General features: G+C 34.8%; 10 protein-coding genes, 2 long non-coding RNA genes and 1 pseudogene across 18 annotated transcripts; 8 read left to right on the plus strand and 5 right to left on the minus strand.

Annotated features, from left to right (window-relative positions):
- Positions 1–10,942: 10,942 nt before the first annotated feature.
- Positions 10,943–12,232, plus strand: LOC128170679 (uncharacterized). Its single transcript, XM_052836442.1, has 3 exons — positions 10,943–11,227; positions 11,507–11,576; positions 11,692–12,232. Exons 1-3 carry the CDS (start codon positions 11,163–11,165, stop codon positions 11,998–12,000), a joined length of 444 nt encoding a protein of 147 aa, XP_052692402.1. The 5' UTR covers positions 10,943–11,162; the 3' UTR covers positions 12,001–12,232.
- A 3,877-nt stretch (positions 12,233–16,109) lies between these two features.
- LOC128171972 (uncharacterized) lies at positions 16,110–21,470 on the plus strand. Its single transcript, XM_052837748.1, has 5 exons — positions 16,110–16,135; positions 16,344–16,433; positions 16,646–16,735; positions 17,127–17,195; positions 17,385–21,470. The coding sequence occupies exons 1-5, from the start codon at positions 16,110–16,112 to the stop codon at positions 18,019–18,021; spliced, it is 912 nt and encodes a 303-aa protein (XP_052693708.1). The 3' UTR covers positions 18,022–21,470.
- A 21,639-nt stretch (positions 21,471–43,109) lies between these two features.
- On the minus strand, positions 43,110–43,982 carry LOC128171973 (uncharacterized). The gene has a single exon (XM_052837749.1). The coding sequence runs from the start codon at positions 43,980–43,982 to the stop codon at positions 43,110–43,112; it is 873 nt and encodes a 290-aa protein (XP_052693709.1).
- Positions 43,983–49,315: 5,333 nt separating this feature from the next.
- On the plus strand, positions 49,316–52,421 carry LOC128171974 (uncharacterized; annotated as a pseudogene).
- Positions 52,422–74,274: 21,853 nt separating this feature from the next.
- LOC128170981 (death-associated inhibitor of apoptosis 1-like) lies at positions 74,275–74,912 on the plus strand. Its single transcript, XM_052836744.1, has one exon. The coding sequence runs from the start codon at positions 74,275–74,277 to the stop codon at positions 74,746–74,748; it is 474 nt and encodes a 157-aa protein (XP_052692704.1). The 3' UTR covers positions 74,749–74,912.
- A 193-nt stretch (positions 74,913–75,105) lies between these two features.
- LOC128171975 (uncharacterized) lies at positions 75,106–76,239 on the plus strand. Its single transcript, XM_052837750.1, has one exon. The coding sequence runs from the start codon at positions 75,106–75,108 to the stop codon at positions 76,237–76,239; it is 1,134 nt and encodes a 377-aa protein (XP_052693710.1).
- A 4,639-nt stretch (positions 76,240–80,878) lies between these two features.
- On the minus strand, positions 80,879–84,810 carry LOC128171976 (uncharacterized). Its single transcript, XM_052837751.1, has 2 exons — positions 84,142–84,810; positions 80,879–83,872 (listed from the first exon to the last, which is right to left on the minus strand). Exons 1-2 carry the CDS (start codon positions 84,808–84,810, stop codon positions 80,879–80,881), a joined length of 3,663 nt encoding a protein of 1,220 aa, XP_052693711.1.
- A 2,164-nt stretch (positions 84,811–86,974) lies between these two features.
- LOC128171847 (uncharacterized) lies at positions 86,975–90,812 on the minus strand. Of its 5 annotated transcripts, XM_052837623.1 has the most exons (6): positions 89,633–89,772; positions 89,430–89,489; positions 89,286–89,318; positions 88,412–88,675; positions 87,170–87,431; positions 86,975–87,023 (listed from the first exon to the last, which is right to left on the minus strand). In XM_052837623.1, coding segments are annotated over exons 2-6 (606 nt in total). In that variant the 5' UTR covers positions 89,476–89,489; positions 89,633–89,772; the 3' UTR covers positions 86,975–87,022. The 5 variants fall into 5 exon arrangements, with proteins under 5 accessions (XP_052693583.1, XP_052693580.1, XP_052693582.1 ...); XM_052837620.1 differs by lacking the exon at positions 89,430–89,489 and having other exon boundaries at positions 89,633–90,342; XM_052837622.1 differs by having other exon boundaries at positions 89,430–89,770.
- Positions 90,593–92,402, plus strand: LOC128171850 (histone H3.v1-like). The gene is made up of 8 exons (XM_052837628.1): positions 90,593–90,607; positions 90,712–90,789; positions 90,903–90,944; positions 91,187–91,234; positions 91,349–91,378; positions 91,482–91,547; positions 91,640–91,666; positions 91,761–92,402. The coding sequence occupies exons 1-8, from the start codon at positions 90,600–90,602 to the stop codon at positions 91,861–91,863; spliced, it is 402 nt and encodes a 133-aa protein (XP_052693588.1). The 5' UTR covers positions 90,593–90,599; the 3' UTR covers positions 91,864–92,402.
- A 3,271-nt stretch (positions 92,403–95,673) lies between these two features.
- On the minus strand, positions 95,674–109,086 carry LOC128171849 (uncharacterized). Of its 3 annotated transcripts, XM_052837626.1 has the most exons (5): positions 108,593–109,086; positions 108,428–108,497; positions 96,981–97,016; positions 96,411–96,734; positions 95,674–95,950 (listed from the first exon to the last, which is right to left on the minus strand). In XM_052837626.1, the coding sequence occupies exons 1-5, from the start codon at positions 108,743–108,745 to the stop codon at positions 95,856–95,858; spliced, it is 678 nt and encodes a 225-aa protein (XP_052693586.1). In that variant the 5' UTR covers positions 108,746–109,086; the 3' UTR covers positions 95,674–95,855. The 3 variants fall into 3 exon arrangements, 2 of the variants coding, with proteins under 2 accessions (XP_052693586.1, XP_052693585.1); XM_052837625.1 differs by lacking the exons at positions 108,428–108,497; positions 108,593–109,086 and adding an exon at positions 97,367–98,573 and having other exon boundaries at positions 95,682–95,950; XR_008242156.1 differs by lacking the exons at positions 95,674–95,950; positions 108,428–108,497; positions 108,593–109,086 and adding an exon at positions 97,145–97,487 and having other exon boundaries at positions 96,600–97,016.
- LOC128171846 (formin-like protein 2) lies at positions 100,087–107,121 on the plus strand. The gene is made up of 3 exons (XM_052837619.1): positions 100,087–102,432; positions 103,236–104,346; positions 105,893–107,121. The coding sequence occupies exons 2-3, from the start codon at positions 103,341–103,343 to the stop codon at positions 105,979–105,981; spliced, it is 1,095 nt and encodes a 364-aa protein (XP_052693579.1). The 5' UTR covers positions 100,087–102,432; positions 103,236–103,340; the 3' UTR covers positions 105,982–107,121.
- Positions 109,087–114,548: 5,462 nt separating the features above from the next.
- Positions 114,549–115,345, minus strand: LOC128173168 (uncharacterized). Its single transcript, XR_008242442.1, has 3 exons — positions 114,888–115,345; positions 114,734–114,798; positions 114,549–114,609 (listed from the first exon to the last, which is right to left on the minus strand). It is a non-coding gene; the product is annotated as an uncharacterized LOC128173168 (long non-coding RNA).
- Positions 115,346–125,161: 9,816 nt separating this feature from the next.
- Positions 125,162–127,778, plus strand: LOC128173653 (uncharacterized). Its single transcript, XR_008242540.1, has 3 exons — positions 125,162–125,256; positions 125,649–125,748; positions 127,068–127,778. It is a non-coding gene; the product is annotated as an uncharacterized LOC128173653 (long non-coding RNA).
- The last annotated feature ends 14,268 nt before the right edge of the window (positions 127,779–142,046 follow it).

Here is a 142,046-nt window from a genome sequence, read left to right on the forward strand (position 1 = left end):
GTATTACAGTAAGGCGCATATCTTGTGTATTGGATAACGGTAGACCGCTCGCTAGTCCAGCCGCTACCCATTTCCTCGGCCGCGGGCAAGGATCGGATACGTATAATTGTTTACATACATGAAGCTCGGAAAACAGCTAGCTAGATTTTAAATGCGACTCAAATACATTGCATAGAAGTAATTCTTTTACCCATAATGTGTTTCCCCTGAAGAGAATTAAAATGTTTCAACACTTTCCGAATGCAAGCTAGTACACTGTCTATGGTAGTAGGTAAAGGTATAATCTTTTTTTTATTTTCTATTAAAATCACTAAAATCGGAAGTTTTGTGTTTGCAGCTACATATAAAAATTCATGTGTGCATTACAGCAAGACACAAACCTTGTGTATTTGATAACGGCAGACCCGCTCGCTAGTCCAGTCGTTACCTACTTCCTCGGCTGCGGGCAAGGGTGGATACGTAACTGTTCACATACACAGCTCGGAATACAGCTAGATTTAAAATGCGACTCAAATGAATTGCATAGAAACAGTTCTTTCATCCATAATGTGTTTCACTAGAAAATAACTAAAATGTTTAAACACTTTCCGTATATAAACTGGTATCCTTTATGTCAGTTATACGCACAAATACCCCGTTTACTTGCCAAATAAAACACAAATACATGGTAACAAGTCTGGCTTTTTACACTCATATTACGCAATACCCGAACAAAATAGTATTGTTACGACATTAATAAGATCATAATGAACAACTTTTGCAGCGACAGCCATATTGAAATCTTAACCAATTTTGAGTTATAAAGTGAACACTTTGAAGGGTTCTAGGCCCTTAATTTGAGGGGCCAGCCCCTTTTTCTAGATGTCAAAGAAAAGATCTTGTAAATATAAATTTTTTTTCTTCTACATGTCTTAACAAAATATTTGTGAGAGAAAAGATAATCTAAGAAAACCAGGCAAAATCACAACACTTTTTTAATCTCATTTTTCGAGCCCTACCGAGCTTTAGCGCCTTTTGTGCCTGAAAGTGATTAATGCCTTATTACATATCTACAATCTTTTGTCTATCATTCCTGAAAATTTGAACTAAATATCTTTTATAGTTTTTCATAACTCTCTTGGACAAGCCGTCCCTCTGAAAATCAAGAAAACGTCGATATTTCAAAAACGGAAATGACGTCATCAACCAAAAAAATTTCCGATCAAGTTTAAATTAATATCAATAAGATCTGAAAATTTTATCAAAATTGATCAAAGAGTTTCTGAGTAATCACTGACACAAAATCGGTAAGAAAAAAAAAGGAGAAGAACTAGAGCAGAGCTCGTGGCAAAGCCACGAGTAGGTCTTCCGTTGTTGCTGCGAGTTGAAAATATATGTGATGTGGTGTCAAACGATTATAATTACAAAACTTTCAGTTCTGCTTTTGTTATAAAAACGTGTTGTGATTGAAAGCCTGCATATAAAACGTGTATTGAAAAAAAAATAAGAAAATGTTTTAGGAAAACTATTTGTCGCACACAGTTTATGTAATCGTAACAAACATTATTTAAAAAATGAGATATTTAATGGCGAGTTAAATTTTCAGAGGGTAGCAAGCATTGTTGTAAACAGTATGTACTCATGGGTCATGTCGGGCATTGTGGTTTTTTTTTAAAACCGAACCCGTTTACAAAACACGTAACCTTTTCTCTAAGATAATTTCTTTATTTAAATATTTCTAAATTTTTAAAAACAATGTACAATTTAGAATTGTTGCGTGCTGACAAAATTTACAGACCCTGAAACGTACTACTATACCAAAAAAGCGTGCGACTTACGTGCTATAAACGTTTCGTGTTAACCGTTTAGCGTTTCGTGTAAACCGTTTAGCGTTTCGGACAAAGCGTGCAGAGTTTCGGACAAAGCGTGTAAATCGTTTCGACCAAAGCGTGCGAGAACCATGTGAAACGTTCATCAGATTTCATTCGGAACTCTCTGACAATTTGTTTCAAAATGGCGCCCGTGTTTTACATTACATGTACTTTAAACTGTTTGCTATTGGCAAAACTCTTTTGTAGGTATTTGCATGAAAAAAAATCTAGAGGAAATGATATACTTATCTTTTTACAAAATTGAATTTATTTTTAACAAACAAAAGAAAGGTATATGTATTAAAAGGCGACTAGTTACAGACTACATGTATATATAACGTTTTTATACGATGTTTCAGTACTGGTCCAGTCGTTTTACCGGTAACGAATATTTGCCAGTATCGAATAATATTTAGAAAAATTACTAGTGGAAGACGAAGTTGAGGTTTTAAAAAATCCTAGCTAGGTTATTATAAAACAGAAATAAATATTCTATCAGTGCGTGAAGTTGTTTGCCACTTTGTATTTTGGAGAGGATTTATATAGGCTTTGTCTGTTGCCTAATCCATTTGATTACTCAATAAAATATGTTTAAATTACACTGACGTCGGAAGCAAATTGAAAGTGGGGGGGGGGGGGGGCTAGACTAATCCTCAGAGAAAAAGCGGGGGGGGGGGGGGGGGGCTGAACCCTCTATCACGCTATGTTTCTAATGGTTAGGTCTAACTTTGCAAAAAAAGTGCGGGGGGGGGGGGGGGCTAAGCCCCCCCCCCCGGTTCCGACGCCTATGAATTAAGTTGTTTGCCATTTGCACGATTATTTACCGAATTGTTTACAAATTAAAAATGTGACCCAGATATGAGCTGCCCGAAAATCAAAGCAGAAAAAACGAAAGTGTGAAAACAATTAAACCTAACTATGAAAATAAGTTTGTTATTGATCCCTATTTAGTGGATAATTAGTAAATATAATTCATTTAAAAAGATAATGCATCATATCAAATAAAAATGGAGCTTTGAATGAAATTACGACTTCAAATAGAACCACGTGTAGTTTTCCTAGTTTCGGTTCATTGCGACAGAAGTATTATTTGGCTGCATATATTGATATATATACGGGAAAAACAAAGGAAAATGGCAACTACTTATCATCAATTACTATTATAAAGTGTTTTTATGAAAATTCAATATTAAAAGTAACGCAAATGAAAACTGTTCAAGTGCAGTTTTAATTTGACGGGAAAACGGTATGATAAAGCTAATCATATTATTTGTTTAAAAGACATATTCCCACAATTGTTTTTCCTTCTTCATTTATAAGTCCATTAACATGTACCTCTAGTATATTTTTTAAATTAATTCGCCTCAAAATATTCGGTCAGAAGTGATAAAGGGCGCTTAATTCGATACTGGGAAACGAATTCGAAACTAGGAAAATGGAGGGGGTGTTGAAATTACTTCCTTTAAATTTTCGGAAGTTTGATACTACAGGACAAAGAAACGCGATTTGAACATAAAATAAAAACATTTGGAATTCCAATAATAATAGTTGCATGCACGACGAAACCGCACACTGATTCGTTACCGGTAAAATGACTGTACAATATTAAAATTCGCTATACATAAAAAATATTAAATACAATTAGCAAAACATGATTTCTGTTGGAACAAGCCTTAATCAACTTTAACTTACACGAGCATGTTTTGATAAGCTTGTAATTTTTTTTATATTTATTTACATCGATGAATCTTACTAAGACCATTCGGCTTTGTATAAGCGGCACACATAACCTTGGACATCGGGTGAGACCTGCACCTGGCTGAACCTGTCAATCAAACTCTGTGTATTTGTTTTCATTGGATGGTCAAGCGTATCTTTTTTTGTCAATAGCCAATGGAAAAATTAATGACTTCAAGGTAATCGGAATCAGTATTTGTTGAAGCACACAATTTAAATGATAGAAAATTTATTAATTATTTGAACAAAATTAAATGTAAACATAGAAAGAAAACATACTGATCATTTCTATGAATTGCGGGAAGTAAGTTCTTTGGAATCCCGATTATAGATATTTTTACAAGTAATTATTTTAATTATTTAAACCACTGTTAACGGAAAACAAGAAGTCTTAGAAGTAATTAACGCACAGGGATTTGCATACAATGTACACAGTCAAGCAATTAATTATTATGGGAATCTTTACGTATGGTACTTAATTCAAATAGATCATGATAATCTATACACTGTACGCCGTTATACATGTACATGTAAGGAGCGCCAGTAATATATACGAAGATTGAGTCAAAAATTTAAATCATTTTTATTTCTTGTTCTTTTCAATACAATGTTAAATTACTTTGGAAAAAAATTCCCAAATAGTAATTACAACTTTCTTTTTTGTTTTAATCATTTGAATTTTTTCTGAGGTACATGAATATGTACAGAACATATTTATTTACGCGAATGATACGACATAGGAAAAAAATTATTAGATGTTTGTATGACATTGTTTTCTAACGAATGTGACTTATTTAATTTTAAATATTTTTCCACAGTTTCAATGTAAATAACATCAGATTTATTTACTGTTTGTATTTTTACATCGTATTCTCTGAAACCAATGAAAATACTAATGTTAGAAGAAATATCAAATCCCGCCGAATACTGAAAACCCGATTTCAGTTTGTAATCATACGGATTTTATTTTTGGTATTGACTATTGAGTTACGGTAACATTTTTTCTGGATGATTTTTAAAATTTATTATTTTATGTAGTAAAAGCACCATTCCAATTGTTACTCAATTAACATAACAATTGATGACCCAGGGCTATATATGTTCTGAACTGTGTGCGCTGAAGCGACACAAGATTCTCGGTCGCACGTGGCGATTGAATTAACACAGACTGACCGAATAAACAAACGGGTGGGAAAGTGAAACAAAATGTTACACATAAGAAGAAGCCACCAAAAATGATTTTCGACAGATCTTGATGTCGTTTCGCCAATCAAAAAAACAAAAATACAGCGCGAGCTCCTGTCAGCGGGGCGGAAGGAGGAGGGGGGGGGGGGGCAGCAGCAATGAGTTCGCTTCCACAATGAAACGAACATGTAGAAAAACTACAGAAGTGGTTTATATGTGACAGATAGAATCTAATCTAAAGTTGTTTAAAACTCATGTGAATATTCTTTTTAAATAATCATCGAATGCCTCAACTCAGGACATTCTTTTATCGTGCTAGCACCTACCGCAAACATGTAACATGGAACTTTGATTATAATTTGATTTGATTTTTAAACTACCTTGTACGCTATCGTATACATCAATGCTTAATCAACTGTACAAGTAAAATAAATCTATCTTTTCACCTTAAACCAATGTAATAGTTGAAAACATAATAAAATATAGTTGTGTCCGTGCAAAATATGAAACATGAACGCGTGATAAGGTACATGCAGAAGATCACGAACCGACCGCGGATCACTTGTCCACTCGCGCCGGATCTCCTCAGCCATGTGCGATATATGTGATTATCATTTAAATGTTCAATAGTTAGGGGTTGTTGTTGTTGTTGATTTAAAGCATTATTAGTACAGTTTATAAAATATTTTACATTAACAAACCAACCATTAATTTATGTCTGACGATGTTTCCGATTTGGAGTACTATCGTTCATTAATATTCATTTACACTCAAATTTAATTAAATAAATACAAAATGGACAAACTTTGGTTACATAAAATTAAAACAGTTCTTGTATTTACGGCTATATTAACTCAAACACGTTCATGTGCATGGAAGTGGGCGTCTCGGTGTGCGAATCTTGTGTATTAAATAACCGCTACATGTATGTAGTGCAGCCGTGGCTGAGATCCTCGGCCGTGGGCGAACGATAGATTACGTAAAGGTACAACGCACAGACTCGCACAGCTCAGAACCCAGGAAGCTTTGAAAAGATTGCAGTATAATGACCTTACTCTATCAAATAGAAGTTCTTTATTTTAAACTTAAAACCCACAATTGATCTATGTTTATTATTGATTTAGATTGAAAATGACATTCCTTTATTAATTAACTGAACGATTTCTTAATTGACACCCAATCGTTTAATCCATAAAAAAATATGTGTAATCAAAACGAAAACAATTCTTGAGTTTGCGGATAAATAAACTCATTTATAAGAGACGCAACTCTCGTGTATTAGATAACCGCTGACCGCTAGGTGGTCCAGCCGCGACAATGGTGACCGATTTTCTCGGCCGCGGGCGAGGGAGAGCTTACGTAATGGCACACACACACAGCTCTGATTCAAGGTAGATTTTAAATGCATGGAGTTAATAACTAAAATGTAATTCATATATTTTTTTTAATTCCATATTTTGTGGTTTACTAGAAAAGAAAAACAATGATTTGTTTTCCAAATCCCGTTTTTAAGGATTGTGCATTATAAGAACTTAACAACAATGACTTAAACTCCTAAAATAAAGCACGTATTCTAAAAAAAAAAGAATTCTTATGAATTAATGCCGTTTGTATAACCAGCATACTTTCGGCGGTAACTTTATGCCAGTTGTACGCGCAAAGAATTTCGTTAACTTGTCAAATGAAAACATGTACATGTTAACATGTAAAGCTTTTTACACTCATATTACACACATCTCATACAAAATAACATTGTAACGACCTTTATGAGATCCCAACAAACAACTTTTCCAGCGACAGCCATATCGAAATCCTAACCATTTTTGAGTTATTAAGCAAACACTTTTAGGGGCCATTGGCCCTTAATTTAAGGGGCCAGCCCTTTTTTATTGGTGTCAAATAAAAGCCCTTGATATTTTGCACAACTTTTATTCTACATGTCTTAACAAAATATTTTTCGTTTAAAAGATATAAAGGAAAACATGTCTAAATTTTTGCACTTTTTTGAATCCTGTTTTTTGTCCCCCTACCCTCTCCTAAATAAAAAAACGTAATCTAAAAACAAAAATAGATGTGCACAACTACAATGTGTCTGTTATTCAAATTCGTTGGATTCCCATTCCCTGCTATCATAGTCTCGGAGCCTTTGTCTGGAAACAAAAGGCCCTAAAAAAAATTAAAAGGGGAATAACTCTTTAACGGAAAGAGAATTCTAAATTATATGAATTGCATAAGATAGTGTTTTGTAAAGTACATTAGCCCTGAAAATTTGAGCAAAAAGCGTTCAGAAATGAGCAAGATATGAAGCCTCAAAGTTCGCGTCTAGGAAACAAAAAAAAAAAGAAAAATAAGAAAAATCTTAACCCGCACAATAATAGAAAGGTCTTCCGTTGGAAACGGAAGACCTTAATGAGAAAAAAAACCCGAAGAAAAACAATAAGGTCTTCCGTTGGAAACGGAAGACCTTAATGACTCGGTATCTTTTATTGCTTTGATGTATACTTGTACGTATGCAAGAAAGATATATAATGCATATTTTTTTTCCCCGTAATCGGCAAGGATGGACAATTCAAGCTCTAACTAGAAATCTGACCAGTCAGGAAAGGCCCCGCTTTGACAATTAATATAGAGAAGCGGAAAAAACTTTGAATTCCATCTTCTTTATTTTAACATTGAATCTTCTTTAAAATTTCAAGATAATTCCTGAATGTCCAAAAAGTCTAAATAGTAACCTGGTATCTGCATAAAACAGGGATAACCTCATGTCTTATATAAAAAAAAAACCCTAAATTAAATGTGTATTTAAAAAAGATTTAAACAGGTGTTTTATAAAATGCAAGCCTTCAGTGAATGCAAATACATTGTATCAACCAGGGTTGACCTCAACTTCAAAACAAACATCAGTTGCAGACAAAGGTGTTCATTAATCTTCATATGACAGATAGAGATAAGCCTTTAAATTTTCTGCAGCAGGCAAGGATGGGGTCAATTACAATGGAAAGTAATTAATTAAATTACAATTACTTGCTTAATTTCTTCAATTAGTTTACCATTACCATTACAAGAGTTTTCAAATGTAATTAATTAAATGACAATTACTTCGCAAATGTAATTAATTAAATTACAAATTACAATTTGAAATTCATAAAATTTTTATAAAACTATGATGTATCTACAGCACAAGCATTTAAGGAGGTATGTCTATAGTGATAGTGTGGGGAACGATGGGTAGTGAACAGCTTCATATTTATATGTATATCAGTGTGTCATTGAAAGTAATTGAAAAGTAATTGGAATTACATGCCTTTTTTGAAAGTAATTAATTAAATTACCATTACATGTAATTGAAAATTTGGCCAATTACACATTACTTTCAATTACATCAAAATTTGTAATTAATTACACTCAATTACCATTACAAATTACCATTACCCCATCCCTGATCCCAGGGGATTAATTGTTCTGCTCTCTCATCATTTTCTTCTAAATTTACAATTTGATTTTTTTTCAGAAATGACAGAATGGTGCTATTATCTGAATACCTGTTAAAATTAACAGCATTAAGGCGGAAAAAAATAAAATAAATCATTAAAAAATGAAATATTAAAAAAGGATATCTTAATATATATCTTGATTTTAGAATTGAATAAAATTATCATAAATCATTGTGTACGGTATTTTAACCAAAATAAAGTATGAATATTATATTTTAAATCCATATTTCAAAGAATGTACACAATACTACACATCATTCAAAATTGACCTTAACTTCAAAACAAAGTTCATTCGCAGACACAGGCAGTGCAGTAATGTGACAGATAAAGATAAAGCTTAGGGTTTTCTTCCTGTGGAGGTTAATTAATCCCAAAAGAACAAATATTGCACAGCCTTCCAAGTATAGAATGGTAACATTCTCAGCAGTTATCTCTCTTTGCCCATTCATTCTTAAGGAATCTACCCCACCACCCCAGCTCCAAACCAGAAGACATAAAGAACCAAACTTAGCATCAAAATATGTATTTCCTACTGAACTACCATACCAAATTTGAACATGATTGGGCAACCATAAACAAAGTTATTAGAAAAAAACCAGAAAATTTGTGAGTAGTATATAGTACAGTATACAGTCACTTTGCAGTCATGATATTATAATAAATTAAAACATTGATTTTACTCTCGACATTTATTCCCCCGCAAAAAATGAGTATCACAAAACAGATTTTATCTCGTTGCAACAACATACTACTCAACTTGTCTTGAAAAAACAGCATGGGAAAGAAATAAAACATAAATTAATAAAAGTATTTAAACTTACCACATGGTCCTGCAGAGTCCCGAACCGTGACAGTCCGCGGGTCTCCTACGATCACCACTTTAGCCAGTGCACAGTGACTAACAAACACTTCGCGAATTTCGCTGGCATTAACACGGACTTCTCTACACGGTATTAAACAAAATTTTACCCCTCTTTCTGGCAAGGGGGTAGAATGTTGAGCCATGGCTAGCGAAGATGCCACCGGGGCAAAATTAGCAAAGTTCCCTAGAGAGACGCACATGGTTTCGGCAACTGCAACTTGGGTATATGATATCCGGGGTTGCATGCGCGTGACATCTGATCGTCGGACATTGGCTAGTGAGACTGAGGTTAAGAGGTCGCCGCGCACACTATTCTGACATGGTGTTGACACATGATTGTTTTTAGACATGACAACATTTTGACCCGTTAAAATATATAGGTTGAAGATGCCCAATTCTTTTGATTAGTATAAATAATCAAATCGGAGGGAAAGGGTGTCACTTCATGGTCCACAACAAGCATTAATACATTTATTATAATTACGCATTAATAAAATGACAGATAAATCAGTGTACCACAGTTTGATGCACACATAACATCAATTCAATCAAAATACATTCCAGGTAAACACATCAGTTATGATAAAGTTGTTTTTATGTATACCTGACGAAATGAATACTCAGGGGTACTATGATAACAGTGAAAACAGTACCTTGTGTATTATTAGGTAGGGTTAATAGTAAAATAATTAACGTCGGGTACCTGTGTCAAACGTATATAACAAGGGTGGATCTAGAGTGGGTTGGTGGGAGGGGGGGGGGGTCGCAAGACTCCCCCCCCCCCCTGGAATTTCCAAAAAATTTGCATTTTATCATAAAACCAGGGAAATTCCAAAGTTTCCTGGGGCTTCGCCAGACTTTCAATCTTTTGGACCCCTCCTGATTTAAAAAGCTGGATCCGCGTCTGTTATCTATGATAAAGCTTACAAGTATAATATCGAGCTCTTTTCCAGTCTGCATTTTACCATTATGAGGTTTAATAAATAACTATCTCTTATCGCGTTTTAATGAAGGCTAGCAAGGGTGTTGAAAACGTGACTTAGAGTTTTGGCGCAATTTCTGCAAAAAAGCGCTTTTTGGACCTGGCGCGAAATATTTTTTGCTAGCGTCTGTGCTTTTCCCCAAACTATTGACCTTTTTTAAATAAACATTTTTGAATCGTCAGAAAATCGGAACAAACTTATATAGATAATTATTAAAGACGCCCAAATAGAATTATATATAAAGGGAGTCAATTAATACATATGATCATCTGTCCACCATACCTTCTAGATCTTAAATTTTGTGACATCTTCACTTTTACAATGACCGAGTCGATTCGATCAAAGTAAGTAATTCTACTTAAAGTAAAAAATGTATTTGTTTGGAATTATGTTTAGACTTTTTAAAAAAGTTTAAAAGGTTTGTGCATTTTTTATAAAATTTATACCACTTGGCTGTTAATTAAGTCGTTTCTTTCTTTTCTTTTTTCTCTATTAATATACATATCACAGTAATCAACGGTAGCTCCTTTCCTTCAAAATTCTTGGGTATATTCGATAATTATTCATTCCAAACAAGTACATGTATTCGTGATTTTTTTCTTCTTAAAAATGAATGCAATGTGTTTTCGTTTAAATTGAAAAAATTCAATTAGATATCTTAAAAAAACGGATCACATTATCTCTGTACATTTTAAGACTATATAAGTTTCTGAAAAATTTAAAAAAAAATGATAATGATTGGATTGCTTTAAGCTAGAGATTACAACTTAATGATTATCACTGTCAATGTAAAAAATATAACGGTAAAACAATTTAGGTTTACTTCCAAATATTTTTATAGAAATTTTGTAAAAGATGAAGATATTAATGAATATTCCCCCATATTTGACGATTTCACAACGGAGTGGATCGGTGATCAAGAATTCTCGGTTGCCTCCTTTAATGAAGGGTAATTAATGACACATTCAATGCCTCATAAATAAGAGTTGATTTCCAGGAATAAAAAGATGGGACTTACACATGATATATTAATTAATGTTGTAGAGATTTTATGGGTAAGGAGGGCACAAACAGAAAAAGAAAGCTAGAAGTGGACTTTTCCTGTGAAGGACAAAGGTATGATGATGTATATTGTATACACTGTTTTCATATACATGTATTATAATAAACTGATTAAAATATCAATTTTGATAAAGTATACATATATTTTTTTAAAGTAATGATTTCCGAATAAGTGAAACTGTAAATGTTGTTTTTTTTACTAACTTAGAATTATTATGATGATAAAAAAAAATATTTTAAGTTATAGTGTCTCTATGAAACAACTGCTTATTCATTGTAAATTTTATACATTGACATATTACTTATTTAACCCTGTTGTTTTTTTTTTTTCAGTCAGGCAAAGAAACCGAGATTGAGCGAGGAGAACCTTATCCTCTCCACATTCAGGTATATACATATGTGTGTGTGTGTGAGAGTGGGTTAAGGGTGTGTGTATGTGTGTGTGTCCATAATTACTTTTTTTTTTTTTAAATATACTTCATTTGTGTTATTTTTTTCATTAAATTTATTTTTGTAAGGAGAATTTTCCGGAAAAATTCCAAAAATTCGAGCTGAAGATGATAACCTCTTCTGAATCCTCTTTTTCGAAACCCTCTGATGAGACTCCAAACTCCCAACCCTCTGATGAAACTCCGAACTCCCAACCCTCTGATGAAACTCCGAACTCCCAACCAACAGAGGAAATCTCAAATAACTCGACCATCTCAACCCCCAAACCTACAGATGAGGATTCACAAATCAGGAGATTGATCAGTACTCCCCCCAGTCTCCTGAATTATTTATTCCAGCTCCAACAACGCAATATGTATTGCAACCGGAGCTTTTAGCATTAGCTGAATTGGTCGACTCCATGAGAGTCGACCTTTTACAAACATCCACTTTAATTAGTTATATACAAGATTATGCAAGCAGATTGGATTTTAGAAAACAGTAATGTTGTTATAACTATTGTAGAACTTATTCGATAGAATTAAAATTTAAACACCAACAACGCACAAAACTCTTTGCTGTTGTATTGTCTGTCACGACATTATGTTAATCGGAGTTTTCTTTTTTTGTTTATAGCTACAAGTTTGCATGAATAAAAAAACTTTTCATGGAAAACAAACTGTTGACTTTTAATTATTTCTACCATTTTATTTTCATTTTTATTTAAAAGCAAATTTTCACACCTCAAATAATAGTAACGCCGTCTTCTTCATACATGAAATATTTTTTTAAAAATGTTTGATCGTAGTATTTAAATGGTATGACTTACATTATCGTAGAAACATTGCTGGGCAAATGGTCTGATTGTGTGATGGCTGATGTAAATGCTGGTGTTAGCATCCCCGTTTTTATAGGATGTTCATTGGGTGTAACTTTACACACCCATTTTATTGATAGGGCACCTCTGATATCTGTCATTTGGGTGTAACATTACACACCCGTTTGGTTGACCTCTATTATGACCCATGGGCATACCCTACGACCTCAGTGACTGTAGACACACCCTTTAACTGTGCGGGGCCCCAATAAATGTACAGTGCGAGATTTAACTAGTTATTCAATGAGCGTGTGAAATGATGTAGCAAAAAATCTTACCAGGACTGGACCAGGATTTGGGTTGGTTGGACCACGGGCTTTTCTAGTCGCTGGTTGTTTTAGGCGCTATTGACTTGTGCAAGTTGAGTTTCTCGGTCCATTTCTGTTTTAGGGCCTCAATTTAGCTGAAGTATTTGGCCCGGTGGGTTCCGGCCTCTAATGTGTTACCAGAATTAATATTTTGAGTATCCTAAGAATGACAACTTCACATTGTTTTAGAAGGTCTACAAAAAATAGCGCAAACATTTAAAGGTATAAAAACACCCAACGGTCATACACAACTTGTTGTGGACAGGGGCAGTAATTTTGTAGAAATGATCTCGCTGTATATTTTCTTTGATAGATGGCAACTCCCAATATTATGAGGATAATTACTGAAAATGTAATAATTATACTTAATTGTTGATGAGGTAGATAAAAAATAAATATACCAAATTAAGCCATGTGTTGCTTTGGCATTTCTTGGAGTGGTAAGTTGTGTAAGCGAACATGACTTTGTTAATTTTTTTAATTAGAACAGCACACATGATCATAATGCTAATTGGGACAGCATACATGTTCATAACGCTAATTAGGACAGCACACATGATCATAATGCTAACCAAAACAACTGTAAACTAGAACTGTCCTAATGGGACTAATACCCCCTCTAGGCTAATTTCAAATGGGACAAATAATTGAATTGAATAATAAAGGTTTGGAACACATGAGTGTCTGTCACTGTGAGTGTCTAGTGGAGGAGAAGATAGTGGTTGATGTCTCTATGGAAAACAATTATAATATTTTTAAACTACAGTTTATCTTAATCACACACACACTACATGTCTTTCTTTTAATTTACATTTTAAAAAATAAATAAAAGGATTGTTTTACATTACCACTTCTACTACTACTACTACAGATATAGCAATGTCACACATGTAACAACCATGCTCGATACTTATTAATAATAAATAATATTTCAAAGGTATATACCTGTTTGCCCGATCGTGGTATGCTTTGGTGCCGTGGGACTGAATGTTGCTTCTATAAAAAAAATCATGAACTAAAAACATTATCCGTGTAAACAACATATTATTATAATGACACATACTACAGTTTTTGTTTATGTGTAAAAGAAGAGGGGTATTACATGTGTGTCTTTGAACAGAAAAATCAATATGACGTAACACAAGACACATCTGGAACTTCACGGTGTCTCGTGTCGGGGTAGTGGAGGTTTCTGATTTTGTAGTAACACTTGCTAACGTTTCATTTATTTGAAATGAAAAATATTGTTCATAATTTCATTGCAAAGTCTGATCTTCATGTGGAGGATTCGGGAATTACCGTAATAAAAAAGACAGGAAGGGTTTACACACACACACACACACACCCTTAAGCAAAAAAAAAAAATCAATAATATCACGTGACGTAGCAATTGAGCTACACGTTTGTGTTATGCGACTATTCAGTATGGAGGTTACTTGATTACAACTTTTTTTTATATGATACCTACTACCGATTACTATATACTTAAAAAATAAAAAGGATCATTCAACGGCACACTGTGACCTTCATGTGTTATATTTAGGAATAACCGTAATAAGAAAGGGGGGTTAACACATTTAGCAGAAAAATCAATAAAACCACGTGACGTAGCAAAAGCCACTTGTAAAGTGTTCGGGGTACTGATTTAGAAATAATACTTACTACAATTTTAATATTTGAAATAAAAAATGGTGTACATTTTTTATACACACGCCCAAAAAAGAAGGTTTTTAAAGGATGCAACTAGATCATGATCTTTATGTGGCGGATTCACTATTTACTGTTCCCAAAAAAAAGGAGGGGGAGGTTGCAGTCGAAATCTAATTTATATGCTTTTAAATTTTGTGTAAAAATGCATAATTTGTACTTACCGCAAATATGACCATGAAGATCCCGTATCTTGATCACGGTCGGGTCACCAAAAACAACCACACGGTTCAGTCTGCATGAAGTAACGAATACTTCCCGAATCTCAGTCACGTTTACACGGACTTCGCGACAGTCGGGCAAGTTAGCACCTTTCGATCTACAGGTGCATTTTGTACCATAACGAGCCATGACATAATAATTACGAGCATAATTACGAATGTTGTTCTGCCATCCATCTTGCACACTTTGGCCAGGTCATATATGCACGTGATTAAAAAGCGCGCGAGGTACCCCGGTCAACATCTCCCCAGACATATAGAATAATATAATTTATCACTTTAATGAGTTTTATTGTTTTAGTGTCTGTTTAGAAATTGACACATAAAAGATGTATGGTAAACAATTGTCAACAGAAAATGTTTTGTATATTTGGGGGGAGGGATGAGGGATAAGGTAACGATCCAGTTTGTAACCTTATAGATAACCTTTTTTTGGTACAGGTCAGGGGATCACCTTATCTAAGTCATGTTTTACAACCTAATTCAGAAAAGGACATTATTTTTTTTAACTAAAAATTTGCTCTGATCCAAAAAAAAACACCATAAAGTTTTTTGAAGTAATGTGCCAAAATGATGTTGATTCTGTGTATTTATTAATAAAATTAATGGTACGGTCCGTTCTCCTTGGTCAGCTTAATACTCTTACATTTTTGCCTTATCCTTTGCACGTATACATGTATGTTTTATATGTTTATATATTTCATGTACCATTTACATGGATTTGTGTGAATAAATTGAATTGACTTAAATTGTGAGCTTTAAAATAAATTTATAACTTTTTAAAATTTCTTAGCTTTAAGATGAATAACTATAACTAATACTTTATCTGAAACTTAATCCGATTTAAGAAGTCCAGTTACATACAACATCGCTCGATCGTGATATATGGAATTGTCGAGTGATGGATTGTGATACTTGAAGTGGTTGTAGTTTTTCAGCTCTCTTTTTTACATAAATTCTAATTTTGATTGATCTGGAGTTGATTAAAATTTTAGGGACGTGTATGTTAATAATTTTAATTATTAGATTAATAAGGTTTTAGAAGATAAGTCGACTCGAAGAAGGATAAATACTACGCAACAGGTGTATTTTTTTTTGGCGCAATTTTCAAGGCTAAACTTGACAAACTTTTTACTGAACTGCCCCGCAACAGACACATGTCAGTTTTGGCGCAATTTTCAATTATGCTGACTTGACATGAGTGTTAATACCTTTTTAGGACTTTCTTAATGTTGACCGTCAAAAAAGGACAATTAGCCCCGTATTGTAAAGCCATGATTTAGATTCCCACCCAAAAGCGAACACATATAAATACGAGCTGTTTCCTTCACCCTACCATCAGTCGAATAATTACCATTATAAACTTAGGACAATCCTCCTCCTCCTCCAACAGAATGGCGCAGAAATATCTAGATATGATGTAAGTGTTTTCTCCAATTGCAGTTTTTAAAATTTTGTAAAACTAATAATATATGTATCTTAAATGTTAAAATGATAAAGCGTCAAATTAGATTTTAATTTTTTTAAAAACCTTATCTTTTGTGAATAACCCCTTATATATTTTGTTATATTTTTAAACATTAATTTTGGCTTTAAAAATGTTTAAGTTTTATATATTTTTTATAAAGGGATCAGAAAAAAGCAAGAACGTTTAAAGATTTTGAGGAAGAATGGGTTGCGTTAGGGGAAGAATTGTGTGTAGCTGTATTTGAACCAGAGTAAGTTGAATGCAAAGAAAATTGAGTGTCATAATAAATTCTTTAAAAAAATACAATGCAAAAATAAAAATTGAAATAGAAATATAAATAAAATTACAGTATTTTTAAGTAATACAAATGGAAATAAGTTAAAAGAATTTTATATAATTACACGTACAAGAAAACCCCCCTTTTAAAATATGAAATAATTTAAAGCATTTATACTGATATAGAAATTCTCCTAAAGAAGAAGAAAATGAATCTGACCAACCCAGAAAGAGAAAGTTGTCAGAAACGGAGGATTCTTACGTGTTAAATCAAAGGTATGTTTTGTTTTTATGATTTTCTTTGACAATTATTTAATTATCAGGGCTCAACATTAAGACACGTCTGACCGACCCTGTCTTGTAAAATTTAACATATCCCTGGTATACGTAGTCACTGAAATTTGATTTAATGAAACCTGGAAAAGTGTCACGCTCGATTACGATAACAACATATTGTGCAGTTTTCCATTGGAAATATATAAGGTCCGAACCAGTACTAGCCCGACTTGTCTAGTGCTTTTAAAAGGCATTGTTGAGCTCTGATAAAATATCTTAACGTGTAATTGATAATAATATATTATACCATGTTCAAACATTTCGTTTGAGACTTACTACATCTAAGTGTTAATGTGCATTTTGAGTTTGTTAATATTTGATTTATCTGTAGAAGACTAAAACAACAAAAAATAACACATGAAAAAAGAAGAGAGGATGAAAACATAATTTCCAACTTAAGGTAACATAAATTATGGTAATATGTGTGTGTTTATTTAATTTCTATTGATATACTATGGTACACATAATACAAGCGAAATAATTTTCCAAATTTTGAATTTGGTTAATAAATACTAGCTGTTATTACTTTATTAAATTTTGAAGAAAAGAATTATTAATTATCTTTTCGGGTTTTTTCTTTGTTATTCAGAAAAAGGGACCCTCTCAGATTGAAAAAATTAAAGGAGAGGGTAGGGGTAAACGACACTCTAGACAGTTGGGCTGTCGAGTCAATTTCTCGTTACTCGCCCCAGTCGCCACCCCAATCGTCGGAGTGCACCATTACCGGGTACCCACCCCAGTCGCCACCCCAATCGCCGGAGTGCACCATTACCGGGTACCCACCCCAGTCGTCACCCCAATCGCCGGAGTGCACTATTACCGGGTACCTACCCCAGTCGCCACCCCAATCGACGGAGTGCACCATTACCGGGTACCCACCCCAGTCGCCACCCCAATCGCCTGAGTGCACCATTACCGGGTACCCAGCCCAGTCGCCACCCCAATCGCCGGAGTGCACTATTACCGGGTACCTACCCCAGTCGCCACCCCCATCGACGGAGTGCACCGTTACCGGGTACCCACCCCAATCGCCGGAGTGTACTATTACTGGGTGTCCACCCCAGCCACCGGTCGGTTTTTTACAGCGAATAGTTGGTGGTGCATTTCCCCTACAAAGAGAATTGGATGCAGTGAGCGAGTTGGTTGACTCTATGAGAGTCGACCTATTACAGACATGTATGTTGATCGATTATGCAAAGGGTTTTTTAAAGAATTATAAATTTTAATTCCTATTAATTGTATGCGAGTTGATCGACTCTATGGGATCGACCTATTACAGACATGTATGCTTATTGATAATGTATAAATTTTTTTAAAGAATTATAAATTTTAGTTCCTTTGAATTGTATGCCTCTATTATTATTGGATAAGTCGGCGGTGCCTTCCCCGTTCAAAAGGAATTTGATGTCGTAAGCGAGTTGGGCGACAGCATGAGAGTCGACCTATTACAGACATCCATGCTTATTGATTATGTAAACGAATTTTTTAAAGAGTCATATATTTTAATTTAAATTAACCATTGTATATCATAGTGTACCATTGTGAACAGTGTCAAGAAAGTTAACTCCGACAAAGTTTGTATTGAACATATACATGTTAGAGTTACTTTTCTTTCTATAAAGTTAGTCGACTTTTTTGAGAGTCCTCTGTATAACTATAAATTCCAACTGTCCCTAGACATTTTGTTAATTATTTATGAAAATGGATGAGTTGGTCAGCAGCATGAGAGTCGACCTGTTGCAGATATCCATGATGATTGAGTATGTTAAACATTTATCATGTATTTTTTTAAAAGAGTTATAAATAATCAATTTCAATTGATAACACCTTTGTATTTTATTGAAAAAAGACTACTATTATGTAACATAGTGTACGATTGTGAACCTGATCGTGTGTTTAAAATGTTTGATACAATTAACTTTGAAACGCAATTAGTTTTTAATCGGAGAAACCTAGCTATGTTGTGCACTGATTTTTACCAATAAATAATTTTTTAACAAATTGTTTATATCGTATAATATGATGTGATTTATTTCTTATTAAAACCTATATCAATATATCTTGTGTTTTGTGTTTTATTTTTTGATATTATTCAGGTGCTTACCGTGAATGGTTCATTGGTTCTGCGACTGTGAATGATGTAAATCCATTAGGACTTGTCATATTTTATTCTGTATCGCACTCAGGGTGTAACCGTTAAGGCCCATAATATAGAACGATATACTGATTGTTATCAGCTAAAATATGGGACGTGATATATATTGTGGGTGTAACCGTTAACGCCCATAACTTGTTATCAGCTAAAATATTTTTCTGTGACGTCAGTGACTGTGTAGTCACCCCTTGACTGTGTACTCACCTCTTGACTATGACCTCACCCCATGGTTATCAGCTAAAATATTTTTCTGTGACGTCAGTGACTGTGTAGTCACCCCTTGACTATGTACCCTTGACTGTGACCTCAATTATGACCTATGTGGGCGGGGTCTGGAAAACCCCATGACGTCATCGTGACTGTATACTGACTGTGTACTGTCCCCCTTACTACTGATCTCCATAATGGTGCAAGTGTGATTCACTCCCACAACAATTTCGTCTCAAATCGTATATAAATGACAATAACATTTTCATTTCTTACCTGAACTCGAGCATTGTAGATGTCTATGGCACAAATTAATCAAAAATATCAAGTATAGTCCATATATCGGTTTTTTTTCGTGTATGTCAACAACATAAGTTGAATTTGTCCGCCATGTTTACTGACCTTGACCGGTATTATTTGGACAGCCAATGAGAATTCAGGAGCGGATCTTGAACTGAATATAGGAATTCCCCTATTATAAACATATTTAACACAGTGGATATGAATTTCTATTATATACCATTTCCTTAAATGATGTTTTAGTGATAGAAGGAGGTAAGATCGATTATCTACACTGACATTCACCTGAGAACTGGTATGGCTGCTCAAAAAGACGACTTGTAAACATGCTGATGTGTTTTATCTGGTTTTGATTTATATACGGTTAGTTTGTTCAACCTGAATTAAAAAATCATTTCATCTAAAGGAAGTCAAATATAAAATCGATCTTTTCAGACCGAAGTCAGTCGCATTAAAAAATTCATTTTGCACCGTTACGGAGATCCTATGGAATTGTAGACCTCTCCAGTAAAAATCAGATATAAAAAAAATCGGAGAGGGCTACATAATTGCAGCTCAGGGTAGCTAATTAAAAACATCACTACAAGTTGTTAAATATCGCCATTCTACATTGGGAAGGTGGCGTGCCTTTCCTCATTCAGTTGGAAATGGTCTTATTCGTTTTATCAAGTGATAAAATACGAAATTTGTTCCTAGCTATAGGAAGAGAGCCACTAACTCTCATTTTAATATAAAGATTTTATATACGAAATTATTACATTCTTTTACCTCCGATATTCAAACAATTAACGTCATCGCTTTTAAATTGAAGAACGAACTGTTGTTATGCAAATTATCTCATCGGTTGACTGGTCCTCTGTCCCTATCATACATTGCAGGCATTGCCAGTCTATCTCACATGCGTATTAATCTTTGTTTTGTTCTTTAATTGACGTTGATTTTTTCCAATGTGTAAAGTTGTAATGATTTGTTGATATTTTTAAAACGCGTACTGAATATGTTCCTGGTTGAAAATACGTAACAATCAGAACGGCACTATATATTCAATGGCGCATTGATACTTGAGTTCTATGACGCCGCTTGTGTATAAGCCGAGAGAAGCGAGCTGACAGCAATGAGGCTACATCGCTGATAGCGATGCGCCTCAAAAATCACATGGGGTTTTCTCTTGATTTCATTCCTTTATAAGGTGGTAGAGATGAAAACGGAAATGTTCTATGTCGTTTAAGTCCCGAGTTTTTAACTTTCAGTCCTTTCTCGACTTTTATGGGTGAAATTGGTTCAACCGCAGGTTGATAGGGGAAACGGCTTTTAGGTGAGAGGTGCATAGGTTTTTCTCTTCCACACGAATAGTTGTTGAGCCGGCGGGAAGTATTGCCGCTGGTGTTGAGCTGGCGGGGAATATTGCCGCTGGCGTTGAGCCGGCGGGGAGTATTGCTACCGGAAATGCACATAATTGTGCATTTGGGAAGCAATCTTCAGTTGACGTTAAGGGAAGGGAATCACTGGCTTGCGGCTTTGGGTTGGAGATTATTAGTCCATTTTCCCCAATCACCTCTAAAAGGTCGGCGAGGGTCTTCATGTCCTCTTCCTCGAACTCGATTTTCTCTTCCCCGAACTGGCATTCGCTGGGCGGTCGGTTGGTGGTTATACAACCGAAATTTTACAGAAGTCTCCGAATTATTTCATGCTCGAGTTAATCGGTAACCTTTAAATCTCATCACCATGGCGGGAGTATTAGCATGGGTTTTGTTATTAGCGTACACAGTAATTGGTCACTGATTTGAAATTAATCAACATGAATGTAAGGCATCAGGAACTATTATGTATTGTAACTGGAAAGGGAGGGGGAATTATGTTGTTAGTTCCCTTATGCAACATGAAATCCTGATTTTTGATTATTTGACGGATGAGGCAACAGTCATTGTGCCCGAGAAATTCCTTGGGACTTTAAGGAAAATAGAAGTTAAGCGTGGAAATGTCAAATGTTCAGCATTCGACACACCACCTGATGTACAGGTCTACATCAAAGACAGGAGTTGTGCAAGTACCATCGATGTTTTTTTTTTTAATACAATTTTTGGTGTTTTTTTTTGGGGGGGGGGGGGGGGTGAGCACAACGCATAACGGTGGGAAGTCGCTTGCCCATGTCTGCTTTACAAATGTGTATGACTTTTGCTTCTTTTATCAATTCTAAAATTTCAAGTTCAACATTAACGTTATGTATGCTGCAGAGTCCGATTACAAGTTTAAACAGCTAGCGAAGCAGTTTGGAAGAGAGAAGAGGGTTGTCGTGAAATACCACGGTGATTTTAAATACATACACATTTATGACAACAGAAAAAAGGCAAAATGTCCTGGCATAACCCTTGGATACGATGAATTTCGAGAATAGAGTAAAATCATTAAACTGATGGACATGGCAGATAATTCTTTTATGACGAAGGTAAATATAAACTAATTGTCATTATGGAATTATTTCAATAACGACTTCTGTTTAGTGTTTGTTGTGACAAATTAAGTTAAAATATTAGATTTTTAAATTTTTTTTATAACACTTCATTGTTTCTTTACAGCCTCTTTCTTCTGACGTGTTTAAGAAGAGAGCCGGTGAAATGGATTTAGAGTATCAGGAGGCATTTTCATTTACACCAACTCCTTCTCAAGGCAACACCCCTCTACAGCTACTAGAGCTTCGCAAAGAAGAGGAACATGAGGAATGAGAAAGCCGATGTTCATCAGATAAACTATATAAGATGTTCTACCACGTTTTCTCGTATTTGGCCTCTGCTTTTGACAATAATTCCAGCCTAGAACTGATAATTTTATGGCACGACACTATAAATAGTGCAGCTATTCATATTTCACTCATTTCAGTTCATAAAATCATAGAAAAATAAACGTTTCCACGAAAATTCAATATTAACGTATTGTATGTCACAGACTCGAAAGGAAAACTAAAATAAATTGCAAAGCAGTTTGGAAGAAAAAAGAGGATTGTTATGAACTATCACGGTGACTTAATTACATATCCACGTGTACAACAACATAAAAGGAGTGAAGTATCCTGGGGTAACCCTTGGAATCGACGAATTTGTAGAAGCAGTGGATATTGCCAGCCATATGAACATGACGTATTGGTGGGGGGTTTTTTTTAAGGAAAAGAAATCAAGACATGTATTATAAATAATAAAAAAAATCACAACACAGAACAATTTCGGTGTTGGGATTTATATATTTACATATAAATAAATAAAAAATTTTTTTTTTCAATTTCATTACAAACAAATTTTTAAATATTTCCAGCCTCTCCCCTCTGATGTGTTGAATACATATTCGCAAATTGTTGTGATCAATCCGATTCCACCCCAAGACGGCGCCCTTCTACGTCGCTAAGAAAAGAAACCAGTGCACGCGGCTACAATCCCCATCCCCTATCAACCTGTGGTCGAACCGATTTAACCCACGAAGGTTAAAAAAGGACTGAAAGTTAAAAACCCAGGCTTTGAAAAACAAAGGAGTTTTCCATTTTCATCTATACCACCATACAAAGGAGTGTCATCAAGAGAAAACCCGGTGTGATTTAATAAGTTTTATCACATCTTCAAGTTTTAGACAAAATAAACGGAAAAGTACTAATTTGCTACATCAATGTTATTATAGACTTTTAAAAAATATTTGGGGTATCATATGTATACAGTTGATTAGCATTTAACTGTTTACATTGTACATAATATGTTTATAAGTACAATATACACTTTCTTACGTATTGTATATACCTTAATCAATTTTATCCATTGAATAAATCTTTTTTTAAATTTTCTGTATCAGTGTCCGTAAGCCAGAATCTCAACTCAACAAGACAAATAATCCAGAGAGAATCCTCATTTTCATTAACTCTTTGTATTCAGACTCATAAAAATTCCCTTTAACCACTTCATCTGAAAACTCTAATTGTATACATTGGAATTCCTTGCTTGCGAAACCTTTGTGATTTTTTAAATATTTCCTTGGAAAACTTCTCATTTTACGCTCTTTTAAACATAGTATATCAATGACTAATTCTTACCATATCATTTAATTTTAAGTGAAAGGGCTTACATTTAGCGCTTTTTTTGTTTTTGCTGGTTTCAAGTACTGATAGGCCCATACATCGGCGTCGTTGACTTTGGTAACGTGTTTAGGTGAAACATTGTCTAATGATCTATGAGGCGTTTTATTATAACTTTGCACGAAATCTTGCAAAACGTATACATAACGTTTTCTTCTATTTTTCGTAAAGTATCATTCCTCCAGTTCAGAACGACTGCATTTCTAACACAGTATTATAAGAGTACTTTTTATAACTCACCCCATTCAGTTCATAGAACCAACCCTTAATCGTTCCTTAAAGGAATTAATTATAAGATTCTTGTACGCATTAGAGGCCAACAACAAACTAAGGCAATTGGCGTAAGAGTTTGGTAGGCAGAAGAGAGTTGTTGTGAAATACAACACGGACTATAAATATGCCCATATTTATGATAATAGAAAAGGGGCGAAGTATCCAGGGATAAATCTTGGGTAAGACGAGTTCAAAGAGTTAAAAAATATCAACGAGCATATGGACACAGCCTGTGCAACTGCAGTAGCAATTGATGCTACAATTCCCACCTGTGCAACCATGCTATAATTCCCGCCTGTGCAACTCCAGTAGCACGTTGACTTAATTACATATCCACGTGTACAACAACATAAAAGGAGTGAAGTATCCTGGGGTAACCCTTGGAATCGACGAATTTGTAGAAGCAGTGGATATTGCCAGCCATATGAACATGACGTATTGGTGGGTTTTTTTTAAGGAAAAGAAATCAAGACATGTATTATAAATAATAATAAAAATCACAACACAGAACAATTTCGGTGTTGGGATTTTTATATTTATATATAAATAAAAAAAATATTTTTTTTTTCAATTTCATTACAAACAAATTTTTAAATATTTCCAGCCTCTCCCCTCTGATGTGTTGATTACATATTCGCAAATTGTTGTGATCAATCCGATTCCACCCCAAGACGGCGCCCTTCTATGTCGCTAAGAAAAGAAACCAGTGCACGCGGCTATAATCCCCATCCTCTATCAACCTGTGGTCAAACCGATTTAACCCACGAAAGTTAAAAAAGGACTGAAAGTTAAAAACCCAGGATTTGAAAAACAAAGGAGTTTTCCTTTTTCATCTATACCACCTTACAAAGGAGTGTCATCAAGAGAAAACCCGGTGTGATTTAATAAGTTTTATCACATCTTCAAGTTTTAGACAAAATAAACGGAAAAATACTAATTTGCTATATCAATGTTATTATAGACTTTTTTCAAAATTCCAATTTTGGGGTATCATATGTATACAGTTGATTAGCATTTAACTGTTTACATTGCATTCGAATTCATACAATACATTGTACATAATATGTTTATAAGTACAATAGACACTTTCTTACGTATTTTATATACCTTAATCAATTTTATCCAGTGAATAAATCTTTTTTTTTTAAAGTTTCTATATCAGTGTCCGTAAGCCAGAATCTCAACACAGCAAGATCCAGAGAGAATCCTCATTTTTATTTAACTCTTTGTAGTTCAGACTCATAAAAATTCCCTTTAACCACCTCATCTGAAAACTCTTTAATTTTATACATTGAAATTCCTTGCATGCGAAACCTTTGTGATATTTTAAATATTTCCTTGGAAAACTTCTCATTATACGCTCTTTTAAACACAGTATTTTCATGGCTTATTCTCACCATATCATTTACTTAGGTGAAATATCTTACGTTTAGAGCTTTTTTGTTTTTGCTGGTTTCAGGTACTGATAGGCCCATACATCGGCGTCGTTGACTTTGGTAACGTGTTTAGGTGAAATTTATGAGGCGTGTTTTTATAACTTTGCACTAAATCTTGCAAAACGTATACATAACGTTTTGTTCTATTTTTCGTAACGTATCCCCCCTCCTGTCTAGAACGACTGCATTTCTAACACACTATCATAATTAGTGTACATTTTTATAACTCACCCCATTCAGTTCATAGAACCAACGCTTAATCGCTCCTCAAGGAATTAATTATAAGATTCTTGTACGCATTAGAGGCCAACAACAAACTAAGGCAATAGGCGTAAGAGTTTGGTAGGCAGAAGAAAGTTGTAGTGAAATACAACACGGACTATAAATATGCCCATATTTATGATAATAGAAAAGGGGCGAAGTATCCAGGGATAAATCTTGGGTAAGACGAGTTCAAAGGGTTAAAAAATATCAACGAGCATATGGACACAGCCTGTGCAACTGCAGTAGCAATTGATGCTTCAATTCCCACCTGTGCAACCCCAGTAGCAATCAATGCTATAATTCCCGCCTGTGCACCTCCAGTAGCAATCGATGCTATAATTCCCGCCTGTGCAACTCCAGTAGCAATCGATGCTATAATTTCCGCCTGTGCAACTGCAGTAGAAATTGATGCTACAATTCCCGCCTGTGCAACCCCAGTAGCAACCGATGCTTCAATTTCTGCACCTACAACAATTATTCGTGCGGAAGAGGAAATCCTATCAGTTTGTGTCTCGGAGACACAAACATATGCGTCTCCCGCGGCTATAATTCCCACCCCCTATCAACCTGTGGTCGAATCGATTTAACCCATGAAAGTTAAGAAAGGACTGAAAGTTAAAAACCCAGGCTTTGAAAAACAAAGGAGTTTTCCATTTTCATCTATACCACCTTACAAAGGAGTGTCATCAAGAGAAAACCCGGTGTGATTTAAAAGTTTTATCACATCTTCAAGTTTTAGACAAAAAAAACCGGAAAAATACTAATTTGCTATATCAATGTTATTATAGACTTTTTCAAAATTCCAATTTTGGGGTATCATATGTATACAGTTGATTAGCATTTAACTGTTTACATTGCATTCGAATTCATACAATACATTGTACATAATATGTTTATAAGTACAATATACACTTTCTTACGTATTTTATATACCTTAATTAATTTCATCCAGTGAATAAATCTTTTTTTAGAGTTTCTATATCAGTGTCCGTAAGCCAGAATCTCAACACAGCAAAATCCAGAGAGAATCCTCATTTTTATTTAACTCTTTGTAGTTCAGACTCATAAAAATTCCCTTTAACCACCTCATCTGAAAACTCTTTAATTTTATACATTGGAATTCCTTGCATGCGAAACCTTTGTGATATTTTAAATATTTCCTTGGAAAACTGCTCATTATACGCTCTTTTAAACACAGTATTTTCATGGCTTATTCTCACCATATCATTTACTTAGGTGAAATATCTTACGTTTAGAGCTTTTTTGTTTTTGCTGGTTTCAAGTACTGATAGGCCCATACATCGGCGTCGTTGACTTTGGTAACGTGTTTAGGTGAAACATTGTCTAATGATCTATGAGGCGTTTTATTATAACTTTGCACGAAATCTTGCAATACGTATACATAACGTTTTGTTCTATTTTTCGTAAAGTATCCCCCCTCCTGTCTAGAACGACTGCATTTCTAACACAGTATTATAATTAGTGTACATTTTTATACCTCACCTCATTCAGTTCATAGAACCAACACTTAATCGCTCCTCAAGGAATTAATTATAAGATTCTTGTACGCATTAGAGGCCAACAACAAACTAAGGCAATTGGCGTAAGAGTTTGGTAGGCAGAAGAGAGTTGTTGTGAAATACAACACGGACTATAAATATGCCAATATTTATGATAATAGAAAAGGGGCGAAGTATCCAGGGATACATCTTGGGTAAGACGAGTTCAAAGAGTTAAAAAATATCAACGAGCATATGGACACAGCCTGTGCAACTGCAGTAGCAATTGATGCTACAATTCCCACCTGTGCAACCCCAGTAGCAATCGATGCTATAATTCCCGCCTGTGCAACTCCAGTTGCATGTTGACTTAATTACATATTCACGTGTACAACAACATAAAAGGAGTGAAGTATCATGGGGTAACCCTTGGAATCGACGAATTTGTAGAAGCAGTGGATATTGCCAGCCATATGAACATGACGTATTGGTGGGTTTTTTTTAAGGAAAAGAAATCAAGACATGTATTATAAATAATAAAAAAAATCACAACACAGAACAATTTCGGTGTTGGGATTTATATATTTATATTTAAATAAAAAAAATATTTTTTTTTTCAATTTCATTACAAACAAATTTTTAAATATTTCCAGCCTCTCCCCTCTGATGTGTTGAATACATATTCGCAAATTGTTGTGATCAATCCGATTCCACCCCAAGACGGCGCCCTTCTACGTCGCTAAGAAAAGAAACCAGTGCACGCGGCTACAATCCCCATCCCCTATCAACCTGTGGTCGAACCGATTTAACCCACGAAGGTTAAAAAAGGACTGAAAGTTAAAAACCCAGGCTTTGAAAAACAAAGGAGTTTTCCATTTTCATCTATACCACCTTACAAAGGAGTGTCATCAAGAGAAAACCCGGTGTTATTTTATAAGTTTTATCACATCTTCAAGTTTTAGACAAAATAAACGGTAAAATACTAATTTGCTATATCAATGTTATTATAGACTTTTTTCAAAATTCCAATTTTGGGGTATCATATGTATACAGTTGATTTGCATTTAACTGTTTACATTGCATTCGAATTCATACAATACATTGTACATAATATGTTTATAAGTACAATATACACTTTCTTACGTATTTTATATACCTTTATTAATTTTATCCAGTGAATAAATCTTTTTTTTTAGAGTTTCTATATCAGTGTCCGTAAGCCAGAATCTCAACACAGCAAGATCCAGAGAGAATCCTCATTTGTATTTAACTCTTTGTAGTTCAGACTCATAAAAATTCCCTTTAACCACCTCATCTGAAAACTCTTTAATTTTATACATTGGAATTCCTTGCATGCGAAACCTTTGTGATATTTTAAACATTTCCTTGGAAAACTTCTCATTATACGCTCTTTTAAACACAGTATTTTCATGGCTTATTCTCACCATATCATTTACTTAGGTGAAATATCTTACGTTTAGAGGTTTTTTTGTTTTTGCTGGTTTAAAGTACTGATAGGCCCATACATCGGCTTCGTTGACTTGGTAACGTGTTTAGGTGAAACATTGTCTAATGATCTATGAGGCGTTTTATTATAACTTTGCACTAAATCTTGCAAAACGTATACATAACGTTTCGTTCTATTTTTCGTAACGTATCCCCCCCCCTCCTGTCTAGAACGACTGCATTTCTAACACAGTATTATAATTAGTGTATATTTTTATAACTCATCCCATTCAGTTTATAGAACCAACCCTTAATCGCTCCTCAAGGAATTAATTATAAGATTCTTGTACGCATTAGAGGCCAACAACAAACTAAGGCAATTGGCGTAAGAGTTTGGTAGGCAGAAGAGAGTTGTTGTGAAATACAACACGGACTATAAATATGCCCATATTTATGATAATAGAAAAGGGGCGAAGTATCCAGGGATACATCTTGGGTAAGACGAGTTCAAAGAGTTAAAAAATATCAACGAGCATATGGACACAGCAAACTTTATGTATAATATGTTTTAAAAGTATAGTAATAAAAGTATTTTTTTAAAATTTTCTTTCAATTTTCACTACATTGAATTTTAAAATATTTTCAGTCTCTTCCTCCAGATGTGTTCAAGAAAAGAGCGGGAGGGATGCGACTATAGAGGAAATGACCGCTCTAACTCCAGACCCACCTCAGGATGACACTCCCAGCGAGAGGAAAACACATCTCAGAAGCGTGAGAAATTTCTTCCTCGGCAGCGTGAGGAACAGCAGCGAGAGGAAAATCTACCTCAGGAGCGTAAGGAATTCCTATCTCAACAGCGCGAGGAACAGCTATTCCGAGAACGCGAGAAACATCTTCCCCAAGAGTCCGTGGGTCAGGGTCATGAACGAGGGCATGTGGAGCACGGTGTGCCAAATTGTGAGGATGAAGGTGACATTTACGATGCAGATATTTTACTCGATTTTTTGAAGACAATTGGAGAGTTTAATTTACCAACTCCTGACAAAGAGAAGCCTCAGATATTTATACGGGCCGCCAGGAGGCGGTCCGTTATTTGATATACATTTAAATATTGTCACTGCGTTTCTGCGGGATAGGTTTTTTTGATATAATTAATATTATGCCTTTTTTATGAACTAAAAGTAAATTTGCATGTAGAAATATGTTTTATGCCTTTTAAAAAATAATACACATTTTTTGTTTAACTCGTAAATGTAAAGGTCATAGACTGTGGGCAGGATTTGTTTCGAGACTATAATCTATTCGGAAAATTTCAGAGTTTTTCGTTCGGTTCACAACAATGTATCAGAATAGGGGACATACTAAAGACTGAGACCTGAATGGCTTTAACTTTTATATAGATGATATATTTGAATTTCTACCTGCTGCGTCATAATAAAATAGGAAAAAAATATTCGGCAGATTTTTTTAAGTCTAACATTGTGCAGATTCTACCGGATGAGATGATCTTACATGTACCTTGAAAACTTATTATGTGGTCCCTTGAAATCAGGTAAACATATAATCATATAAACTAATGCATTCAATAGAATGCAACCCAAAAAAAAATCAAAATGGTTTGAAATACATAATATCATAGAAAATAATGACAAGTTGAACTTTGTAATAAAAAAATCAATGGTCCTCCAATAACTATATTTTTGCGGCCCATTTGACGCTTGCGTCAATATGATTTCTTGTGTACCTTAATACACAATGTACGCATAATTTAGCTACAGACCGAATCTTTCAAATTTTGAACAGTTCAGTGTCACAATGGCCCAAAGCTATAGATTGGTGATACTACGTTCGCCATTTCCGACAAGAGTTGAACTCGCTCCTGTCGTTCGTGTTACTGAGTGAAGAGTGTTTACCTGGCCCACCTTTTAAACTAACATACCTGACCTCAATAGATAATATCCTTAATCCCCATAGTGTATCAAGAGATTAAAATATCACGTACAAATTAGCTAAAAGCGTCGGTGAAACATTATGTTAACTCGTACCATAGACAGCTCAAAAACTAAATAATTTAAGAAAAAAGGTATTATTGCGAACCTTTAAAATATATTAAATGTTTCTTGCAATTGGTGTTTTTTTTCAGAAATCATGACTAATGAAACGTAGCTGTTGATGTTATCTCAATAGAGTATTTTTTTTTCTTTTTTTTTTTTTTTTAGAATTTCATGATTTATTTGACAAAGACAAAGACAGCAGAAAAAGATACAAAGAATACAAGTACACATATCTCACAATGTAATAGCTTGTCTCTTAAAGAGAAAGAATATAATGTAGGTCTATATATTATGCATAAAATTCTTTACAAATGTACCTGTATACTACTTGAAAAAGGAAGTTAGTGAGAATAAGATGAAAGAAAAGTGTTTGTGTGCAAGGTTGGGGGGGGGGGGGGGTAGTACATTATATAACCTTTTGAATCTGATAAATATAGGTAGTATATCATAATAATAAGTCACATATTTTTTGCCAGTGCCTTTCAAACTCTGAGAATCTACAATTTTTAAGCAAAATATATTTCTCCACGGATATTCTTTTTTTCATTATATTTTCGAGTGCACCAAAATTCAGCTTTGGAACTTCTTTATATCTACTTGCAAATATGTATTGTTTTATTATTAGAATTAAAAGATTATGTACTTTATACAAATTTCTCTCTTTATATTTTCCAAATAAGATTGAGTTTTTGTCAAATGTTACTTGCATTTTCAATTTCCTTAACAACCACTCCTCACATAGTTCCCAAAGTTCTTTTACACAATAGCAATCTACAAATAAGTGTTCAATAGTCTCATTAACTCTTTTACAAATGGAGCAGACTGGGGATTCTTTAACCTTAATCTTGTTAAGATAATCATTTGTTGGTATTATTCTGTGTAAAATTTGAAATTGCAGCCATTGTAGTTTTGACTCTTTAGTTATTTTAAACGGAAGTTCAAATATTTTGTTCCATTCTTTGTTGTTAAAAATAAAGCCCCTTTCTAGCCATTTATTTACAGATATAATTGGATCTCTTTTCTCCTTAATAAGTGTGTTATACATATCTTTGCAACCTTTTTTATTGGTGAAGAAGATATTCATGTGACTGGGTCACCCCTGCGAATGTGTTCGGAATGTTTTCTTTATCGTTGCTAAGTAAGTAATAAATCCAGAGGTGCTCGAATGAAAGTTCACGAGACTTCACCAATATTTGTTCACTTCCTGTGAAATTTCGAGCGGAAGTATAAGTGTTCGGATAATATTCTCAAAATACGTAAGTACTGGTCGTTTTTCATATCATATCCTACTGTGATTTATGTTAAAACGGGAAAAACTTTCAAGATGTATGTCTTATTTTACCATCTAGCAGTTATTTATATTAAACGATAATATTCAGAACAGAGTTATCGTTCGTGTGCAAACACGTGTAGAGTGGTTGAAAATATAACCATTGGGTTGCTTAATAAATTCATAGCCATGTTTGATGCTTGTGGTGTGCAATACCATGTTTTAAAAAAATAATGGGTGTCTGTTTTGCATTAAAACTTAGTATATCGAGCCATTTTCAAGGTACATTTTGCATAAAATGGTATAGTCTGTTTCACTATTGATGTTATTACTAGGTCAGGCGCGGATCGAAAATTAATCCTCAGGAGGGATCTCTTTTAAGCATGTTAGTTGTTGCAACAACAGACAAAAACTAATTTTTGTATAGTCATATTTCTTTCTAGAACACATTTTATTCACCAATTAATGAAGATAAAGTTTAAAATCAATAAACCTCTAGATTTTATATTTGACTACTATATTAAGAACCTAGATACATGAACTGTGAAATAGACTTTATACACGAGGTACGATTTTTACTGCGAAACTGAAAGGGTCAAATAAAACCACGTGGTCTAAAATTTGAATGACAATAACATTCGCAGGGGTGTGGGTATACTTGGGCCAGTCTTGTATTTGATTTCATTGATATTGTCTTTATCTAATCTTTCAAATATTGCTCTCTTTAGGCTTGCATATTCAATAAAATTTGTTTTTATATTTTGGTTTTCTATTGTTTCTTGACTAAAAAAACACCCTCATTATCAAAAAGATCTTGTATATGTATAAAACCAGCATTAAAATAGTGTTTTAGGAAAAAAGAACGGTTATTAACTTTTATTTTTGGGTTGAGCCAAATGTTTTCAAATGGAACATTCATAACTTCTTGTCTAGTTGCTTTTACGATTAAAATCCAGCTGTTTAAAACTTCTTTCCAAAAAATATTTTTTGTATTTTTACATAAATTAGCTGCAAAGTCCATACCTTTAACCCATAGGTTTTTAATTTTTGTTTGTAATTCTGCCTCTAAGAGATTTATCCATTTTGTGTCTGAGAAAATCATTCTTCTTATCCAACTAGACTTTAGAGCAGAGCTAAAATCTGTAAAATCTATCATTTTAAAACCACCATATCCATATTCCTGTATAATAGTGTTTCTTTTTACTTTGTGAATATTGCTTCCCCATAAAAATTGGTAAATTTCCTTACTTAAAATTTTTGTAAAATCAGAGTCTGGTCTCAATAGAGTATTAATCGTACAAGTTATCGTTCTTCATAAACGGTTTACAATGTTAACTCGTACTTTATTTACCGTTTTCCATAACAGGATATTGCTGTTTTTGTTGACACAATAAATAGAAACAAGTTGCTGTCCTTTAAAAAAGGACTACAATACGATGACCATTTGCAGGTGTTTCCAACGAAAACGCGAAAGCCTTAAGATTATCAGAGATTCCACCGACTCTAGCCCTCTGCTTTTAACCACTAAATTTGTACATTGTACTACGGATACATTTATGTATAGCCCTGACTTTTTATCTCAGAATTTAAAGGGTTAAAACTTCTAAAATAATTATGATCTATCTATGAATGAAGTTTGCATGTATAGTATCATGCATTCGGTGAATTATACTATTTGCGCACACATTACGATTCGCACTACTTTGTTAACTATGCAGAGGCGTAGTCACAAACTTAAAAGTGGGGGGGGGGGGGGCTCAAATCCAAGAAAGATGTAAAACGTGTAATATAAAGAAATTAAGATGTAAAACATGTAATATCAAGCCCCTGTCTAAGTTGAATGAGAGGACTTCAAATAGTGCATTTAAAGTTGATTGACATTCATCACAGGTATACCACAATCAGAATCTCCAATACTGCAGCTATCTTGTAGAAATTACTAATCTTGATGAGATTCGGAATGGCTAGAATATATTCTAAAGTACATATATGTAAACATAATTTAAAGAATACTTTTCAGATGCAAAACAAATTTATTAAACTTATACATGTAGGTTTGAAAATGAAGAGTCCGTAGATAATTCAATACTTAATTCTTGGAAACCAAACTGAAAGAGAACAGTCTTAATGAAACTATGGTTAATAGTTTCCAAAGTACAGTTTCCGACTTGGAATCTTCTGGATGAATGACTTTGCTATTTCTTTGATGTTGACTTGGTCTGTTCTCTCTTTGTGAACAAAGCAAGTCATACAGTGATTCAATCTTGCCTGCGTCATTGTACTTCGGAGGTAGGTTTTAATCCTCCTTAAGGACGAAAAAGATCTTTCTGGTGTGGCAGTTGTGACTGGAATGGTAAGATAAATTTGTACAAGCTTCGTAACTTCTGACAGAAGTTTCTTTGTGATAGGCTCCTTCATGTGTTGACAAATTGTATCTATCAAGGTAACTTTTTTGATTTCATTTTCACTGTCAACTTTGAAAATATCAGGCAACATTTTGAGCTGCTGTTCAAGCCTTGGAAAAGAAATATCATCTTTGTAAAGCATGGCAATTTCTTCAGACACAGAAAACAACTCTCCATTTGCTGCATTTAACAAAAGTGATTCGATTTCCTTGACGATGGTCATGTTTTTTTTGTTCAAATCTGTTTTCAAGAGTGCCTACAGCTTGTTCTAATGCTTCAAAGAACTGCTGTTTAAAGTAATCCTTGGGATTGTCATATCTATGGGGATTGGATCCATCATCTAATCTTTTGGGGGCACGCCTATATCTTGGAAGTGATGGTTCGTCTGTCAGGTCTTTTGCCTCTGCACAAACTGCATCATAAAAGTCAGAAAACACAGAGTCATTTCTCTGGCGCTCAAAGTAGGATACAGTGGCTTTTGAAGCTCTGATACCAAAATATGTTGAAAACTTTTCCATCATAGCCAGTTGTCCACCTGCTCGTCTGGAGTATTCATCATTAGTATTAGTATGTATGTCATCTAAAACGTCCTGTAGAACTTTGTAGTTCTGAATTACAGATTCTATAGCATGTGTTCTAACAGTCCATCGAGTTGGACAAATTGGTCTGAGGTTTGGTGAACTAAGATTTGTTTCTTGCAATTTCTTTTGCATGAAGAGATGTTTTCTCTTTGGAGATAGACAAATAAGTTTTTCAATTTCAGTGACCAAGTCCATTGAGTCACGTATTGCGGAACATTTTTTGGTAACATCTTGAACACTAAGATTAATACAATGAGCAAAACAGTGGACGCTAATGGAAGATGGATACTGGTTCTGGATTTGTTTTGCTACACCTGTTAAGTGTCCCGACATATTTGGCGCACCATCATATGCCTGACCCCGACATAATTCTAATGGGCAACCCACTTCTAATAAGAACATCTTTCACTGCCAAAGCTATAAAGTCACTTGTTTGTGAATGAATTTCAAAAAGACCTAACATATCTTCATGAATATTGAAGCTGTCATCAACCCATCTGACACATACAACTAACTGTTCTTTGTATGCAACATCCATAGTCTCGTCTGCCATAATAGAAAACCATTTTGCCTGTCTTACATCATCAAGCCCAGATCTCAAAATTTCCAGTCCAATCAGAGAAATTTGTTCATTCACAATTTCTGGAGAAGCATATCTCCCCTTTTCAATCCATGACAAGATTGTTGGGTTATCTTCAGCTCGCAATTTAAGTAGCTGAATCAGATTCACTGTGTCCTCTGACTGCAAGTCCCTGTCGTAATAGAAATTTCAAGGAAGACAACTGACAGGAGAGTGCCAATCGTCTTTTCTTCTGGTCTTCCTTTTCCTTTTTCTCTATCTGCTCACTTACAGCCATGGCACCACTTTGCAATCTCCTAATATTTAATTCTGCCTCTTTATGAGCTGATGAATTTTCATGTTCCCTGAAACGATTCATGGCTTTTTTCCAGTTTGAAAAGCCATTTTTAGAAAAGGCCAATTCCGCATTTTTACTCAGCATCAAAACTTTTCTCTTAACAGCCTTTCTGCAGAAAAAGCAGAAGACATTTTTTCTAGTTGTGCAAAGTGTAAGCCAAGGAAAATCATCAAACCAATTCCCTTGTTATGGTTTTATTCTTTCTCTTTATTGTGACTTTTGTTTGCTGTAGTATGGCTTTATCACGTGGTTGAAATGAAGTGTTACCAGTACAGCAAATGTCTGCACAGTCATCTGCGAGTGCTGTTTTTTCAGAGCAACTTTCGTCAGCCAATGAATCGATAAACTCTGTATTTTCTGTGTCAACTAAATTCTGTTTTTCTTCTTGTACTATTTCCCCTTCCATAATTTGTTGTGCACTTTCCTTGTTGCTGTTCTCTTCGGCAGAATCCTTATCTTCTATGACTTGGCATTTTCTTCATACAGCGTGCTTGTTTTGTCACTCTGATCGGATTTAATGTCCATTTTTTCTGTCTCATTATGTATGATTAAAATTGATTTTTCTTTATATGCTGTAAATGTTGAAGGTTTCATACCTTCAGTTTGTTTCTCGGATGTTTTATTCTTTTTCTGAAAGAAAGAACTTATGGATTTCTGTTGCTTAACTTTTTTTCTTGATTTCTGTGGACTTTGACAGTTTTCTTTTTTGATGTACTGATGTTTGTTTCTTCACGAGTGGTACAAAATGATTTGGTTCAAACAAAGCACCATCACGTGTATCAAAATTGCCATCTCTAGACCACATGATATACATAATCTCAATGTGCCCTTCATTTACTTCATTTGAACTTACTGGGTAAAATAAATTGTTGAAAAGTGGCCTGATTCCCATATTAACCTCAGGATAAACAGAGTATATAGGGCGTTGGAGAACTGTGGCCAATGCCATGATATGTATTAAACCAGACCATGCCCTATCTGTACATGTAGAAAGTGCAACATTTCTCACATTGGTTTCATTTTCACTGCTAATCTCAGCTGTAGGAAATATCATTGCTCTGGCATCATTTAAATTCCTAGACATAAATTCTTGGTTCTTGATGACAGTTTCTAGAGCAGGATGATCTGTGTACAATTGTCCATTGCTGAAGAGTTCGCAAGCAGTTAAAATGCGTAGACTTGTGGACAAATGCTCATCTCCACAGAGCACAAGTGATGCACTATTATATAAGCAATTTCCATTTCCCGTGCATTTCAGGGCTTGTTGGCCACCTTCATCTACATTTATTTCCGATGGAATTAACATTGACGCTAATTTATCTGATTGGAGTCTTTCATAATCAGGTTGACACGAATCACCCTGGACTCTTCGCAAATGTTTTAAACGTATGCTTACCACAGAGTCCTCATCGTTTATCTTCATTGCTGACAATAAATTGTCAAGTTCATTCATTGTTCTGAAATAAAATTCCAGGTGTTCAAATAGATTTAACTTGATTTTTGTTTCAGTTACAGTAACATTAATATTTCAATTTGTTAACTCCAGAATAGCGTGAATGAGTGGTCTTATACAACAGTTTCATCTATGATGTATTAATTCTATATCAATTTAATCATTTTGCTAATAACACAAAACAAAATAATCATAAAAACTTACTGATTGAAAGAGATGGTCAGACTGCAAGCATATAATCACTAATGAATCAGCAAATAATTAAAAAATCCAGAGGTTTGACAAATCTTACTTCACGGCCTATGTGTTAAACAAGAAATGAGATACAGCAAATAAATAATGACTTTTAGATGTCAGCACAAGGGGCAGCTTGTACCTCTCATGTAATTTTGTTAGATAACAGATGCTGAGTGAAACAGAAACGTCTAAACTTAGGTCAAATTTATGACCCGCACTCCCTATCCCAAACATGCGAACACAAGAGGTCTCGACAGATTTAATTACTATACATTACTATTACTTCAAGAGAAATGCTTACTCAGTTGTTGCTGAAAATAAAATAAATTTGCCATAAAATGAGAACTGTTATAATGGTTTAATATAATTTCAACATAGCTGTGATTTTGTTCGACATTAAGTGGGGGGGGGGGGGGGGGGGGGGGCACAGACATACTCTTGCCCCCCCCCCCCCCATATCTGAAAGTGGGGGGGGGGGGGGCTAGTGCCCCCGCTGCCCCCCCCCCCCCCTGTGACTACGCCTATGCTATGCAGTAACAGCTTTGTGTAAATTAAAAATTTCATATTTTGATGTAATCTTCTTGAGATTTAAACTTTAATGCAGGGACATAATAATTCAATCATACTTAAATGCTTTAAAAAATGTAATCGAGATGTTCTCTAGCCTCGCCTACTATTAAAGTAAAGTTAAGTAACATGATTGTGTATTCGGAAAACAACAAAACATTGCAAATTATGCTATTTGATGCATGTTGTAGTTTCGGCATAACATTAACTTATTTTATAATACTGATAGTTCATATCACATGCCAATCATTTCTTTAAAAGGAATACTTTGTTTCTGTACTGTTTACCGACAACATTACAATTACAGCGCCTTTGAACTTATGAACACATCTGACACGGAATCCCGATCCCGATTCAGATAAACGTGTGCTAGACTGGTTCCCTGAGTTACCCATTACGCACAGGAACCAGGCTAGCTCATGCGCAGAATGAATTTTCCCCATTGCATCCGGTTTAACCTCGCTTATATATTTTCTGCGTGGACCTCAGGGTCCACGCAATGAACTATTGACAAACGATAATCTGCATGTATGTTTTATAAATCTAACATAAATCCCCGGCCATTAGAGTTTACACTTAGCCCCAATGAGCGTCCTTTAAGGTATCCGATCCATATTAGGACCAAATTTTTCCAACCTTGAATATTCATCGTGTATTTAATACTTTGATATTTAAACAAGTTTAGCTTTTTCAAAAAGCTTACCGTCTTTAAAGCAAACACTTTACAGCAATAAGATATCAAAGACAATTTAATTATTTTTTATATGAATGTCGCCTTCTTCTCCATGCAATAGCGTGCCGAACTTTTTTTTTTTTTAAATATGTGCCTTTTAAGTGTGTACGTGCTTTAAATTGAAAATTATTTACAGAGTGTTATTTATATGAAATCGACTGTAGCAGGTAAAAAGAGATCTTAGGAAGGGTTGTATCAGTGTAGTAAAATCAAAGTTAATACAACTGCATTCAGTATCATTCAGTTTTACTGATATTAGTTTCATCGTTTCTAATGTACAAACTTGTTCACTGATATTAGCCATACCTTATGAAATCTCATTGGTATTTGTATAATCAAAACAAAGAGGAAAGAACAAATTCTTTCAAGAGATGTTACAAAATATTGCTTTTAACTAATTAACAGAAAAATGAATGCCTGAATTTCACTAAGAGCCATTTTTATTGTTCTTTCGTTTTCTCACTTTTTAAGATTTGAAATCTACAAAAATTGTTCAGTCGTACGTAAAAACGATCATCAGAAAATTATCTCCCTTGTGCCGAACAGTATATCAACCAATGAAATAATTGTAAATTTTCACATCATGTATTTTCTACCAATCACAAAAGAGAGGAAATGCACAGTCCGGAGACTGTGAATTATTTCAAATTCAAGGAAGACGGTAATAAAGCATTCAAGAGTAGAAAAATATTTACCGAGATAAATTTTTAAAAATATTATTAATTAAGCAGTGATCAATTAATGAAGATTGCATTAAGGTCTATGGAGACAAGCACATTTTTTAAGATAAAAAAGTAATTACAAGGAATATCAAAAAATGCTTTGGTGGAAAGATGAATTTTATCATTAGAACTACAAACACTAATAAAAATAAATTTTATACCGTGTATATTTTTTTAGAATTAATTTTTATGGATTAAAAGCAAAGGGGGACAACTCTTCAAAAAAAGGAAAAGGTCGTTAATTAGCACACATTCCACTCTTACATATTAATACTTAAATAGGAAAATTATGTCCAAGTATACTGAGTATTAAGCCTATACATATCTGTTATACACCCAGATTCATTGAATCCGAGGCTATTATGGATCGGATACCTTAATGCAGACCGTTGACACGTCACAGATTATAATGTTCTAGTTTGATCTCTTTCACTACTGTATGATATATTTTGACTTCGCGTTGTGTTATAATATGATATTTCACCCAGATAACGAAGAGGAGCTACTGTACCTTGGTGACAAAAAAAACAACAAAAACAGAGAACACAGTCACTTTCTTTTCCATCATCACGTGGAAAAAAAAAACGTGACACAAATGCTATAAAACATAAGTAAAACACACTAAAAAAACAAACCTCGCAAGTCTAAGAATGAAGACAAAATTAGAAAACCTTGTAAGTAACTTTTCCTGTTTACACCCAATACCATTTACTTTAGATTCTATCTAAAAGACACACGTTAATAAATCAAATCATTTTGAAATTTAAGACAAATATATTTTCTACAACATAGTCACATATACACACATTACAAAGATATGCACTTCAAAGCATGAAAATAAAATAAAAAAACAATGTTATGTTATTTGTAATATACCATTAACCTCTGATTATTGTCTCCTCAAAATAACATCTACAACTACACTCATAATTGGATTTTATTTCAATTACCCTCTTCCCCCAAAAATCAGCATTCCCCTTATTTCAAATCATAAGGCTTGTCACATTTTCCCTATATAATCCTTTATATAGTTTAACAGCATATAACTCTGGAGTAAATCTCCTCTCATTGTCTACCAACTCGTTAAGAACTGTCAGTTACTCCATGAGAGGATATCCGTTCTGGCTCGATCTATTTATGTCCCGAGTCGGAAATGCCCCCTCGAAATCCAATGCTGGAGAATAATCAGGTTCAACCGTGTGAGTGTTTGAAATCATTAACAGATTTGTTCCACCTCGTTTTCATTGTTAGAGTATTATATAATTACCCATGGTTTTTCCAAAAAATACTACTGATAATGGGCCTTTCTGCTTTTCTAAAGAGTATATTATTAATTTGTATGCATAGCATTTAAAATATAAGAGTGATGAAAAAAAGTAGGGGATGGGGACTATCTATAAATGCTTTGTGTACGGGATGTCCGATTCTAATTGTTTTAAACGCTTGTAAAAGGAAGGGGGTTTAAAACAAGAATCCAGGCAGCAATGTTAAGGCGTCCCGGTGCTAAAATACGGCTGGAAAACGATATTATTTGAATCATCGCAAACATACTTTGACCGGGAGTATTTCTAAAAAACTATGTTACATTTTTCGACAACGATGTTGAATATTATATATGATGCATTTTTGTGACGTCATATGTTTTTTGTAATCACGTGACGGGCGAATCCTAACATTGCAAATGATCTATTTAAATCGCATCGGCGCAGGTGATAAAAGACATTAATCATACATATTTTTAAGAAAAATCCTTTGGGAAAGAAATAGACATTTCGTTTATGGAAGATATTGTTGAAACATTCCACATAATCATCAAAATAATGCACATTTTTACTAATCAAAAGCGATTTACCAAAAAATTGGGGAAAATCCGTAGGGTTCCCAAGCACGATTATCAAAATTCCATAATCTATTCCATAATCTGACATATATACCATTGAATGTGAGAAGCTGGGTTTTAATTTTAATTAAATTCAGTTTTTCTCTATTTCTGAGAGGGTACTGACGTTCAGTTATATTTTGAACTTCTTGTTGAGGTATTGGCTGTTTTGGTATCTGATTTTGATTATCGTTTTCAATTTCACAATCAAAAATATTATTTCATTATGGGAAAGCAATGTCTCAAATTTAAAAGAAACTTGTGCATTGATAAATAATTGTGTATGTGAATTATGTGAATTATAACCATAGGCGTCGGAACCGGTGGGGCTAGGGGGCCTTAGCCCCCCCCCCCCCCCACTTTTTTTGCAAAGTTATACCTAACCATTAGAAACATAGCATGATAGAGGGTTCAGCCCCCCACTTTTTATCGCAGGAAAGATTATTGTTCCGAAATTCACCTTGAAAGATTGAGAAGTTGGATTCAGAAGCAGCCCCCCCCCCCCCCCCCCCCCCCCCCCCCCCCGGATTAGGAATTTCATGATTTTGGAAAAAAAGTGGGTAAGAAGTAAGTTTGGAAGTATAGGTATACTCCTGATTTGCAATAATCTTAATGTTATTATTATTGTAATAAGTGACAAACAAAAAGAAGAAATAGATAAGTATTTACTTATAAGAATGGTCACTGTTGAGGATGTTGGTGCTGTTGTATCCGCAGACAGTGGTGCTGTATCCCCATTCACTGTTTTATCCGTAGTCTCCAAAGTCGTAGGTGGCTGAAATATATGGTAGACATAAAAAGTTTTATAATAACAGAATTGATTACCAATGCTACCTTATCTTTAACTTTACAGTTTTATCTATAAAACTTGGATTTTATGTGATGACGGATTCAATTATAGCTTTAAAAAATTTACAATAAAAACGTGTGATGCCTTCACTCACATGTTGAGAGGTGGACACAGGGGTAGAGGTAGTGTGAGCATTCTTAATGGATTCATGATTACTCGGATGTTGAGAGGTGGACATAGGGTTAGTGGTAGTGTGGGCATTCTTGGTGGATTCATGAGTACTCGGATGTTGAGAGGTGGACATAGGGGTAGTGGTGGTGTGAGCATTCTAGGTGGATTCATGAGTACTCACATGTTGAGAGGTGGACATAGGGGTAGTGGTAGTGTGGGCATTCTTGGTGGATTCATGAGTACTCACATGTTGAGAGGTGGACATAGGGTTAGTGGTAGTGTGAGTATTCTTAGTGGATTCATGAGTACTCACATGTTGAGAGGTGGACATAGGGGTAGAGGTAGTGTGAGTATTCTTGGTGGATTCATGAGTACTCGGATGTTGAGAGGTGGACATAGGGTTAGTGGTAGTGTGAGTATTCTTAGTGGATTCATGAGTACTCACATGTTGAGAGGTCGACATAGGGGTAGAGGTAGTGTGAGCATTCTTGGTGGATTCATGAGTACTCGGATGTTGAGAGGTGGACATAGGGGTAGTGGTGGTGTGAGCATTCTAGGTGGATTCATGAGTACTCGGATGTTGAGAGGTGGACATAGGGTTAGTGGTAGTGTGGGCATTCTTGGTGGATTCATGAGTACTCACATGTTGAGAGGTGGACACAGGGGTAAATGTAGTGTGGGTATTCTTGGTGGATTCATGAGTACTCGGATGTTGAGAGGTGGACATAGGGGTAGAGGTAGTGTGAGTATTCTTGGTGGATTCATGAGTACTCGGATGTTGAGAGGTGGACATAGGGGTAGTTGTGGTGTGAGCATTCTTGGTTGATTCATGAGTACTCGGATGTTATGAGGTGGACATAGGGGTAGAGGTAGTGTGAGCATTCTTGGTGGATTCATGAGTACTCACATGTTGAGAGGTGGACACAGGGGTAAATGTAGTGTGATCATTCATGGTGGATTCATGAGTACTAGGATGTTGAAAGGTGGACATAGGGGTAGAGGTAGTGTGGGCATTCTTGGTGGATTCATGAGTACTCGGATGTTGAGAGGTGGACATAGGGTTAGTGGTAGTGTGAGTATTCTTGGTGGATTCATGAGTACTCACATGTTGAGAGGTCGACATAGGGGTAGAGGTAGTGTGAGCATTCTTGGTGGATTCATGAGTACTCGGATGTTGAGAGGGGGACATAGGGGTAGAGGTAGTGTGAGTATTCTTAGTGGATTCATGAGTACTCACATGTTGAGAGGTGGACATAGGGGTAGAGGTAGTGTGAGTATTCTTGGTGGATTCATGAGTACTCACATGTTGAGAGGGGGACATAGGGCTAGAGGTAGTGTGAGCATTCTTGGTGGATTCATGAGTACTCGGATGTTGAGAGGTGGACATAGGGGTAGAGGTAGTGTGAGTATTCTTGGTGGATTCATGAGTACTCACATGTTGAGAGGTGGACATAGGGGTAGAGGTAGTGTGAGCATTCTTAGTGGATTCATGAGTACTCACATGTTGAGAGGTGGACATAGGGGTAGAGGTAGTGTGAGCATTCTTGGTGGATTCATGAGTACTCGGATGTTGAGAGGTGGACATAGGGGTAGAGGTAGTGTGGGCATTCTTGGTGGATTCATGAGTACTAGGATGTTGAGAGGTGGACATAGGGGTAGAGGTAGTGTGAGTATTCTTGGTGGATTCATGAGTACTCGGATGTTGAGAGGTGGACATAGGGGTAGAGGTAGTGTGAGTATTCTTGGTGGATTCATGAGTACTCGGATGTTATGAGGTGGACATAGGGGTAGAGGTAGTGTGAGCATTCTTGGTGGATTCATGAGTACTCACATGTTGAGAGGTGGACATAGGGGTAGTTGTGGTGTGAGCATTCTTGGTTGATTCATGAGTACTCGGATGTTATGAGGTGGACATAGGGGTAGAGGTAGTGTGAGCATTCTTGGTGGATTCATGAGTACTCACATGTTGAGAGGTGGACACAGGGGTAAATGTAGTGTGATCATTCATGGTGGATTCATGAGTACTAGGATGTTGAAAGGTGGACATAGGGGTAGAGGTAGTGTGGGCATTCTTGGTGGATTCATGAGTATTCGGATGTTGAGAGGTGGACATAGGGGTAGTGGTGGTGTGAGCATTCTTGGTGGATTCATGAGTACTCACATGTTGAGAGGTGGACATAGGGGTAGAGGTAGTGTGAGTATTCTTGGTGGATTCATGAGTACTCACATGTTGAGAGGGGGACATAGGGCTAGAGGTAGTGTGAGCATTCTAGGTGGATTCATGAGTACTCACATGTTGAGAGGTGGACATAGGGGTAGAGGTAGTGTGAGCATTCTTGGTGGATTCATGAGTACTAGGATGTTGTGAGGTGGACATAGGGGTAGTGGTGGTGTGAGCATTCTTGGTGGATCCATGAGTACTCGGATGTTGAGAGGGGGACATAGGGGTAGAGGTAGTGTGAGTTTTTTAGTGGATTCATGAGTACTCACATGTTGAGAGGTGGACATAGGGGTAGAGGTAGTGTGAGCATTCTTAGTGGATTCATGAGTACTCACATGTTGAGAGGTGGACATAGGGGTAGAGGTAGTGTGAGCATTCTTGGTGGATTCATGAGTACTCACATGTTGAGAGGTGGACATAGGGGTAGTTGTGGTGTGAGCATTCTTGGTGGATTCATGAGTACTCACATGTTGAGAGGTGGACATAGGGGTAGAGGTAGTGTGAGCATTCTTGGTGGATTCATGAGTACTCACATGTTGAGAGGTGGACATAGGGGTAGAGGTAGTGTGGGCATTCTTGGTGGATTCATGAGTACTAGGATGTTGTGAGGTGGACAAGTATCTACGTGCCTGTTTCACTATCCATAATATCTCTTTTCTGGATAAATGCATCCTTTGCAGTTAAATATGGTTGTATAAATTCAGTTTCTGATCTATGGGGAATAAGTAAAAATAAGTATGAGCAGTAATGTTCTTCTGAAAACAATGGAAAATTTGGAGTTCGAACAACACTTGGATTTTTACTTTTCCTCATCCATATCTCAAACTTGTCAATATAAATTCGCTCAAGACCTAGCTTTTTCTTAGGTGGTGGATCATAACATTTTGAATACCATGAACAGAATCTGTAAAGACACATTTGTTCCAAGTCTGAAGGTCGATAATGATAATAATCAATCAAATTTGATTGAAAAATGTCTGTAGAATCATTTGATAAACTTTCAATATCTGTTCTACTTTTCAAAATTTTAAATCTTTTGTTTGGCATTCTTGTGTTGAGATAAATAAATCTGCGACTAGTGTGTATTAATTTCAAATTGCTTAAACGATATGCTGCTTCCTGACTACTCATTTTACGATGCCTCAATACAGTAAGACTTATTTTAAGTAAACGTTGATATTTTGGAATTGTTGGATTATCATGAAACACCTGACTTATAAGCTGACCTAAAGAATTTTTGAGTTCGTCGGGTTCAGACTTGCAGATATAGCTGCAAACATAGTAAGCTGCTCCTTCTGCATTGCATATCATTTGGATGTCCATATTTGCCCTCCAATGACGCAGAATAGTTGGATTGTAACAATTAATCATGGTTTCATTTTTACTTCTTTTAGTAAAATAAAACTTTCCTTTGTTAACTGAATTAAAATCAATATTGCCAAGTACTTTTGTTTGTGTACAAATGAGCTTTGGAAATCCAAACCTACAAGAAGCTTTATATGATTTTGTACAATACGTCGTATGACTATGGGTTTGTAATTTTTTAACAAGATAATTCAGTTCTTCATCTTCACTATCTGGAAGACATGATCTAATTGTACTATTTATATATGATACTAGATTAGGAACACTTTCATTGGTTATTTCATTTGGAACACCATCAATCCACAAAAACATATGTATATGTGGGCTCCCTCTATTTTGAAACTCTACTCTTGCAAAGTAATCACGTACCATACCAAGAGGTTGTTTTCCTGATAAAACAATATTTTTCATCAAAGCATTAAATCTCTTTTCAAAATGGATCGATGTTAATAGTGGATCTTTTCTCATGTCATCCAAAAAACTGTTATGAAGTTTAGCAGATTCATAATTGACATTCTTTAACAACATTCCTAATTCACACCAATGGAGATCATCAGCGGATAAAGTCATAAAAAGAGTTGGGGGACCTAAGAATTTAAACATTGCCAACAGATTGTATAATTGGTTTCTAAAGTATGCTACTGTACCTCTAATGTTTTTCATGAACATATAAGAATTTTGATATAACATACTATTTTGCTGTAAATTCTTTACATCAAAAGCTGTTACAAATTCAGAATTGTGTGTACTTTTGGTTATTCTCATATTAACATTGATCTCTGACTTCAGCAGCATCAGGTCCGTGTTAACTGCAGCATGTTATAAGTAAGTCATATTTTTTTGTAAAATAACCAGGTATGTGATAGAGTCTATTTTTGAAATACATTGCACGTGGAATTTTCATTTGTCTAGGAAAGTTATATCCATTTATACCGTGAGGAAAGAGCCAGGGAAATGCCATCTCTTCTCCTGATTCCATTTCATATACATTTACAGGTCCTTCCTCAATTTAAGGAACTTCTATACACCCTTTATTTATAAACTCTTGTATATTAGCAATTGGAATAGTTTTATTTACAGGGGTTGCAGTATATGACTCTACTTCAAGTACTTCATTCAGACTGTAAGCATTATGAAATCCTGTATCATGGTGATCATATTCAGATAAATCTACAGAAATATTAGCATAAAGTTTGTTATTTGCTTTTAACCAATTCAAAGCCTCTAAAAGTTTTGACGGACATGCAAAATATTTCCATTCTTCGTCTGCAACATGACTTTCATGTAAGTATTTTACACCAATTAAATCTACATCTCTTGTACTTTGAGGCAACTGATTAGCTACAAGTTGGACATTGGAAGGCAAGTTAAGGACAAGACCTTTCTCACCATACTGTCCACCTGGCAAAATTAATAGACTCATAAATATCTGAACCAGGGCAATCAGTATCCTTTCTACAAGACTAAGACATTGCAATTTTGCAGGAATTTCACTTACATTTAAATTATTCGACTTGCATGACAAATAAGGAATTTGTTGTTTACTCAATGAAGTGTAGCAAAACTTACACAAATTGTCATCTTGGTTAATTTGCAGGTCATCTAAACTGACAGTTTGACTCAAATGATATATCTGATTTGAAAACAAAAATCTTTCACAACACATGTAATAAAAATCTGCAGACTGTCTAATTTCTTCCTCAAATTTTCTAATGTGATTTGAATCGCTTAAATAATCAATCTTCTGATCATTGAAATCACTATTCTCAAAAATGCAACAATTAGAAACAAATGTCGGTGCACCATCATCATCGATAGAAAAAAAGTTTTGAAACTCAATACTAGCCACTTCTTTGTTTACTTCTTGAAATACATAAAAGTCTGAAAATTTCAATTTCTTATTTTTCTTCTTTTGACATGCTTTCTGACCATTTTTGTTAGTTTTGCAATAGTTATGAAATGAAATATTGCCCTCTTTTTTAACACCATTCAAATGCTCAGGTGACAATTTTTGCTTTTTATTTTCTGTTGAGGGTTTGTGACTTTTTAAGCAATTCAAATTTTTACTCAACCTTTCTTGCTTTTGCTTTTTAGCAGAGTGTGACAGTTCATCACATGACCTGTTGTTAATGGAAAACCATCCAAAACGAACAGGTGTTATTTCAAACTGGTAACCACCGTAAACGCTTATTGTGTACCTTATAAATTCTTCTAAAGATTCAAATGTCAGCAAGACAGCATTGCCATTTGGACTAGACACCCCATATTGATCCCGTTGGTGTGAATCAAACAAATGTACCCCGTTGGTGTGAATCAAACAAATGTACCACATCATTGAAATTGTCATAGTATATTGCTACAGTACTATCACGAAATGTAACAAGATGAAAAGATGATATGTCCAATGCTGGTAAAATTGCATCGCGGAAATGCATTTGCCCTGCACTCCTGTCAACTGCATGTTGTGAACTAACTGGCCCATAATATCTGTCATAAAAATATTCAACTTCACCATAATCACGATTCCAGTTCTGCAAATTATTAGGTAAATCTCTGTGATACAGATATCCCCCGGACCCACCGTGATTTTGAATGTACGTATATAAATCAGTCCCATCTCTGAGAATGAAATCAAGCTCTTCGCTAGACAAATTTGATATATGTGGCATACGCTGCATAAAGACAATTAAAGCTATGAGTGCAATTGCAGTACACTGTACACCATTGTAAGGCCTAAAAATATTGCACCCTTGATGCATATTAGCTAAAACGCTCTTTACCATTCTGATGTTTCGTGGGGAAATCCTCAGCATGTGCCGCTATTTTGCGCGGCAATGAACAACAAATATGGATCGTTATTCCTGCAATTACGTTATGTTTCCCATTCATAAAATAATCCTGTACTAAACTTTGAACTTAATTTTTTGAATAACTATGATTTAGAAATTTGAAGATCATGACTTCTGTATAAAATAATTAATTTTTACAATTTTTTAAAATATAGCACGAACATGTACTTACAACGCACGGGCGATTAATTTTAAAAACACTAACTGTCACTCGTACTTTATATGCTAAATCTCGATCATCCAGACGCTTCTTCAATTTGTAGTAAAAGAGTCCGAAAGAGTCTGGATTATAATAAGTTTTTGTTGTTGTATTTTTGCTTCTTGCGAGAAAAAAAATATTATACACGTATATTTCCCCAAAATACCATAATTTTGTTTATTTTAATTAAACTTTATATTAATTTATTAAAAAAACACCTCCGCAACTTATGCACAGCTCCGCAGTAAATCATGCGACTTTTCTAAACTTATTTCATATAATGGGCCGGCTCGTGCCGGCCCATAATAATGGCAAACACACACAAACGCTCAAATACACACACACACGACTAGAGGATGTATATCAATGAAAATAATAGGAATATTGAATAGTGATCTAAATATATTTTATAGATAATGGACACCTTATTTGAACTGACCGAGGAGGGAAAAAAATCAGAAATTATTTTTTTAATCCTTAAACCTACAACATGGCTGACGCATCGTCATTGGCTAACAGCACACGACTGTCGCTTGGCCCGGTCCAAGTAAAAAGCGTAAGTGTAAATATCATTTGCGTCGATGTCTGTTTGAGTATGTACAAGTGAGTACTATTCTAATAATTGATTTTAAATTTAGATTGGTGAGACGGGAGTGGTGTCCACCGGTTCGCAAAGAAGGGAGGTGCAGCTGTCCATGGACGGTCAGTCTGCTCTCCTTACCCTCTGGGGTAAGGAGACAGACCTGGAAGTCGTTGCTGGGGACATGTATATTGTCCGAAATATAGTCCCCAGTAACGACTTCATTAAGCAGAGGTACTACTCGTCCACCCCTCTGACAAAGTTCGAGGTAAAATGCATACACTGTCTCGTCACAATAGTTTTTGCTATCAAAAAAGTCATTGTAATATCTATACATAGAGACAAAAGTATTGCTTCAAAATTAAATGAATTCTATTTAGTTTAAGTAAAATATTGAAATATTGTAAACGAATTTCTTCATATTAAGATGCTATTTTGATGCCTCATCAGACTCTAATATTGATTGATATTGATTAACAATTGCAGCCATATGAATGCACAGAACTCCAGGAAACATTTGAGGGGGTGGTCGAGTCTGTGTCCTTTGCCAGGTACTACTTTCTTTTTCTCTTACAAAGGTTTCGTTTTATTTATTTTTTTTAAATGCATCTTCCGTTCTAAACATATTGCTGATGTTTATTACATTGATTATGTTTATTAGGGCCCCGCAAGGATTTGCGGGTGCCCTATAGTAATCACTCTGTCCGTCCTTCTGTCCGTCCGTCTGTCACTCTTCCGTCCACAAATTTCCTGTTTTTTTCTAATAACTTTTTTTATGGTTGCCCAATCAAGTTCAAATTTGGTATGGTAGTTCAGTAGGCAGAAATACATATTTTGATTCTCTATGTCTTCTGGTTTGGAGCTGGGGTGGTGGGGTAGATTCCTAACTATGCATTAGAATGAATGGGCAAAGAGAGATAACTGCTGAGAATGTTACCATTGTATACATGGAAGGCTGTGCAATATTTGTCCTTTAGGATTAATTAACCTTCCACAGGAAGAAAATCCTAAACTTTATCTTTATCTGTCACATTGAGATTAAATACTGCACTGCCTGTGTCTGCAAATGAACTTTGTTTTGAAGTTAAGGTCAATTTTGAATGATGTGTAGTATTGTGTACATTCTTTGAAATATGGATTTAAAATATAATATTCAAATTTTATTTTGGTTAAAATACCATACACAATGATTTATGATAATTTTATTGAATTCTAAAATCAAGATATATATTAAGATATCCTTTTTCACCATTTTATTTTTTAATTATTTATTTTATTTTTTTCTGCCTTAATGCTGTTAATTTTAACAGGTAATCAGATGATAACCCCATTCAGTCATTTCTGAAAAAAAAAAAATCTTATTGTACATTTAGAAGAAAAGGATAAGAGAGCAGAACAATTAATCCCCTGGGATTAATTATCTTGCCTGCTGCAGAAAATTTAAAGGCTTATCTCTATCTGTCATATCAAGATTAATCATGAACACCTTTGTCTGCACTGATGTTTGCTTTGAAGTAAATTAAACTCTCATTCCATGAGCTGCACCCTAATATTTTTACCCCTCAGTTCAAAGGATGGTATTTGATAAAGAATATATTTCATTCTAGTCCAAATACTTAATATATTCTGTAAAATAAAAAAAAATATATGAATTACAATAAATAAAAAAAAAAAAAATTAGATATCAGTTTTTTGATTCTTTTTTATTTTCTTTTTTTATAAATGGATGTTTTGGTGTTGTTGTTGTTTTTGGTTGCTATGTTTATATTAAAGGAAACTTAAGAATAGTACCTGAAAATGTTCCTTCTGTAAGCCCTGATTAAATTCAATAAATGGATGAGAGCAGGATAATTAATCCCCTGAGATTATTGCCTGTTTCACAAAATCTAAAGTCTGTCTTTATCTGTTATATGTATTACTGTACACATGTGTCAGCAAGTGATGTTTGTTTGAAGTTGAGGCAAAGCCTAGGTATCATTGCATTGGTATCAATTCTTTGTTTTTTTAACAAATTTCATTTCATCCCATGATAACCCCCTTTATCCCATGGATATGACTCATTGGATATTTTTTTGATATCCCACAGTTGTGACTTTACAATGGGATTTGCGTAGGCATAATGAAGTAAAATAATGTGGAGTTTTATAAACAGTGTAAACATTGATTGTGGTGTATAAAACATGGGATAAATAGAATCTCATATGATTTGTAGTATAATATGATTTTTATCCAACTTGTGTGTTTTATCCCCTCACTAAGGCTCAAGAAAAAAACACTTTAATTGTTGGATGAAAATCATATCCAACTACAAATCACGAGATCCTATATATTCCAGTTCTTTACATCTTCTGCTGGGCATTTATTTTTCATCATTGTTAATATAAAGAGGATGGAATTCAAAGTTTTTTTCACTTCTCTATATTAATTGTCATAGCGGGGCCCTTCCTGACTGGTCAGTTTTCTAGTTGTTTTAATTTCTTTCTAACATAATTTTCCTTGCCATGCCACCTTTTTACGTTTGTCAAAGTAAGGTATTAAAATGATTTTAAAAGAGAGCTTTTAAAAATATCACATATAAATGATTTAATTTCATTCAACATGGCAAAAAAAACCCAATAAACATAAACCAATTGTCTACATCCATGTTCTATCAAACTGATATTTATGAATTTATCATTGCAGCAATCTCATTGAGATTAACGATATGATGCTGACAATATCGAAGGACAACTTTGCTAAGATTTTTCCAGGCAGACAATTTAGTCCGGTACAGGTTACCGGACTGAAAAGAAATGGAGAAATTTGTGAAATGTAAGTCAAATTTATTATCTTTAATCATTTTATAAAGCTATGTGATATTCCGCCTGCTTTATCAATTTGTAAATGAATTTCTAATAATCTTAATTTTTCTTTTCAGAGATGTGAAGAAGGCCAAGATGTGAACAACTGTGAGAGTCATTAAAGTACCTTGATCCAAAGGAGGGGGGGGGGGGGGGGGTTCGGCACTTTAAGTTCAGTTACTTTAAAAACAAAACATGCAAAATTATTTTGGACAATATTTTTTATTCAGATATTTGGGTTTTTTTCATACTGTTTCCCCTATTTTGTTAATGTTTATCCTTGCATTTTACGTTTCAGTTATATAAGTTCATAATAAATTTGCATACTAGGATCAGGGTACTTTAAAATGTATGTATGAAATGAATGAGTGAGAAGAGACTATTTATGTATTTCAAAATAAAAAAAAAATGAAAGAACCTGAATTATATTTTATTTTGATGAATTTGAGAATGCATCGTTTACGCCATGAAACATTTTCATTGTTTTGCAAGAATGAAGGAATTATTTGTACACTATTCGGGGAAAACTTGCTTACAATTGGCGTTTATTATTTGTTAAACCAACATGGTATCATAATACCTTTTTTACGATCATGGATATAGTAATGGTTGAATTTTTTTTGAAAGTCTACAGTTTCAATTGAAATTGTTGCTTGACTTTTACAAAGATATATGTACTGTTCAACCAAACATCTGAATTCTCAACTTGTCAAGTTGCAAGAGATATGAAACTATACATTCTGTTAGACTGGTCAATAAAAGGTGCGCCATTAGCTGCCGATCTGTAGCTCTTCGGTAAAATCCGCGTTGACATTCCTTGTGGCCATAATTCCTCCTACGCTAAACGCTTGCAATTTATGGCACATACAAACTGAGATAGTTCTGGCCCAATACTATTGCATTTGTTTATGCCGTAAATTGCAAATGACAAAATACAAATCAAAATGTACCTAACTGCGCTCGTGTAGTTTAAAGAAAAAAATATATTTCATTCTGGATAAAAAAGTGAATATTAGGAAGAAATGTATATATCAAAAGTTATGGTGGTCGACTTAAATTGCGATGTTTTTACACATTTTTATGAAACTAGATGATATCCCGCGCAAGTGCGGGAATTAACACGTTACAAATTAATATGATACAATGCTTATAATGATGAACCTTGGGGGGGGGGGGGGGGGGGGTTGTTCATTTTTGAACATGCTTTTTCCGAAATTTTTTGGAATAAAAACAAAACTGCATGGCTGAATATTAAGAGTCTCGCAGCTAACTGGAACCAAAAATAACAAACATTTTTATTTTATTTCAAACACGTAAGTGGGTATTTAGTGCGTCGTATCTCTTAATTTAACTGGGGAGGAGGTCACCCCCTTCCCCAATTCAACTTCCCCGTTTTATGCATACATCATTCATACTGCAGTATAGACTGTTCATGATTTACAAATTAATGTATAATGTTTACTACTCTACCAACCTGTCGTGCTGTAAAATATATGAAATTAAAAAATCGCTAGCGTACGCATCTTTATTACGTTATTTTAAACCAAAGTTGTCAGATCCAAAGTATCTGTCCGATGGCTAACTCGCCCTACACCTTCCGCCTTGACGTTAATTAGTCTACCCGCGTTCCAAGGCACCCCGTTCTTGAAAGTTCTTTCCATCAAAATTAAAATCGCATCAAATTGTTCCACTTTGTATAGTAGCTTTTTTGTATTAACCAAAGATGTCCTATCTAAGGTATCTGCCGGTAATGCTTGATGAATTGTTTATACTGAGTATTTGCCATGACGTTCATTAGTCAAACCGCGTTCTTGGTTACTCCGTTCTGGAAAGTTCTATTCCATTCTCTCGCCAGAGGTCGTGCTTCGCAAGCGTTCTATCCATCAAAACTAAAATCGCGCATTCAAGAAAAGAATTGCCTTGTTTTATTTATCCAACATTTGTCGAATCTTAACTTCTATGTATACTGCAAGTAAGTTCCCAGTAAAGATATTCACTCTTTGCGTAATCATACAATATCATTTAATTGTAAGCATGTATTTCAATTCAGATTTCCACTGACTTGGATCAACCAAAGCGTGTCCACCACCTAACTCTCATTTTTGCTATTTCGGGCTGGTTTATCGAAATTGAAAGTAGGTTTTTAATTAAGTTTGCAATAACTACTTATCAGGTAAACTTCAATTATAGCTTACGGACATCATATTTCTTGTGTTGAAATACCAAATGTGTAAGCAGTTACTCTGGTACAGGCATGCTTTAGCTTATTGGCAAAATGTCTTAATTTATAAGTATAGAAGATACTTCGTGTTTTCACCCCATTAAACACAATAAACAACATGCAGATTTCATTTCATTTTTTACGTAATATTTAAATCATTTTGAGCAACATGTAAAACAAAAAATTCATTCAATTGCTTGAAACACATTTAAGTTAATTAATATATCAAACTTTGATTTAGGCACGTGGAAAGACCTCTAATTGTTTGAGAACAATTAGTCTACTAGTTAGGTCTTTCCACCTTTCAGGTGAAAGACCTTTTGTATTTCTTTTGTTTTTCATTATTATTATTATTATTATTATTATTTTTTCTTCTCTTTTTTTCCAAGGACAGCTTTTTTATTTCAAGAGATATTAAAAGAATGTTTTCTTTATGTTATTGGCCATTAAAAGTTATGGTACCAAATGACCCTTTGCTTGATAACTCCCAGAACAAAGTTATTGCCCTTGTGTTAGAAAAGCTTGTTATCGCTACTCCTATTACATCTTAAGTCATTTCAAAATATCACCCTTTGACCCTTTCCATATTACAATTATAGAGTTATTGCCCCTATTGTACAAAATGCTTGTTATTCCTACTCTTCGTTAACCGTTAGAGATAGAGACTTGAAACTTTTACTAATGTATTCAGTATACTTCGACGCTTCTTCAATCTATTCATACCGACAGGGTCCAAAGTCCCTTTCTAGCAGTTATTGCCCCTGAAAGTTTCGAACAGTCAATAAAAAACACAAATAACTTTTGAATCAATAATCATAAATACATCGGACCACTTGGTATTGAAGCGCCTACCTTGTCAGATGAAAATGACATAAAGGTCAATGGTCAAGGTCAAGCAATAAAAAATTGCAAACTTAATCGTTTGACACTTTTTTTTTATGAAGTAACGCAGAAAAACTACTTTATTTTATTAAAGCAATCTTATTTCAAACATAAAAAACAATGAGGTGGAAAGACCTCTAATTGTTCGAGAACAATTAGTCTACTAGTTAACCTTTTAAACCTTTCAATTCGTAAAATACACAGGAATATTACCAATTTATTATTTTCTGTTCAGTTTAAGCAGAATGAAGTGATAGATTCCTCGATGCACCAGAACAGAATCAGATAACCCCATGCGCGGATCTAAGGTCTGGGGTGGGTGCTGGTGTTCTATAAATGTCTTCCTCATAATTTTAGACTAATTAAAGTGTATATATAACAGGCTAAAGAAGTAGTACCAAACTAAGGCTCGTCGCACAGACTGCAGACTGCCAGCTTGTGGAATGTGTGACGTCACAGGAATGTTGAGTATTTTTAGCACAGACTTGGTCAGTCTATGGAATGTATGACGTCAGGGGTATACCTGGTGATATGTTTAGCTCAGGAATGTAAAGTTTTGGCGGACATTTAAATTATGAATATTTTTAGTGCAGACTCTGAAATTTTAGCTCAGGAATATATTTAGCACAGACTAGGTCTTTCCACTTTGCAGATATTTTCTTCTAAAATGGACGAGTTACTTCGGTTTGTAACAAAGGTAGCTGTGGTCAAGAAGAGTATTTATCAAAATTTAGAAAATTCTACATTTTGTAAATGTATTCAAATGTACTGCTTAAGAGGGGGCACTGTTCATGAGAGTAATTGTATCGTTGGATTATGTGTCAAAGGATGGGGGGGGGGGGGGGGGGGGGGGAGATGAGACAACTTCAGATCTGATGAAGAATAAATTTCAATATTGATTGACCATGAACTTATTTAAATATCAATCTACTATAAATTTTGGAACACACAGTTTTCTGCAAATGTTAATAACAGTTTTGGAATGTGTGACGTCACATGAATGTTGGGTATTTTTAGCACAGACTTGGTCAGTCTGTGGAATGTATATGACGTCACTTCGCCAATATATATATATATATATATATATATATATATATATATATATATATATATATGTGTGTGTGTGTGTGTGTGTGTATAAAGAACGGGTCATTTGAGAACGTGTACGAGTTTCACCATGACTGAATACAACAATGCACGCGAGCAGGCCATTCTACGATGGGAGAAATACATTAATAATGTTGTAGCTCTCAACATGATGATAGACAGCAGACCCCGCGAACTCTGTCAATGTTTGAAACTATATAATCTGAGAGGGACGTTTATTCATGAAAGGAAGTGTGTTGTGGGACTGAGTATGGAAGCATGGAAAAAAGCCGAAGAACTTTTGAACTTGGCTAGTTCCGTCTTTGTAGAACAAAAAGGCGGTTTATATTGGAAATTAAAAGTACGGCCTAAGATTGAAGACGTTGACGGAAAGGAAATGATACTTGGCCGTGTCGAGGATTTTTACCGAGCAATGAGACGTTTTTGCGACGCTTCCCAAGTATTCTATGATGAAGACTGATATCCATTTTATTCTCCAACAGAAGATCATATCGACGAACTTCTTATGCTAGATTTCATTCCAATGGAATTTTATCGATGTCTAGCCTGTGATCGTTTTTTCTGTGAGGATCTGCTGGAAGAAATGAGACAAGAGAACTTAGACAATGGGAGAGAAATCGAATCTTAGTACACAGAAGATCATATTGACGAACTTCTTATGCTAGATTTCATTCCAATGGAATTTTATGAATGCCTAGCCGGTGATCATTTTTTCTGTGAGGATATGGAGGAAGAAATGAGACTAGAGTCCAGTATCTCCGTCTTATACCATTTCAAAGAGTCTTTTTGTAAGTACAAATTGTTTTTCATAAAGTAACACATTTCTCACATGAAAATACAAAACTCAAACTGGTCAGACTTTGTAAAGGAAATCTAAATTATTGAATATATACATGCTGATTTTTTTTTTTATCACAAACTTCAAGTGTACACAAGAAAGAAAAATGAAAAAATATCACATACCTTTAATTTTTATACAGAAAAAACCCCTGAGTGTTGTTTAACGTGATAAGTTAATGGGAATGTATGAAGTATGATTTAATAAAACACTTTCATTAGTATGATTTGAAATATGTAGAATGACAAGATTGAGTAAATAGGTATGATAATTCTAAAGTGAATAAAAGTTGTACACATTGAGCCAATATAACTACATATTAAAAAAAATGCTCACTATAAACTTGTCACATATTTAAGTCAATCTAGCTACATTTTTAACAAAAGGATCAACAGAAGAACTAAAGTAAAGATTTAAACCATAAACTACAAGTGGTCATACAAAATGAAAAAAAAATTACATGCCTTTATTTTTTATGCAGAAAAAACCTGAGTGTAAGGACTAAGTTCGGTTAAGATAGTTAAAATCATATTGGAAATAAAGGTGTAAAAGGTTATCACCACAGTGACGTCATAATGTAGAAATGACGTCATGAATATTGCACTAATTTGATAAATTGATGTTTTGTAGCAAAATATGGGTGTTTTCCGATGGTTATTCGACTGGGAAGCATCGAGCGCAGGCTTGCTCAAGTACTATTTTTTAGTATAATATGTATAACTATCTGAAGAAAAACATATGTTAAAATCGTACTTGAGCAGACCTGCGCTCTATACTTCCGAATGCAAAATATAGAGCAAAATGAGAATATCTTCATTTGTTTGCAAATTTGCGGGATATAGCTCATTTAGGTGACGTCATAGATAAACAGGGAGTGGGCAATGATGACTAAAATCATTATTTGAGTTATAGGCATCCTCTTTACAATGATTTGTGAAGATTTCATTTTTATACGATACTATTTAAAAATTGGTTGAAATCGGGGGCATATATTTTACCATACCGCACATAGTCCTTTGACATGATCAGTAAATGATAGGTAAAACAAAAAAATAGGAATAACAATAATTTGTATAATTAAAAAAAAGTCACACTTTTTTCTTCTTAAAGAGATGACCTAAGTCCTGTTTAGCATGATTAGTAAATGAGTAAAGCAGAAATATATGAAATATGACACATATGAATTACATCTTGTTAATTTGGGAACATGTAGAAAGCAGGAAATATTGTAAAAAAAAAATTACAAAGTAAAAGTATAGGCAAGCATAAGCATTTGACATTTGTAGTTTGAGTATAATAACACTGAACCAGTCTAACTACAATTAAAACAAAACACCATTCTTTGGTGAACTTGTGTCATAAAAATAAAAAAAATACTACAACTACTTTTACCCTCAAAAAAGCACCAGCTGTAAAAAATAGTTAAAATCCAATCAAACTACATTTTTAAAAAAATTCAAAAAAAATTCTGAACATTATTAGAAGTATTTAAAGCGACTTATTTTACATGATTAATTAAAGATTCAATTTTTTTTGGAGTGCTTCTTCGACGTGCAGATCTGCGGAGTGGTTGTTGTGGATTTTGTTGAAGGTCAGGTCAGGTCTGCGGTAAGGTTGTTGTTCGTTTTCTTGATGAAGGTAATGTCGAAGTCTGTTTCGAAGGATTACAACAATTACGATACATTGAAAAATCTGGATGCTTGTTTCCTTAAACAAATCCGTAATATTTTTACTTTCATGCAGGAGGTCTACAAAATATCAAATATACAAAATATTAAATATACATACATTCAAAGGTTGAATAGATCTTCTCGATCAAATAAAACATTGCTGCCACATGGACAGCAATTGCTGCACATTGTGTTTTGGGTTCTTTTACTTCTATATATAGTGTATATTGCAATCAGAAGAAGAATTACTGAAATAAAAGAATGATCCTTTTTTTTTTTTTTTTTTTTTAATTTAGTCGTATTCAAAAGCAATATACCAATTTAAGCAGCATGGTCTTTTGGAACTTCTTGCATTGGTAAATTATAAAATAACTCCGTTGCACGATGGTTCTTATACTTTCGTACAAGATGTATGATTATCACAATGAAGACCATCAGAACAATTGTTTATTGAGTGAACAGTATATAGAAATATATATATTATGGAAAGAGAGATACGAAATTATTGAAAAATGAGAAAACAAAATACCTGTCACCACTCCAAAGATGTACACAAGCACTTGCCAAGGTGTTGTGTCTTCGTTGGTTTCCCGTGTGCCGGTGGGGGTGGAAGCTGAGGTCTGTGTTCTGGTAGGGGTGAAAGCCGAGGTCTGTGTGCCGGTGGGGGCGGAAGCTGAGGTCTGTGTGCCGGTGGGGGTGGAAGCTGAGGTCTGTGTTCTGGTAGGGGTGAAAGCCGAGGTCCGTGTGCCGGTGGGGGTGGAAGCTGACGTCTGTCTGCTGGCAGGGGTGGAAGTCGAAACCTCCTATATTAAAAAAAAATAGATTAATAAACTAACATAAGCTAAGGGTCTAACGTTTCGTACATGGATAATCGAACCGGTAAAATATTTGGTCAGGATGCAAAAAAAGGTATAATGATTGTACTTTGAAGCTGATCAAATTTGATGATTGAAATTCATAATGTCAATATTTCCGACCGTAGACTAAAACGTTTGGTAGTATTAGACCTACTATTATAACATATTCATGCCAACTTTTTAACAGTTAAATTATATAAAAACTACAACCGCGTAAATAAACTACGATATGCATACGTGTTGTTAGCATTAATAAATACGAGATAATAGGATTGAAGCATGCGATCTGTATGTACTAGTACATGTATGATGTAAGAAGGGGGCGGGGGGAGAGGTCAACGTCGACAATTGTTATATTTTTCCCAAGTTACAGATTCATACAGAGCTTACTTACACATCTTTGTTAGGTGATGTAAACCAAAATTGTGTGTGGGGCGATTATTGCTGAACAAGAAATTTCGCCAACCTTTATTTCGATTTTCATCAGGCTCCCCTTCATCAGTGGTGGTACGATAAGTGATGCAGCAATGAACATATAATTCATCGTCAAGATTTCCTGGTACAGGGGAGTGCTGACTACGTAATTACCTTTTCCTCTCCACCGACAATTAAGAGTGTTACCCGAAGGCTGACATTCGCGAGAGTTTATCTCAAGTCCCGCACAAAAGGCGAGGAGACCCACAAACAACGCTAAGTTTCCCGCCATTGTTACAACTTGGATGCTGATAGTTAATTCGTACTTAAAATATTTCGTAAACAGCAAACTTTACTGAATAGGATAGTTTGTTATTAAGGTCTTCCGTTTCCAACGGAAGACCTTTCTATTATTGTGCGTGTTAAGATTATTCTTATTTTTCTTTTTTTTTTTTTTCTTCCTAGACGCGAACTTTGAGGCTTCATATCATGCTCATTTCTAAACGGTTTTTGCTCAAATTTTCAGGGCTAATGGACTTTACAAAACACTATCTTCATCAATTCATAAAAGATAGAATTCCCTTTCCGTTAACGAGTTATTCCCCTTTTAAAATTTTTTAGGGCCTTTGGTTTCCAGACAAAGGCTCCGAGACTATGATAGCAGGGAATGGGAATTTAACGAATTTGAATAACAAAGACATTGAAGTTGTATACATCGGTTTTTGTTTTTGGATTACGTTCCTTATTTAGGAAAAGGTAGGGGGTCAAAAAACAGGATTCCAAAAAGTGCAAAAATTTAGACATATTTTCCTTTATATCTTTTTAACGAAAAATATTTTGTTAAGACATGTAGAATAAAAGTTGTGCAGAATATCAAGGGCTTTCATTTGACACCAATAAAAAAGGGCTGGCCCCTTAAATTAAGGGCCAATAGCCCTTAAAAGTTTTTGCTTAATAACTCAAAAACGGTTAGGATTTTGATATGGATGTCGCTGGAAAAGTTGTTTGTTGGGATCTCATAAAGGTCGTAACAATATTATTTTGTAAGTGATTTGTGTAGTATGAGTGTAAAAAGCTTTACATGTTGACATGTACCTGTTTTCATTTGACAAGTTAACGAAAGTCTTTGTGCGTACAACTGGCATAAAGTTGCCGCAGAAAGTATGCTGGTTTATACAGGAGACATTAATTTATAAGAATTTTTTTTTTGTTGGAGTACATGCTTTTTTTTAGGAGTTTAAGTCATTGTTGTTAAGTTCTTATAGTGCACAATCATTAAAAATGGCAATTGGAAAACAAAACATTCTTTTTCTTTTCTATTTAACCACAAAATATGGAATTAAAAAACTCTATGCATTACATTTTATTTAATAACTCCATGCATTCAAAATCTACCTTGAATCAGAGCTGTGTGTGTGTACCATTACGTAAGCTCTCCCTCGCCCGCGGCCGAGAAAATCGGTCACCATGCTCGCGGCTGTAGCGGTCAGCGGTTATCTAATACACGAGAGCTGTGTCTCTCATATACATGTATGAGTTTATTTAGCCTCGAACTCGACAATTGGTTTCGTTTTGATTACACATAATTTTTTTATGGATTAAACGATTGGGTGTCAATTAAGAAATCGTTCAGTGAATTAATAAAAGCAATGTCATTCTCAATCTAAAGCAATAATAGACACAGATCAATTGTGGGTTTTAAGTTTAAAATAAATAACTTCTATTTGATAGAGTATGGTCATTATACTGCAAACTTTTCAAATCTTCCTGGGTTCTGAACTGTGCCTGTCTGTGCGTTGTACATGTACCTTTACGTAATATATCCTTCGCCAACGGCCGATGAGATCAGCCACTGCTGCACTACCTAGCGGCAATTAAGCGGGTATTTAAGGTAACTCCGTACCTATAAAATCATGGGTTCAAAGTTAAAAACTTCCCTTTCTTTTAACTTATTGGACTTGAATTTCTTCAAATAATAAATAAAATATATATGTATCCATACTATTTAAGATGTAAGGTAATAAAAACCAAAGGCTGAAATTATCATCTGAAAATCACACTTTTTTGTTTAAAAATTAAATATAAGTGGATGGATACTTGTTTGTCTATTTAAATTTTATTGCTAACTTTGCCAGAAAACTAAAATTAATTAAAAAAAAAAGAAAAAAAATTGTTTACATTAGAAAAATTATAGTATTTAGATATATCACTTAGAGAAAAGTAGAAAAGAGTTATTTCCCTTTGTCATTATTGAATTATGTCGAATATAAGGATGAAAAACGCATATTAAATATCTCCAAGTAAACAATGATTTGAGTTTTTGATGTGCACCTATCATTACATAGAAATTACAAATCTACTTGCAAGAATTTTAATGAATTTATGGTTTATGTAAAATGTATGATGTCACAGGAGGGTGGATTTACTTTAATACACAAGATTCTCACACCGCGACGCACACTTACATGCATATGAACGTGTTTGAGTTAATATAGCCGTAAAAACAGGAACTGTTTTAATTTAATCCTATAAAAGTTTGTCCATCTTGTATTTATTCAATTGAACATTTGAGTGTAAATGAATATTAATGAGCGATATTAGTCCAAATCGTAAACATCGTACATGTAAGACATAAATTAATGATTAGTTTGTTTATGTAAAATATTTTAGGAACTGCACAAATAATGTTTTAAATCACCCCCCCCCCCCCCCACACACACACACACAAATAGTAAACCTTTAAATGGTGATCATCCCTCGCACATGGCTGAGGAGAACCGGCGCGAGTGGACAAGTAATCCGGGGTCGGTTCGTGTTCTTCTACATGTACCTTATCGCGCGTTCATGTTTCATATTTTGCACGGACACAACTATATTTTATTATGTTTTCAACTATTATTTTCGTTTAAGATGAAAAGATAAATTCATTAAACTTGTACAGTTGATTAAGCATTGATTTATAGATAGCATACAAGGTAGTTTAAAAATCAAATTATAATCAAAGTTCCATGTAACATGTTTGCAGTAGGTGCTAGCACGATAAAAAAATGTCCTGAATTGAGGCATTCGATGATTTAAAAAAAAAAAATTCACATGAATTTTAAACATATTAATCACTTCTGTAGTTTTTCTACATGGTCGTTCGTTTCTTTGTAGAAGCGAACTCATTGCTGCACCCCCCCCCCCCCCCCCGCCCCCCTGACAGGAGCTCGCGCTGGACTTTTTTAATTATCACTAACGATATCATTAACGATATCAAGATCTATCGAAAATCATTTTTGGTGGCTTCTTCTCATGTGTGACATTTTGTTTCACTTTCCCACCAATTTGTTTATTCAGTCAGTCTGTGTAAATTCAATCGCCACATGCGACCGAAAATCTTGTGTCGCTTCAGCGCACACAGCTCGGAACATATATAGCCCCAGGTCATCCATTGTTATATAATTGAGTAACTGTTGGAATGGTGCTTTTACATAAAATAATAAATAATAAAATCATCCAGAAAAAAAGTTACCGTAACTCAATAGTCAATACCAAAAATAAAATCCGTATGATTGCTAACTGAAATCGGGTTTTCAGTATTCGGCGGGATTTGATTTTTCTGCTAACAATAGTATTTTTATTGGTTTCAGAGATTACGATGTAAAAACACAAACAGTAAATACACCTGATATTATTTACATTGATAATGTTGAAAAATATTTAAAATTAAATTAGTCACATTCGTAAGATAAAAATGTTCTACGAACAACCGATTATTTTTTTCCTATGTCGTATCATTCGCGCGTAAATAAGTATGTTCTGTACATATATATACATGAACCCAGAAAAAATTCAAATGATTTCACAAAAAAGAAAGTTGTAATAAGTATTTCGGATTTTTTTTCTGAAAGTAATTTCACATTGTATTGAAAAGAACAAGAAATAAAAATGATTTAAATTTTTGACTCAATATTCGTATATATTACCGGCGCTTCGTACATGTGTAACGGCGTACAGTGTATAGATTATTATAATCTGTTCGAATTAAGTACCATGCGTAAAGATTCCCATAATAATTACTAGTAATTGCATGACTGTGTACATTGTAGGCAAATCCCTGTGTGTTAATTACTTCTAAGACTCTTTGTTTTCCATTAACAGTGGTTTAAATAATTTTCAGATAATTAATAAAAATTTTGTCATTTGAATTGTATGCTTCATCAAATACTGATTCCGATTACCTTGAAGTCATTAATTTTCCATTGGCTATTGACAAAAAAATAGACGCTTGACCATCCAATGAAAACAAATACACAGAGGTTGATTGACAGGTTCAGCCAGGTGCAGGAGACACCCGATGTCCGAGGTTATGTGTGCTGCTTGTACAAAGTCGAATGGTCTCAGTAAGAGTTATCGATGTAAATAAATAAAAAAAAATATATGCTTATCAAAACATGATCGTTTAAGTTACAGCGAAGTACACTGAAGCGTTTAATAGGGGTTTACTCCAGAAAAGTTTCTACCTAATGTTTTCACAGACCTTTGTCCAATCAAATCGTAGCTGGGCGGAGTTAAGACATTGCCGCTCGTGACTTGAATGAGAGAAAGAAAAGAGAGAGAGAGAGAGAGAGAGTTGAGTAAATTATAAGTGGTGCAGATAAAGGAATACTCATTAGTTATAAACTTGCAAACAAATTAATTAAGGTCTGTATATAAAAATTACATGTATATCCTATATTGTATAACTTTAAAGCTTTTTAAAGAAGGATTGTGAAAATTTCTTTGGCCGCGCGCCGTCGACAACATGCACATGGATAAGAATGACGTAGCTTACATTCAACTCAATTTCCTAGCATGGAGTCCGAGAATACGGACAATAAATATTTTAAATGCGAACGAATAATCACTTATGAACATGATGAATTTAGATGTAGTGTAAAGGAAAGGCAACGAAGGCGGATGCTTAGTGGAAAAGTAAAACGTCTAAGGTAAAGAATGTTTCACACTGAGTAACCATGAAGAAAGTTTTCATACAAAGTAAATTTTCAACCTATGTTTAATTCCAGAAAGATTCGGCAAACTTTGATTTAATTATTAACGGTAACACTTGAAATAAAAACAGTTTCTTAAATATTCGTACAGTCTTCGATGTTTGACATTACCTTATCCTATTACTGATCTATATATAGACATCGTTGTTCCCTGGTTAAAGAATTTCCAAACACTTCAAAGTTTCATAAATTTATAAGATATACTTTGTCCCGAGTTTTTTCTTCCACCACTTTTTGCTTGATATTTTAATAATAGTAAATACCTTTGTGCTCAAACTACGTTCATCCACTTATATGAAAAATGTCCAGATTATATGTGTTGAAACGCCCCCTCTACCGCTTTAGGTTCAATACACATCCCAATATTGAAAGTCTACGGGGATTTTGCATTGCATCAGCCATTAATAAGCCCGGATGATAACGTTTAGAAATTGCGCGAGGTACCCCGAGTACTTCCGAATGGAGAAAAGATGTAAACATTTCCCATTATAAATCTCCGTAAGAAAATTGTTTTCGTTCCTGAGTGAAAATTGTTCAATAAAAATATCTTGGATATATTCCCTTTCATCAATTGAAAGTGAATTGAAGTGTCAGTGAGTTCCGAATGAAATCTGATGAATGTTTCACGCGGTTCTCGCACGCTTTGCCCGAAACGATTTACACGCTTTGCCCGAAACGCTAAACGGTGTACACGAAACGCTTCACAATCACACGAAACGCACGTAAGTCGCACGTTTTTTGGTGTAGTAGTACGTTGCAGGGTCTGTAAATTTTGTCATAACGCAACAATTCTAAACTTGCACATAGTTTTCAAAAATTTAGAAATATTTTTAAATGAAGTTATCTTAGAGAAAAGGTTACGTGTTTTGTAGGCGGGTTCGGTTTTTAAATCAAAGTACTGATGTACTGACGAGAGTTGATTTTATCGAATATTATTTATTTTAAAATCAACGATATGCTAGTTTGCTTGGCAAGTAGTTTATAATCTGCATTTGAATTATGCACATTTTTATAATATGAATTCGAATTCTCTGACTTTTCCGACTAGAATTTCGAGAAATCCTCTAATGAATCATGTTGTGTAACATTTTAAAATAGAATTGATTTCATCAAACTATGTTTTGGTATTCCAAATATTTCAAAAATTGTATGGATCCAACCAATAATGAACTCTAGTCTCGTTCAACCAGATGCTTGGCTGTCTCCGTTAATCTCCGACAAGTAAGAGATACCAGGTCACGTGATAGCTTGATGATGCGACCTCTAAATATAGACTGACTCTCTACTTGCCAGAGATGTAAGGAGACAGCCGATGGTTGAACAAGACTATATATTGAACTCTGGCGTAGGAATACACACGACTAAAAAAATTCAAATTGTTCGTACCATTTAAAATCTGACTATTTCCAAGGTATTTATAAAAAAGTTTCCTTTAAAAAATGCTTCATTATTTCCAAGAACTAAGTCTTGTCAGCGGCGATGATTTGTGCTTAGGTGCAAACACAGTTTCAGTTTCGGTATGCTAGAGTAATTCCTCACATGAATCATGAGTACATGTAACAATGCTTGCTACCCTCTGAACATTTAACTCGCCATTAAACATCTCATTTTTTAAAGAATGTTTGAAACGATTACATAAACTGTGTTCGACAGATAGTTTTCCTAAAACATTTTCTTTCTTTTTCAAAACACGTTTTATATACAGGCTTTCAATCACAACACATTTTTATAACAAAAGCAGAACTGAAAGTTTAGTCATTATAAATTATTGACACCATATCACATACATTTTCAACTCGCAGCAACAACGGAAGACCTACTCGTGGTTTTGCCACGAGCTCTGCTCTAGTTTAAGTTATGACTTTACGCGAATGTGTGTAAAGAATGCTTTTTTTTCACTTTTATAAATTTGATATTTTAAAACTAAGATGGATGCTATGGATGGAGTATGGAATCTTGACACAATATCAAGCGAAACAGTTATTTTAAAAATACTACTCCACAAAAACCCTAAAACGTTGAAATTCCCCAGCTCACAATTAAATAGATTAGAAATAAATATAAGAAGAACACAGTCCGCCGACTTTTTTAATACTTTATAGCCTTACAATCCTTATTAAATGCAGATTTCATTCTAATCTCCCAACTGAGTTACACAATTTTTTTTAATTGCTATAGTAACCAAAGTAGGATTTTTGATTTTCAATAGTTTATATTTTAGCTTAACCAGCATTATGGTGGTTGATACAGACTTTGAACATTTCTTGTTATATAAGTCGGATACAGATGAGGCTTTGAAGACAATTCTAAGATTATACCTTAATGAATCACCGACAATTAGGAACAGATTATGAATAAGGCGATTTTTTACTCTGCAAAAATGCTGATTTTTTTAATCTCACATTCGAGTTATACAATTTTTTCCACCTAATTACTATAGTAACCAAATTCGGATTATTTCCTTTGCTGATTTTAATTTCATTTTTCATTTGACTAATGCTGTTTATTTCTTTGTATTCATGTAATTAAGGTTATATAAGGGCGTAAGTATTCATACAAAAAGATTTAGGGAGTCTCTAAAGCGTTTAATTATATCAGTTTGTTAACGTTAAAACGAAGAATATGGGCTCCTTCATGGGGGTGTAATTTCTAAATAAAAAGATTTTGCCTTAAATTAATGCAGTTTATTTCTTTGATTCGATGACCAAACCAGCTACAATAATCAATATCTATTCAACAGGTCCAGTACTATCTCTTGATTTCCTTTTCAACATGTTCAATGGTAAAAATGCAGACATTAATTTAAAACAATGACATTCTTTGCTAAGCATCACACTAATGTTAGCAAAACTTGAGACTGGGAAAAAATGGAATTACATAACCTTACTAATGTTAATCACTTTGTTTATATTGCTAATCCAAGCTGAAATTTTTTGTGTAAATTCAAATACATGTATTGAGAAATTATAAAAAAAAAAAAACAGACTCAAATTTTACTTGGTGGCATTTGAAGTTCTGATAATTTAAATGCATGGTGTAGAAAGCTGATCAATGCATGCATGATTTAAAATGCTACTCACCATAATACAGATGTGTTAATCACTTTTCAGAAAATTCTTCCTCTTCAGAAATTTCTTCTTTTCAACCCGAATATTTTATATACCCAGATTGATAGTTATCTATTAAATGCTGTATTTTATTTAATTAATCATTACTGCTGAATTTAATGCAAACACGATCTGCACAACCTCAAAACAACCTCCTCGAAGACACGATCCAGCTTTAATTACCTTTTACTCCGATTTACAGATATAATTAACATCTACATAATTAAATTACTCACACATTAAAATGTAGCGCAACGCTAAATACCATTTATACATTTTGGTCATCTCCTGGGAAAATGCAGCAGCAGGACGCATGGCGAGCAGTTGAATTGATAGTCTTAATCACCAAGAAGCTAAGACCATCATAGGCCAAGGCAAACGTTTAAATGATCTCATGTGATAAATATTACCTGAGGCCGATCCCGACCCGAAATAATCGGAGTCAAAATTTGGTTTCTTTTGTTTTCATATTTATCAAACTTTCAAAGCAAGACGAATATCACTATGCCTGTCTACACAAAATATCTTTTGATCTTAGAAACTGCAGGAGGAATTATCAAGATTATTGAAGCACCAAGTGTGCAATATAATGAGGAAAAAGAATATATTCAATGGCTGATATTTTTCTTCAATTTCACAAAAACAAACTACAAGTAATTTATACATATAACATATATGTACAATAAAACTACTAAAAACTTTATATTGTAAACTGTAGGAGGAGTTACCATACAATAGGGGTACTTTACATGCAATATTCTGCAAGAAAATGATTAAGTTCAACATCTGTTATTTTTTATAAATCATCAGAAATAAAACTCCTAGCAATATGCAATCCTCCTATATATGTACAATTGATCTGCAAAAGAACAACTTCCTATCTTGAAAACTGTAGGAGGATTTATCCGTACAATAGGGGTACCCTGTATGCAATATTTTGAGAGAAAATGACTAAGTTCAACAGCTGGTATTTTTTTCATAAATTATCACAAATCAAAATCCTAGCAATATGCACTCCTCCTATATATGTACAATTGATGTGCAAAAGAACAACTTCCCATCTTGAAAACTGTAGGAGGAGTTATCCGTACAATGAGGGTACCCTATATGCAATATTTTGCCAAAAAATGACTAAGTTCAAAAGCTGGTATTTTTTCGATAAATTATCAGAAATCAAACTCCTAGCAATATGCACACCTCTGATATATGTACAATTGATCTGCAAAAGAACAACTTCCTATCTTGAAAACTGTAGGAGGAGTTATCCGTACAATGAGGGTACCCTATATACAATATTTTGCCAAAAAATGACTAAGTTCAAAAGCTGGTATTTTTTCGATAAATTATCAGAAATCAAAATCCTAGCAATATGCACACCTCTGATATATGTACAATTGATCTGCAAAAGAACAACTTCCTATCTTGAAAACTGTAGGAGGAGTTATCCGTACAATGAGGGTACCCTATATGCAATATTTTGCCAAAAAATGACTAAGTTCAAAAGCTGGTATTTTTCCAATAAATTATCAGAAATCAAAATCCTAGCAATATGCACACCTCTGATATATGTACAATTGATCTGCAAAAGAACAACTTCCTATCTTGAAAACTGTAGGAGGAGTTATCCGTACAATGAGGGTACCCTTTTGGCAGCCGCCCGCCCGCCCGCCCGCCCGCCCACCCGCCCGCCATTTTCACCATTTTAATAACCGGATTTTTCCGTTGGAAAACCCGGTTAATAATAGTGATAGTAATAATACATCAGTTGGATGTACTAGTTATCCGACATCCCGTTTTTTACCTGCCTCACGCAGAAACATTGCGAGATGGCACAATTGTTTGCGATTATGAATGGCAAGGAGTTGAACTAACTTAAACATTGAAGGACGAGACCAGTAATATTTTTTTAAATACAATACCCGTAGACTTTTATAAAATGGACAGATAAGTATGAAATGGAATTCATCCTCGACTTCACCTAAATTACAATATTTACAGATACGCATCGATCTGACAGTTCCATTATAACGGCCTTGCTCTACCAAAAGCATATGCGATGACAGTCTATATTTTGTTAAAAGGACAACAAGGTTTTCCGGAATATTTTTACTCAAATAAAATTGTAACGAAAAAGTGTCAGGCAGATACTTGTACAATAAACATTTAGAAGATGACTCGAAAAATGCGTCTCTTTCCTGAATAAAAAAATCAGACAACCTCTGCTTTACAATTTTTAAGAAAACATTAGTGTTAGCCACATTTTGTGAAAGCCAGACTTCATGCATACCCAGAGATACTAATAATTCTCTGACATTAAAACACCATGTATTTGGTATCAACTGTGAGACCATTTCCTCATATACATTGCGTAATATACAATTTTCTGTTTTAATCAATTTCAACCAATACTTAATGATACGCAATTTACGTATAATACTCATAGGTAGACGACCTAACTCTGAATAAACCATAAAGTTTGACGTACATTTTTTAACTTTCAAAATTCTTTTACAAAAATTTGTGTGAACTCGTTCTATTTCATCACCAGAATGAAAACCCCATATCTCGGAGCCATAGTTAAGAACGCTAGATACATAGGTGTCAAAAATGCTTAATTTAGTCTCAATATTTAAATAAGTTTCATTACATAGTTTTAGAATACCAAACATACATTTCCTACCCTGCATTGCAATTGTTTTCTGTGTAACATTAAAATTCCCATTAAAATTCAAATTGATTCCTAAATAATTGAAACAATTAACAACCTCAACATGCTTTTGGTCATAGGTCCAAAAATCATTTTTACACATTCTACCCGCATGTCGAAAAACAACTATTTTTGTTTTATCTGTGTTCACACCAATATTCCAATCATTACTAAATTGATACAATTGATTCAACATACCCTGTAGACTCTCCCTTGAATTAGCTATTAACACAGTATCATCAGCATACATTAAAAGAAAAAGCGAAAGGTCTCTGAAGTCAACAGGTTCACAACAACTTCGAATAAGATCCATTTCAAAATCATTAATATATAATGAAAAAAGAAAAGGCGACAAAGCCTCTCCTTGCATAAGTCCAGTTGTTGACGAAAAATAATTTGACAGTTCAGACTTATATCTGACACATGATTTTAACTCACAATAAATATGCTTAATAATACTTAACAACTTTCCCGTGACTCCATTTGTAGCAAGTTTGTATAATAACTTGTTTCTATTCACACTATCAAACTCTTTTCTGTAATCAACAAAACAACAATATAATTTCTTTTTCTTTTTCAAATATAAAGATACTAAACTAGTAAGTGCAAAAATGGCATCTGTGGTACTATGACCTGGCTTAAACCCAAACTGCGCATCGCTTATGATACCATTGTCGTCAGACCAGCGAAGTAATCTATAGTTCAACACTGTGGTAAATATTTTTGCCAGATTACTAACAAGAGTTATTCCCCTGTAATTGTTAACATCATTGGTGTTACCTTTTTTAAGAAGTGGAATTATTACACCTATAGACCAGCTCCTTGGGAAAGTACCTGCATCCAAAATTTTATTAAAAAGTCTAACTAAAACTGGTAAAAAAAACTCTTTAAATTTAACAAAATATTCATTTAACAGGTGATCTGTTCCGGCAGCTTTACCACATTTTAATTTTTTTAATACTGAAAGTAATTCCTCCTCATCTATGGCTTTATCTAATTCACTAAAAACAGTATCAGTACTCCTCTGCTCAAAAAATGGACTTTCAATGTCTACAATATTTTCATCTACATTACAAACACTCTTAAAATATTGATAAAAAGCATCTAAATCTAAAGAGCTTTTAATTGTTTTTCTTTTCTTGAAAATCTTGTAAAACTGTTTTGGATTGTGCTTTCTTAAATAGTTGAGTTTATTACCTTCGTGTCTGACAAACCTATTTCTAGTTCTAAGTACATGCTTTTTGTAGACACGTTTGTTTTCATATAAAGTGATACGATTTTGAACAGACCTTTCCCAATTAAAAATACGTAAGGAGCTTTTATAAACTTTACGGAGTTCTTTACACTTGTCATCGAACCATGGCTTATTACTACTGGAAGACTTAATGTCAATAGACGAACCACCTAAAAAGTTGGGTACACTACAAAAAGGCATAAAAGTAGTATAACCAACATATAGGGGGGGTAAACAATGGGTCTATTGTGTGAGAGAACAATGGGGGGATTATCCGGATAATTGGAGATTATCCGGATAATCCTCCTGAAGTGGGGATTATTGTGTGTGGGGTCAAAGAGGGGATTATCCGGAGGATCCTCCTGAAGTGGGGCCTATTGTGTGAGGGGTCAAAGAGGGGATTATCCGGATGATCCTCCTGAAGTGGGGCCTATTGTGTGAGAGGACAAAGAGGGAATTATAATCCCTTAAAATGGGGTCTGATGACCTTCTCTTGACCTGGAGAGGACATCAGGGATGATCACCATAAGTCCTTGAGGGATACGGATGAGGAGTAAGTATTGGGTGCTATAGTAGGAGAGGACAATGCGGGGATTATCCGAATATTTCCTTGCTTAGGATAACATATGTATAATTTAAAATACACACAGCTATGACCTTGGTTTGGCCTTGAGGAAATCAACAAACTCCCTTGATAAAATAAAAGAGAAAACGAAAAGATTTTTTGAATACGAACGCGGGAATAACAGTAAGTATGGATATTTGGATTTATCATAATGTTGATCCGAGAGAGAGAGAGACCAAATCTTTATAATTGATATTTCTTTTCAGAAGTAATTTTTGCTGTGAACACATGATACAGTAATAAAAAAAAAAACGAACAACACATTGATGTAAATGAAATATGTTTTATTTGCTAAATTTTTAGTTTAGGAATCACCAAAAAAAAAACCCAAGAATTGGTTCACATATAAAATTGTTATACTTGCAATCATTGTGAATAATTCACACGTTTTGAACAGAATTTATACATATATTTTCACTGTCAGTTTTTTTTTAAATTGTTATGTTCTTTTTCCTAGATGGACTGCTACCAATTTAAATAATCGTTTGGGTTACAGGCAGGACATCTGAGCATTCCTTCTTGATTCAGATGATCGTCTTGATCAATGCAGAAAACGAAGGTCTCCAACTCCGGTAGACTCTGCTCAATATCTTTCCAGAATTTCTTGAGATTACCGTATTCTGTGGGTCGCAAACAAAGTCCTTTCTTTGTCGGAACGATCTCATTTTGGTTAGGTGGTCTCCAATACTGGCGGATGTCCACACATGGATTATTTTCTTGTAAGGAAACATAAACATTGTGACCCAGATGCCAGGTTCCTTCTTCATGTTTGTCTAGGGATTCATCGATAAAATCCATTTTGTCCGACAAGGATTTAATTTGATGCAATTTCAGACTGATTCCCTTTTTGGTAGGTTTCATGTCATGTTTCCCCGTCACTTCACTTATTTCCCATTCTCTCAAATCCAGTCTGGGTTCTTTTTGCCAAGTCTGTACCTTAGCGTATCGACCGTTTTCCAATGCTACTGATAAACGTGGATTTGACATGTTGTCTGTATCACGTCTGGTTCTCGAATGGCGAGAGAGATCATACACTTATATATAAATACGCATCCTTGATATGTCATGGAAAAATTATGAAAAATGTCCATGACGTCACAAGAATGACAATAAAAATACCTGTGATGTCATGGAAAATCACGTGACAACACAGGTATTTCCTAGACTAGGTCATCAAACAATACGATCACGTGATGAGAGCTATATAATATACGATGAACCCTATTTCTGATTCATTTCCGACACTGTCCTCGCGAAAGCATGACTTCCAAATTAGATTGCATACCCCATTGCTTGGAGACAGATTCTGCAGTGTTTTCCAAGCCTACTGCGTCGGAACCTGCGTCTTCTAGAATGGCTCCAGCAGCAAATTTTGTCTTGTCAACTGGCACACGAGGAACCTCGGGCGAATTCAGGAATGCAGGGATACCAGTCCAGAACATCTCTTCACCTTTTTTACTAAACTGGAACGAATGGAAACACCCAAAGTATGCCAATTTTGCCGAACGTTATGCCAGCTTTAGAGATTGGCCAAAGTTCCTCAAAGGTCCCAACAAGAAGGACTTGGCTAGAGCTGGTTTCATCTACACCGAAATTGGAGACAGAGTCACCTGTTTTTCGTGTGGAGTGTCTGTCAAGGACTGGGAACCCTTTGATGATTCCTACAAAGAACATCTCCGTTGGTCAAAGAATTGTGTTTATGCTAACATGGTGACAGACGGAAAAGACTACTGAGTTCAGTATTTTGTAACATTATTCTTACAAACTTTCGAGCAAAACTCCTACATTTGTGTTTTGTTCCTGTTGAGAATCCGAACCCACCGATCTAGGACACTGGGAATGTGCTCCGAGTTGTATGGACAAGATCGACCGCAGTAGTGAGACAGGGACAATGTTTAGAATTGTGGGTTGTTTTTTTTTTACTTTTAATATCAGTCATGCATGTTTGAATACAATAAATCTGTTTAGAAAAAAAACCTTGATTTTTGTTGATTTTTTTTTGTATTGAAATTAGTAAAACACAGAGGTATAATAGTTTAGGAGAATAAAAAAAAGAGTTATTTCAAATTAAACTGTCCGAGTGATCAGATCATGGAGGAGTACCTGAAGAAAATATGGTATGATCCTCGACATCCAGGTTCCTTTGCCGGACCCTCTAAGTTATATCAGGTGGTGAAACGCGAGGGAAAGTATGACATTGGTCTTGGAAAAATTAAAAAGTTTTTACAAAACCAAGACGCTTACTCATTGCAAAAGAAAGTGAAGCGTCGAGGGTTTAAACGGAGACGCGTGGTAGTTCAAGGTATCGACTACCAATGGGAAGCAGATCTCGCTGATGTTCAGAACTTGTCCGAGTACAACAACGGAATTAAATTCCTGTTAGTGATCGTAGACGTGTTCTCTCGTTTCATGTGGGTTCGACCCTTAAAAGACAGAAAGGCTAAATCTGTCATCGAGGCATTCCAAGACATACTGAGAGACCCGAGACGACCCAAAGCCATCCGTACTGACAAGGGATCAGAATTTTACAACAGGTACCTTCAACAGTATTTGAGAGAGCAGGACATCAAGATATTTTACGCCTTGAACGAGACCAAAGCCAATTTTGCCGAGAGATACATCCAGACCTTGAAAAAGAGACTGTATCGTTACTTTACCCACCTTCAGAAATACAAGTACTTGGATATTTTACAAGACGTGGTTCGATCTATCAATGATACACCTAACCGATCATTAAACGGTCGCACACCCTCCTCTGTCACCCGAGAAAACGAAGAAGAAGTGCGATTGGACGCTTATTTAGTGCGTCAAAAGAACAATGTGCGAGTGCCAAGAGTAAAAAAAAAATCCAGTAAACCTAGACGACGCAGAAAACCTTTTACATTTAAAATTGGTGATCAAGTACGAATCACGCATCAAAAACGAACATTTCAACGCGATTACGACCAGACCTACACAGAAGAAATATTCACCATCCGCGAACGCTTTGTTTCTCAAGACATTCCCATCTACAAGCTGAAAGACATGCTAGGTGATCCCATTCAAGGTACTTTTTACGCCAGTGAGCTCCAAAAAGTGTCCAAAGACGAAAATACTATCTGGAGGATTGATAAGATTCTTAGAAAACGTAAAGTTCGTGGTAAGGAAGAGGTTTTAGTACGATGGCTGGGATGGCCCAAGAAATTTGACAGTTGGATCCCGAAGGCCGACATAAAAGAGACATGAAGCGAGCCGATTTCCTCATTATTCGAAAAGATGTCAATGCGAATGGTACTCAAGTCGACGGACAGCCTCTCTGTCTACCACAACAATAGACCGGATGACTTTAGAGTACGCCTACCCCGCCCTTTACCTCTGACGGGAGACTGGACTGTTGAACTGACGGAATTCTGCAATACGAACATTAAATCGACACCCGACAAGGAAATTTTTGTGTACTGTTCCGCCTGCGACGACAGCTTCGTAGGAGAGCGTCAAAAACCTCTTTTAAGACGCCTTATTCTGGAGAACAATCAAAATGTCATTTTTCTTCGACCTTATCGCGTACCGTTACGCATCAATGATCTGCGAGACATCCACGTGTATATAAGGGATAAAAACGACAACAATGTTTCATTACTAATTGGCGAGTCGACTGTAACACTCGTGTTTCGGCGTCTCTAATTGATCATGTCTGGGCCTACTTACATTTCGAACCCTTCGTTATGGGAACAATTTCGTCACACGGGTGAAGGGGAAAATTTCATCCCTGTCATTCGGAGAAACACTCAGAAAGGAGGAGGGATCCTAAACCGACGAAAAGCGTACATGATTCCCCTAAAATCTCACACTCCCCAACAGAGCATACAACTAGTGACGCCTGTGGCCGCTGATCGGGAGAGAGCTCTGTCCGATCTGAAAGAAACCATCCGTAACGACGAGCCTCACATGCCTGTACAGAAGTCTATAAAAAAAAGGAAAACCAAGAAATCTAACAGTCGTGTGACAGCATCCAGAGGGAGAGGACGTGCCCAGCGCAAGAAGAATAAAGCCCGTGCACAGAGCAAAGGCATAAAGAAACCTTCAAGACTGACTAAAAAAAAAGCTACCCAGAGAAAATCTCGTCTTCCCAGGAAAAACATCTTTGAGCAATGGCGTTCTTAAGTGAGATCAACACATCGGTGGCCGAGCCTTCAGAACTGTCTCTCTTTAGCGATCCCCCTAATCAGGTGGCCGTCCAGAAAATATATTTCTCCGAGATTCGACCCATTTCCTCCTTTGATGGCGAAACCGCTCCTCTCGAGTTTGCCGTTCCGGGAGGGGGAAACGAATACATCGACCTGAGAAGGAGTCGACTCTACTTGAAAGCCAAAATCACCAAAGCCGATGGCACCGCTCTGACCCCCACCGAAAAGACGGGAATCGTCAATTTGCCTTTACAGTCGTTGTTCTCGCAGATCGACGTCTACATGAATGGAAAGTGCGTTTCGCAGACAACTATCCCTGGAAAGCCTACTTGAAAGTCCTCTTATCCAACGGCCCCAGTGCCAGCCAATCGCAACTACAGACTCAGTTGTATTACCCGGACAAGGAAGCCCTGGACGATGCAGATGCCGCCACAGGACGCAACCAGGGTCTTAGAGGGCGCTACGTGTTCACTCAGAAGTCTAGAACCTTTGATCTGGAAGGTCCCTTGTACGTCGACTGCTTCTATTTAGACAAATACCTCATCAACGGCGTCGACTTGCAATTGAGGTTGTTTCGTTCGAGAAACGAATTCGTCCTGATGAGTAAGGAATCGTCCCCGAATTACAAAGTCACCATTCTCGATGCCGTATTTAAAGCATGCAAAATTAGACTGGACAGCGGAGTTTTGATGAATCATGCAGACGCCATCACCAAGTCGCCCGCTCGGTACAATTATCTAAAGACCGACGTGAAGAAGATGACCATTTCGGACAACACTAGTGAAGTTTACTGGGACGACGTTTGGAATGGCAGGCGACCTTCAAAGATGTACGTTGCCTTCGTGAAACAGGCGGCCGTCAACGGAAGCTACGACGCGAACCCGTTCAACTTTCAACACTTTAACCTGTCCGAAATCGTAGTGACTGTCAACGGGGAGCCCACACCTGTACGGCCCCTAAAACTAGATTTTGACGATAATCGCAATTACGTCACTGCCCTGTAAAATCTGTACCAGGCCTCCGACAAATGGTACAAGGACGACGGGCTGATCATCGACCGAGACCATTTTTCTAAGGGATACGCCATTTACGCATTCGACCTTGACCCCAACGATCTGGGTGAAGGGTATATAAATCTGACGCACCAGGCAAACGTCGGTGTGTACGCTCGATTCGCTTCGCCCACTACTGCAACCGTGAGCGCTCTTGCCTTCTGCGAATTTCCAGGACTGCTCCTCGTCGATCAAGCCAGAGAAATACGGCAACTGTAGTCATGAATACGACTCAATTACTTACTCTCGTGGAAACCTTACCAGAATTGAAACTTTACTTTCGAGGGGTATTTGCCTCCGACACACTTCCCGATCGTGTTCGCCAGTTTCCATCAGCCGTCATCTGCAACACAGATCCCATACATAAGAAGGGGACGCATTGGATCGCTTATTGGTTTGACAATGACAACGAATGTGAATTCTTCGACAGTTTCGGACGAAAACCGGGGGAGTATGACATCCACCTGCAAGAGTTTATCGATCGTAACGCTCTACTATGTCTCTACAACAACATACAAGTACAGTCAGACTCGGACACTAGTTGTGGTCTTCATGTTTTGTTTTATTTGTATTGTCGAGCGAAAGGCATTTCCATGGCCAGTGTCATCCGTGTGACGTCAGAGACTCTTATAAGAGATGTCATTTTAAAAGGAAATCGCATCCTTTGATTTTGTTTAGATTTCAAAACATTTCTATTTGTACATTCTATGTTCATGTTTATGACTTTTGTTTTATATTTGTTTACTCATTTGTAAATGTATCCATGTATTGCATTCTATGTAAGTGTCAGGTCACCGGAATCCGGCGTTCGGATCCCCGAAATTTACCGGAATCTGGTTTCCGGATTCTTGAGTTCCGGATCCCAAAGATCCGCGGCGGCGGCGGCGGCGGCGGCGGGACCGGGAATTGTGTTTATTTTTTGTATCATTGTATATATAATCATATTTAAAATAATAAAAAAAAAAGACGTCGATATTAGTTGCTGTTATTTAATGAGGTTCATTTTGTCAAGCTTAATCAGTAGCTGGCTGACCCCCGAACGAGAGTGTCACAATGAAATTCAAGACTCCGACTTCTTTTGCCGTTATTGGTGGTACCATGTCTGGTAAGACCCACTGGGTGTGGAATCTGTTTAAAGCATCTTCCGAGTGTTGATAAGATCGTTTACTGTTATCTGGAAGATCAACCCGTGGTGAACGACATGCAGGCAACTCTGTCTGAATTTACAACCTATCGAGGTCTACCTACCCGCGAGGAGATTCGAGAATGGTCTCAGGATTCGACCCACACAGTGTTGATCTTGGACGACATGATTCATCTGGTGACCAAGAGTCCCGACGCCCTGCACTTGTTTCAGACCATGGTGTCTCACGCCAACATAACGGCATTTCTTTTGTCACAGAATCTGTACCCTCCCGGAGTCTATGCCAAGAGTATTCTGTTAAATTGCCAACATGTTGTTCTGTTTAAGAATGTGAGAGATAATCGCCAGATCATCACGTTCGGAAGTCAGGTGTTTACGGGTCGCTCTAAATTTTGGATGGACGCCTATGCCAGGGCCGTCCGTCGTCCTTACGGTTACATTCTGGTTGATTTGACCAATCACTGCCCCGAAGATCGACGCCTACGCACTAACGTTTTACCAAAAGAAGGGGAAACGGTTGTTTATCTTCCTCAATAAAAAGAAATGCATTTCATTCTCGAGCGTCATTTTTTTTCATCATGTCCCCGAGAACAAGACGTCACGGGGCTTTTCTCCAGTTCCTCTACGTGTCGGATCCCACACAAAGAAAAGAATTGATCGGAATGGCTTCAAACGAACAAATCAATGCTTTGAGGGAAATTGCTCTCAATCTGTACGTGGGTCATCCGACTATTTCCGGCTATTACGTATCAAAACTAAAAGTTTACAAGGGTATCCTTCAGTCTTTAAGCGACCGGGCTGTGAAAAACACCGCTATCAAGAAATTGTTGAGGAAGAACACCGAGGTCATACCCCTTATTCTCAAACCTCATTTCAAAGATGGCAGAGGAGTACCTTCTGGTGAAGAAGACGACGTACGACAGGTTGACGAAACAGTCTCAGAGTGAACGCAAAGAAGTTAAAGACCAAGAAACAAACACCGAACCGATCCAACAATCTCAGATCGAAATCCAACCCGATGACCCAGCAGAAGATCACCAGACCGGATCTGGTCTAATTTACGACAGACCCAAGAAACGGAAGTTACCACCAGGCATGCGCAAACCGATCAAAAAGAACAAAAAGACTTGGATTAAATTTTAATTTTTTTTTTTTTAATGTGGAGCGAATTCATTTTTTTCTGTAGTGTATTACAAAGAACATGTATAAATGTACAATTTGTATAATAATAATAATAATAATAATACATGTAATAATGATAATAATAAAAAAAAAAATTGTAATTCTATTGTCAATGTCTTTTCTTTGTTAATATCCGTAAGGCAGAGTGGAGAGATCACTCTGAACGACTCTTTTGGTGTAAACGGCAGAGTATTGTTTCAGTTCATCCTGACAGTAGAGTTCCGAGTGAACTTTTTCTCGACAGATTCTACTCGGATTCGTTGTGTAGTAGTTTCCAGTTCGCGGGTCCTCGCGATTAAACATGGCATCTCTCATACTTTCTAGGTTAATAATCTTTTTCCATTCTGGGTCTGGTAAGCGTAGTTCTTTGGACCGTTACAGACAAATTCTGTGATCCAGTCCCCCTCCTCCAGTTCGTTGGTGAGCTCTCCGAGATAGTCTCCGATGGGGGGTTCCCACTCTCCTTCCTTCGTCACGTAAATCACGGAATCCGTGTCCCAATAAAGGACTCGGGTCTGTAAACGCTCGAGCAACTCATACAGTTGAAGACGGGCCCAACAGGTGGTAAAGGAAGCTAGAAACACGTTAGTGTGACCCGGTGAACACATCTCTTCTGAGGTGCGCCTAGTGGACAACATGAGGTTTTCGTCGTCCACGATGTTAAAGTCGACGACGTCTACGGTAGGGTCGGTCATGTAACCAAAGAGCTTGTGAGCTTGACTGTCGTGTACGAAATGGGTCTGAGTCAGATTCATGTTCTGTCCAAATTTCCCCCAAAAGCTGTTTAGTAACAGCTTTGCCAAACTCCTGAGTCCGGGATTTACTTCGATTTTTTCAGGGTCGAGCCGGAGTCCTTCCTTTTTCTCGTACATCGTGATATACCGTTCGAGATCGGATTCTGTCTTGACCCACTTCGGTCGTCCACTGGCCTCTTGTTTGATCTTGAGGAACATGTTGATGTAGGAGGAAAAGAGACCTCCAGTCTTTGTGACTGGATCGTACTGCGTTGTCTCTCTCCAGTGGTATACCTCGTACATCTTAAGAATCTTGTACCCTTTTTCAACAGCTTTGATCAGCTCCGGCGTGCAGTAGGTTCCAGTCAAGGCCCTCTGTGCGTCCGAACAAGTACAGGGTTCTTGCTGTTGACGCTCGACGCAAGTGCGACAGAGGGGAAACGTAAGCTTGCCTCCCTCTCTGTATCCTAAAACAGGATGAAATAGACGTCTAGGAGGAAGGATTTTGACTTTAGCCAATCCGAAATACGAGTCAATGTCGCCGAAATCGCATGTGATGATCTCTGGGTGCCCAACAGGATATCGACAGGTCTTGTTCACAAAAGGGTACAGTGACGTAAAGTCCACGTATTTGATTTTTTCGTCTCTTCTGGTTCGTTTGTATAATACACACCCGTTGGTACGTCCACCCATTAAACTCTCCCGGGGGTCGAGACGATCCACTACTTCTAAATTCTCTATAAACGCTCTGGCCTCTATATCTGTAACTAGCAAGGCGTCAAACTCGTGCTCCCAGATGCTCACGACTTTCAGTCCTAGCTCTCTGAGTCGTTTTTCCTTCTGCTTGGTCAGAGCAAACAATTCGGAAGCCGTCTGATCAGAGTTGGGTATCAGAACGGCATCTCGATTCTTAAAACAGACCTTACATCCGTGATACAAACAGCCGTGAAACTCGTACGCCACTCCGCGAGGCTGAAGATCATTAGGGGGTTGATATCCATCCACGAAATATCGGGTACCGGGTACTCGGTATTCCCCGCGTCCAGTTAGCGCATGCCAAATATCCAACTCGACTCCAGAGACTCGCGCGCGATGTTTTAGCAACTCCAACCAGCAGATGGACTTGCGACTGTATTTAAGGCGAGACGGATACCCCCTGGGTGGCGCTCGAGCAATTGGAGAGTTGACAAATTCTTCCTTCACGACAATGACATTTTCTCCGCCGTATTCGTTCCACGGAATCCACCGGTCTGCTTCTTTTACGAAAGTCACATTATCACGTATCTGACCTTCGACCCAGCGTTCCTGATCGCCCTCTTTAATGAGAAAGTTCCACTTTTCGGGTAGAAATTTGGTCTTAAATACGTCCATGCATAGAGACGCAATGGTGCAGGAATCAAAGGCATCAATTGCGTGACCTCCGTCTTCACCAGTAGCCCCCAGTAAGAGATTTTTAAATTTCAGACATGCACGTATGAGGATGTCGACGTCACTCCGACAGTACTTGAGAATTTCTTTCTCAAAATCAAAGATCTCACCTACTTTGGTCTCGTACCACCGGTAAAACGCCTCCCTACCCTTCAACGACATGGCGTTGGGACCGTATGCCTCGGCGGGTGGATAAGGTCCCACATACTTCCGATTTGCCTCACACGTGAAAAAGTGCGGGAAGAAACCTTTCGCCAGAGATTCTAGCTGAAAAGCTTCGGGGAGTTTAGCCAAGGCCATGGGTAGGAAATTGAAAGAATCGATGACACGAATCTGGAGGCCACTAACGCCAAACATTTGAATTTTACTTCCTCTGTAGATGATGCTGGAAGGACGAATGGCTTGTGACAGTAGATACTGCATGAGGAACTGACCGTCGTAGGACAGGTTATGAAACAATACGGTAAATCCTTTGTGATGTTCGCTAAAGATCCAACTTCCGAGATCGTATAGGGAATGAAAAACACGCTCTCGATGACCACAACGATCGGCACATGGAGGTGTTATGTATTTTTTGGTCTTCTTGTCCTTTTGTTTGCAGCTCGAACATCTGTCTCCGCAATCGTTACAAGTACTGTCTGGAGTAAGATCGTCATTCTCGCATTTTGGACAGGCTGTCTGACACACAGCTAAAATCATCGTGTGTTTCATTTTACCACAGTGGGACTTTCGACAGTTTTGACAGAGACGACAAGATATACAAGGGTCTCCCTCTGATGTGCACAGGTCGCAGTCTGCATGACGCCGAGGAACATATCCCCAGTCACATTGGACCATTTCGTCCCTCTGCGATGCCTCGATGTCGGCAAAGATGAATCGGCGTCCGCTCGGGTTCTTATCGACTGTATGTTTTCTAGCAAAACATAAATGATCCGTATCTACATACTGTCTGCAAGACTTACAGGTGTAGTATCCGCACTGTTGATCTTCGGGTTTCTTCTCGCATCGTAATATGGTCTTCTTACAGGACGGACATTTGTAGAGAAGATCACATGGTACGTATCCTCCGTCTTTTCCGTCTTTCCGGCTCTTGTGTCTTTCATAACAGGATCCAGAGCGACAGGTCTGATGACAGTCTGGACATATCTTCTTCTGTTGAATAGGACAATTATCCGAAAAACAGACATTGCAGTGGTTTTTGCATTTGTGTCCGTATGGTTTTTCGTAAGGTTTCAAACATGACTTACAGAATCTTGATCGACAGAAGAAACCTGCCAGCGATGCAATGGAATGAAAGTGACCATCACCCTCCCTGTCGTCGTGGAGTAGAAATATCTTCTTTTGTTCCTCGTCGTGGTGTGGACTTATGTAAGAATGGACCTCTTGTCCGCAATTGTCTTAGCAACGGTGGACATCTTAACCCCCGTACCACCGCGAGGATATTTGATGGCCCCGACGTCGATTCGACAGGAGGAATCGAAAGGTATGTCCTCGTTGCTGTTGAGGACGGTCATCAGACTCTCCAGCATAACCTCGGCATTCATCTCTTCCATGGGGCGACAAGGAATGAACACTGGTATATCTAAATGATCATTTTGAATGCCTGCTTTAATGATATCTCCGGGACGAAGGTCTTTCTTGACTCTTTTCAACATCTCCTCAAATGCGTCCTTCAATATGTTTTTGACTTCAACCATTTTCTTATTTTCTTTAAAAAAGTCGTCACGAAACTCCAGCTCGTACTGAACTTGCACGGCTCCCATTGTCTTGAGTTGTTTTTCACCCAAGATACGAATATCAAATTCGTTTTTTCGTCCGGCGCCACTTTGTCCACTGGACGATCCATCCAACGAATCTACTGGAAGGTCACGGATGAGAGAATCTCCTTCGTGAAAGGAGACATCTGAGACGTCTAATACATCAAAAAAGTGAGTGGCAGACAGTGCGTTTTCCTCCAGCAACAGGGAATCCTCGCCGTGGAAGGAAGAATCGGAAATGTCATCAAAGTCCCCACTCTGTGTCCTTAGTGTAGATAGCACTTCGTTCAGTAACGCGTCGTCCGTATCAGGGATAACCTGTGACCATTCCATGGATTGAATGTCTCGAAACAGATCCTGCTCACATACACCCGAACTGTAATGATCCAATTATATTTAAAACAAATGAAATTCGGTTTTAAAAATATCTTTAATTTTCATTAAATATCTCACCTATGACCTACCGTACATTCGTTTTTGAGCAATATTTTAATTTCAATATTTTTTTTTTATTTGATCAATCGTTTTGCAATTTAAATATAATGTTTCGCTAACGAATGTTAAGATTATCGAATTTTCATTTAAGATTTCGATCATTTCAAAATATGATTTCGATTTGGGAAAAACCATCAAAATCACTCGCTATTTCATTTCAACGAATTTTGTCTGACATGAGATACCATAGTATCTTTACGGATGAAAAGTAATTCATTTTTGTTTTTAGGAAAAGATAATCGCGTAGTCTTAGAGTTCATCATTATGTTTGAATTATCTCCCTCTAATCGCTAGATCTCAATGTTCAAGTATATTACACATACTGTCAATTCGATGAAAAGTAATTCATTTTTTTTTTTGTTTTTTAGGAAAAGATAATAGCGTAATCTTAGAGTTCATCATTATGTTTGAATTACCTCCCTCTAATCGCTAGATCTCAATGTTCAAGTATATTACACATACTGTCAATTCGATGAAAAGTAATAAAAATTTTTTTGTTTTTTAGGAAAAGATAATAGCGTAATCTTAGAGTTCATCATTATGTTTGAATTACCTCCCTTTAATCGCTAGATCTCAATGTTCAAGTATATTACACATACGTACGCCTAACGACACGAAAACAAAATCATCTTACCTTGAAACGTTTGAAATATCATCATTAATTATCCGTTCGTGAAGTTTTTCATGTTCGGACATGTTATCATATTTGTCAAATATTAAATCACAATAACCACATTGATACATTTTTCTTTATTATTTTCAAAATGTAGTAACACACTTCATTCTCCTTTTGCGGACTGAAGATAGAATGAGGAATTAAAGCAATGTGAGCCTTATCTTAGTGATTGAATTCAATCTTGGATTCCCGTTGGATACGTTAATTCAAGCGTATATAAAATTACACGCATCGTGACCATACGGAAAATCCGAATGCAGGAAATCCTCTGAAATACAACCACCTATTTTCGCCCCTTTAAATACCCCTATTAAACATAAGCTTAAACAAATATACCGTCACTACAAAATTATAAATCGTTTCTAAATATTGTTATTTTACATAGTTACATTTAATAATTGTTTTTATGTATATTTATTCATGTTATTTTTTTATTATTATTATTTTTATTTGTTCGCTGTAATGAAAACTCTGTTGATGTAATTTAATTCATCACCGTAAACTTAAATGTTGTTCATAAGCATTCTCGTATTATTTTATTTCAACACTATTGATTTAGTTTAACTCTACAATGTTATTTACAAATTAGTTTTACTATGGGACCGCTACCATCGCCTCGATTTACAAACGGTATCCAAGAGAGCGGTCCCTTTAACAATATCGATATGGACATTACAGATAACGAGATATGCACTTTTAACATTTAAAAAAGAGTACATAATGAACTAACTGTTCTGATTCTGTCTTTCATGTATTAAAATTACATTTACTATCATCCAGTTAGTCAAATATTCTCCAGACATCGACGTGATTTAACAAGTATCTATGCATTTTAGAAATTACATGATCACACTTTCCTTTTGCTGGATACACATGCCAAAGGTCGATTGATTAATGACAGATACCGACAACCTTTTTATGTAATCAAAGTTGTACAGCTCATAGATTTAAATACTTTACGTTCAAAGCATGTGTTAATCCGAGAATCCTCTGACTCTAACCCCCGCTTTTATATTATGACATGTGCGCACATGTCATAATATAAAAGCGGGGGTTAGAGTCAGAGGATTCTCGGATTAAGCATGTGTATACGAATCATAAGATTTATATATGTACCATACTTGACATACTAAAGTTCGGTCATTCAATGTCTGTTTTCGACAACAAGTACATTTATTTTACGCCAAAAAAAAAAAAAAATAAATAAACGTACTTGTTTCCTAACAAACAATGAACATCCAAACATGAGTATGCTTTTGTTAATTTATTATCTTTAGATAGGAAATGAAAAAAAATATATATATATATATAACAAAAGACAAAATAAAGATTTTGAGATCGGGTATTTATTAATTTACAGACTTCTTCTGGCGTTCTGAAAAAAAAAGATATACATATATAGATATATACATAATAATAGTGTAAAGAAAACGTATTTCTTTACAAATGCAATTGAGTTTTAGAAATATAAATGTTAAACTATTCACTTTTATTTTTCATACAAGAGAAGTAAACACTCACTATTTGCGGAGGTTGTAGCGCCGAGGCTCCTCCACGTCTTCTTCGTCTTCCTCGTCTTCCTCCATAGCACCGACCGGCGGGCGACGAGGACGCCCCCTCTCCATACGCTCTAGCTCTATCCCAGCATGGTCGGCTCCTCGCCTGGCGAGTGGTGGTTTCCAGGCGCATTTAAATCTCTGCCAGAGGATCCTCACTCCCCATACCACCGCCGCAGTCACAATAACCGCAAAAGCGGTTACGGCTAATCCGTACGCTTCGTCAACTATTTAAAATAATAATAATTAAAATAAATATGGTATTGGTATTATGAACACTTATAATCAAGAATTTTTTAAAATTATATAAAGAAAAAAAAAAATTCACTTGTATATATTAAAAAGCATACATACCTTACTTTATCGAAACTAGTACATACCCCCAGGATTCGTCAATTCATGCAAGAACAGATTTAGTCAACAAATACATAAAAAAAGAGATTAGTTGATTAAGTAACATGCAACTTGTATGGCCTTATCTAATGTTATCTCAAGTCAGAGCTACTACACACTCAAAATAAATTTTGATACTTATAATGATCACAGATTTTACATTATTTTTACAATTTTGGTTTGCATATTTCTTTCTTAGTAATTACAATATTCATATCAGTTGAATCCGATTTTATTTTTTTCTCCGTGTGAACCTTAAAACCCATACACACACTATAAATAAGACATGTAAAAGAATATAGGTAAATAAATAATCTATTTCATTTTTAAACACCCCTATTAGAGACCACCGTGGTTTTATACGCCATTGTCCGCATCAAAGCGCTCGGCCGGGGTGTTGATAACGGGTGAATCCTTTCGGAGCCTGTGTATTGTACGGTTGTGAAATGGCGAGTTTGAAAAAAAATTAAGAAGTATTTTGATTTGGTCTAATACATTCTAGCAAATTTTCATTTCATGCAAGGTAGTAAATTGATATATTAGTAGACAAACAAAACCCGTGCATGGTTTCACGCATTGCTTCGTGTACACATTACAAGTCTTCACACTTAATTTGACATGCAATTGTATTTTATTTCTTAGTGATTTCGATCAAATACCGTCTCTTCAATTTCGTCCATCTCTTCCATCTCAGGCGATTGGTTATTAATACGTCTTTTACGTATACGTCTTAATCTTAAACCTATCACACATGCGATGAAGAGTATAGGCAATACAATTAAGATAAATAAAAAATCAAGTTCACTCCCCATACCCTTGTTATCATTTTCGTCAGTAGGTTTCGTCGAGGATAAAATTGTCGTGGACGCAAGATGCGTTGTGGAGGACGTGATGTGTGAAATCGTGGGTCCATCGGAGGTCAAAGTAGAGGTCGCACTAATAAGGGTGGATGATTCTGCATTTTTAGATGTAGTTTTACTAAAAGATACCGGGGTCGTGACAGAGGTAATCTTGCCTCCCTGTGTTGAGATGCCATGGGGGATATGATTAGTCGGCGTAGTGATATCTGCTATTTCATCTGCAGAACAATTTAATAATAAAAGAGAAAACACAAAAACAAATAACAAGGTGTTAAGGAAGCTCTAAACACCGGCTAAACTGATTTTTTAAATTTTGATTTCAATTGTACTATATAAAAGTGTTCTTTTCAAACGTGTCTTAAACATTTTCAACATAGCAATCCACCCTTTTAAGTCCAGGAAAATTTTTTGAATTAAAAGCGTATAAAATTGTTCAATTCCCATTTATTTATTTCTTTGGAGAGAATGACTGCAAATCAAGACCTAGATAATTTAATTTTAGTCCATGAGTTTAAAATTCGTTAACAATTGAAAAATAAACTGCAAATCCAACATTTATCCATTTTGACTCTTCAGTAAAGATTATGCTAACTACCCCAAAATACCCTTAAATCACTGTGCAGTGTTTAGAGCTTCCTTAATTGACCAATAAAAAGTTTTAGTTTAAACAACGAACCACAAAACATGAAAACAAAATAAGAAAGAAAGAAAATCAGACCTGTAGATTTTATTTATTTTTTTTGGTAAAATAGAAACATGTCTAGTTTTTTTATTTTAAAAGTAAAACATCTACAGATCTGACAAAATCGGAATGGGAATTTTACTTACTAGTGTTTTCCATGCTCCTAGCTGTGGACGTTTCTGCAAAAAAAACCGCATTATTTTATAAATCACATAAATCCATGAATATAAAACACATAGCATCATCGGATTTATCCAGTGTATTATTTTATAGTAGAAAAGTAAATATACCACACTCTAGTACGGCCCGTCCGTTAGTGAAGACCTCTTCACACATTTTTGGAACTCAGACTATAAAAATAGATCAAACCTTGGTCTAACTTTCTCACGATCAGCATCGGTGTGACCTAACGATGAACTCGACATCGGAGTGAATTACGTAACCTTTTGCGAGAAACAAGAAAATAAGCGGAAAAAAAGGGGGGGGGGGTTACCTGAACACGATAGATTGTCGTTGGAATTCACCATTTCAATGATTTCAACTCCTCGACTGCAAAATTGTTTGAAATGTAATATATTGCAATCCCCTCTCACAAATAATTGTTTAATAACTGTATCTGTTGTAATGTCTCGCATCCAACATTCAACCTGCACATTTTCGGCCCCATAAACGCAGACCGTTTCTCCTGTGCAGGTTGCATAGTTACTGAAAGGATAGTCACACTCCTCACAGCTAAATGCAAAATATACAAGGGTAACAAAAATAATCAACACTTTCATTTTTTCAATAATTAATAAACTTCCGCTGACTAGAGTCACAGTGTATTGAATTAAGATTAGTGAAAGTTGACCAGAGTCACCGTGCATTGAATTGAGATTAGTGAAAGTTGACCCTGTCCACATTTTATCTTATATTTACCCAGAGATGCATAGTTTAATGGAAAATCCCCCCTCGCCCCCCAGTCTCTTTCTGGACATAATAAAATTTTCTGTAAAATTTTCTGCATTCTGTCATTACCCCCAAACAGATGGTGAACATTAAAATGTCATTCAGGTAATTTCTGTGGAATTTTTACTATTGCCTAAGTCGCGTGCACCGAACAGGTTTATCAATAATTGTAACTGACAGAAAATTAATCATGTATTTTTCTCCTCTATCTTGCAAAAACGATGTGTTGTAACATTTTTTTTTCAAGTTTTCTAATTTTAAGTTACATTTACACCCCCCCCCCAATACAGAACCTGTTTTATTTTTTATTATTTAAATGAAGTACTTATACCATATATGAACAGGGGGAAAACGCCCTGAATTTCTGTATTATTAGTTAAATTGGTACAGTTGGAAACCTGTCTTATTTTTTATTATTCAAATGAAGAATTGATATCACATGATTTACAGATATAAAAAGAGAAAATGTGCCATAAATCTTCCCATTTCTACTCCCAAATACAATATTAGACATGGATAGGTGGGTGAATATAAATATTTAAAAAAAAATTTCAAACTTGTTATTTTTTTTTAATTGTTCTTAATTTTTTTTTTAAATCTCGTAATTTTTTTTCACCTTATCAGATGCATTTGTGAGGAAATCAGGGAGGTCATCAACGACCTCAGACGATGTATATTCATCATTGACAATTTCCCGTGCCCGTGAGTATTAAGTGATATTGTGTGATTTACCGGGAACTTAGTTCATATTTGAGTAAGTAACATTTTTTTTTTAAAAATTGTTATTATCAACATGCTAATTTACTATTTTTTAGTTTTCCCATCATACATGGGAAAAGAACGGGGTCCCCTGACAGGTAAATACTTCGTATAATGACTTTAATCGCATTTATTTATTTTTATTTTAAAGGCTCTCACACTCGGTTAATATATATATATATAAACGCGTACATTTTTATCTTTAATTTTATCTCGAGATTTTATACATGTTATAAAAGTTTCATGCATATTTATTTTAAACATCAGAATAAGCATTATTCATATCGTCAATATTTTTTTTAGGTAGGCATTGTTATAGTTTTGTGTCTTTTTTCTTTAGAATTACATCAACCCCATTAAGAAACCCAGATTTCGTCTGGGGTGCTGGGTTAGTACATCATTCAGTGAGATGAAATTTTAAACAAATCAAAATTAGCCTACAAGTCATTCACATCTTTTATAACGAAAAACACATTTTTCATTTCTCTCTCTCTATCTGCAGGGCGGCACCACCAAACGCCCCAGCTAAAAAGTTAGTATAATTCTTTAAAAGCATACCATAACTTAAAAGATATTTTATTTTTTTTTAGACTATTTTATTTCAATACAACTACATTGTTATCGTATGATTTCAGTCCCCAAGTTATCGTCATTAGTGACGACACCCTTCCCAGCCTTCACGAGAGCTGGTTTGAAACCAGGTATTTTTTAACTCAATATATTTATCACAATACTATTAAAGATGTACTATACTTGTGTCATCTTTTAAAATCATACATGGTTCTCTTTTCAGTACCGAAATAGATTCGTCTATTACAATGTAAGCATATATCTAGCAGAAATATTTCAAATACAAAAAGACAACAATCTTAAGAATTAAATATCAACTAATAAAGGTGTTTCGTTTTTTCCAGTGCGAAAGAGGACGAAGAAAAAGAAGAAAACGAGGAAAAGGAGGAAAAGGAGAAAACGGAGGAAGAGAAGGAAGAGGAGGAAGAGGAGGAAAAGAAAGAATAGAATGAGGAAAATGGTTAGTATTTGTTTTTTTTTTTAATTTCCTTATGAAAAATATTTGGCTGATTTAAAACAATTCGACTTGTTCAGATTTACCAGATTGATTAATATCATGCGTTTATTACATTTGATATTAATGCACTTGTTTTCATCCTCTTTTACAGCATTGGAGAATTAAGAAAATTAAAGAAAACAACAAACCAATGTAAAAATAAAATGAAGAAAAAACTTAAATGTTGTGATTTTTAAAGGTAATTCCAAGCGTGAGGTTAAAACATGCCAATGGTTGGATGCTATGTGATTGATAGAAATCATGTGTATTTTAAAAATTAAAATACATAAGATGTCATTATCAGTCATTTAATGTCCGAACTTCGGTATGTGACCATTTACCAAAAGTTACTGTGATGTTTATTCACATTTTGCATGGATCTAATGCATTTTTTTCCCTCAACAAAATCATGTCAATGCTTAGAGGTTATGTGATTGATATAAACCGTGTGTATTTTTTCTTAAATTAAAAAATGCATAAGGTGTCGTTATCTGTCATTTAACATCCGAACTTTGACATGAGTGTCCGGACGGAGATTATATTCGGTAATACCATCTACTTGGAACATGGGTTTTTTTTTTATGAAGAGGTACTATTGTATGACTAATCCCGGGATTTAGACTAGAGTGTCATCAATTCTACTTCAACATTTTATCTCCTATTATTACAACTGTAAATAAATGAAGTTTATCATTTTCATTTCATTGTTAGTTAACGATTATCCCATATCACCGATTATGTCAATGGCCAAATAGTCCTCTATCATACCAATATCGATTCACTGCTCTCTCTGATACTGTTAAAGGGGCCGCACTCGATAAGATATTTTCTTTGTCTTCATCTTATTCCCCCTAAGGACTTTTATTGTTTACTTGTACAATAAACTCAATTCCTATCATACATCCTTCCATCAAGACACGTTCAACTCATTTATTATCTCCATAATAAAACAATGTTTATTCTCCATTATTTTCCCTCATCCTCCCCTTGTTTACAGGACTAAGTCGTATTTAGGGGATTATACGGATTACACCCCTCTATGCCCCCTCTCATAATGAACCCTCCAACCGTTATGGACCCCACTGTATTGTTCACACACCCTAGGGAGGGGATTATCCAGAAAATCTCCCATTGTTCTCACCCCAATAGGGCTCTTAAGGAGGGATTATCCGGATAATCCTCTTATCTATCTTACACAATAGACCCCATCCCTTAAGAGGGGATTATCCGGATAATCCCCCTTAATTAGGGCTCTTAAGGGGATTATCCGGATAATCCCTCTATTGTTCTCACCATTGTTCTCATACAATAGACCCCAGGGAGGCCCATTGTCTACCCCCCCTATATGTCAGATATACTACTCATAAAAACACTGTTTAATATACTAGTGAAATTATTAACAACCTGATCTATACTAAGGATCCCACAGTCCATTTTTTCAAAAAGACTGTAAAAATCAGACACTTTACTGTGTAAGATAGATTTTATGGACTCAAAAGCTTCCTCATTCCATCTGTACACACTGCCTGCCGTTACATTACTACAGAAAATGTTATGATTGTCATAGCGTTGGTAGTTTTTAACATTATGAATACACACTTCAACTGGAGCGTGGTCTGACCATTCATTAAAATCTTTAACAGTAAAACTCTCGATGGCATCAAAATCATCCTTACCAACTAAAACATAATCTATGACACTCGAACCTAAATGATTAAAAAATGTATATTTGCCCCGCGTGTCCCCGGAAACCCTGCCATTACATATTCTAAGACCAGAGGCTCGACATAATTCGAGTAATTTACGACCAAAATTATTGACATGTTTGTCTTCCGATATACGTGAACAAGTATAATCCTTATCATATGACAAGAATGCAGGCATGTTATTTAACAAATTGTTAGCCAAAATATCATATTCAACATAATCTTTTGATTCACCCACACGACTATTAAAATCTCCAGCTAATATGATAACACCCATATCACTGTACTTCGCAATATCGCATAATAGAGTGTCAAAAAGGTCAATATCATAAGTAGTATAGAATACACTGTTTTCATGTGCAATGTAAACAAAACAAATATAAACGTCATTTTTATATATACCTGACAATTTTACCCATACCATACTGTCACCAACATATTTACAAACTGAAAAGTGAGCTAGTAGTTCGTCTCTTACCAGAATTACCATTCCACCCCCTTTGCCTCTGGTACGTGGGTACATAAAGGACGCATAACCTTGAGTAAGATGAGACAGGTCTAAAGTAGACTCACTGTTTACCCAACACTCTGATAAAAATACAATGTCATACGAGGAAAGAAGTTTACAAAACTCATGTTCACCTAACTTCTTTTCCAGACCTCTGTTCACGTTCCATGACACGATTCGGAGCGGTGGTCTATCCTCAGCGTCCCCCTAGCTCTGGGTGGGTGTCGGCGCGTCAGTACTACCTTGCGCGATTAACTGGTCCTCGCCTTCCATGGGTTGATCTTCAGGTGTACCCTTGTCCATATTGCCGATCGGTGGCGCAGGCACAACGTGACTTCCAAAATACGTTGGATCCTCTGTAGGCTCTGTCTCGGGGTCGTAACGCTGACCGTTGACGTAAAGCGTATCTCGAACCATCTTCACATTGTCGCCACGGCTCCTATGATACCGCATCGCGGGGTATAGCTCCCTCCGACGCCTCTCAATAGAGGTGGGATACTGTTCTCGGATTCCGTAGCCCGTATTGCGCAACCTGTGCGACCTACTCCTGACAGCGATTAAGTCTTTTTGGTAGAGAAATCGGGCAACAATCGGTCTATCTTGACCGCGGACGTATCTGCCAAACCGGTGGACGTTTCCGAATTGAATATGCTCGTCGATGCCTAGCTCATAATACAGAAAGGCGCGAAGCTTATCTTCCGTATCCTCATCCTTGGTCTCCCCTCCGATGCCAGTAAAAATGAGGTTCATCTTCATTGAACGACACTGTAAATCGGTAATCGATGCTTCGAGAGCTCTATAATCCCGTCTCATACTGTCTAGACTTTTACATAGCGACTCTATTGTTTTCTCGTGTCTCTTCAGGTCTCTCTCGTGATCGGTGTTCACCCCCTGGTCTTCTAGCTTTTCAACTCTCGCTGTGATTGCACTCACCGCCGCCGAGTTTTCCGTTAGCTTTCTTTCAACATCACTGATCCTGTTATTGAACTTTGCAACAGTCTCACTCACTTTTTCCAGTTTTTCTTCAATATGATCGATTTGATCTAATTTAACTAACTTTTGCATAATCTTATCGAGTTTATCATTCTGTTCATTTAACTGAGAAATAATATCCCCACTAGGTTTTGTAGCCGCTTGAGTCTTTGGTGTCGAGGTGGTGGGTCCCAGGTGATCCGTTTTATTGGCTACGTTTGGTTTAGTAAGTATCGGTGTCCCGTAAAGAACGTTGCTGGCCACACTGATGATGCTGCTTAACATAGACGAGTCATGGCTTTCCTGATCGGGCACCTGTGAACATTGCTCACTGCCGCCATTCTCACTACTGTCGGAAGTTTTGCTTTTTCTTTTCCTTTTTTTGTGTTTATGTTGCCCCATTACACTTAAATATCAATGTTAGCACCAGCCAAATCAATAATACTCACTTAAGAGGAATGTAGATATGGAAAATAAAACTCCACAGCCGACAGGAAAGGTAAACTAGCTCCGACCCGGGAGCTACTCAAAACACGTCCGACCACCTCGACGACCTTGTGACCATGCAACAAATCTGATTAAACATATGTAATTTTTTTTAATTACATTTTTTGTTTCTCATAATATTTCTTTACCATCAATTACAATATTCATATTAATTGATTCGGATTTCATTTCCCCCCCTCCGTTTTAATCTTAAATCCTTTTAAATAGAATAGTGATAAATAAATAATCTGTTTCAATTGCAATACCCTTTTCAGGGCCCACCGTGGTTTTGTGCACCGCTGTCCGTATCAAAGTGCTCGACCGGGATGTTGAAGTAGTTAAATCGTTTAGGAGCCCGTGGGGAACCTGTGTGAGGTAGGGTTGTCAACAGGCGCATAAAAGAATAAAATGGTCAACTGAGTTTTGAACCTGTTTTTATGAAACCTTTAAAGGGAAATACATGCTATCTGAGTTTCAATTCATGCTTAAGCAAAACAAGTGGTAGTAAAGAAAAGTATTAATCAACATTTCATCAGAGATCACAAAGATATGATAGTATCATCCCGTGCACGTTTTTTCGGGTCACTTAACATGTAAATATCAATCCTTTATACTTACCTAATTTTTTTATTTATTTTTTATTTATTAGTATTTAATTCATATAATACTGTTTATTCTTCAATTTCATCCATATTTTTCATTTCAAGCGATATATCTACAATATTAACATTTTTTCCACGTTTCAATCTTAAAACTAACACACTCATGATAAAGAGTAAAGGCATAACAATTAAAATAAATAAATAATCAAGTTAATCCCCGATACCCTTGTCAAAACTTTTGTCTGTATTCGTCGTTGAGGATACATTTTCCGAAATCAGTGATGTGGGTGTAACATTGAGGGGCGTGATGCGTGAAATCATATGTCCTTCGGAAACGGTGGAGGTCAAAGTAGAGGTCGCACGCGTCCTAATAAGGGTGGCGGATGAGTCTGTAATGCTAGTTGACGCGTTATTTATAGATACCGGGGTCGTGATAGGGAAAGTCGGGTCTCCGTGTGTACTGATGTCATGGGGAGTATGTCCGCGGGTTACGGAAGACGGAGAGAGCACGGGCGTAGTGGTAACTGCCATCTTGGAGAATTTATCATCTGCAGAACAATATATAACCACGAAAAAAGAGAACAATGAATATGGAACAAAAGAGATAACAAGATGTTAATTGTAAAAATAAAAACGTATAAGTTGTAACAACGAACCAATAACATGAAAAAAAATCAGAGAACATCAGACCTGTAGATATATGTAAAATAGAATAAAAAGATTATCATTTGCGCAGTTTTCCTTAAAGTAAAACATCTACAGATCTGATATATTTGTCATAGAGTTTAACTCACTAGTTGACTCCATGCTGTTGATAGTTGTGGACGTTTCTGAAATAAAAAACACAGTTTTATAAATCACATAAATCCATATGATCTAACACATGCCATTATCAAATCGGTTTTATCCAGTGTATATTTCAGAAAAATCACAGTGTTTTAGAAATGAAACTATGTACCACACTCTAAGACCGTCATTAAACCTTTCTTCACACATGATCAGACCAAAACGAAGCTGAACCTTTAAACCCTGACTAAATTTGATCGAACCTTGGTCCAACTTTCCCACGAATCATAGCCGTGGACTGCAGCTGTGGCTCTTAAATGAACTCGCCATCGGAGTGGATTATGTAACTTTTTGCGAGAATCAAGAAAATAAGAGGAAAGGGGTGGGGGATTACCTGCACAGGGGAAAGTGTCGTTGGAATTCATCATTTCGATAAATCCTACATCTTGACTACATAACTGTTTAAATCGTGATGCAGCACCGCAATTCCCTCTCACTAACAACTGTTTTATAAATGTATCGGATCTGATGTTTCGTAACCAGCATTCCACTCGTACATACTCGGCTCCGTACACACAGACTGATTCCCCTGTACAGGACGCATAGTTACTAAACATATAGTTGCACTCCTCACAACTGTACTCCGAGTATATAACAACAACAAAAAAGATCAACACTTTTAGTTTTTCTATCGTTAAAAACTTTTCACTGACCAGAGTCATAACACGTTGGATACAGTTAAGATTAGTGAATATATGACCCCTGTCCCACATTTTATCTTCAATTTACACAGATACATGACCCTGATGGAAAAGTCACCCCCCCCCCCCCACTCCCCTTCGTCGCTTTCTGAGCATAATAAAATTATCTGTGAAATTTTCTACATTCTGTCATTACTCGTAACAGATGGTGAACATACAATTGTCATTGAAATGATTTCTGTGGAATTTTTCATCACCAGATGTCATGTTTTATAGTCTTGTTTAAGTACATCGTACAGATTAATTTGACTGACAGAATTTCGCTTTTCTCCTCTACCCTGTAAAAACGATAAGATGTACGGTTTTTTTTTTCAAGTTAACTATTGTTAGTTACAAATACCAACCGGTTTTACTATTTTAAAGAAGTACCTGTATCACTATTTTCTCTAACTATGAAAAGAGATAACGCCCTGGATTTTCTCATTATTAGTTAAATTGCTACAGTTGAGAACCTGTTTCTTTTTTTTTATTATTTAAATGAAGTACTGATATCACATGATTTTAGAAATAAAGAGAGAAAACACACCCTAAATCTTCCCATTTCTAACCCCAAAAATGGACCGGTAGGTGAATATAAAGATTTTATAATTGTTTGATACCACTTTGCTTTCCTTTATATATTTTTTGATATCGCTAATATTTTATTTTATCAGCTGTATGTGTCAGGAGACACGTGAAATATTAAGCGACTTGGAAGAAGTCAGAAAGAAAATCGAAAATCTTCCATGTCCGTGAGTGTTTTAGTGACCTTTTTTTTTAACTTGAAATTTTATTCCGCATTAGGGTAAGTAATATTTTTATTTTCAACGTACCTATTCAATATTTTTTTTAGTTTTGCTGTTGTGTATGGGAAACGAACGAGCAGGTAAAGTCACTATTCTATTATTTTGAATGTTTTTTTTATTTTTATTTTTTAAAATAATTCTTATAAAAGACAGAAATGTCTCTATTTGATTAATATTTTTATTATTACTATTTGATTTTCGGATTTAAATCATGGTACAAAAGTCGCTTGATTTCTTTCAGCAAAGCTCCCCCAGAGTAAGTACTATTTCTAATATAAAGTCATCAATTTTATTTAATTGAAAACAAAATTCACTCTGTAGCATTGTGTGTATTTTTATTTGGTATTTCTCCCCTTAGAGTAACCTCGACTCCGTTTAGGAACCCGGAGTTAGCTTCGGGAGCAGGGTTAGTATATCGCTCAGATGGAAGTTTTTTAATATGAAAGAAAAAATCACTAGATTTCAAGCTCTTAATTAGTTTTTGAAATTTATTTTACACCGGAAACTTTTTTCCCAACAGGGTGCCGCCAAATGCCCCTTTAAGAAAGTTAGTATTTGTAAAAACTAAAAAAAAATAAAAAGCCCCCAAGCTTGATTATGAAATCATTGTTTTTAATTGCACCTATCTAAAATAAAAACAAATCATCTGATTTCAGCGGACGTAGAGTAATAGTCATCGAAGAGTAAGTAGAAAATAGTTTATTTACGTTCAATTTATAATTAAAATATAATCCTGTTGTTAAGTCATCGTCCTTTTCTTTATGAAAGATCCCCCATCAATTTGGAGGAAGTGTTTAAAAACAGCTGGATGGAGGAAAGGTTTTTTTATTTAAAGTTTAATACTTATTATTATCTTTTTTTTAAATATATTTTTATTAAGATTGTCTCATTTTTTTAACCGATCATGTCTCTCTTTGAGTACATTTGAGGAAGAGGAGAAAGAGGAAATGTAAGTATATTTTTGGTAAATATTTCAACTGTTAAAAACAAATAATTAGTAAACAGAATTGCAGAAATTGAAGGGTCTGTTTATTTCAGCGTCGAAATAAAAGACGACAGCCAAGTTGAAGAGGAGACTGTGTAAGTAATTTTATCAATTAACAATTATTTATAACATGGAAATATTAAGTTGATTTTCAAATTGACTTAACTAGTCTGATCTTCTTGATCAATAAATAATTTAATTCTGGTTGTAACGCGCTTTCTGATTGGCTAAAAAATTTGTTTTATATCGTATAAAGAATGTTGCCTACGTCATAGTAAGACTAACGTCAAAAACGTATCAATACGCCTGACGTTACGTTTGAATTTTGTACAATTTTATGTCATTTTAAAGGTCAAATGACCTTTTTTGTGTACAATGAAGAGTAAAAAAATTAAATTATAAGCAATGAATTCAATATTTATTAATTTTATACGATATAAAATGGTTTGGAACAGTTTACGCTTTTTTATAAACCGCTTCGCGGTTTATAAAGCGTAAACTGTCCCAAACCATTTTATATCGTATAAAACAAATAAATATTGAATTCATTCCTTAAATATCACGCAAGTGTTTTTCTTCATTCTAATATTCTTTTCTTTACAGTGACCAGAAAAAAGAAAATTAAACTTGGAATTTTCTTTTTAACAAATAAAAAAAATTAAAATGAGAAAATGTGTAATGTTGTGTTTATTTCAAAGATGATACACTTATATGACTTTAACATGCCAATGTTTGGAGGTTATGTGATTGATAGAAATCATGTGTATTGTTTCATTTAAAAATATATAAGATGTCGTTATCAGTCATTTGTAACATCCGAACTTTGCTATGTGAGTCCTGTTTATGGGATTATAAAGAGAGGGCTGTCTCTTTTTGTTAAAGATTATGGTTGATTGCACTTTGGTTCTATTACGAATTTTGTGTAATACCGGTACATATGCGTGACGTTAAATCAGATGTTAAATGCCGATATCTAGAGGTTAAGTGATTCATATTATTTGTAATTTTTTTTACTTATCGGATGGTTGTAAAAATAAATGCAAAATTTACATCAGGACATATTATTTTTTATGTTCAAAATACAGAAAAAAAAATATAAGTTCTGATCTCTCATTTAAACAACCGAACATTTGTAGTTGTTTTAAAAGGGTGTATACAACATCGTATGACGGTTTATCCCTGTAGTATTTTTCTAAGGATTCATCATTATACCGCTTAATTTAATAGTTCACGAATTATTGCTTTCTCTGATACTGTTAAAGGAACCGTTCTATCGGTCAGTTGATTACCGAGATACACAGGTCAGGATGGTGATTTTTCTCAATTCTTAAAAGGTGTCATACAGTCGCAAATATAAATAATGAAAAGTATAAATATGTTTTTTCCGTTCAAGATTTCTTCTTATCTCTAAGCATAGTGTATATTTTAAGGAAATAATTTTATTCAATAATTTCACATTTATAACGTTATTTAATGTAAACAAACAACATTGGGGTATATAGTAGTAAAGCAACACCAGAGGTAAAAATAAAAATCACCGCTAACCGAACTTAGCCCCGAAAAAGATTGTAAGTAATATGAAATCATCGTATGAAGGTTTTTATGTGCAATGTATTTCTTAGGGTTCAATATTATAGCGTTTAATCTCATAGATCTGGAATCATTGTTTTTCTCTGAATTATTGCTTTCTCTGATACTGTTAAAGGGAACGTTCTGTCGGTAAGTTGATTATCCCTCCCCTTGAGTTTTTCAGGGTCCTGTCATGTTGTTTACGCTTGAACAGCATCATCCAACGGGAATTCGAGAAGGGGGAAAACTTTTAAGAAATAAAATAATGGTAGAATACATTTGATGTATTGTATGTTCTAAGTCCTCAGAGGAGACTGACGTGCCTTAGTACACATTCAAAGAATAAAAATCATCATGTATCAATGTGGTTATTGTGAATTGATGTTTATCGATTATGATAGCATGTCCGAACATGAGAAAGACCACGAACGGATTATCAATAATAATATATCAAATTCCACAAGGTAAGATTGAATATATATGTCCGTATTTATAAATGCTCAGGTGTACACAGCACGATGTTTAAAATCTGTAACAGTTAAAGGAAGACAATCCATGAAAACGTTTAACCTTTATAACTGATTGAAAATTTAGACACATAACAGTGTCATGTTGTAAATTTTGTATTTACACCCACCCAGTAAATTCAAAATTTTTCTGTAAGGTTCAACGTCAATTTTCATAACTAGATTATACATTCTATTTGATATTGATTAGTTAAATCATTCAAATCATACGATATTAGTAAGTTATATAATAATTTTTATGGAAAGTAGATTTTTCATGGAAGACATAACTTGGGTAGAAAAGATATATTTTTCTTTGAGTACTTCTTTAGATCATTGTAAGGAATTTTTCTTATGTAAGTTAGGTGCAGATTAATTAACCAGTTAATCTGATAGTAAAACAGTTTATTTGGCATAAATTCTTCTCTATACTATGTAAATTTGATTTCTTTTCATAAGCTAAACGGAAATTTGTCACTTTTTAGCTCAACAAAGGATGACACTATTTGAGTAATCCAGCATGTCCATTTTGTACCCTTTGATCAATTAATTTAGTCGCGCAACTGTTTATTTAGGGGATTATTGAGGTGATACCTGGGTATAATTATTTAGCCGTGAGCTACACGGTCTTCCTTTTTAGACCACTCTCATTACGTAATTTCTAATTGCTTTTTTCGGACAAAGTCACGGAATCATTTAGTCACGTGGTAATAATTAAATAATTTGATTGGATATATACCCAAGGAGTCGAAATTAGTATAGCGCGTGGGACCGCATTTTATCATTCCATTGCGGGTTCCAATAATATAAGAATCGTCAACTAATTTTGACTTTTGTCTTCTTTTTCCATTAAGGTATGTTTTTAGTTTACTTTCTAAAATTTGATTTGTCTTAAAAAGTGTCTTTATAGCAAAGATTTTCATAATTTAAACTATTTTTCTTTTATTTTTATTAACTTACTTTTAAGTTCTTATTTTTATTTGCTTTTCTTAAAGACACGCTTTAATTCAAGCATTTTACTTTATTGATATGTAGTTTTAGGTTTTTATGTACTTAGATATTAGAGTTGGTTTATGCGTTTGATTTCCAACTAATTAGTGTTTTATTGCTTTTTAAATTTAGCGCACTCTCAATGGTTTAACTCTTTAGTCTCGGAAGTTAGTAAAGTTATTTGTTTACTTTCACTTTAGAATGTTCGGCAAAACTAAAGAAATCGCGGTTGTAAAGCTTTTATTTCTAAACTTTCTAAATTTTAATGAGTGGATTAGTTGGGATCAATGCAAGTTTAACATGTTTGTTCACAGCCATGACCGGAAACGGGTAGTAAACATTTTCTTCAAGGTTTTTATATATTAATCACATTGTTTCTTTACGTAGCAGTTTAGTAGTTTTTAAAGGTTACTCGATGAAATGAAGTTCTTTTATAACATTCTTTTTGAAAACCACAGCGACATTTTGTTGCTATTTTTCATGATGTTCAGACACGAAAACAAAGTTATTCATAATTGTCTTATGTGATGTTCTCATATCAAAGTTTGTTATATAATGTTATGTAATAATATTCTGTCATAACATTTGTATAATTGATTCCATTGCGGGTTCCAATAATATAAGTATCGTCAACTAATTTTGACTTTTGTCTTCTTTTTCCATTAAGTGCACCAAGACTTTAAGTCCTCTTGCACTAATATAGGCTAATTCCCCATAATCTAAGAGAAGAAGAGAGGCAACGTTACTAGTGGAGAAACCGACAGATCCTAGAATGAAACCTCAAAACCAGGCACCAGAAGGAGTGCAGACCAGAGCGATGGAAGCAGCGGCTGTAAACACAGCTACAGCACCTCCTCAGTCTCCATCACCACAGAGGACGCAGCCACCGCCTCAGTTACCATCACAACAGAGGATGCCACAGCTATCAACTTCACCCCAGAGGACCCAGCCATCTAGACCCATGCCAGGCACTCCAACTCTAAGGCCACCAGCACCAAGGGCTCCGGCTCCTCCGGCTACATCTGGGATCCCTGCAGCTGGACGTCCTCCAGTACCTCCACGAGTGACAGTCCATCTGGCACCGTACAATGGACTGTCATCCGTTGTCCAGTGGTGGCTGAACTTCCTGTCGTATGTTCAGCTATATCAGCTAATAGACGACCAAGCTATTAACATATTACCATTCTACTTCACAGAGCCGGTAAAACATTGGTTTTACCAACTTGAAGCCAACGCTAGGAGCTCCCTATCCCAATTTAAACTGGCCTTCTTCTCCAGATTCAGGAAGAATGACGAGGACCTAGATCTGGATGACATCAAACAAGGTCAGGAAGAGGATATTGATTCCTTTCTCTTCAGGCTACAACAGGCAGCTTCTGACCTCAACATCACTGAAGTTGAACTGACCAAAAAAGCAGTCAAAGGGCTCCGGCAAAACATCAGGGGCCATGTATACATGAGAAAACCGAGGACCATGGAAGATCTACGACAGGAGGCCAAGCTGGTGGAGCGGGGACTCAACATGTCCAACCCCATAGGAGACGACATAACAGCAACTATTCAGGCCTCCGTCAATGCAGCGGTCTCTTCGATGCAACAGCTCATGGCACCAATGTCGGCGATGGAGTCAGACCCCACCAACCGTCCACCCAACCGCCCACCCCTTCATCAGTATCAGCAGCGTCAACAACATCAGCAGAATCAACAACATCAGCAACATCATCAACAATCGTCAAGACAGGAGAGCATGAGAGGAAAGAGAGTGTGTTTCAAATGTGGTGAGTTCATGTCTTTCTAAATCACATTGTAGAGCTAAGGATGAAAAATGTTACTATTGCGGCAACAAAGGTCATTTTAAACGTGTTTGTAAAGATTATTTGTTGGAAAAAGCCTTAGGTTTAGAACAATAGGGATTCGAGCCTACTCGAGGTTCTTCCAAGAGTGGGCACATTGGTAAAACAAACAACATTCATCAAAGTGATAAACCGGATGAAACTCAAGAGAAAGGTGCTAAAACTATTGACAAAATTGATTGTGCTTCTGTCAATTTTACTCAACAGATTGAGAAAAATACAATGCAAATTTCAATTAGAAAAACCAAAACTTTTGCTTTAATTGATACAGGGGCAAGCATTTCATGTGTCAGCCAGTCATTTTTAAGCAAAACAGATCTTGCCAATTCTAAGTTAGAGTCACCTGATTTTTCATTTATCAAAGGTGTATCCGGTCAGAAACTTAGAGTTTTAGGGAAAATAGTGCTACCAATCTCTTTCTCAGGTTGTAAATTTTGTATTTAAACCCACCCAGTAAATTCAAAATTTACAACATGACAACAGTTAAAGGGGGGCAATCCAACAACATGATTAACTTTTTCTCACGTTTACGAGTTTGCTTTGATGAGAAAGTACAATGTACATTCTATCGCGAAAATCTATCTGGACATATACAGTGATGTATTTTCCCCTCAACAATTGAAGGTATATGTTCCGTTTAATAAGAAAGAGAAATATCTTATTTTATAAAATTAGATAAGATAAATGCTTATTTTTTCTTTTAAAAAAATTAAGAAAAAAAATTATGTCATATTTGCCTTCCCTGTAATTTAAAACGAACTATGTATGATAAAACCTACGAGATACATTGCAATAAAACAGTACGAATATCGAATGACCTCATGTATGGCTGTCCATTATAGATAAAATGTGTTAAAATATGATAGTAATTATATGATAACCTCATGTATGGCTGTCCATTATAGATAAAATGTGTTAAAATATGATAGTAATTATATGATGACCTCATGTATCGCTGTCCATTATAGATAAAATGTGTTAAAATATGATAGTAATTATATGATGACCTCATGTATGGCTGTCCATTATAGATAAAATGTGTTTTAAACAAATAGTAATTTTATGGTGACCCATATTTGACAAAATTTATTAAAATCTGAATGTAGTTGTTTTGCGAGATAAAGTAATTTGTACGGTGATCAGTTTATGATAAAACTCAATGGAAAAAAAAGGAAAAGGCAAATCTTTGGTAGATTGTTAAGGATTTAAATAAATAAAAAAAAAATGTTTAAAAATATGTTATTTATTTCAAATAAAATAATACAGGAGGTTTTTTTTTAATTTAAAAGTATGTCCAAATTGATAAGAAAGATAATAATTTTTTTTTGGAGGGGGTGTCTTTTTTTTCTAATTGAAGGTATTTTTTTTATTGATGATAATGCTGTAAAATAATATTAATAATTGTTTGGTATTTCATAAAAATCAAATATAACCGTTTCTATGAATAAAAATTATAAACGATACATTGCAGCTCTGGGGTTTGTGAACAGGCTCTGTTTCGAGACATGCAAGACATGGAATGGACACAGGTACCACCTGCTACGGCCGACGAATTATTGAACAGAGCCTCAACACCGCCCTGTAGGATGACAGAGAGTATGGACTTTGATGACATTGTTGAAAGTTCCTTCCACTGCGAGGATTCGCTATTGATGGAGGAAGATGCATTGTCTGCTGCTCACTTCTTTTCAGAGCTTGCTGATGTCTCCTTCCATGAGGGTGCTTCTCTTATTCGTGATCTACAGGTGGATTCGCTAAGCGAATCGTTTATCGATTAATATGATTTATTCACAATGATTGCAAGTACAACAATTTTATATGTGAACCAATTCTTTGTTTTATTTTTGGTGATTCTTAAACTAAAAATGTTCTTGGTTATGAAGAAACATACGTGATATGTTTTATACAATTTATTGATGGCAACAATAATGTATCCATGGTATTTAGAATGTGTCAGAAGATTTTCCTTGAGCCTATATTCTTGTGCGGATTGATATCAATTAACAAAAAGAAATTCATGATTTTCTGTTGATTAAAATACGTTGATAACAAATTTTACCTCCGATAAAAGAAGTCATTCTTTCATGATTCATATCACTGCATTTTGATAATTGATGTATTAGTTTGACCATCAATACGAAAATGTGATTTAACCCAGTGATGGGAAACCCCTTTGCAGTGACTATACTGAGTTGATATACATCAACTCGTAAAAATTACTTTTATATATTTTTTTTCACATTAAAAACACACACAATCCAAGGAAAAGAAAACTAACATTACTTCCATTATATTTCACCATTTTTTTTAAACAAATTCTAATCATATAAAATTCAGCGAATTATCTGGTTTTCATCCTGTCCATAATCTTTTGTACCTCTTCACAACAGGTCTAGGCAACCTCCGTTTTTGAAGGATAGCTCAATTTCAAGATGGCTGCCAATTTTTACCATATATGGAAAGTTGCTTTGAATTGTGGGTGAAATTATCCTCCATTTTTGGAGGATAGCATGGGTATATTTCATTGGCTTCGTGCATATCTTTAATGGGAAAATGCAAGCACCATACCACATGGAAATTGAAGTTAAGGAATTAATCTAATGATTGTATGCGGCGATTTGAAATTCTATGTATAGTATTTTCAAAATATGCGTCGAAAGTATGTACTTCCTGTGCTCAGTTTTACAAATGGCATAGACTATTTACAACTTTTTCATTTCATAAAAATCACAAAATGGTGATGTTTATTCCTGATTCAAACATTATTGAATTAATTCACGTTTAAAGACACATAATGGATATCTTGATCTACTATATTGTACATGTACACAGTAAATGTTTGCATACCTTAGGAGCTTTGTAACTCTTATTCTTATTAATACACAGGTTATTTAGTATAATGTAAAATTAATCCGTTCACACAAAAAGACATTGTCAAATTTTATTAATCAAAATGATACCATTTATAAATAGGAATTAAACTGAATTTAAAAAAAAAATGTGAGAGTCTTCACATAAAATATTTTTCTTTAAAATCAGCCCTGCAATAATTCAAACTTTAATATTTATTAAATATATCAATAAATATAATTATTGACAGCTAAATAAGGTGGTTTTTTAATTGTCTACTTATTATAGTTCATGTCCCTTTGTAAAAACAGAGTTATTTGCCCTTCATCTGAAAAGATCCACCAGGGGGCGCAAGCATCTATCCTCCAATTCTGGAGGATAAAATCTATCCTCCAAAAACGGAGGTTGCCTAGACCTGCACAATGTATGCATAATTTAGCTACAGACCAAATCTTTCAAATTTTGAACAGTTCAGTGTCACAATGGCCAAAAGATAGATTGGTGATTACTACGTTCGCCATTTCCGACAAGAATTGAACTCGCTTCTGTCGTTCGTGTAAGAGAGTTAGGAGTAGTTAAGATGACCATGGTATGATAATAAAATACCTGGCGTCATTAAATAATAACGTTAATCCCGGTATTGTACTAGGCTTAAAAAAATCAGGTACAAGTTATCTTAAAGCATAGGCGAATGACTTTGTAAACTCGTACCATAGAAAGTTTTAAAACTTCATACAGTTGTTCTAATAAAACAATTAAGATTCTGCGAACCTATTGAAATTATTGAATTACCCTTGCAATTAATTCCTTTATGAATCATGCAAATGAAAATGAAGCTTTATATGGTATCTAAATAGAGTATTATTGGTACAAGTTATCTTTTTATATCAACTGTATACAATGTTAACTCGAACTAGGAATATTCATGTTTTATTGTTGTTGACACATACACCCCCCGCTGCGGCTCACTCATCCAGTAAATACCAATGACAAATGACCCATCGCGCTTTAAAAGTATACGTGTCCAGGTACCTGAGTCGAAGTAGCTCTGCTAATCCAGTCTTCAAAAGAAGTAATAATGTGGTCCACTAAACACGAGCAAAATGCCATTCTTGTCAAAGTCTCTTAGACGCGTACTAATTTTTTTTTTATTTACCTGTGCCGTTCGATAAGACATCTCTCGTCAGGCTGGTCAGAGTGCTGGTTGTTTCCTCGGAAATTACATCCTAAAATAAATGAAGTAATATGAATGTTAACAAACACTTTCTTTTTATTTTTAACTGACTATCTACGTGAATATGTAGGCATAATTATAACTTACACGTGAGCATTCTTTAGAGCCAAGAATGATTCGTGTCCTTTGTTTTCTCTCTATGGTGTTGCATGACAGCCTGGACTTAACTATCTGTAGTAGTTCAAAATCTTCAAACTCTGACAGATCTAGTCGTGGGGCATTCACCTCGGCAATTTTCATGATCCTGGTACCTTCAAACTCCCTCCTAACAAATCTAAAACATGTTACAACATCTCCTTCTCTCCTACACGGCTGACCTAAACTACTACTCAAAACTAAAACAAAAACCACATCATCTTTCTCTGTCTGAAGCTAGAATAAAAGTGACCAGGGCTTCAAGTGCGTGGTCAGAATCCGGGTACTTCTAGACAGCTAGACAGTCTGTCGCCGCAGACGGCATCATTTCAAAGAGAAGGGATTCTCGGCGAAACGGCCTGTGGGTAACTTCAAAAGGGGGGATGCGCGACATCCCAGACGGCCGTGTATAGTGCCCGTGCGATTACATAATCCTGCAAGATTGATTTGATTTGAACATATTTTTATTGTACAAAATACAATTGGGATTGGGCACAAGTTCTATAACTTAGACCGCCCTCTCCCAATACAATAATATAATACAATATTTATGTGTACACAACATAGATAAAGGTCAGTGGATAGAATTGGCGTATACATAAATGCAATTAACATGTATATAATAAACAACGGTGTACTAGTAAGATCAGTTAAATCTTTCAGTACTTTTGATATAATTATAAACTAATATAAATAAAGGCTTGTTTTCATTGTCACTTATTGAACTGTCACCCCAAAGTAAAACATGAGTATTGACAATGTTAAGATTTACAATTTGAAAAACGTCATTAAATAGAACATTTCTAGCATCTTTATATTTATTACATGTGAAAAAATAATGGTAAGTATAATCCTGTAAGATTCGAAGTTGCGTAACACCCTGTGTATACCCGTTCGCCGAGCAGTCTGTGTATACCCGTTCGCCGAGGTTTTTTGTCTTTGACGATTAAAAAATAAAAAAATAAATGAACAAGATCTACTTTAATAAACTATGTCCTATTATATAAAACAGCTAGTTTTGACAATAGTATTTAGAATTTTTTGTAAACATTATAATGTCTTTCGTACTGGTGCTGTAACAAAATATTCCCTGTAATAAGTGACTTGTATTGTCCAATAACATACCCGGAAAATTTTAGCCATTGAGAATTCTCGTTAATGCGAGTATAAATATCGCAAGACAGGAGATGGGACAGGGCAAAAATCTCAAATCCTGTTGTCCATGTCCCAATTTTGTCCATTTTCGTGTTCTTTATATACTCGTTAACTGATCTGTAACCCTCTCTTAAAATGACTCTAAACTTTTCAGAATTTTTCTGAGCATGTTTAATGGTTTTCATTCTGAGAGTCTGGTGATTTTCTTCCGAATCGCTAATTGCATGGGACACTGCTCTGAATAAGCAATTCCCATCTTCCAGTGTACTGTGAATTTGATCAAAGTCCGTTTCCTCACAGAGCGGGATATCTAATAATTCACACAAACGCTCTTTTTCTTTTCTTGACAAAAACACAGGTTGATGGGGATTGTGGTGTGCGGATGTAACACACAAATCATCATCGGACTCCCCACTCTCCGCATAGAGATCGAGCCTCAAACTCTCGTCCGAGCTATCTTCTTCGCTATTATTCCTAATAAAAAGTTGATATCATTATATATCCAGTATTCTCTTTTACACCTATTTACTATTTAATTTTTCAAACCAAAACTAATAATTATGAAATAACTTACTCTGTCCGAAATTCTTCTAATTTCTTGTTGAGTGCATGGTGCCGAGTATAATTATTCGACTCTGCCCATTGAATCAGTTCATTTAGAGTTAAACACTTCTGTACTTCACTTCACCATAATATCTTCGATATGGTATAATTGATGATCGATATTCATGTTGAATAAAATCAAATCCAAAGAGGTGCTCCGGTTTCAACTTATATCCGAGACGTATTTACATCGCACTAGCTTTGTATTTATTTACACAACAGATTTTAAGGTTTACATAATACGACTTTTAATTGTTATATAATTCGTTATATAATTATTAGTAAATTTTAAAAGGTCACACATAACTTCAAAAGGGGGGATGCGCGACATCCCAGACGGCCGTGTATAGTGCCCGTGCGATTACGCAATCCTGTAAGATTCGAAGTTGCGTAACACCCGTTCGCCGAGCAGTCTGTGTATACCCGTTCGCCGAGGTTTTTTGTCTTTGACGATTTAAAAATAAATGAACAAGATCTACTCTAATAAACTATGTCCTATTATATATAACAGCTAGTTTTGACAATAGTATTTAGAATTTTTTGTAAATATTATAATGTCTTTCGTACTGGTGCTGTAACTAAATATTCCCTGTAATAAGTGACTTGTCTTGTGCGATAACATACCCGGAAAATTTTAGCCATTGAGAATTCTCGTTAATGCGAGTATAAATATCGCAAGACAGGAGATGGGACAGGGCAAACATCTCAAATTCTGTTGTCCATGTACCAATTTTGTCCATTTTTGTGATCTTTATATACTCGTTAACTGAGCTGTAACCCTCTCTTAAAATGACTCTAAACTTTTCAGAATTTTTCTGAGCATGTTTAATGGTTTTCATTCTGAGAGTCTGGTGATTTTCTTCCGAATCGCTAATTGCATGGGACACTGCTCTGAATAAGCAATTCCCATCTTCCAGTGTACTGTGAATTTGATCAAAGTCCGTTTCCTCACAGAGCGGGATATCTAATAATTCACACAGGCGCTCTTTTTCTTTTCTTGACAAAAACAAAAGTTGATGGGGATTGTGGTGTGCGGATGTAACACACAAATCATCATCGGACTCCCCCACTCTCCGCATAGAGATCGAGCCTCAAACTCTCGTCCGAGCTATCTTCTTCGCTATTATTCCTAATAAAAAGTTGATATCATTATATATCCAGTATTCTCTTTTACACCTATTTACTATAGTAGTTTAATTTTTCAAACCGAAACTAATAATTATGAAATAACTTACTCTGTCCGAAATTCTTCTAATTTCTTGTTGACTGCATGGTGCTGAGTAAAATTATTCGACTCTGCCCATTGAATCAGTTCATTTAGAGTTAAACACTTCTGCACTTCACTTTCTACCATAATATCTTCGATATGGTATAATTGATTATCGATATTCATGTTGAATAAAATCAAATCCAAAGAGGTGCTCCGGTTTCAACTTATATCCGAGACGTATTTACATCACACTAGCTTTGTATTTATTTACACAACAGATTTTAAGGTTTACATAATACGACTTACGATTAATTGTTATATAATTATTAGCAAAGTTTAAAAAGTCACAGGGTTACTCATCGGGTCTATTTTTAGCTTGCTCATCAGCTCATCATTTTGGGGTAGAACGATTTTCTATACTATATACTACTCTCAGTGAACGTCTTCCATCGTTAAAATTTCAAATGAAAATGATATAGAAAAAGTGTGGCATGCAAGTACTTAAGTCTTTACCGCATTCCTTTCTCTCAAATGTTTTAGCTTGGCTAGGAAATATTGTACATTCCTTCAGGTCTGAGCTAAAATACTCATAATTTAAATGTCTGCAATGAGTTGAACATGAGGGGCGTCATATAGTTGTATTAATAGTAAATAACATGTTGAAGTAGATTTAATGATAATCATAGTTTAAATCCCCGGATAAGTCAAGCAGCAGTCCCCTTCATTAAATTTCATGTCCAGTGGACGGTCATACCGAAGTTACAGCCTACACTCCATCGGAAACACATATACCGAAGTTCGGGTGTTAAATAACAGATTACGACACCTTATGTATTTTTTTAAATTAAAAAATACATATGATTTCTATCAATCACATAACCTCCAAACATTGACAGGTTTTAACGTCACGCGTTGGTAATTAGCAAGCAAATCGCATAAGACCCAAAATGTGATAAAACCTAAACTTTGCAGAATGAAAATAAGTTGGGATGTTAAATGACTGATTACAACAATTTACGTATTTTTTCCCCAGAAAAATACACATGATTTCTATCAATCACATAACATCCAAACATTGGCATGTTTAACCGCACACATTTGAATTACTTTTAAAAATCACAACATTAAAGTTTCGTTTCGTGTTTTTTATGGCTTACGGCCATCTAGTTGCCGGATAATCTTTACGGCAAAGAGTTCAGTTATCTGAACATGCGCGACAAAAAATAGTTCTATTCGAATGTTGCAAAGTTAACTGTTTGTTGTTCATAATAAATATCTTTAAGCAAGATTATATTTTCCTTATGTTATTATCACTTATGTTATTGTAACCAATATGAATTGACTTTAAATATTTAAATAAACTCGAAATCTAACGCGAATGAATATTAACTGCAGTGTTTTCCCTTGGCCGTTTTTGCATACCATAGAGGTATAGGCCCCCGCCAAGCATCACACAGTGCCGCCATGCTTTCCGCTATGCATACTTACATGTATTATAAGCAAAAAATCTTTTCCCAATTATTTCAGATCCTAACAGTGATAAGTAAATGTAAAGTTGTCGTTATTTCGTTCAATCTTCATAAAAACGTTTGCACCCGCAGAGAGCGTCGCTAACTTCGATCGACATCGATCTCAGCAAGGGGGAAAGTGTTTAACGGTTAAAGAACTGAACTTATGATTGAGATATATTAAAACTGGGATTATAAATCGGTAATAAATGCATAAATAGAGGAGCAGTTACTACTTGTTTTAATATAATGTTCCTTCTTCGACACCTCCGCCATTATCGAATGTGGATTTTCCAAGATCTAAAAATAGCACAATGTTCCCTCGATGGAGTTACCTTGGTTGTGCTACAATTGAACTGTTTATTTGTCGTAAAAATATTGGAAACTTGAGACCAAATGTACTCAAATAAGAAAATTATATACAGTTATGCTTGATTGCAAGTCATATACGGAAGCGATGTCACATTACTATAACATAGAGACATCGTATAGTATGCCTCTGAAAATGACTGTGTACACATGTCATGTGAAGAGAGACTGACTGCAAAGTTATAGTGCAGTAATTAATTTTAATTAAATTTGGTGTCAAAACAAGTTTGCTGTAATTGCATAGTTCTGCCTGTTTCTTGCCCCCCCCCCCGCCCGCAAGAGTTTATCTCTGTACTAAGGGAAAAAAATAAAACAGAAGGTGTTAGAACTGCCTTGTGAATCTATATTTCTTATAAAAGCTTGTGAAGGTCAGCCTCTTAAAAAAGAAGAAAAAACCCAGAAAAATATGAATAAATATACATTTATGAAATACAAATAATATGGTATAATACTTGTTGGTGTAGATTTCATGAGAATTCATTAATTATAGTACATAACATGCAGTACATTTCATCATTTGGTTATATTATTTTTACGTGCAGTGATTTCGCGCTGGCTGTGGCGCTGTTACGTTGCACCGTGCACGAACTCTCGCGCAAGTTCATAGTGCGTAGGAATACAAGGTATACTGATATTTAAGAGCATGTTGGTTTTAAGTGTTTTTGTGTCCTATATAGTTGAATGAATTTACAGTTAATGTTCTTCAGTCGTTGGATAAAAGAAAGAAACAAATTGTCTCATATTGGAGTTTGAGTCAGACATCATCATTATTTTATGCATTCTATGATTTTCATAAAAGCAATGGTGGTTTCAACCAATTGATAAAAGAGGCGTCTAGATTTCAATCCTGTCTGTTTCGGTCACTAAGGTTCGACCAATCAACAAATGAAGCATGTTGATATCGGTCCTGTGAGTTTCTATAGATCTATGAATTACATGTAGCTAGTTACATTCTATAGAGCTATAAATAAACTAAAGTTTCCGTAAGAAATAGAGGGAGTCATACTCGATCCGTGTAAATATAGTCATATCAAACCCGTAAGCCATTATGGCCCTTCAGGCCTTTGATTTTTATTCTTATTTACACACTTCAATTTCACACTTGTTTCTTCAATTTCTGATCACTGTAAAGGAAAAAAAGTGTTATAACAGTAATGCATGTATGATATTTATTAATCAGATATATCTGTACAATTTTTTTTAGAATCAACTAAATATTTTCCATGTATAAATTAAAAAAAAACTTACTCTTTTCCTCATCCAGCTTTTCTTTGTCATCATCTTTTGAATGTTATTCCTCATTAATTTGCACGCTGGAAAATAAATAAAAAGAGACACTATTATTTAATATTGTTGTCTTTTTTCCCTGCAGCTGAAATATTTCTGGTAAATATTTACTTACTTTTCAACCGATGTCTCTAATTCCGCACTGTATGAAAGAGAATTATGTGTGGTTATAAAAACGAGACAAATAGTACATCTTTAAAAGGATAATGATAAATACTCAGTTTAAAAAGAAATTACCACTAATTTCGTGTAACTCAATTGATTAGGATATTTTTAAAAATTGCCATCAGTATTTAACAAACTGGTCTTGTTATAAGAGAACTAGACTTTGACCCGTGCGTGCACGTGTTGACATTGGATATCGGACATTTACGAAATAGGTACATCGACACACCTTATTATTGACATTTACATAACAAAGCTATAAGCCTACAATAATGCTATTAATTTCACAACACTTTCCTTAGTTTGAATAATCTAACTGTGTCTCGGGAAAGGCCCTCACCACTATATAAATAGTGCCTGTTTGGGAGGGTAACAGTTGAAAATGACACCCCTCGAAAACCATTGTCAACCGACGCGAAGCGGAGGTTGACAATAGTTTTCGAGGGGTGTCAATTTCAAATGTTATCCTCCCAAACAGGCACTATTTATTTTAATAAACTGCCTCTTATACCTGTTATGTAGCAGAAAATGGCAGAATCGCTCCGAAACGATTTTGGAGAAAGTTAACGAAGTTGCCTTGAAAATAACAGTCAAATTCATCACAACAAATCTTTTTGACAATATTCTTCTGATTTCTCGGTATTAAAGACCAAACATTCGAGTGTGTTATTTTAATATAGTAGTATAGATATATCGCTGGTGGAGAACACTGAGAGAGATGGGCATTCCCTTCTGGATACACTTGTTCAAAGATATGGAAGACCAAGGGATGTTTACATTGGCAAATAACGAGCACATGTAAGATGCAAAATATTTATTTTTGAACATTATGAAATAAATTTTTATAACCTAATATAATACTTCTGCAGGTTACCGGATCAATTTTGTAAACCAACAACTTATAATTAGGATGGTTTTTCAACAGAATTATTAAGAGATATTTTTAACATAAATTTTATTTACACTACTTTTTTTTAAATTACTTTTTCTATTTACCAATTCAGAGAATGCCGTCGTTTCTGTTTTATGAGAATAATACAGCAAGAACTTGATCAAATAAGAATGGAATGGAATAACCATTATATTAGAGCACAAAGACGCTACGATGATGACGGAAGTATTCCAGGAAAACCAGATATGATGTTTTTCCAAGTCCAAGTCCAAGTCCGAGAGGATGTTGTGAGGACTACGCAGCATACTTCGATCATTTGCTTTTAGATTCCACAGACCATTGAAAAGGCCATCGCGGCTTTGAATTACTTGGTTGAAAAGCTCTAAAATCCAAACCAAGCCCAGAGAATACACCATCACCTAATGTTCCACTTTTTAATTTAATGTGTTATACCTATCATCAGTACAGCTAAAAGAAAGTGTTTGAATTAAAATTTACAGACAGAAAACTTTACTGAATTCATTAGATAACTATATTCACTCATGGAACATGTTTTAATGGAAATTGCAAAATAAGGATTAAAAAATAGCAAACTATCCCAAGAAAAACTTGAAAGCCATACAGATGCAACAATCAAGCATTCTAAAAATGTTCAAGTGTATGCTACTACCATAGATACACCAGAAATCAATATTTACAAACAATTATCAATGCCCCTTGATATCATCTTTGTCTGAAGAAATACCTTTTTTCATAAAACTATCACTGCCATTTTTTTAGTTTAAAAAGAAAAGAATAAAAACTTTCAAAAAACATATATATCATTAAATAAAGTTCCTTTTCTTAAGCAAGATGGAATTCCCCGCCTCAAGTGATGGCCAACTCCATTTTCCTGTGAAATTCTTCAGGGGTTTCTCCTCTGCATATTTCCAAAAAAAGATCGCAAGTATGTGCAACTGGTAACAGAGCAGGGTCTTCAACAAATTTAATTTCAAGCTTTTTGTGAAACCCTAATGGAGGGATTGTTTCAGCTCCAGTCAAAAAAGATGGGTTGATATAGACTTTAATTTGTTTTGTTTTGTGTTAAAATTTTAATTTTCTTGATATGAATAACATCCACCCGTTTTTAGGAATCATGCGGTTTTCTTCTAAATTGTATTGTGATGATATTAATTAAACTATGGTACGTTCAACTCTTCTACATATTTATATACAAGAACGACATGCCTCGAATACCTAATTATAAATAGAGAATCAAGAAACCAAATAAGGCCGATTTCATAAAATATATAAATCCATTCATACCTTCACTTCCAGACGCCATGTCTTCTGAATGGCGCATGCGCAAAAAAGTCGATAGCACGATGACGATGATGCGATAATACAATGGCGGTGACACGAATGAGCATAGCTTCATCGTCATCGTGTTAACGCATTATCGCTATCGTGCTATCGCTTCATCGTCATCGCATCCTCGCGCTATCGCACCATCGCCATCGCATTATCGCGCTATCGACCCCAACCTCGATGGTGCGATAGTGAACTGCATGGCCCTATCCGGATTCCATACAGGAGACTTTTGTAGCATGATTCAAAATTACAGATAAAAATTATATCAGTCAAAAAGAGAACTCATTTACGCGTTTATAAAAAAATATATCTAAATATATGTTGGCAAAAGAAACAGTACTTACTTTGGGTCCATAAGACTGAAATAAATATACAAGAGACTTGTGTAGCACGATTCAAATTACAAGGTCAAATTACAGATAAAATCAATATCAATCAAATGAGAGCTCATCCGCGTGTTTTAAAAGAAAAAAATTAAAAATTCGAATTCTGACTTAAGTCATTATACACGGTATTTCCTTGACGATTGAGACCTTTTCCCACTGTTCATTAGGGCGAAACTAAAAATAATAAATTAGTACGTTGATAATAAGAATAAAAAATGTTACTTACTCAAATATGGAATAAGTTCCAAGTAAATAACAGACACTGTAATACTTAGTATTCACGTGCAAGGAAAGTTTTCGATCGTTGACGCGATCCGGGAGTTCTTGTGTAGTTCTTGTTGGCTTAATAGAGGTTTGCTTTGAATGTGCAGGCATTGTTGAGTGCATCATTGAGGAGGGAGAGCCAGAGGTCTTCATCGAATGCACAGGCATTGTTGAATGTATCAATGTGGAAGACTCACTGGAAAAGTCCATCTCCTATAATATAAAGTGGTCCGACGAATTAAATATATTTTAATTTTATCTAAAACGCAAGGTATATAATTTGAAAACATTGTTTAAAGTTTTAAGAAAGTAGTTGTATTATTTTATCAGAGCATATTTTGTACCCAACAATAAGCGTTAAACTGGTCTATTTTTATATTTTGAACTATATACAAGAGGTAAGGGTGATAAATATTTTTTTTATTGACCCTAACATTTGATCTTTTCTATGTAAATTTCTACTGAAAGAGGGGTGGCAATGTTGCTCCTCCATTAGCATTGCAAAATGTTTCTTTTTACCGATCGGTGAAACACATTTTTAGAATTGATAAAACAAGTCAAAGTCATACAAATCTTTAAAGCATAGATGGACAAGCGACCTCCCACCATTATGCGTTGTGGTCAGCACCCCCCCCCCCAAAAAAAAAATGATTGCATATAAAAAAAAAAAAAACATCGATGGTACTTACACAACTCCTGTCTTTGATGTAGACCTGTACATCAGGTGATGTGTTGATTGCTGAACATTTGACATCTCCACGCTTAACTTCTATTTTCCTTAAAGTCCCAAGGAATTTCTCGGGTACAATGACTGTTGCCTCAGCCGTCAAATAATCAAAAATCAGGATTTTACGATGCATAAGGGAAATAACAACATAACCCCCCCCCTTCCAGTTACAATACATAATAGTTCCTGATGCCTTACATTCATGTTGATTAATTTCAAATCTGCGACTACTGTGTACGCTAAAAACAAAACCCACGCTAATACTCCCGCCATGGTCATGAGATTTAAAGGTTACTGATTAACTCGAGCATGAAATAATTCGGAGACTTCTGTAAAATTTCGTTTTACTAATTTTAATAAGTTTTGATTGTAATTTTGACGAATTCATAAAAACTTACTATGTTGATAAAATTGCTTTTATATTTATATTTAAACACGTATGACAAGAGAGGGAGAGAGAGAGATCTAATAGAGAGAGAGAGAAAGGGGGGGACTTATATTTTTTATTTTAACTTTGCCGAAGCAAAGTTGTTTTTTTTATTTATTTTTATGGCGTCGAGCGAAGCTCGAAAGCCATGTAGGGATCGTACGTCCGGAAGTTACATTTTTAGGAGCCAAACAACTCAAATAAGTGCAAAGTTTTCGTATGTGTTTGAAGAAAAATAGATGACATAATTCAATTTCGAGCAGAACTGTACGTCAACAAAACAAGTTTGCAGATTTGAAATGGTTGCCGTCTTTAAAAATGTTCACATTTTATTGAAAACAATATGTCTCGGTTTCAGCGGATGAATACACTAGCACCGAGACACCTGTATGCGATAGCCATGGGCTTACATACTCAATTTGGTTATGAAATGTACTAGCCTGCAAAATAGATTATTTTGTATCCATATCGAAAATTGACAATGCACAAATGTTTTATCTTGTAGAAACAAAACTTCATAATCGAGCGATAAGTACATCTACAACCAAAATTTATTTTAAACCAATTAGTGAACTACTTTCACTTTGTAAACAACGTGAATGGGTGCTTTCTTTTATCTACCCCTGATCTTTTCGACCCGTGTCATTTGGACCTTTGTGAATTTTAGATGAAATTGATAATAAGAGACAGAGTGGTTATCAGCAGTATACAATATATAGAATTAAACACAATCATAATTTTAATATTTATTTCCATATAAATAGAGAAAAAAAATCTTTAAAAATTTTAATTCCTAGGATATTTCTATAAACTTAAATTTTCAATTGAAATTCAAAAGTTTTAAAAATTAGGTGAGCAAATTTGTAATGAATTGTAATTTAATTAGTTATGTGATAAATAACAGTTTCTATTTTTTTAAAAAGTTGACATGTATTTTTTTTTTATTTTTTTTTTTATTTTGGATAATTTATGAAAAAAATACCAGCTTTTGAACTTGGTCATTTTTTGGCAAAATATTGCATATAGGGTACCCTCATTGTACGGATAAGTCCTCCTACAGTTTTCAAAATAGGAAGTTGTTCTTTTGCAGATCAATTATACATATATCAGAGGTATGCATATTTCTAGGATTTTGATTTTCGATAATTTATGAAAAAAATACCAGCTTTTGAACTTGGTCATTTTTTGGCATAATATTGCATATAGGGTACCCTCATTGTACAGATAACTCCTCCTACAGTTCTCAAGATAGGATATTTTTCTTTTGCAGATCAGTTATACATATATCAGAGGTGTGCTTATTTCTAGGATTTTGGTTACTGATATTTTATGGAAAAAATACCAGCTTTTGAATTTAGTCATTTTTTGGCAAAATATTGCATATAGCGTACCCTCATTGTACGGATAACTCCTCTTACAGTTTTCAAGATAAGAAGTTGTTCTTTTGCAGATCAATTATACATATATCAGAGGTGTGCATATTGCTAGGATTTTGATTACTGATAATTTGTGAAAAAAATACCAGCTTTTGAAGTTAATCAATTTTTAGCAAAATATTGCATATAGGGTAACCTCATTGTACGGATAACTATTCCTACAGTTTTATAGATAAAAAATTGTTCTATGCAGATTATTGTACATGTATCAGAGGTGTGCATATTTCTAGGATTTTTATTTCTGATTATTTATGAAAAAAATACCAGCTTTTGAACTAAGTCTTTTTTAGCAAAATATTGCATATGGGGTACTTTATTTCACTGGATATGGGTTGACATGGATTAAGGATACAGTTCGCATATAAAAAGAAAACCCGGTTAGCTGTCACATTGACAGCTTTTCACTTGTTTAAAAAGTTATTTAGGTTTTTACTCTTCAAATTAACTTTAACTCGACGCCATTGTGGCCCTTCAGGCCTTTGATTTTAGAGTTTTTAAGTTGTTTTTTTTTTTTTGGTTTTTCGGTTTTCTTCTATTTTTCTCCCTTCTCTGATGGTTGAGGTGGGGGAGGCTGATGGCATGGGGGATGGCCTACAAATATGTAGACCATCTCCTCATCTACATTAATCATTCCTCCACTAGGGAAGGGATTTTCGTCCGTCTCCTTCCCCCAATCTTCCTAGACATGAAGTATTGCCTTTTTAGGTGATAATGGTTAAGAATAAGCCAATGTTATAGTTTTGTATCTCTTCTGTTTTAGAATGACCAATAGCCTCAATTTATGAATTAGGAGGTCGTTGCTTGACCAATAATCTTATTAGCCTTGTTATCCTCACCTAGGCTAGTGTCAATCGCTTGACCGGAAATGATAATCTACAGATAAACAAAAGGAACTCTCTAATCAGTAAAAGCACCATAGAAAATGTCTAAACTTTAAAAACTTTGTTTATTTTAATGACTAATGGTCACTTCAGATGTCCTGGAGAGAAAAATTCTACTTGATTTGTAAATAAGGGATGATTTCCCAAAGCTCGAAGTTAAAGAAAATGACATGTGACACGATGTCATAAAGCGGATGTGCAGTACGTTCATTGTTGATTTTATTTATCGTAAATAGTATTTAGAATACTACTTCAAGAATATTCAATTATAAAATTTTGACAATAATTCCAACGTTAGAACCAATAATTTTATGGTATGACACTATAAATAGGGTAGATTTTCATATTTCACCCCATTCATTTCATAACATTCTATCTTCGACAGTACTAACTTTAAAGTTAAACTTAAAAAAAAAACGATGGAGGGAAAAGAAATACACTATGTAACCAAATCGGATCGAACGCTGCAGCAGCTCAGCACTAGAATTCAAGGACAGAAGAGGATGATTGTCAAATATATAAACGGTGTCAAATATATCCAGATATTTGACAATGAAAAGGGGGCGAAATACCCGGGAATCGTCTTGAAGTACGATGAATACATCGAGACGTGGTCGGATTTTCTTCTGATGGAAAAAATAGAACATTTCTTTAACAATGTATGTATTTGATCGAATTTACTTATTAATTTTGGTGAAGAAGACTGTTTGTTACCATCAGATGTATTGTAGATTATACGAACATAAACATAATTTATTTTGTACACTCTATGAAGTCAGGCACTGCTATTTAAACTTTAATGCATAATTGACACAGAGTGCTTCATCTGAACAATATGTACATCTATTGTCTTTTGATGTCTAGTATTATGTTACACAGGTAAAATTGCAACATATGTTCAACATATGTTTAACATATGTTCAACATATGTTTAACATATGTTGAACATATGTTCTGAAACATGTTCGTCATAAAAAAAACGAGCACCATATGTTAAACATATGTTCATAAACATACGTTCATCATATGTTTAACATATATTAAACATATGTTTTTGATAACCATATGATTACCATATGTTTATAAATATATGTTAGACATACACTGGATGAAAAATCAAGTTTCAGCAAAACTGAAACTATATGGAAACCTTGCTGAAACTTGAAGTTGAAGTTTCATGTATAGTTTCCGCAATGCGGAAACCATTATATCGATTCAGCAAGTATCCGTTAGGTTTCAGTCAGCAGAAACTTTAGTCTAAGATTCCTGATGGTTTCCGCAATGCGGAAACTAAATTTGAATCGTGTGAATAGTTGTGTAAATTATTATAGAAATATCAATCAGTTTCAGAACATTTCCGCTAGGTTTCAGTATGCTGAAACTTTAAGTTAAGATTCCAAATGGTTTCCGCAATGCGGAAACTAAATTTGAATCGTGTGAATAGTTGTGTAAATTATTATAGAAATATCAATCAGTTTCAGAACATTTCCGCTACGTTTCAGTATGCTGAAACTTTAAGTTAAGATTCCAAATGGTTTACGCATTGCTGAAACTATTACTAAAATTGATTTGAGTTTAATAGTGATATCATTTATTTTCAACAGGTTTAAGTTTAATTCTAGCCTAATGATAATGAATCCGTACATACTAAAATGTATAGTAAGGTTTCAGCGTGACTGAAACTATATGTATACATGTAACTATCTTCAAATGTGGCAAATAAGGCGATTAAGAACCTTACTAAGTAATTAATTGAATTTGAAAAGAAAAACTGATGTCTGATCTTGTTTAATGCATATGATGAAATCATTAATCTTAGGTACTTGGGCACGTGTATACATGTGTATACATTTTTTGTCCAGGTGACAGCCTCTGTGATTTTCCTGTATATTCTGTGTGGATTGCAGGTTTTTTTCTGTCAGGAGTGAACAAAAGATTGTTACATAACATATACACAGTACGAAGCGTGAGTTTATAACTGGAGCCCGGCGGGAATTTTTTTTCAATTTGTGTGTACCTGAGTTAGTAAAACTGATAAGTAAATCATAATTATTTAGTAAAATGAATTAATATACCTATTTTGTAAGACTCCTTCTTAAATCATTTAGTTATCATTTGAATGAACCTTGAGGTACAGTAACTAATTAAGCAAACAAATTAAGGTAAAGTCGTTGTACATTTTTACAAATCGTACCAAATATTCGTACAACCTGAAGTTTAGAGCTAATTCATTTCTTTTTTAATACCACGCCAACACATGTACACAGGAATTTTTTTTTAAAAATTGTACAGTTGATAATAACAAGTAAAACCCACTTGGAGTTTGAGTCTAATATAATAATTGTTTAATTATTTACATGCATTTCAGACTTTACTGCATGTATGACTGTATCATGATTCACTGGCGTCGGAAGCAAATTGAAAGTTGGGGGGGGGGGGGGGTGGTGGGCTAGACTAATCCTCAGAAATATTGAGAAAAAACCCTAATTCCCAAAATCATGAAAATCCTAATCCGTGGGGGGTGGGGGGGGGGGGCAGGGGGTATACCTATACTATATACTTCCGAAAATAAATTTCCCTACCCAAATTTTCTTTCCCAAAATCATGAAATTCCTTATCCGTGTCGGGGGGAGGGGGGGGGCTAGTATGCCTATTACTCCAACTTCTCAATCTTTCAAGGTAAATTTAGGAACAATTACATTTCCGGCGAGAAAAAGTGGGGGGGGGGGGGGGGCTATATGCCTATTGATTAAGTCTAACTTTGCACTAAGCCCCCCCCCCCCCCCCCCCCCCCCCGGTTCGACGCCTATGTGATTCGTGCATTTCTATACTTTGTATTTACTTTCTGTACTGTAAACACAGATATTGATACATGTTTATGAAACATGCACATGTTTCTGTTATAAGATATAATAAGCATTATTTATAATTTTACTGAAGTTATACGTTATATTACAAAATCAGTTTAAAATCCAGCACTAGCCATGTGGTGCACGTGATTTTAATCCCATTTTTAAAATTTGATTATACATTCGTATACATTTGATGTAGAAAGTATACCAAATAATTAAAATTATATTTTGTTTATATATCAGTCCGACGTGTACGTCTTACTTCCCGGCTTGTTTAACGCGTTTGAATTTTAATTTCATAAGTTTTCTTAACGTACTGTTCATCGCATGACCAATCAGTGCACATGTGTAACCGTAAAATAATTGCCATCAATTCATCGTTGTTGTAAATTCACCGTACGGGTGAACGCTGTTAACCGGACCCCGTTAATTGATCGGCATCTAATTATATTTGTGATTTCTGTGTGTTCATGCAGAACCTGCTCTATGATGAACATAATATTTTCACACCTCTATATTTTGAATAAGAATATGACCGTGCTTAGAATCGCGGTGAAAATTGGACAAGTCAAGACTAACTTGTCAGTAAACTATATATGGCTCTATCATATTTAGTTTGGCAAAATCATCAGTACATGCATGTAAATAAAATATAGTTAAAGACAAAATCTGATACATATGTCTCATTAAAACTTGTTTAATTTCATAAGACATTTGTAAACAAACGGTCGGCCATTTTTTTTTTGGTTAATCACGTGTTAAAAATACAATTGTAACAAACACACGCCAATACTTTGTCGTATTTAACCAGGAAATACTGACTCCGACAGTTCTTATTTAAAATAAATATACATGTAAAAAGTATACTATTCGGTAAAAAATGATAATTTTGATTAAACATTATTCATTTTAAACTATTCCAAGATGCACTTGTCCAAGATTTAGCGGGTTCTGATTGGTCAGTATTCATGGTATTGGCGCACTTTATGATTCCGAGCGAAGATTAAAATGGACAAGAAGGTGCTGTTGTAAAATGGAGAATTGAGAAGCATTAATAGCCTCTACAACAAGGAGATAATGCAGGAACGAAGAACTCATGTCAAGGTAACTTAATTCACAATATAAATACTCCCAATAACATTTTTAAGGCTCTAATTTATCTATCATTTGTAAACGAGATCTCGCGCCATCAAATCAAGATGGCGTCATTTTTTCAAACTTGGTTCGGCGTTTTAATTTTTATTACCGTATCTCTTTTAAATATACGTTTTGACCAAGTTAACCATTCACCAACTTTATATGCATGATAATCAAGATTATCCAGGGTATACACATATATAAATATATAAACGTCCCTAATATATGAATGCTTGGTTGGTAAACAAGACGAACAATGAATCTTTCGCACATTAAACAATTTACAAACTCTAAATGTAACGAAAGAAATTTATTAATTAAATCCGGAAAATGAAATCTTTCACGTTTTTCTTTTTCAGCATTGACAGCATACAAAGTCAATGTTTCCGGTGATTAGTTGCATCCTCTGTTCGGTGATTCGGGAGAATGTTTTGACCAGCTGGACGATGTGAACGCAAGGTATTGTTTTGAAATTGATTATTTTCACCATTAACTTATTCATGTGTTGGATGTTTAATATGTTTTACGGTGCTACCGTTCTGGCAAGCGCAGCAGGAATTACACATACCTTGCATCATTCAATGTCAACTTAGTGTTATTTAGGTATCAACGAACGTCAAAGAATTTTTGAGAGAGTATTGCTCTACAATAGCGCATCCCCCTATCCCCCTACCCCTCTCCCGAGAGAGAGAGAGAGAGAGAGAGAGAGAGAGAGAGAGAGAGAGAGAGAGAGAGAGAGAGAGAGCCCGCGGTCCCTGTTTGTAGGGATGTAATTTCCCACTTTAAAATAATTTACTGATTTGACTATGCAATATCTACATATATTTTTTAACTGTTTATTTTTTTTTCTTTATTCCTTTTTATTTAGTTTAAAATGTCCTATTGTTTATTTCCTCCATACTCATGTACTTACCTGCCTACTGTACATGCATGCACAATTAGCTTAAAATGGATCGATATGACAGTAAAGTATGGCTCTTGCTGAATATATATTTTTATATAATCTCTATATTGAAAAAAATAAATGAAAACAAATCATATGTCAGTGAGGCATCGCAGTCTATACTGAAATTGCTAGTACACGCTTTACAGATGTTTGATCCACCTCTGAATTTACCGCGGGAAATGTAGCGCGAGAGCACTATGACGTCATTCATGACTTTGTTCGTCTTTGTTTACGTATCTCGACTCAATACAAAGGTATGGAAGCAAGTAACAAATCTCTTGAGTCTCGCCAAAGCATATGCGGTACTCTAAACGTGTCTTCAAACCTTAAGACACCGTAAATTACGAGTTAAAAGTCGGCCATTTTTGGCATAGCACCACGGGTGAAAACATTAGAGAGCATTATGGGACGTAGACAAAAAATTTTGTTTGATAAACTGTAGGTTTAGCTCGTTCTTTTTCCCGCGCACACTGGTTCTTAGATAATTTACTGTAGTAATTTTTGGGAAATCCAGGTCTAAGTTCTTGAAAAGGAGGTTGATTGGGGGGGGGGGGGGGGGGTGAAACACACTTATTGTTGATAAGTTTTTCCATTGTTCAACAAACAATAATTGAATCAAAATGGAAATTACATAGCTTCAAACATAAAATGAAACATTTTAGACCAGATACTACTGTAGTCATCATATGACATAGTTTAAACAGCAACTGGCAACTGCATAGTAGCTTCTGTATTCAGAATTTTATTCAGAATGCTTTTATTACATGTTAGGCTGAATGACTTATGTTTATTGTTTAAAAATCTAAATGAAACTTTATTATTCATGTTTAAGATAAATAGAACAGACATAAAGTACAGCCCAGTGAAAGGAACAAGTTCATCGCAAGAAGAAGAATTTTAATGCTACCACTGTCCAGAACTACTATGTCTGCTGTAGCGATGATGAGATCATACGAGTGCTTCACCGGTCTGGACAATGCTCGAAAGTCCCCCAAAAAGGCCTATTTCCATAAACTACGACTCGGGTTACATCAACAACAGCCAAGGACACTCCTTATTGATTCGAATGGACACATCTCTACGACCCGACTAAACCTCTGCAGAACAAGACTTTTAAACTGTAAAGTATTCTCATTTCAAAAAACCTATTAACTATAAAAGTACTTTTTTTATATGATCAAATACCTGTATATTACAATGTCTGTCTGTAAGCTAGAATCTTAAAAAAACACATGGTTTTGACTTATTAAATGATTGATTAGACCTTGCAGATATTAATTTTCATTTTCTTAAATAATCTGTTATATTTGCAAATCTTGCCTAACATATTAGACTCCATGTAACATATATCCTCACACCTCCAAGTTGATAAGTGTTAACTACTTTTTTTCCCATTTTCTTTGTTTTAACATTTATTGATAACTTAGTTTTTATTTGCAGCAATATATGAAAAATTAAGAAACCAATCTTAAATGTAAAAACACTGCATTAGGAGATGAATGCATGGGTCATAGAAATGATAAAATACACCAAACAATATTCAATTATGTCGCATATGAAAAAATATAAAGACAACATATACCCCATGTATTACAATTTTTATATAACAAAAGTACTTGGATGGAAAGTTGTTTCCATGTGGGTTTTATTTTAATCTGTGTTATGTAACTAATATTTAATTGGAATTAGCTTTTATATCATAAGTAAAATGCTGGTACTGATGAGAATTGTAAGGTGAATGATCTGTGTGATACTTTGTATTTTATACATTCATGCTATAAAAAGCAAGTACATGTACATGTAGTAATACTTGTCATATATAAACAATGTATATTTTACTTCATGTCTTGGATTTAAAAATATTAATGTAGGTAAAGTAGTGAAATGTAGGAAGGTAAACCGTGTGTAAAGAAGAATATTCATCAGGAATGAAGTGTGTTGCAATCAGCATAATTAATTAAATGTGTACATCATATTTTTGCACATGATTTGACAGACTGCTCCATTGTTAGCTTTTTATTGGCCAACAAGCTTTTCATATCTCCCTCTGGGTCATCTATTAAATACTGACAGGCTTATGATATTAAAATCTGATCAGTTGGTACATCATGGGTGGAAATAAAAAGTTCACTTCGGACTTAATGGATTATCAAAAAAATGATATCAAATCTTGTTCTATTGTAAAACATTAGATTATATTACTAACAAAGAAAAGGTTTATCCCAACTTGTAAGTGGGTCACTTTGACCTCATTTTGGAATTTATTGACATATTCAAATCAAATCTGGGTCATACCTCTATAGTCAACTACTATTTTGTAGTGTATTTTTTTTTTTTAAAGATGGATACTTTAGACTTTTCAAAAATATTTTATGGTGTACATATTCATTGTAGTTCAAAACAAATTGAGACAAGTGTATCATGTTCATGTAACAGTGAAGTTTTCTTTGTTTTTTCATGTACGTGCAGTTATTTTGTAAATTGCATTCATATTTTTAAAAAAGTAAGATCTTTGTTGCATTTTTAAAGGGAGATTTGATCGGCATTTAATCGAGATGAAAAAAAAATACAAATGTAAAGATTTCTATGGGAGTTTTTTTTCTTGTGCAATTTTATCATTTTTTAAATAAAAGTCCCTAATAAGGGAATTGCCATATGGATGTTTCTCCATTATTGTATCTTGGCTAGCGCTGTATTTTATTCATTATTGGAAACAATTTCAGATTTTTGAACAAAATAAATTTGGAACTGTTTGAAATTGTTTTGTTTTTACATTAAGTAGAAACCTTGCTCAGCTTTTGTGAAAGCAAAAATATAAAAAGTTTCAGTAAGTTTCAGTTGCGGAAACCCTTTGTAAACAATATGTTTCCCAATTGTATATGGAGGTTGAAACTATGCAGAAACTTCAAGTTTCAGTAAGTTTCCGTCGCGGAAACCATTTGTAAACAATATGTATCCCAAACGTATATGGAGATTGAAACTATGCAGAAACTTCAAGTTTCATTAAGTTTCCGTTGCGGAAACCATTTGGATTCATGGACAGCCTAAGTTTCAGCACTGCGGAAACTTAATGAAACTTGAAGTTTCCGTGCTGAAACCTGTCGGAAACTTAAAGTAACCTTAAGTTTCCGCAGACTTTCCAAAGGGTTTCCGCAGCGCTGAAACCAGATATTTCATCCAGTGATATGTTTAACATATCTTAATTCCATTTTTGTGTTTACTCATTTCCTTTATCCTTTGTGTTTGTTTACACAACATGTATCACATATGTCTTAAGCATATTTGAAAATATGCCTTTAAATATTTTTTTTTATTTTTTAATTCATTGTTGGTACAAATTCTCTTTCTGAATTTTCCTCTTCAACTGATTATCCTGTTTTTACAACACCGATTCTTTTAAAAATTGCATTAATTTTGCAGCTCCAGCTATCTGATGAAAAAAAAAAAACAGAGATAAAAATACATATCATTTTTATTGTTGCAAATATCATATACACTGTCGTGTATCCGCGCCGGTAGTGACGTGTTTGGATAAAGTGAAAATGGTGGCTTCGTTTGCTTCTTGATAAGTTTTCGTGTTATTTAAGGCTTACATTGTCTACTTTTACATTAAAAAGATCATCAGATATATTTAAAAGCATATCAAATCTTTAAAGTTCTACGAAGTTTATGTTAAAATTATGTAATTAAGCAGTTTATGTCGATTAATTGTGAACAACGGAACAGGTTTGGATGACCTTGTTTTTCAAAATAGGATCGGTTTGGATACGCATCTGATACGGTTTGGATGTGGTTAATATATGAGTGTAACCAGTTCTTTTAATTATCCCTCGCAAAGGGGATAAAGCATCGCTACTGTGCGATATACATGCCCTCACTGCAAAGCATGCTTTTAATACTATATATATCGTCATGTAATAGACATATATGTTAAAAAAATAAACATACACGTTAAAGACTTGTGCATTTAAGTCAACAAAACGTAATATACCGTAATTTGAATTTCAGTTTTACACAAGCTCCAAATAACTTGCAATTGGCTTAGGAAAATTGCATACAGAGTGCTTTACAGATATGTTAAGTCTGTTGTATAATCATTCCATTGATATTAATTTCGAAAGATTCAGCCTTACCAAAATCTTTACCGACACAAAAAAAAAAAACGTGTTTACGACAGTTTCAATTAACTTATGATTCTATAACGTTATCCGCTATAAACGTGAAAACGTAAAAAAAAAATCAAAAGAGATCAGTCAAATACAGAAATTGAATTATACCAACTTTAAAAAGTTTAAAGTCTGTAAAATCATCTAATGATACAAAAAAAAATTCTCTTTTAAAATTGAAACGATATAATATATAGATACACTGCACAGAACAAACCGTGATAACGTGGATATATTCAATTATTGGTATCCTGGTATGGGTTTCATGACAATGAAAAAGAATTCACTTTTGATACAGAGTATTTAACTTACCAAACATCATACTTGTCTATTATTTTTAATTAAAAATTGATACGTTCCAAAAAACAACTTTTTAGTTTTGCAACAGCCTAATAACTGCGCTTTAGCAATTTTTTAACTATGACATTTTTATCATTATACTTTCATGTTAAATACTAACGCGGGTTTTGTACTTTTTCTGCAGTAACGCAACCTTCATTTCCCGCATGAGTCACCAAAACGTCTTGATATACATAGATACATATTTATCGTTTGATTTTCTGGTGAGAATTATGATTGAATAAATGTACATATAAAATGGCGATGTTTACTTAGGTCTCGTCATCATTTGAATTTTTTGGACCAACTTTTTTTAACAACAGAGTAAATACCGTATAACGGGTATTTTCTGCGGTTGTTTATTTTCTGCGGTATTTTGCGGATAAGAAAAATCCGCAAAAATTCAAAACGCAAAATATTCTTTTAAAAAAATCACTAATTTTGACACTATTTAAAATACAAGCTATAATTTTCAAACGTGATCAGTCCGTTATTAAGGGGCTCTGTGTCATATTTCACACATTATCTCATGTTACCTGTGCGATATCATTTATAGCTGAACAGATGTTAGGACTGTGTGTTTAGTCGAGTTTGAAATGAAAATGAATTGAGAAAAGTTTACAAGCAGTATTTAGTAGACTTGTAAAACATTTGAGAGTTAGTTCTCATTCACCGTTAACAGGGTAAGAATGTCGATTTTAAGATATGTAAAGCTACATTGTGAATAAAACTGATCTCCTTTTAAATTTTTTTCTGCAATGAACGCTACTGAAGTGTTTGTATCTTGTCATTTTGATAGTTATAAAAAGAAATTTGCATGCTTGTATGAATACTAATATTTTACAATAGTATTTTGTATTAATACGGAAATAAAAACGCTACAATAGTGTAAGTTTGGTTCTCTAGTTTACGTTCCCTAAGGCAAATTCGGTAAACATATGTATTTTTTTGCGGTCTAATGTAGCCGCAGAAATTGAAAACGCAGAATATAATTTGATACTTTTTAGAGGTTAAACCGCAAAAATTTCAAGCCGCAGAAAATACCCGTTATACGGTATATGACTTGGCAGACATCTATGGTACTTTGTATTATATCATTGGGAGTGAAATAATCGTAGAATTTTCTTCGTTTAGCGATGTACAGGCTTTGTATTGAATATAAACGAGGCTCACGTTCATAGTATTACATGTATTACCAAGCATGTTCTCCGTTCAACTTACTTCACGATTATACCATTTTAGAATAGCTAAAAAAACACACCATATAGTCGCTTGCCATCAAAGTAGTAGATACATGTAGTTGTCTGTTAAGGTGTTTATAAATATGATGTATTGCTTTTCAGGTTAAAGATGAAAAACTTTTTTTTACATTTTTTTATGTTCCTCAAGTTTTAACTCATTTATTCTTTTAAATTAAAGAAAGTATTCTTTTGAGATGTTAGTAAAAAAAAACTTCATATAACTATATTTACATTTTTCAGTGTTTTTCATGTGATAACACTACGTATCAATTTGTTCATATTCAGTCCAATAAATTCAAATGACGTTTGCTAATTAATATTCAAATATTTAATCGTACAATTGCTGTGAATTGAATTAATATAAGTAATAAGGAATCATTCTTTGGATATTGTGAGGTGATAATTTCGTTTCGAGCTTTATTGGATTTGACCACACCCCGACCAAAATAATCAACTCATGATACTCGATCAAAGATTGATTCCTTATTCGTTAAATAATCAATTTCTGATTAACTATATACTAAATATACCATTTTATCAGAGGAAAAAACATGCTTGTCTAAAGAAATGAACTTATAGTCATCCAATTTTAGTCCCCTTCGAACATGTTGAAGTATTTTGGTTTCATCACGCTTATAAAAGGAACAGGAAAGAAAAATTCACCGTCTGTATATTAAGTTCTTTTCACCTGACTTTAAATACATCTTTTGCATGCTGTATAATTGAATGGTCCACTATTTTTTAAAAAAGATGTATCTTCGGTTTCACACCGATAAAATGTAAACTGCTCTTTTTATGTCTAAAACATCAAAAATTCTATAGCTATAACTTTAAATTATTCAAACCGTACCATTTACACAATTTATATTTTAGCATCCAAACCGGAATAATTTATTTATCCAAACCGTACTACTTCTTTAGCAGGTGCATGAAGTTATTGCTATTTTTATACATATTGATGTATTAAAAAGACATTGGTTTGATTTTATTAGGTTAATGTAATGTTTTAAATTAATTTTGGCTGCTTCAGATTTTTAGTATGTGTTATATTATCTACGTAATCTAGAAATAGTTCTTGGTTTTAGCGTTAAAATGACACGATAACGATTGATATTCCTACAAATAAGTCGTTTTTATTAACGATGAACAAAAATAATGCACATTTTTTTCAACTGCAAAACCTTCAGAAAAATATGAATGACTATTACGATATTTTAATTAATATTTACCTCGTTGTCGATAGAAAAAAGGACACAACACTCATTGTTTTTGCAATGGATACGCCATTTTCACGTTATCCAAACATGTCACTACCGGCGCGGATACACGACAGTGATATAGACAAGTTTGTCATTCTCCTGTGAATGGTTCTCACTCACTGCAGCTTTAATAGTTTCTGAAAAAGAAACAGAGCATGTAACACTTTTTAAGATGGTTTATAAGTTTGTTCCATTATTAAAATAAAAGTTTGAAGAGTATCAAGATCAAGTTGCAAATACAACATGAGTTAAGTTTTTTCATTCTATTCCTCAAGTAAATTTTGTTGAATACTTACATCATTGTACGTTCTGGAAAGAGAGAGAGAGAGAGAAATTAATAATTATATACATGCATTAATCTCACTTTTTGTCCAACTTCTTTTTCGATGTGCTGTTTATCATTTCACAAGTCAAGTCTAACCTTCTGTCTAAAATATTAATACTAATGCAAGTAACCACCATCAGCCCTTTTAAAATTTTGCAAATTAAGAAGTGGAAAACCATTGATATATTTGTGTTATTTTTACAGAGTGAGATTTTAAAATCTTACAAAAAATTACTAGAACTAATAAAATTTTATAATTAGCGTCAATCATACAGTCAGAGCCATGTTTAAATTTAATTACCATAACTTGTATAGCAAATGTAGTGCAGATATCTTTGAGCTCAGGACGAATATCTGGATCCTGGATCTTTCATCACTTCATCGTCTTCAGACTGCATCCAAGAAATCTTACAAACCTCTGCACTACTACACCCATTTGCTACAAATTATAATACTCTGTAAAACAGTGTAACTCATTATTTGATATTCATTGAACCTAATTAAGTTTACTACAATAATATTACAAGTTCAAAAAATATACATCATGCTGCAGTTTTGCAGAAATGTAAGAAATTTTTATAATTATGTACTTATTTCTTCATAATCTCTGACACTGTGTTATTTAATGCCATCTGTGATGTGTCCACTAGTCACTGCATTCCTAAAATAAAAACACTTTTTTCAATTAGCATGTAATAAAAATTACACTATCAAATGAATATTGATAAAGATTTCTTAAAAAGAAAAATGGATTGAATTGATATAAATATTTCAATGAAAAGATATAAATCATTGTACAATTTGTGTTGACACAAAATAATTCATTAGGAATTTCCCTGTGGGATTGTAAAGACTTTTTTCATTAACAACTGATTTAAAACAGCAATATAAGACATACTCGTTGCTTTGCAATGAGCTTTGCTCTAGTTTTGGGGGCTACTTTCACTTTCCAAGTTTTTAAATGCGTCTGACTTTAATATATCTTTTATGCTTGTTTACCATTAAACTTGTAGGGTCTAAATAAACTATAGATAGTAAGCTGTTGAGTTGTAGCTTTGTGTGAAGACATTTACAGACCTAACCTTTTCTGAGATATTCTACATTCTGTCATTCGTAAACATGGTAATTACTGTTTGATTTATTCACTGTATTTTTAAAACAATTTCAACAGCCTTAGAGGTTCAATTATAGAGCTGGTTTTTAAAAAGTTTAACAACAATGATGACCGTCGCGTCGGTTGTTGACATTACATTATTTTATACAGTATGGTTTTTCAATCCGAATTTTCTAGAAGAACACAACTACAGCCCGTAGATTGACTTATTGCAATATATAATTTTAAATAGGTAAATGAACACGCATTCTTACCTTATAAAGTACAACTTAAAATCCATCCTGCAGATTCATCTTCTGCCTCCGTGACGTAAAATATGACGTATGTTTTTGAACACTAAATTTAAAACAGATTCAGGCTTAAATCCGGATTTGTTAACGAAACACTTCATATGAAAAAAATGCATGGCTAATGTTGATGATATAATTTGTTTATACACGTATTCATTACTACATATGTAAAAGTTTAAGCCAAACAAACATGTTTAAAGTAGTAAGGGGGGTAGTCTGAGGTCTGTATAGGGTCACTAATGTAGGTCACCTTGAGGTCACTATGTTGATAAAGGAGGTCACCTTGAGGTCACCTTGTTGATAAATGAGGTCAGGGTCAGGTCACCTTGATAAATAAGGTCAGGGTCAGGTCACAAAGGGTCATTGACGACCTTAATAAATGAGGTCAGGTCAGGTCACCTTTCGAGGTCACCTTGGTAACCATGTCCCTTGATAAACCTTGACAACTAGCCTAAGGTCTCCTTGACTTTGTATGGTTACCTTGATAATTCTGAGGACCTTGAGGTCACCTTGATAAATGAAACAGGGTCAGGTCACCTTGATAAATGGGACAGGGAGGTCACCTTAATAATTGACCTTAGTCTGAGGTCACCCAATTATAAAAATGAAGCTATAATATGGACACTCTGAGGTCACTCTAAGTCTGAGGTCTCAATATCATGATTAAGGTCACCTGGATATTTTGAGGTCAGATTAAGTCTGAGGTCACAGTGATAATGAATTGGTTCACTATGAGTATATAAAAAAGAAAATTCACCCTAAGGTAGTTGAATTTTAGTTCTTGGTATATATACACCACGATGTAATACAAGTGAAAAATTAATGGAAGATTAACTGAAGAAGATTTTACTCCTTCTGAAGGTACGTTTTATTTTCATCTAGTTTTTAAGACAATCCAATTAGGGTTTGTGATTATACTATGACCCAGGAACATCAATAAAAGCAATATTTATTATGTAACTAATGGCAAAAAAATCGTTCACTTTGTATATATATATATTTAATAGTGCTCTAATACATACATATGGTAAAACGTATTTAAAATTGATATCTCCCACTGTCTCATATTTTGTCACTTGCACATATTATGAACTTGGCAAAGATATATCTTTTTCCAAGACCATAATGTTAGTATATTAAAAAGGTAAATATCGTTTTGTTCATTTCACAAGCAATATTTAAAACAAATTTTCCATAATGAAAACTGAACGCAACAGTCCATCACTATTTTGTTCATTTCACAGACATCATTGGTTTATCGAATGGTAGAAAAATTAACTCGCTTGTTTTCTGGTTCATCTGTGTATTTTTCAGTGAGATAATTGACAATGATCTCACTTTGTTGCATATCCATGAATATGCGTTTCTGAAGGACCTTTAAGACTTTAAATTCCCGCGAAGCGGTTACCCGGGGCTCGACAAACCTCTGATTTAAAGCTTCGTATTTGTGGGGGTTCTTTCTCCTATAAAAAGTTACAAATTTATGTTGAATGTGATTACTAGTAATCAGATAAAAAGAAGAGTATTTCATTATTATTATACATTTATTTATTTTATTTCTCTGAGAGATGGAGAGAGAGAGTATTATATTTTATATCCTTTACAATAGTCATCAATAGTCATATCAACTGTTTTACCTAAAGGTTGTCAGGATAGAATCCTCGACATTTGAAAATGGTGTCGAATTTGTTGCGGGAGGCCAGTTCCCGTCGAAAGGAGGCGAGTAGGTACAAGTACTAGGCGTTGACACACTAGTGGTACTAGTGGATGTGTATCTAAAGATAAAAAAATACGATACTTCCAATTTTTCTAAGGATATTGGTATTATCTTACAAATAAGTATAAATAAAATTTGAATAAAATTAGTGTATATCTTTACCTTTTGAAAGGAAGTTCTGTTTTAACAGTTCCCTTGTCTTGTGTGGTTTGGGTCACTATATCCATCTTTTGGTTATTCTCTTGTTTAACTGCCGGGGTTGATGCTTGTTGTTTATTACTCGAGAGCAAAGATTTTAGCACGGAGGGTGCTGCAATGTCTTCAGTCTTTCATAAGGTGTTTCAGAAGAACAGGGAGGCTTTTTTGTTAAAATTGGAAGAAACTGACCATATAAGTAACCTACCATTAAAGATTAAGATGCATACAAACTACACTTGAGTTATGTACTATACTTTCAATACAGAGATACAATGATTTCAAACGCATTAATTAACACAAACTTAGAACTTTTGAATTAAAAAAATATTTAAAAAAAGAAGATATGTAAAAAATAAAAAAGATATCTTTATAATAAGTCTTTCTTTTAAAAAAACCCCCCGTTGTTCCATACTTAGGCGAAGGAGGAGTCTGTTTATTTAGCTGTTCCCATATATCTTCAAAGTCTGGAGAATCACTATATAATAAACAAAATGACAGTTAGTGATCAATAACCAACTGTCACATACCCTTAATACAAGCTACTTTGAGGCAAATTGAATCTAATTTTTAACGTTATAAATGTTTTCAAAGAGAAACTAATTTATTAAGTTGTTAATTTAAAACATCCGTTATGACAATTAAAATGCTTGCACGAAACTCTAACAAATGCAACATTAAGGCATTTAAAAAAACCCACCTTACCCATAGGACGGAATATCAAGTACATTTAGAAAAAACTGCACTAAATACAACATTTTATCTTAATTGCTAATTATACTGTATGGGGTAAAACTGATATGCATAAAATGCACTTAAAATATCGCAATTAAAATAAGTCCCCCTTAATTTCGACGGTAGTTTAATTCTAAATAAAAGTGTGTAAATAATCAGTTTTGCGTAATTTTTTTTTTTTACCAACTATTCGAATATAAAAAAATTAGTCGAACGTCGATGGTATCGAAGACTATTTGAATAGTTGATTATTTATTGACATCCCTAATGAATACCTAACAATTTAGTAAATTCTTAATTTGAAAACTATGCATGATATATAAAATATCATCTTCAGTTTAAAGTTTAATAGATTAAAAGTTATTATCTAAATGCTAAATTTTAAAAAGTAAAATTTTATAAAAGTAACAAAAATGCTGTTTTACTTACAATAAATCAGAAAAATCTGCCATGTTAGACGGCCTGGTGATTTTCCGCTTTGGGGAAATTGAATGGTGAATTTGTCCAAGCAATTGTGATTTTTATACTCTGCAAAATAGTGTGTGGGGTAAGGCAAATGTCACGAACTATACCGATTCTTTCTTTTTTCGGCGTCTTATATATTTTTTTTAAGGTGGGGTACCCTAAATGAAATAAAGGAGGATTCAACAAGTCCCACGAGGGTGTGTGATAGAAGTTACTTCACGACGCAGGTGTCTTCAGATAAACTGATGTCATGCTTTCTTAATTCAACTTTAAATAAACCGCCTCTATTTACGTTTCTGTGTGACACGTCAGCAAAATGGTTATATCACGCACCATTGCGATTACCTGCGATAACTTAAAAACTCGGTTATATATATATATATATATATATATATATATATATATATATATATATATATATATATATATATATATATTAACATTTCCATATATATTACCTTATCTGACGTATCTTCCGTTTGTTAAGATGTATTACATTTTCTATAATCACCTAATGTATGAATTACCCTTTGAACAATCTGAACATTTTTGCAATTTAAAATTGTTTTATTTTTTCTGATTATTTCTTTTCACTTTTTTTGTACGAATACACATTTACACGGGTGTGACATGATTTTGTTTTATCTCAGTAGATGTTCTATTTCTAATTTATTGCACACCCTGGTATTTAGGTCAGACTTTCGCACAGGACAAATTGTGACCTCTTGCGTCAGGAGTCCTATTTATTGTTCTTAAATCATTAAACATAAACATTAAACATTTGGCATAAAATAAAATCTTTTTAATCAATTGAAAATAAAAAAAAATGATAATAGAGCTTTGTGTAATATTAATACTGAATATAATTCACTTGCTATTAAATTACGTTAAATTGCTTTAAATAAAATAAAGGGGGGGGGGGGTATTACTGGGTAATGACAATTATTTTATTTTGTGTTGCAACAACAGTTTAAAAACTTGTACATTGTAATTAGTTTGTTATCATTAGTTATGGTGTGCTAAACTTCATATATGTCATCAACTTTAGTTTTGAAAAAAAATACCCGTATTTTGTTCAGTTTCCGCTGATACCAAATATAGGGGCCTAAATGATGTCATGTGATCTTGCACGCGCTGAGTTTCAGAGGGGGAAAACGCCATGACAGAAAAATTGTTGAACATGCGTTTGCTCAAGCGATTTTTTGCTGTTTATTTGGTGACAACAGTAACTGTTGCTTATGCACAGAAATGCGGAATATGCCCGGTGAGCAACCGAGTTGCTATCTGCATCGATTTGGTAGGATATTCCTGTTTAAGGATCCCAAATGGTGATGTGAGGGACGTGTTTGTAGGACGTTGCGGACAAAAAATAATTCCCCCTATTTTGCAGACATTGGCCATTTTTGGTGCAAAGCGGTGCCATTCAAGTAAGTACTTCAGTGTTGTGTGTTTAAAGAATCTTTATTTTTCACGTGAATATATATTTATATTATATAAACAAAGAGTATATATATATATATATATATATATATATATATATATATATATATATATATATATAATTTTGAAAGGTTAGCAAGGCTGTTTAGGTTTGTTTTATTATCGTAACTACGAGGCTATCTTTCCGGAAAAGGGGGAGGGTGATAAATCGTAGACATAGTACATTCTAAAATTAGAGGCCGCGTCATCAGGATCACGTGACCTGGTGTACACATCGAGACAGTCTAATTTTACCAAGGGAACCCTTGTTCCGGTTTATTGCACTGGGTAAACACGTCAAGGATATAGCTAGCTTGTTTACAGAGAATCCGCATATTGGTTTTTCCCCCAGGTTTGTGAAATGAAATTTTATAAATATTAGCGAACAGACAATGCTACAGAAATAGCAAAATTGTAACTTTTCAGTGTACCTTTTATAGAGCTGTATGGTACATGTACGTCTCGTCAGTTAACCCGAAAATCCTCTGACTCTAACCCCCGCTTTTATAATTTGCATGTGCACATGTCAAAACATAATGCACATGTCAAAATGTTACTTATATCATGCCTGATTACCCTAACCCTTGTAGTATACATTATGATAAAAACTGACTACCCTAAGGGCCTAACCCTTGTATTACATATTGTTTAAGTGCGTTTGTTATGGGGACTAGTAAACTGTTCCAACTAGAGCTGTTCCATTTTCTTTTTTATTTAGGTCCTGAGGTTATCAAGTCTGTTACAACTACAAGACCAACCACTAGGCAGAAGCTCATTACAACCACTAGTTTGAGGCCCATAGCAACAACTACTCGGAAACCCATTAAAACCACTAGTCTGAGGCCCATAGCAACGACTACTCGGAAACCCATTAAAACCACTAGTCTGAGGCCCATAGCAACGACTACTCGGAAACCCATTAAAACTACTAGTCTGAGGCCCATAGCAATGACTACTCGGAAACCCATTAAAACCACTAGTCTGAGGCCCATAGCAACGACTACTCGGAAACCCATTAAAACCACTAGTCTGAGGCCCATAGCAATGACTACTCGGAAACCCATTAAAACCACTAGTCTGAGGCCCATAGCAACGACTACTCGGAAACCCATTACAACCACTCAGAAGCCCGTTACAACCACTACTTGGAAACCCGTTACAGCCACTAGTCGGAAGCCTGTTATTAAAACCACTAGTCAGAAGTTCCTAAAAACAATAACTGGTAAGTTGTTAGCTTTATCATAATTCAAACTACCACTAACTTTACATAATGATTCTAATCGTGTGTTAACCCTTGAACAAATGTTTTGATTTTTTCTTGAGTTATGTCAACATATAAAATATTATTTGACAAAAATTCCATAATGAATGTGTAGAATTAACAATTCAAAGTTTATATTTTTTTTAGGTTAAGAGGATGACGATGATGATCTAATCGAAGGTACTCCTGTCTCAATTATCTATATTATTGTCATTTGTTCGCTTAATTTTATAGTTCTGTTTTTATTTAAAGCAAAGAAATCTGTATTATAAAAATTGTAACAAAAATGTGAAAAAAAGAAAGAAGCTTAGTAAATTGTTATTTAAAAAAATCAAATTGTAAAGAAAAATAGTTTACCATCAAAATATGAGCTTCAAATGATAACTCCATCTTGTAGCACGTTTGATGATGATTTTGATGATGAGTTTTATGAGGATGTTAACTTTAATACTAAATTTTATGTTAATAAGAAATAGCTGAAAGTGATTTTTTTTTCATAAGTTGAATAGCTTATTGTATTCAAATTTAATGTACGTTAATTCATATATTGTAAGAAAAAATATTTATTTTATGTGCTCATTTTATAGGGTTTCTTTCATGGGCTATCTCAGTTACAATAGCACTGAACGTGCTAATTGTATTGTTGGTCAGACTCTACACAAGATTGAGGCAATTAAGGTGCCCACCTACTGCAACATCACCTCCTGCAACAGCACCCCCTGCAAGTGGACCCCCTGCAACACCACCTACTGCAACACCACCCCCTGCAACACCTGAAGCAGTTCAATCCACGTCAGTCTCGTCAACACCAGACACTATGAAACCTTTGCTTCCTCCTACAGAACCGATTAATAAGCGAACAAGATTACAAATGTCAAAAAAGAAGTTGGAATTTGAACAAGAAGAAAGTAGAGTGTAAACAATACAAATGTTTTATTCTTTGGCCACAAAGAACAAGATTTTGGCCTTATTTTACATTTTTGTCAAAACCTCAAATCACAATCCTCATACCTGAAGGTGTATTTACCAAAGGGTTTTCTTTGGGTTTTTTTGTTTTTTGTTTGCCGGACACTTTTGCACTAATTATGAACATATGAATTGTTCTTTTTTTCTTAGTGCCATTTTGTAGAAACTTCTTAAGTAAACAATCAAATGGAATGTTTTTCAGTGAAGTCAGATATGTTATAAAGTTTAATTTTAGATTAGGTGATTGAAAATTTGTTGC

The sequence above is a fragment of the Crassostrea angulata genome, chromosome 2 (genome assembly GCF_025612915.1).
Source record: "Crassostrea angulata isolate pt1a10 chromosome 2, ASM2561291v2, whole genome shotgun sequence".
Lineage (NCBI taxonomy): Eukaryota > Metazoa > Mollusca > Bivalvia > Ostreida > Ostreidae > Magallana > Magallana angulata.

What these genes read in the sequence shown, in the direction of transcription:
- LOC128170679 (XM_052836442.1), top strand. Translation starts at nt 11,163, where the DNA reads ATGGGTAAGGAGGGCACAAACAGAAAAAGAAAGCTAGAAGTGGACTTT. An exon ending in TTTTCCTGTGAAGGACAAAG is followed by an intron (nt 11,228 to 11,506) that starts GTATGATGATGT and finishes TTTTTTTTTCAG; the next exon opens with TCAGGCAAAGAAACCGAGAT. An exon ending in TCAGGTATATACATATGTGT is followed by an intron (nt 11,577 to 11,691) that starts GTGTGTGTGAGA and finishes TATTTTTGTAAG; the next exon opens with GAGAATTTTCCGGAAAAATT.
- LOC128171972 (XM_052837748.1), top strand. Translation starts at nt 16,110, where the DNA reads ATGGCGCAGAAATATCTAGATATGAT. An exon ending in CAGAAATATCTAGATATGAT is followed by an intron (nt 16,136 to 16,343) that starts GTAAGTGTTTTC and finishes TTTTTTATAAAG; the next exon opens with GGATCAGAAAAAAGCAAGAA. An exon ending in GTAGCTGTATTTGAACCAGA is followed by an intron (nt 16,434 to 16,645) that starts GTAAGTTGAATG and finishes ATACTGATATAG; the next exon opens with AAATTCTCCTAAAGAAGAAG.
- LOC128171973 (XM_052837749.1), bottom strand. Translation starts at nt 43,982, where the DNA reads ATGTCCACCTCTCAACATCCGAGTACTCATGAATCCACCAAGAATACT.
- LOC128170981 (XM_052836744.1), top strand. Translation starts at nt 74,275, where the DNA reads ATGACTTCCAAATTAGATTGCATACCCCATTGCTTGGAGACAGATTCT.
- LOC128171975 (XM_052837750.1), top strand. Translation starts at nt 75,106, where the DNA reads ATGGAGGAGTACCTGAAGAAAATATGGTATGATCCTCGACATCCAGGT.
- LOC128171976 (XM_052837751.1), bottom strand. Translation starts at nt 84,810, where the DNA reads ATGGAATGGTCACAGGTTATCCCTGATACGGACGACGCGTTACTGAAC. An exon ending in ATCCTCGCGGTGGTACGGGG is followed by an intron (nt 83,873 to 84,141) that starts GTTAAGATGTCC and finishes CCTATTCAACAG; the next exon opens with AAGAAGATATGTCCAGACTG.
- LOC128171847 (XM_052837620.1), bottom strand. Translation starts at nt 90,041, where the DNA reads ATGTGGACAGGGTCAACTTTCACTAATCTCAATTCAATGCACGGTGAC. An exon ending in CGACAATCTATCGTGTTCAG is followed by an intron (nt 89,319 to 89,632) that starts GTAACCCCCCCC and finishes TTTTTTTTGCAG; the next exon opens with AAACGTCCACAGCTAGGAGC. An exon ending in TGACGAAAATGATAACAAGG is followed by an intron (nt 87,432 to 88,411) that starts GTATGGGGAGTG and finishes TATTTTAAATAG; the next exon opens with TTGACGAAGCGTACGGATTA.
- LOC128171850 (XM_052837628.1), top strand. An exon ending in AGAACGGGGTCCCCTGACAG is followed by an intron (nt 90,945 to 91,186) that starts GTAAATACTTCG and finishes TTTTTTCTTTAG; the next exon opens with AATTACATCAACCCCATTAA. An exon ending in GAGAGCTGGTTTGAAACCAG is followed by an intron (nt 91,548 to 91,639) that starts GTATTTTTTAAC and finishes TTCTCTTTTCAG; the next exon opens with TACCGAAATAGATTCGTCTA.
- LOC128171849 (XM_052837625.1), bottom strand. Translation starts at nt 97,745, where the DNA reads ATGTGGGACAGGGGTCATATATTCACTAATCTTAACTGTATCCAACGT. An exon ending in CGACACTTTCCCCTGTGCAG is followed by an intron (nt 97,017 to 97,366) that starts GTAATCCCCCAC and finishes TTTTTATTTCAG; the next exon opens with AAACGTCCACAACTATCAAC. An exon ending in CAACAGCATGGAGTCAACTA is followed by an intron (nt 96,735 to 96,980) that starts GTGAGTTAAACT and finishes ATTGTTCTGCAG; the next exon opens with ATGATAAATTCTCCAAGATG.
- LOC128171846 (XM_052837619.1), top strand. Translation starts at nt 103,341, where the DNA reads ATGAAACCTCAAAACCAGGCACCAGAAGGAGTGCAGACCAGAGCGATG. An exon ending in GAGAGTGTGTTTCAAATGTG is followed by an intron (nt 104,347 to 105,892) that starts GTGAGTTCATGT and finishes GATACATTGCAG; the next exon opens with CTCTGGGGTTTGTGAACAGG.